The sequence below is a fragment of the Equus asinus genome, chromosome 8 (assembly GCF_041296235.1).
Source record: "Equus asinus isolate D_3611 breed Donkey chromosome 8, EquAss-T2T_v2, whole genome shotgun sequence".
NCBI classification, from domain to species: domain Eukaryota; kingdom Metazoa; phylum Chordata; class Mammalia; order Perissodactyla; family Equidae; genus Equus; species Equus asinus.
The window spans coordinates 67,123,810-67,267,988 of NC_091797.1; the positions used below are offsets into that span (position 1 = coordinate 67,123,810).

General features: G+C 45.9%; 2 protein-coding genes and 1 long non-coding RNA gene across 3 annotated transcripts; 1 reads left to right on the forward strand and 2 right to left on the reverse strand.

Moving 5' to 3' along the window:
- Positions 1-18,714: 18,714 nt before the first annotated feature.
- Positions 18,715-24,203, reverse strand: FOXF2 (forkhead box F2). The gene is made up of 2 exons (XM_014859579.3): positions 22,873-24,203; positions 18,715-19,608 (listed from the first exon to the last, which is right to left on the reverse strand). The coding sequence occupies exons 1-2, from the start codon at positions 24,056-24,058 to the stop codon at positions 19,442-19,444; spliced, it is 1,353 nt and encodes a 450-aa protein (XP_014715065.3). The 5' UTR covers positions 24,059-24,203; the 3' UTR covers positions 18,715-19,441.
- A 796-nt stretch (positions 24,204-24,999) lies between these two features.
- On the forward strand, positions 25,000-92,586 carry LOC139045900 (uncharacterized). Its single transcript, XR_011505269.1, has 3 exons — positions 25,000-25,197; positions 85,182-89,558; positions 90,182-92,586. It is a non-coding gene; the product is annotated as an uncharacterized lncRNA (long non-coding RNA).
- A 4,102-nt stretch (positions 92,587-96,688) lies between these two features.
- Positions 96,689-100,239, reverse strand: FOXQ1 (forkhead box Q1). The gene has a single exon (XM_044773354.2). It carries the CDS (start codon positions 98,761-98,763, stop codon positions 97,540-97,542), a length of 1,224 nt encoding a protein of 407 aa, XP_044629289.2. The 5' UTR covers positions 98,764-100,239; the 3' UTR covers positions 96,689-97,539.
- Between the last annotated feature and the right edge of the window lie 43,940 nt (positions 100,240-144,179).

Consider the following 144,179-nt stretch of genomic DNA (forward strand, 5'->3'; position numbering starts at 1 on the left):
CCTGCTGCCACTCCGATCCCCAAATCCCATTTGGTGCTGGGTGCCCAGCCTCACAAGAATTTCAGAGATGCGCTGGGCCGAGCTTTGGGCACATCTTTGCTTTTGGATTGTCTTTTTTTATTGTTTACCTTCTCGTATGTTTGTCTCTATTTTCCCTTGGTATAAGAGTGAGACAGCAGGATGGGGCCAACTGACATGGCCTGGAAACCCAATTCTACCACTTACTTGCTCTGTGACCATGGGTAAATTAGTTACTCTCTGAGCCTCACTTGGCTCATCTGTAAAACCAGCTGTTGACGCCTGCCACTGGATGGGAGCAGTGTCAGCTGCAGAGTCTGTGCTCCACAAGGGTCGTGGAAGTGTTTGCAGAAGAGTCGAAGGACGACCCTGGGCTGGAAGAAGGAGTACTAGTGTGCAGAGTGGAGGTTGGGCGTTTGGGAAGGAAAGCCAGATTTTGAGTGAAGAGGAGAAGACACCATACTTTGTGCCTCAAGTGGAGGTTCCAAATGCTGGGGGCAGGACCCGGGTGGAAGCAAAGCCCCCAGACTGCCCTTTCCCTGCTCAAGGGGTTGACTTGAGCTTCTGCTTGGAGGGGAGGTTTGGAAGGCATTTCACGGTGGTGACTTTCTCATGTTGGTGCGCCACGTCCCCCCTCAGGACTGGGAAGCCTGGTCCCGCTTAGGCTTCTCCCGGGTGGTCCATCTTCCAAGGCCTCGGGGCTCCTTTCTTTTTGGTGGTGGATGACACTGCTAGGCTTGGTTTTTCCCATCATGAGAAGCCACAGGGGGTCGAAATTTGAGAGTGGCTTTTCTTCACTGTACAGTTAGCATCAAGGGCCTTCCTGTTTACCGCTGTGGGGAATGACTCCCCCAAAGGCTGCGTGGCCTTGCTGCCCCCCGGCTGCCTCTCTGTGATCTGGTCTGAGCAGACTGTGCAGCCTCTCAGTTCCTGTAGCATGACCTCCTCCCCTACACGTGTTCCCTGGAGTCAGACAATGAAAGTGGGAGAGGCATTGTTGTTTTACACACGTTAATGAAAGTTCCTCCTGTAAAAAAGTTCAACAAAAACTTGGGGCCCATAACACGGGGAAAAGAGAGTGGGCTTCCAAACCTCATAGACTTGGATGAAATTCCAGGCTGCACCATTGAGAATGGAGTTAACAGCTCTGTGTCCTTGGGCAAGTGATATGCCCGTTCTGATCCTTGTTTCTTTACGTGAAAAAAAATCTACTTGATGGATTACTGGGAAGATTAAAGAAAATGCATATAAAACACCTACTATGGGAGCCAGCACATATAAATGTTCTGTAACGGTAGCTATTACAAAGATAAAAATCATTATCTATATAAATGTGACAATTTGTGAGTTACTCAGTTTTTCTTGCCTGGTGAATGTAGGGCCAGTAGACACTCTCTGTCACATGCATCGGCCAAGATACTTCATGGTCCCACATGAGTCTGGGGATGGCAGCTAATCTTGGCATTCAGATGAAGTTGTTTGAACGCACTCCCCATTTTATTCTGGAACTTGAAATCCTTACCTGGGATTTCAAAAGAGATTTCTGTTCTGAAAGCCCCTGAAATAGGCCTTGTCCTCTGGTTAGAGTTTAGAGCCAGGAAGACATTTAGAGATCACCTGGCCCCATCTCTTTGATAAGCGGAGGCCCAGAAAAGTTAAGAGACCAGCAGTGAAAGGTGAGGAGGAAATCAGAATCCTGGCTAGATTTATTGAGTGTTTACTATGTTCCAGGAACTGTTTGAAGCGCTTCATCTGAATTACCTTGTTTAATCTACACGACAGCCTGTTTCATCCCCATTGTGCTGGTCTCCAACTCCATGTTTCTCACCAGAGATGCCACCACTGTCCAGCTTTGTGGAAGGGACTTGCACATGCAGATGTTCAATGTGTGTGTGAATCAACAAAGGCAGATGTCACTGTTTTGCACTGTAAGGTCTCAGCCTTCCTGTGGCTCCATCAGCTGGACTGCGGGTCTTGATAAGGAGCATCAAGAAGTGGTGATGTGCATGTTTTCGGGCAGCCTTGCTAAAACCATATTGTGATTGGCAATAAAATAGCTGAGGGAGGAAACTTGGCTAGATTCTTGTTGAAGATAGGTGTTGTCTGTGAAAACCACACAGCCGGATTCTCGCCTCTGTTCATAAAGAAGATGGAAGGGAATTACTGGAAGCACTTGGCATTTTCGTCCGTCACGTGGCCAGCGTCAGCGTTAGACGCTTTGCTGATCTCACACTCTGCAGCACTTCATCAGCAGCCCCTTGCTCAAGCCAGCTCAGCAGGAAACACAAATAAATCTGTGCTTGGCCAGGCTCCTGTTTTACGGTCAAGTGTTGGTTGTCTGTATGTCCTCAATAGCAAATCATTTTTGGTGACGGTAGATGAAATCGCCTCAGAAGAGCAGGTACTTCTTAAATTGTGGGGTTGGATGGAGCTTTCCTCTTCCTAGAGTGAGTTTGCAGATTGGGGGTGATCTCCAGAGGCCGCCTGAGGGACTAGCAGTCTATCAGGAGATACCAGGTCGCCAGGGTGAGCTGCAAGAGGGACTGCCTCATCACCCTCCACACACAAGGTCATGGCTGGGAAAAATGGCTGCCCTTCTGTGTTCTGGTTCTGGTACCCTAACTCTGTCTCAATGTGGTAATGAGTTACTTCCTTCAAATGGCATAATTGCTTCTAACGACAGCATCTAAATATTTGTGTAGTACTTTCACCTTCACACTTCCAAGCTTCCCGCCCCCCCGCCCCCCCCAAGAAACTTTACGCCTTTAACAGCTTCAGGCAAGAGTTCTGGGGGTGTGAATTGGGTGCAAATCGCAGCCCTGAGAGTTGATTGTCTTGATTTTTCTCCCATTTATTTTCAGATTGCTTAGGTAAGACAGGACCCATGGGCATTCCCACAGGCTGCTTGCTGCCTTCTTTGCACCCAGCACTCTCTTACCATTATGTAGACTTCAGGTCCTTGTGTTTCTTGCTCATCTCCCCACCAGGCAGTATGCTCAGTGAGGGTGGGGACCATATCACTTTTATTTATCTCTATAGTCCCCGGGTCTAGGATGCTCAAAGAATAATAAAAGGGCAAACTTTAGCACTTGAGCAACTTGAGTTGTGAACAAACTCAGAACTCCAAGTTGTGGCAGATACCCTCTGCTCTCTGTGCCTGAAATGACCACGCTTGTTCCCCTTACTGCAAAGATGGAAATCTCTTTGCAGAATTGAGTGTGCAATGCTCTGCAGTTACATTCACTTATGATACGGACTACTTAATTCTTTTGGCTTGAGCATTGAAAAGGGACTTCTTTCCAACTCTTAACAGTTTAATAATTTGTCAAAGATGTTCTGACCTAGTTGTGTTGGTACTGGGAGCCCTGGACCTCAGGTATCATACTGACTTCATTGTTTGTCCAAGAATCTTCTCAATTTCATCCTCAGTTGATATATTACTAGTAGGTTTTTCTTGGTAAAGATGAGTTCTAATTTATATACATGCAGGTATGATGGCCCAAGATATGCTTTCCTGGTAAAAATGTATAATAAGGAGTTTCATTAACATCTTTTCTTTAGCTACATTTTTATTTCAATATCCTCTTAATAAGTTCAGAGGCCTAAGATCCGTTAATATAATTCATTATATTCATTATAATCCAATATATTCATTATAATTCAAGAATATATATTCCTATATATTATTCATTATCCATTATATTATTATTTGAATATTCCTTCAAATATTTTCTGATTATAAGGATTGTAGAAATATATAGAGTCACATCAATTTCTTCTGTTTACCCTTATTTGGATGCAAGATTGTATACCACAGTTTTCAAACTGGTGGAGTGACATTTGAATTTAACCTTCAGATGTGTTTTATTTAGCTGGAACAACGCTTAAAAAATATGAGCCAATATTTAAAAATGAGGAGATTGTACACAATAATATGGATTTGTGGAAAACCCACACACCCTGTATGCCCGCCTCTGGCTGCAGCTGAGAGCTTTCCATGGGTTGTGTCTGCTCCGGTTTGCAGGCCCACTTTCACCCTCCTTCCTCCTTCTGTGTCTGACATGTACATTCCAGAAGGTGTGGAATTATGGGTGATTTGTTTTCTTTTTTCAAATTTTAATTAATTTTGTTTAAAAAATTTTTATAACAATGACTAAAAAAACAATGGCTTTTGAGGAACTTAAGTTGTTGGTTTAAGAATTAATCTGTATATATTCTTATTAGTCAAATGGTACTTCCAGAATTAGTGCAAATTTTAGAACAGAAGGGTAAGAAGAATAGACAGGAAGTGAGAGCGATTTAGATTGCTGAAGGCTTTCGTGATCATTTCTGTGTTAGCTGGCTGAGCTACTCCGTGCTGGACCTGTGGTTTCCAGTACCGCCAGATTTACGGACGCCCCAGAGAGAAGAGGAGGGGAAGCCACGTTACAGACATCTCCTTTGTTGTCTGGGGGACGATGGGCCGTCACTGTGCTGGGACTCCTCCTGAGTCCCTTGTGGGTTTGTTCAGCCCAAGCTGCATCTGTGTCTGAGATAGACATGGAATGATGATAAAGTAGCTGCCATCACGAAGTAATGTTGAAATCCGTGGTGAACCCAGGGAACTCCAGGAAAATCATTTCATCAAGAATTCCAAACAATTGCTAATCATTTGAAGTTTTGGTGTTTTCAAAGTCAATATGTTTGTGCACAAGAAGTGCCCTGTTGTCTGTGGATGTATCCCACCCTTCCTCTTGGCGTGTAGTGCAGATCCTGTGGAGTCGGCGTCCATATGAACGTGAAGCCTCCCCTTCGTCTTATTGTATAAATCTGTAGCAAATCAAGAAATGTTTCTTTAGGTAGATTTTACTGAGAATAGACTTATTTGGGCAATAAGATCTCCAATGATAGGAGCTAACAGGAGTACACCATTCACCAAAAGACACAAGACATTTAATTGTGGGGATATAGGTGGTTACAGAGAAGCGTGCTCTCCTTGAAAATCTACCACTCATCTTTTTTTTTCTTGGTGAGGAAGATCGACCCTGAGCTAACATCTATTGCCAATCTTCCTCCTTTTTTTCTCCTCATAGCCCCAGTAAATAATTGTATATCCTAGTTGTAAGTCCTTCTAGTTCTTCTGTGTGCGATGCCACCACAGTATGGCGATGTGTAGGTCTGTGCCCAGGATCTGAAGCAGCAAAACCTGGGCCACTGAAGTGGAGTGTACAAACTGAACCACTACATCACTGGGCCGGCCCCCTACAACTCATCTTAAAAAGTGTTGAGGGACCGGGCTGGTAGTGCATCGGTTAAGTGAGCACGTTCCGCTTCGGCGGCCCAGAGTTCACCAGTTCAGATCCTGGGTGTGGACATGGCATCCCTCGGCAAGCCATGCTGTGGCAGGTGTCCCACATATAAAGTAGAGGAGGATGAGCACAGATGTTAGCTCAGAGCCAGTCTTCCTCAGCAAAAAGAGGAGGATTGGCAGCAGATGTTAGCTCAGGGCTGATCTTTCTCAAGCGAACAAACAAACAAACAAACAAACAAAGTGTTTAAATAGTTATAAGCCTTGACTTTTTTATGCCAATAGACCAGAGTTTCTCACTCTCTGTCAGTCTGTATGATATCTTGGGGCAAATAACCTGTGGCTGTGGGGCCATCCTGTGCTCTGTAGGATGTTTCGCAGCATCCCTGAACTCTAACCACTAGATGCCGGTAGCAACCACTGTCTCCCACAGTGTGACAATCAAAATTATCTTCAAACATTGTCAACTGTCCCCTGAAGGTCAAAATTGTCCCCAGTGAGAACCCCTGCTGTAGACCTGAGCTCTTGGTTTTGTCAGAATGGTTCAGATTTTTCTGCAAAGATCTCTGAAGGGACTGATAAGTCAGGAAGGCCGTGTTCCCTCTCTGCACCCCTGCGGGGCAAGGGGTCCACTTTCAGAGTCACAGCCCAGAGCCTGGCTTCCTCTCCTGCTCCTTCGGTAACCTGCGCTACTGTGTGTGGAGAGCCACTTCACCAGTCTTAGCCTCGTGTCCTTTTGTTAACATGACATGAGACCTAGCTCGCGAGGCTGACTGCGGGCTCGATGAGACGATGACGGGAGCTGGCTGCTATAGTGTGGGAGCTTGGGTTCTTCTCATCACTCCCCTTCGCCTCCGACTTGAGACCGTCTGTTCTCGGTGAAGCACAAGCCCTGCCAGGTTAGAACAACGGTGTCCTGTCTCCACTTGCAAGCCGTCAACTTGCCCTAGACCTTGGCTCCTCGGCCACCCGGACAAGGAGACCTAGAGCTCTCCTCTCCCCAAACCTGGGCAGACTCTTTTGTTATTTTCTAAGAGGCTAGAGTGAGGGCTGTTGCCCCAGCTCACCTGAGTGGTGACGGGATGACTCAGAGCTCAGGCCCCGCCACGGGGCACACAGATGGCTTGTCGTGCCTCCCCTACCCCGTCCTGAGATTGCCGTTTTATAACACAGTTCAATGGTTTCTCCATCTACATATAAATAAAGTGTATTTATTTTTCTGATTCTCGTAAGAAAACCCAAAGCCACAAGATTGTGTTTGAAGCTCCAAAACCGATGACTTGAGGTTTCCCTCCCATAGTGCACTCCCCCGGGGCCACATGGACACAGCAGCTACACAGATGGCTGCACTATCCTAGTCGGCTGCAGGAGGTGACACGAGCCCTTTGAATTCCTTTGCTTCACGCTCCTCTCCTCTCTTTCTAGATTTTGAGTCTTGTTTGGGTAACAGTTTAGGCAGAAAAAATGTTATCCATTCCTACACTCTAAAAAAGCAGTTTATGCTTGCATCTGTGTCTTTTTCAGAAAATTCGCAGCTATTTTCAGCAAGACCTATAAGTTCTGATCAGTAAGTACGTATGAATAAAAAGGAAATAACCAACTAGAAGGTTGGAGAAAATTTTACTTAGTTTCAGTACATATCAAAATTATAATAAGGAAGTTAAGTTCATTTACATGCATATGTTTATATAGGTGTCAACTCTCTCTGAGAGACACACAAGGGACTGGAGACAGGACTGCATCTGCGGGGGGAGGGGTGGCGGCAGAGCGGGGAGCCGCGATCTTCACTCTCTGGACTTGTGGGCCTGTTGCATGTCTGCCATGTGCGTGTATTCATTAAAAAGTGGAATAAGGGGCCCTCCTCGTGGCCGAGTGGATAAGTTCGCAAGCTCCATTTCGGTGGCCCAGCGTTTCGCTGGTTCAGATCCTGGGCATGGACATGGCACTGCTCATCAAGCCATGCTGAGGCGGCGTCCCACATGCCACAGCCAGAGGCGCTCACAACTAGAATACACAACTGTGTACTGGGGGGCTTCAGAGAGAAGAAGGAAAAGAAAAAAAAAAAAAAGAAGATTGGCAACAGATGTTAGCTTAGGTGCCAATCTTTAAAAAAAAGTGGAATAAAATTTAAAACATAAAATAACACATCAAAAGACTGAAAATTAAAACAGAAGCTTTCTAAGATACAGAAAAAAAGAAAGGAAGCTTGAGGCAACTTGCAGAGATGTATTTAGGATAGGGGAAGAAGTCAGGGGCGAGGAAGACAGGCAGGACCAGGGGGCAGAGGCACAGTTACAGCTGGGGGCGGGACGGGGGCGAGTTCAGAAACCTTCCTGTGGCCAGAGCTGCGACTGACATGTGACTGTCACTTATGTGATGGGAAGTCCACGGGTTAGAGGTAAACCTGTACTTATAGGATCCCGGAGGGAACAGAACGTGTCCTTAAGAGCCCTCCTCCAATCACGTACCAGCGAGAATCAAGTAGCTGTTCCCTGATGTCTTCGGTGCGGGCTTCAGGCTAAGGCCCAAGGACAACTCACAGGGGTACCTGCCTGCGTGACGGAAGTTCTCTCCCCAGTCCTGAGCTCTCTGGTGGGCTGGTGCGCTAAGGGTGGAATGTAGGATAGATGGACTGCTTATCTTTGGGTAATCTCTCACAAGTGTTATTTCTTAAAAACTGGCTTTTGATAAGACTTGAACAGCAGAGATAAAGGTTACATGCTCTGGAAGAACCTCAGTGCAGAGACTGTAGGTCGCCCATGAGGGGCAAATCTATGTCCTTGGACGATCAGCCACAGCCCACGTTCGCTCTCTGAACAGAGAAACATAAAATGATTGGATTTTCCCTCACATGGAGAGGTGCAAGATGAAAAGTCTTCAATGTTTTAACCCGTCAAGGGCGGGCCTCAGAAAACTCCCACCAACCTGGAAAACCGTGCCGTGCTTTTTCCCCCAGAGGCAGGCATGCGCCCCTGCAGGAAGCTTCGCTGGCGCGCTGTGTGTTTACACACTCAAATCTCCTTTCACCACAATCCTTGCCTCACTCAGTATTGTGACTGAGCAGGGCCCACTCCATATCAGTTAATCAGCATCATATCCTGCTTTCCCACGTTCCTCTGTCAATCTAGCTGTGCTCTGAAGGTGGGCGTTAGAGTAAAACCTCAGGTTGATCAACATCTTGCTCCCAGGACCCCAAGGAGAGGCATGCGTCTTGCCGTGAGTCCACCCGGCCACAGGCTATGAAGGGGTAGCGGTCCCCACTGCTTTTATGGCTTTGGGGGTGCCTACGTGCCAAAGGGAAACTGGAGAATTTAATCAATCTTGGTAGCCATTTACTGCTTCATGTATTACAAAGCAGAAGAGATTATGTCTTAATTACACGCTCTTCCCCCTAAAAGGCTATGTTCATCTGTGGTGGCCACTAGCATTTAAATCTATGGAAAACATGTGTCTCACCACAGAGGTTAATAACGTGCTGGCGATTTTTCCAGGAGCTGAGAAGTTTTCTGTAATCACAGACAATTGCTACACTGGCTTAGAAAGAGTGGCGAGCCGAGTCACTTGACTGTGACAGGTTGTGGGGAGCGTCTGGGCTGGTCTGGAGTTTCTCATGATGCGGAGGGTGGGGGTGAGGGTGGGGGCACACTGGTCTGGGCCCAGGGCAGGGGGAGAGGAGCTGGGGTCCCTGCAGGGCTGTGGCCAGAATCTTGGGATCTCCCACAGGACCTGACTTTTCCCCTCTGGGAGGAAATGCAGCAGACATTTAAATATTTCCAAACCAAACAAGACACCCTGAAGGACTCTCCTCCTGTGGCCCTATCATCTGCCTCGGGCTGGATCTGAAAATATGCAACACGGCAGTGACAGAGGCTGCTCGCGCACTTGGAAGCGGACCGGCAGGAAGACAGGACTACAAAGCTTGCCGCTGCCCCGTGCTGAGCTGCTGCCCCGAGATTCAGAGGCTGCCTTTAAAAACCACAGCGGCAAGAGCTCGGGTGGTCTTCAAGTCACAGTTTCACGAGGGTGCAGATCTCTCACCCTTCCTCCAGGGCACAAGATAACAAGCTGGGTGGCCTTGAGGGTCCCATTCTGCCTGCTAGTTCTTCCTTACCTGGCATACTTGCTTTCAGGGTTCAATGTGTTTCTCAGAGGGCATCTTGGACTCTGGTTCTTTCTAAAAAGCCTCTGCATGCTCTCTCTGCCCCCATAGTTAGATCAAACTGAACATTTTCATCTGGGCTTTGATGTAAAGGAAATGAAAGTCCCAGAAGCAAACCGCCCGCTCCTCCTGCAGGCGCCTTTGTTCCATGAGAATAGGGCCTGCTTGGAAATTCTGAAAAGCCTCATCAAATGGCAGCACTGAATCTGGGGAAGAAAAATGAAAGTTGTAACTTTGGCCTTGTTCTGCGTGTAATTGTTAATAGAATTGTGGTTTCTTTCTTTCTTTTGTAATCTTGTTTTCCAAATTAAAATCCCTCAGTGACTCAGCCTCTGTGATGGTCTGAGAAACAGTGCTACAGCGGCGACCAGAGAACCAGCTGGAGAGAACATCTGGGCTTCAGGAGGACGGGGAAGCGCAGGCCCTGCCAGCGGAGGCTGTGCTCCCTCTGCCAGGGGTCCCTCCAAGGGCGGATCTTGTCTCCCCAAGGCTGTGGGGACATTTCAGTTCACTGGCAATGGCCCCATGGGGGTGGAGTCCTTTATAAGGGAGTCTGGACCAGGCTCATTCTGGATGCTGAGGGCTGGTTCTTCTCTTCTCCAGGCTTCACCCAAGTTCATTTTCAGACCACACATGTCCCCAACTCCACTCCTGCCAGGCCTGGAATTGCTGCTTTCTTTCTCTGTGTGCAGACCAGACTATACCCTGCGTGGGAAGTTAACTTGAGGGTGGATCTGAGCCTGCTCAGCAAGGGATCCCAGAAAAGCATCCCACCCCTGCCAGTGCAAGGCCGGGGGGCTGGTTCTCACTCGAGACCTTAGGAGAAAGGGTGGGAGTCCTGGAGGCCCACTGCCTTTGCCTGGGCTCCTCAAGGGTCTGTTGTTTTGTGTGGGATGAGGATGGGTGGTGTCTATTCTGGTGCGGGCTGAGCTTCCTGGACAAACCCCCTGAGATGCTCTGAGCGTCTCATGAGCTGCCAGGGTGGACGCTGCAGAGGCCCTGGAGCGCTGGGCCTGCCTGCCCTTCAGAGAGGCTTCCCTCGTTGCGGGTGGCTGCCACCGCAGCTCTTCCCGACTGCCCGGTTCAGACGTGTGGAGCCGGCAGACTCGGCTGAGGAGGTTTCCACACTCTCAGTTACCACCTGTGCAGTGGTGAGCAACTTCGCTATCTAGGAAATGGGTTTGTAATACAAGCCTCATAGGACTATTTTAAGGACTGACAGACCATGCAGGCAGGTTAGCAGAGAGCCTGAGCATCTGCAGCACAACAGGGAGCTGCTTCTCCTCACACTCAAGGTCATAACGCTGTATTGGTAACACCAGCTCTTCCCCTGTTCCCAAAAGGGAAGCACTTTTCCCCGGTCTTCTTTCTCACTTGGGAGGTGTGATCCTTGATGCAGCGCCTATGTCTGATGTAGTGTGAGCGGCACCACGGCCTCTCCCAGGGAATTGTGGACTAGGATCTTTGAGGCTTTGCCCAAAAGAATGCAGGCTGGCTGGGGCTCACTGACCTGCCAGCTCTAGTGTTTTCTAGCTGAAAGAAAAAATCGAGCTTCCAGGCCACTCCGTGCTCAAGGGGACGGGCGGAGAGAGGAGGCCGTGCTCCATGGCTGGCTCTCACTAGCACTCTTCAGAAAGTCTGCTTACCCCCAAACGGTGTGGACGGTGCAGGAGGCCCTGGGTTGAGGACCATAAGAAAACAAGTATATTTCGTTCTTTCTTTTTTTATTGAGGCAACATTGGTTTATAACATTATATAAGTTTCAGGGGTACATCATTATTTTTCAAGTTCTGTGTAGATTAAATCATGTTCACCACCCAATGACTAATTACCATCGGCCACCATACACATGAGCTCCATTACCTGTTTCTGCCTCCCCTCTCCCGCTTCCCCTCTGGTAACCATCAATCTAATCTCTGTATCTAAATGCTTGTTTGTTGCTGTTGTGGTTGTTTTTATCTTCCACTTATGAGTGAGATCATACAGTATTTGACTTTTCTGTCTGGCTTATTTAACTCAGCCTAATGCCCTCAAGGTCCATCCATGCTGTTGCAAATGGCAAAATTTCATCTTTTTTATGACTGAGTAGTATTCTATTTTTATTCATTAGTATCTTTATGCATTTGTGTTTTTGTGTTCTTTGGAATAAACACCCAGCAGTGTTACCCAAAGAACGTGAAAATGAGAATGCATAAAGATACATGCACCCCTATGTTCACTGCAGCATTATTCACAATAGCAAAAACTTGGAAGAAACCTAGGTTCCCATCAAGGGATGAATGGATAAAGAAGATGTGGTATATATACACAACGGAATACTACTCAGCCATAAGAAACGATGAAATCTGGCCATTTGTGACAACATGGATGGACCCTGAGTGTATTATGTTGAGTGATATAAGTCAGAGGGAGAAAGTCAAATACCATATGATCTCACTGATAAGTAGAAGATAAAAAGAACGACAAACAAATACATAGAGACAGAGATTGGATTGGTGGTTACCAGAGGGGCAGGGGGAGGGAGGAGAAGTGGTGATTACGTACATGTGTGTGGTGATGGATTGGAATTTAGTCTTTGGGTGGTGAGCATGACATAATCTACACAGAAAACGAAATATGTAACAATGTACACCTGAAATTTACATAATGTTATATAAAATACCCAGAAGTGGAATGGCTGGATCATATTGTAGTTCTATTCTTAATTTTTTGAGGGATCTCCATGCTGTTTTCCACAGTATATTTCTGTTCTGGGGTGAGCTTGGTTTATAATTGTTATGGGTTGAATTGTGTTCGCCCAAAAAAGATGTGTTAGAGTCCTAACTCCCAGTCACTTTATTTAGAGACAGGGTCTTTACAAAGGTAAGCAAGCTAAAGTGAGGTCATTAGTGTGGGCCCTAATCCAATATGACCAGTGTCCTTTTTATAAAAAGGGGAAACACACACAGAGGGAAGATGATGTGGAGACAGGGAGAGAAGACAGCCACCTACAAGTCATGGAGAGAGGCCTCAGAAGAAACCAACCCTGCCGACACCTTGATTTTGGACTTCTGGCTTCCAGGACTGTGAAAGAATAAATTCTTGTTGTTTAAACCACCCAGTTTGTGTACTTTGTTAGGGCAGCCCTAGCAAACTAATACAATGGCCTTGTAAGGTTCATGTGCCTCAGTTCCTCCATCTGCACATACAGATGGCAGCAGCCTTTCTCCTGTCTCTATCTAGGACTTAGTTGGGACTCAGTTTTGCGTAAGACGAGAAGATTGGGCCTTCTGCAGCTTTGCCATGCCACGCTTCTGTGCTGGAGGAAAACAGGACTATATCCTGACCTCTAGGTTATGCCAGGCACTAACTGCTTTAGAGCCTTTAACCACCCCATCAATATTCAAGGTTGGTATCAGCACCCCCGTTGCCTAGTTTAGGAAACTGTGGCACAGCCAACTTAAGCAACACAGTAAGAGGAAGGGCTAGGATTCAATAAACCCAGTTCTGCCCGCCTGTGACACCCTGCCTGTCGTGCCCCACTGTGCTCAGTGACTGGGGTGTGCTGTTTGGAAGGGAGTCCTGGGGGTGAGGGTGGGGAGGCAGTCTAAAGACCTCCCTGAGATGTTTTCTTTAGCACATGTGCTGTCTCCAGGAGCTATTTCCAGGGAACAATAAGGAAGAGCATTTTGCCCCTGCAGCCTGGAGGGGATTGTTTGTGGGCTTTGGTCTGTCTGCTCCTCCACTAGTGAAGACCTGAAGTTAGTGCATACTCTTGAGTGTATTCCTGGGGCATTGGTCGATTCACATCCAGATTGAGGACTCCCTGCCGGTCACTGGTCTGGTTTCCCTTGAGACCTGGGACCTTCCTGTAAAGACGGAGGGTCCAAAAATAAGAGGGATCTCTCTTGCCCACCAGACCTGTTCTTATCATTGCAGAGGGACACCCAGTGCTCAGAGGCTGATCAAAGCAGAGTCCACTGAGACCCCGCCCCTTGGAGGAGCAGCCCAGGCACCCTCTGCGGGCCATGCCATAAACAGCCAGGCCCGTGGCAGGGCTGCTCACGGAGGCCCTGTGCGCATCTTGGACAGCTTTGCACTCTGCCCGGTTCCAGTTGGTAGCCTTGTCTACAGCCGGGGGCTTAGTTTGGCCTTCAGAAACAAAAGCCACAATTTAATTTAAGAGAGACTGTTTCTATGTTTCCAGAATTAGAGGAGTGGAAAGGTCCTGCCGTTAGAGAAAAGGAAACCTCAGAAGGTGATTATTAAACCTTGCGATCAATTTGGAAAGATGGCAAGTGTGATACAACGTCAGCCTTTCAGTACTTGGAGCTGGAACCACAACTGAATAGAAGGTTGTGTGTGTGCCTGTGTGCGTGTCTGTGAGTGCATCTGTGTGAGCATGAGTGTGTGTCTGCAGGTGTGTGTTTTCTTTAAGCGATGGCTCTGAAGCCTTTGGCCTTGGGCACCACGCTTCCTTTGTTTGGTTGTCTCCCAGTCATGGCGGGGGGGGGGGGGGGGGCGGGCCCTGATTTTTGGCAATTGTTGCGGGACTATTATGTTAGTGCATAGGGACTGGGGACCTCGCATCTTTACTGTTACTGCCACCGTGCAATTAGAATACTGACAACTACCCAGTAGGACGCTGCAGGCAGTAAGGCTCCGTCCCTGGGTCCGTGGTCTGAGACTCATGGTGACCCGCTGTAGTGATGCTGAGTCTGCACAGCCCCGTTGGCCGGACCCAGCAGCCCTGAGAGACAGCCAAGGGCCCCAGCCCATGTCTTTATGCTTTGCCCATGCCTCCAACCCGCCTTTTCTCTTAGGAAAGAACCTGTCATTGATTCCCGTGAGGGTATACCTGCAGCTCCGTTCCCTGTGGCTCCGCCCTGAACACAAAGGAAGGGGCTCAGGGCCGAGCTGCCACCCAGCCTGGACCTTCCAAGGCTCCTGGTGCATCAGTCCCACCAGAGGTTTGTGTGACTGTGTGGGACCAGGCTGGGTCAAAGCTGTCTGGGTGATTTGATGTGTGCCCGGGTGCAGGACACTTGCTTTGCACACAGGGGAACTAGTGTGGACACCTAAGCAGATTAAGGCAAGCCTGAATGACACCCAGTCCTGTAGACAGAGGGGAGCGCAGGGGTCTGTGGCAGACCAAGGGACACACCCCAGCTGCCTCCTGAGCCCACTGCCTGGAGCTGTCCCTGGGCTCCGCCTCCATCTCCTGGGAGACAGTGTGGCTGCCCCGGTGATCACCAGGATAGAGAGGAGAAAGGAGGCCTTCCTCTTCCCATACTCTGGGGCCCAGACTCAAATTTAAAGCAGTTTGTGATTCTGGAGGTTCTGGCTCTGCCAGTTCCTCGAGGTGACATGGTGCATCTGGGAAATGGAGTGGCTGCCCGGCTGCGGCCCGGGCTCCTGGGGTCTCTTTCGTCTGTGAGCTGAGCGGCTCCCAGCCCAGAGGGGTGGGATGGCGCCTTCTGAGGGTATCGGCCTCCGTGATGCTCCTCAGACCCCCTCTCCCTTCTCACCCGCACACACTTGCACCAAAAGCACCGGCAATTCGGCCCTGGGATGGACACATCTCCCAGGAACTGGAGAGCTGAGTGTCCATCACTGGGAGTGCTGTGGACTTGGGCCGCTCTGAACTCTGAAAGTACTTCCAGAACTTGCATTTTTTCCCAAATGATCTTGGTGTCTATGTGCTGTGGCCCGCCTTGACCCAATATCTGCATCTGTGGTGTTTTCCTGCTCAGATAGTGTTTCATAGAGGCAGGTTTGGTAAAATGTATTTCCGCCCTGATAAAATATATTAAAATACATTTCCATTCTAAATCAGTCAGTGCCTGCTCTGAATTAATCACCATCATGCACAGTAATTAGGTATATATGAATCTATAAGAGAGTTTTCCTTTCGGGAAGGAGGTGTTAATTCTATTTAATACCACACACATACTGTGTGCCTGAAGATTTTCCCCAGAAATCAGACTTCTATTTTCTAAAACGTAATTCAAGATTATTCTCCCTAAATTCCCTAGAAGTTGCTGCAGCAGTTCAGAAAATTTGAGCATGCACAACGAGAGAATTCAGTTACTTCCCTAGAATCCAGGCGGAAGCCAAGTAAAACAGAAGTATGTGGGCCTTTCAGCCAACACTTTGGCATGAGAGACCTGGAGAGATCACAGTGGCCTCTGAGGACAGCAGTCCAGCTTCAAAGGCTGTTTTGCTCGCTTTGAGATGGGAACTCAGGAGATATTTTTCAGACTCCTCCTCTCCAGATCTCTCTTCTCTCTCTCTCCCCTCTTTCCTCCCTCCCTCCCACCTCTCCACCTTTCCCCCTCTCTGCTCTCCTCTCTCTCTCCTTTCCCTCCCTCTCTTCCTCCCTCTCTTTCTCTGTTTCTCTTTCCCCTCCCTCCCTCTCCTTCTCTCTCCCTCCACCTCTCTCTCTCTCTCTTTTCCTTCACCCTTTTTTCCTTCCTCTCTCTTATCTCCCTCTCTTTCACTCTTCCTGTCTCCCCATACTGTGTTCAGCCTGACCCATTAGTATCTAACAATCGCTATTTCTATACACTGAAATTGCAGCCCCCCTTTCTTTGACTTCTCCCTGTTCCTCCCTCATAGATTTTATGACCAATAAAGGAGTTTCTTTTTCCACCTGCTCCAGTCACCACCCCTTTCCTTCTGCAGCATTCGCACGCGGCTGCCGTGAGTGCCCAGACTCGCGGCTCTGGTGAAGCAGGTAGGCTTAGTGATTCCCTCTGACTTTTCTTTGCAAAGTCGACTAGAATAAGACGTCTACTTGAATGAGAAAGTCTATTTGAATAAGAACGAGGAGTTTCTACCTTTTGGTGCAGGATTCAAAATTAGACGTTGCAGGGGCTGGCCCCGTGGCTGAGTGGTTGGGTTCACGGGCTCTGCTGCAGGCGGCCCAGTGTTTCATCGGTTCGCATCCTGGGCGCGGACATGGCACTGCTCACCGAACCACGCTGCGGTGGCGTCCCACATGCCACGGCTGGAAGGACCCACAACTGAAATATACAACTATGCACTGGGGGCCTTTGAGGAGAAAAAGGAAAAAAAGTAAAAATCTTTAAAAAAAATTAGACGTTGCATTTCCCCAGGGAACAATCAACCACAGACGTATGCATTTGGGTGGACAAACTATTTTCGAAAAACCTTTTTAGATCTTTGCTTAACTAATTTATAGACTAGCCTTAACACCTGGCCATCTGAACCTGTAAAATGTCTGTAATTCAAACTGCCTTTCTAGACGTGTGATTTTCAAAGTGTGCTCCCTGGACCATCATCATCCGCATCACCTGGGAATTTAGGAATACAAACTCGTGAGCCCCGCCCCAGACCAACTGATGAGAAACCGGGGGTGCGCCCAGTAGCCTGTGCTCCATAAGCCTCCCAGTGCTTCCGAAGCGCGCTCAGGTTTGAGAACTCTGCTTCAGAGTGAAGGTGGTCATAGTGCCTGTGTCTGCAGGGTCAGAGCAAAGTTCGTATATGCGATGTCGGGGAGAACGTGTGGAATGAACCGAAATCAGAATACATGGGTCGAACCCCTGACAGTCATGACCGACTGCAGATCTGTAAATAGGACCGATATCCCCACATCATAGGGGTATAGAAAAGCACCACGAAATGGGTCACTTGTAAGAGTTCTTGCGCATCTTGAAAGAAACGCGAACCACCGTGTGCAGGGTCTCCTCGTACCACGAGGGGGCGCGCTGGCCTTTCCAATGCGGTCAGATACCAGCGTTTTTGTCTTTGAGGTCCTGTCATTCTCTGTATAAACAAGTTACGTTCAAGTGTTTAGGATATAAATTACGACCATGCCGGCTGCCTTGGAAGGAATGTAAACACAGCACTGTGGTCGGAGCAAACTCTGAAACTGACTTCATAATTTATAGCAGGCCCCCGTGTAGCTCAGTATAAAAGAGGAAGAAAAAAGCTTTAACTGCAAATATGATAATGGAGACACAAAAAATGTTTAAATCACTCCCTAATTCTGGAAAATATAGAAAGGAAGCCTAAGGATTAAAAGATGGTTAAGACTTTTGAAAACAAGATGTTTTACTAATGAGGCCGCCTTTGGACTGAAATTCACTTGTAATACAAAAGCCCTGTGTGAGATATCTACTGAGTGTATTAAGTGCCTCGTTATTGATTGGGAGAAAGACCTTTCAGGGAACAAGAAACAAAGGTGAGTTTTCAAAAACGAGCAAAAACAAAACAGAAAGCAGCCCCAAGTTGGAGAAGAAAGCCACAGCATGACTGTGGGTTGAGAAGCTGCGCTCTCCCCCTCAGGTCTGCGGGGTTGCCCATGACTTTGAAGGGCTGTGGGACAAGGCAGGGCTGGGTGGGAACCAAGTCCTCCTGCCCAGTCGACCTCTTTCCTCTTTGCCATCCTGAGCTTCACCAGCCCCGCTGTAGCATTCGTGATTGGGAAACCGAGCAGGAAAGGAAAAGGGCTGGGGGAATCCTGAGGGAAACCCTTGACTCCCTGGTTAGAAGGAAGGAGGGAGTGGAGGGGACAAGGAAGGATGAAGAGAGATGTGTGGGGCTGGTGGGGCTGCTGCTAAGCAGGGCGTCCCTTCTCTGAATGGGAGGGTGGGCACAGACAGCAGCCAAAGAGCACCTTGTCAGGGCTGGGCCCCGCGTCTGCCACTCTCCAAGGAAGTTACAAAAGGTGAGTCTCTCCGAGACGGCTCACTACTGTCTGCAGCCTTCCCCTCTAGGATCTGACCCCCTCCCATCACAAAAGGTGATCAGCACACGCAACAAAACTGTGACTTGCAAAGGGGAAGCCCGTCCTGGGTAGCCCCAGGCGGTGACTTTCCACTCTGTTGGTCACTCCACTCTGTGCTCCTGGGAGGGAGGAAAGAGCCAAAGGCAACACGCTCCTTGGGCACAGGAAAGAGCAGAAAAGGGCATGAAACTCAGTGTCCTCAAATCCAACTCTGCCTTTCTTTATCTTGCCTCGTTTTTCTTTCAAGTTCCTTTCACCTTCTGGTTTTTGTTTAGCCAGAAAGAGCTAGGGTGAAAGAAAGAAATAACAGAAAGGGTTCCTTCTTCTCTTTCTCTCCTGAGAAGACCCACAATCAGAATCTGGCCTGTGTTACTCAAGGCATAGACCCCACACCACGTCAATTATATAACTTGGAAAAAAAAAAGCCAGTGTAGAGTTGCATTGCTGGCTGGTGGAGAAGAGAAGCCGGCCATCGTGGGATGCCCGCAGAGGAAACAGATCCTTAAACAACTATTTGTTATATACATTTTATTGAAAAAATTTTACATCAAAATAGGTTGGCAAACTGTAAAAGTATACATAAGTGCAAATATATTCTCCTTTTAAAATACAAGCAAAGTGTGAGTATACACGAAAATCATAACAATATCTTTAAAATATGGTGGTAGAAAACAACCTTGTAGAAAACGTTGTATTGTCACAATACTGAAAACCACTTTCTTAAACTAGACACATTGTTTCTAAATACTTTCTCAATAATGTTCTTTGGCACCTGTATCCAAACGTGGTGTTGGCAACACAGAACTCTCCTACTCAGCTGGGCACCAAGAGGAGCCTTTCTTGAAGTCTTGTGCTTAGTACTGCCTGTTTGAAAAGCACACAAATTTTCATAGGCAAAGAAAAACACACACACACAACTAGTCTGCGTTTTCCCGACCCTGATTACTGAAGGCAGTGAAGCTCCCAGAGTTACAAGTTTACGTTTTTCATGTGGTAGCTTTTTACCATTGCAGCCATGAAGTGGAGGTCCCAGTTCTCTGGCCCCTTACCGGAAGCCTGCACATATTTGGGGCATTAACCTTGCAGGGGGCGTCCATCTACCAACGGAGACAAGTCTCAGTGAACAGTGCTCACCTGGCTAAGTGACTGGTGTGCTACTTACTGCTGTGGGTGCACATTCTCTGGGTCCACCTCAGCTCATTCTGCCCCACGGAGAGAGTGGCCTTGGCTGGCCTCCTCCCTCTATTCACATGACGCAGGGCTTAATATCCTGACAGACACTCTGGTGGTGGTGGTGGTGATAATAGGGCCCGCTAGCAGAGGGATGGAAAGAAGAAATGCCATTAAAGTTGAGGACGAAGTCTTTTCTGTCACACACTGGGGTAGAGTGATGCTGGTATCGAGGCAGTCCCACTGAAAGAAGAAAGAAAAGAAAAGCCCTTTCAGAAACAAATTCATCCAGCTAAGGATGGGGCATATTATTTTTTAAATTTTAATTTAACTCGTGTCTTATTTTGACTCGAGGTTAAAAAAAGGATTGGTGTATTGTTTTTTGTCTATTGCTATAAAAGCGGTAAAGGAAATCCAGCTCTAGAAGTGTCTCAAAGCTTCAACCTGTAGATCATAGGAAGACCCTGGAATCATTGTTTTGCTTTGCTGTGCTGCCCTCGCAGACACAGAGCCAGTGCCCACTGCAGGCTGGCCCGGGCGCCCGAATTCCCCTGCTCCTCCCCGGGCCGGGCCGGGCGCGCGCCTTACCCGCGGGCGGAGCGCCGGCATCGGGACCGCCCGACCAGGCTCTCAGGTCGGGGCCTGAGCGCCGCCAGAGCCCTCGCTGCGGACGCCAAGGTTCCTGCCCCGGAAACACCACTGTCGCCTCGACCTCACCTCTTGTTTCGAGCCTCCTGCCTTATTTCCCGAGTGACCCGGTCCGAGTGGCAGCCCACAGCAGGGACATTCCCTATGCTAAAAGAGGGTGACTCAAAGAATCCCATCGCGAGAAAAAGGGCCGGGCAGGAGAGGGCACGTCCCCGTGGTTGCGAGGGTCTCCAGGCCCCGGAGCAGAGCGGGCCGTCGGGGAGAGCTCAGCGGCAGAGCGCCGGCACGTGGCGGCGTCGGCGGCCGGGGAGCGGCGCGAGCACCGAGAAGGCCGCACCGTCTCCCGGGCCGCTCCTCGGCCGAGGGCGTGGGCCCAGCCGCTCGGGGCCGACGCGCGCCAACGTTCGCTTCTGCTTTCTCGGCGCCGCCGGGCTCAGGGCGCAGGCGGCCGGGGTCGCAGGGCGAGCGGGGACCCGGGCTTCTGCCCGCCGGGGCCGGCCTGCTCGCTGCAGTCTGCGGAGCCAGCCGTGCGCGGTGCGGGCCGGCCCGATTCGGCTGCCAGCGCGTGAAGGCCGCACCGCCGGCCCGCGGAGCTCATGCCCTGCTCGCGTCGCCTCGGCCTGGCCGTGTCCCAGCGCTTATGGAGCTACCAGGCTGCTAAATGACCCGCGACTCGGCCTACGTTTATTGCCGGATAACACCTATTGTCGCCAGCTCTGCACCGCACGGACCCCGGAAAGCAGCAGCCGGTCCCCGCGCCCTGCACACGGGCGCATCGCGCTGCCAGTCCCTGGATCTCAAAAGAGCCGAGGCCGGGCCCGGCGCGAAGGCTCACCTCTCCCGGCCAGGGCCGCCGTGGGTACTTTGCTGTGACTGGAGGGAGCACAGAAGCCTTCTCCTTCTCCAGGGGTCTCCCTGAGCACACAAGCTTTGGCCACCCCATCGGAGTGGGAGGGCGCGGCCCGAGCGCGCGTGCTTGGGGGGGCCTCCTTGGCCCGCGGCCCCGGTCCCGCTCGGCCTCCCCACTCATCGCCCGGCCCTCCGCTCTTAGGCGGCCGTTCGGCCCGGCGGGGCGCACACTCCGAACCAGACCCCGCAGGGCGGCCGCGCACCCGGCCCTCCTGAGACATGCCAACCAGGGCCTAGAGAAGAATATTCTAGAGGGATGGGAGCCAGAGGGCGAGGAAGGTGCAGAGTGTCCCGTTTGGGCTTCGGTCCCAGACTCGGCGCAGAGGTGGTGCGAGGCTCCCGGGGAGGGCACCGCCGGCCGGCCTGCCCGCTGCAGTTTTCCTTCTCGTGAAGACAGAGTCGGGCTTCCGGATCCCCGCCTTTCTGGGACTTGTGCGTGAGCCCGGTGTGGGTGTGTGGAGTGGAGCGAGGGCAGCCCCTCGGAAGGATCAGAAGTCTCTTTCCCACGAGTTTTTTGTTTTAAACTTTTAGGGACCTGTTTCACGGCTGCTGCGAAGCCTCGGCGCCTGGGCTCCAGTTGAGCAGGGCCTGCCTGCCCGGAGAGGCAGCGCGGCGAGCGCCAGGAAAGCGGGTGGGCGGGAGGGCAAGCCCGGGGCAGGGGGCGCCGCCTGGGGTGGGCGGTGATTGACAGCCAATCCGAGGGGATAAAAAAAAATAAGACGAGAGGGTCGTCTGTATTGGTTACTTGTTGAAATTCCCATAAAATTGAACAAGACTCTGCTCTCAGTGGGTTAAGTCAGGCTAAAATCCTCTCCGGTGTGGTCCTGCCGAGACGGTCTTTGTTTAGTTAACCTCTGAGACCCGCATTTAAAAGGCCTATTTGGGAAACTTCACCGTCCAGGGAACCAACATCTTTTGCCCATTTCTAGGCTTCCCGTCTCCCTTGATGCTCTCGTCGCACACCGAGGCCGGAGCAGATAATGTATGCATCATTCGGCGAACCATTTTCTAATCGGCGGAAGGTAAGTGGGAACTAAGCATCCTTTGACGGGCGGACCAGCTCAGTTTTAATCTGCCGCCTGTGGTCCTCGGAGGGGTCAATGGAAGAGAGTTTATCTCACTGTCCGATAAACCTGGCTAAATATTCGAACGTCTTCCTCCACCCCATCTGTCCCCTCCCACCTCTCACTGCCCCTGGCAAGTCAATAAATTTTCATAATCTCAGATAAACACAATTTACACCAGTAACACTACAAGCTGCATCCAAGGGACAGGCATTTCTCAGGAGAGTCACAACGTGGGCCTCAAATCTGCTGGCCTAGTATAGACTCATGTGTCATCAACGTGGGTCCTCTGTGGGGGGAGTAGGGAACTCCTCAACAGCCTGGCGCCCCTCCCCGCTGGCAACATGTCACTCCTGTGAAAGACCCTGGGACCCCACTCTGCTCCTCCCTCATTTCCCCTCCTCTCAACAATTGCCTGGTTGCGGCCCCTCCCCATCCACACTCAGCATACAGAGCATCCCCCTTTCTGACATTTACTTTTAGAGGAAAGTACAGCAAAACAAACTAGAAAAAAAAAAAAAGACAGAAGGAACCAGCTCAGGGCCAAGGTTCCCAGAGGCCATGCTATGTCAGGCCTGAGACTTGAGATCTGCAATCTATAGAGACACCCAGAGACCCTAAGAAGGCTGGTGACTTTGCATCATCCTCCCAGCAGTGCAAATTCTGGAGGCCCAGCTCTGGGCCAAGGATGTGGGGGAGGGCAGTATGACCCCAGTCCTCTAGCCCCATGAATAAGGTGCCAGCTCCCTCCAGCACCCGCTCCTCCCGGTGCCCTCAGGCCCCCAGGCTGCAGCAACTCGGTGGAAGTGGCAGTAGCCACGGAGCCCAGAGGCCTGGAGCCCCCCCACCCCGTCCCCAGCGGTCCCGCACCGGCGCGCTCCATTACCTGGGAGGTCCTCGCGGGCGTTCTGGTGCAGGTAGCTTTGCTCCAGCGAGTAGGAGGACATGCCGGAGTGCAGGCCGGCCGAGGCCGCGGGGTTGCTGCTTGGCGTGAGGGCGGGCGGCTGCTTGAGGTAAGGCGAGGCGCCGGGCGAGCTCCAGTGAGCCGCGGGGCTCGTGTAGGGTGAGTGGCATTCGATGGCGCTCGCCATGGCCGGGGACGAGGGCACAGGGCTGCTGCTGCTGTCCGGGCCATAGTCCCCGCCCCCGCCCCCGCCCCCAGCACCGACGCCCCCCGGCCCGGCAGGTACGGGGCAGCTGGCCATGTAGGTGGAGCCCGGGTTGGGCGACATGTGCGGGACGTGGTGGTGGTGGTGGTGGTGCGGGTGCGCGTGGCCCGGGGCGCCTGCGCCGGCGTCGTAGCTCGCGGGCATCATGTCGAGGCCGCCGTAGCCGCCCTGCCCGTGGCAGCCGAGCGGCGCCGACGGGGGCGCCTGGAAGTCGAAGCCCTGGGGCAGCAACGAGGCCCCGAAGCCCAAGCCGCTCACCACGCGGTGGTACATGGGCTTGAGCGCCTGGCACTTCCGCCTGAAGCCGCGCGGCCGGCGGCGGAACGAGCCCTCTTCGAACATGAACTCACTGGCCGGGTCGATGGTCCAGTAGTGGCCCTTGCCTGGCCGTCCGAGGCCCTTGGGCAGCTTGATGAAGCACTCGTTGAGCGAGAGGTTGTGGCGCACGGAGTTCTTCCAGCCCTGGTAGGCGCCGCGGAAGAAGGGGAAGCGCGCCTGCAGGAACTGGTAGATCTCGCTGAGCGTCAGGCGTTTGCTGGGCGAGCTCTGGATGGCCATGACGATGAGCGCGATGTACGAGTAGGGCGGCTTCTCGGGCCGCCGCAGCCCCGAGCTCGCCTTCTTGGCGCCCCCGCTCCCGGCGCCCGCGCCGCCGCCGCCGCCCGCGCTCTTGCAGGCAGCCGCGGAAGCGCTGGCCGAGTTGGAGGAGGAGGAGGAGGAGGAGGCGCAGGAGGCGGAGGACGACGACGACGACGACGACGAGGTGGTCTCCAGGGCGGCGGCGGCGGGCGGCGGGCTCATCAAGGCGGCCTGGAGCGCGCCGGCGGCCGGGCTGCACGCGCGGCGGAGCGGGGCCGGCGGCGGGCGCGGCGGGGGCGGCGGCGGCCCGCCCTCGGTGGTCATCTGGGACCCGGGAGCGACGCCGGGCCTCGGGGGCGGGCCTGGGGCCGGGAGCGGAGGCGCCGGAACGGGGTCGGCCCAGAAGCCCGGCGAGCGCCCTAGTCCGCCGCCCGGGCTGCAGCCGTGGCCACTCCGAGCCAGCGCTTCGGCGTCGCCCCCCTCAGCTCCGCTGGGGCTTCTGGCGGCGGCGGCGGCGGCGGACCGGAGGCAACGCCCGGCGCATCCCTCCCCCGAGCCTCGGGCTCCTGCCTTGCGCAATGGCCCCTGGGCCGCGGAGCCGAAGCGGCCGGGGCCGGGCAGCTGCGCCCGCGAGCTGGGACCGCGGCCGGGACCCGGGGGACGAGCCCGACGTCTCCCTTCAGGAGCGCTCCTCGCTCTGTCTCCCAGACTTCCTCCCTCCCGCGCCCTCCCCGCGGCCGCGCTCCCTCCCTCCCCCTCCCCGTCCCCCTCCCCCTCCCCAGCTCGCTCCCTCCTCCCCCACCCCGCCCTGCCCCCTCTTCGCGCCGCGCCGCCTTGGGGAGGGCGCTCCGCCGCGGCGCTGCCTCCTCCCCTCCCAACCTGGCGGCCGGCTCCCGCTCTTATCTCGTTCCTCGCTCTGCGGGGTCGCCTAGGTCTTTTAATTCCTCCCTCGGCCTCTTTCCCTCTCCCGTACCCACTCTCTTTCCAACCCAGGGATCACAGACTAACTGATATTTTGCTAGGAGGAGCCCCACCCTCAGCAAGACTCGACCACCTTTGATTTCATGGAATTTCCTTTCTCTTTGCGCCTTACAGCACCCTTGCCTCCCATCCCAGAAACCAGCCGCCCCCCCCCCCCCCGCAGGGCAGACCCACCCCTTCTCCTCCTCTTCCTCCCCACTCTTCTCCTCCCTTCCCCCTCCCTCTTCGTCCTACCCCTTCCCCCATCTCCCCCTCCTCTTTTTCCTCCTCTCCCTTCTCTTCTTCCTCCTCCTCCTCTTCCTCTTCTTCTTCCCCCTCCTCCTTTTCCTCCTCCTGGCCCATCCTGGGCCAAGTGGTCCTGCCGCTGGTGTGCCGCCAGGAGCCTCCTTAGCTGCCTTCCCCGGTGCCCACACTGACCATCTGTCAACTTCATTTAGACATTGCAGCCCTCAGCCACACGCCAGGGTGCCAGACGCCCAAAGGTAACGTGCCAATCCTCTCTCTTTCCGACTAGGGCTGCAGGCTCCGGGACAACTGTTAGAAGAGGGCGAGAAGCCTGGCGCCCGAGCGCCTCAGGGGTGCGGCCCAGGGCCATCATGGGCATTTTCAGAACTCTGAGCAGAGGGGTTTAGATAGAGAAAACTAAACCAAGTTTTAGAGATTCTGGGAACCTGGTCGAAGAGGACTCATGTTTGCATTTGTTTCCACTTCCTTTCTGTTGTCTACTGGATGTTTTGTAAAAAATGCAAAGGGAAGGCCCATGCTGAGCAAGATAAGTGACACAGCTGTGTTCATATTCAGTCCTGAAGGCATGTGTCACTGCCACTAGTTCACATCCTCAGTCTCAATGTTGCCCAGCAAAGAAACCATACCATCTCAAAGCTACCTTCTGTGGGAGAACGTCCAACCCTACTGTGGCTAATTTCGCTCTACATAAGAGGCTAGGAGAGAGGATGTGCCCTCGGGAGGAATCACTTCCAACAAGACCCGACAGTTAGTTATTGGATTACACGTGCAAGGAAATGTAGTCTGACCAGAGACAGGGGCTGGAAGTGGGAGGAGGAGAGCAGGAGGCCCCCGGAGCCAGCGGCCACACAGGGCTGATGGAGGTCGCCTAGCGGGGAGGTGCTGCAGACCAGCGCACCAAATGGGAGGCAGAGCTGAGTGCACCTCTGCGTCTACTCTGAAAGGACCAAGGTGCAAGCCTGTCTGCTTGGAAGCCTGGGGAGATGGAAGGGGGGTGAGAGAACGGAGGAGTGTGCAGGGATCCGGAGAAAGGCAGGCAGCAAAGAGCCTGGGGTGGGACAGAACTGAGGGAGGCCCTTGGGGCTGGCACTATGTCTGTGTGCCCCTGGAGCTCTGGGACTGCTCCTGGCTGAGTGTGCTGGTGGGGCTGTGGAAACAGAGGGGGGAGGGGGGAAGGGGGAGGGGGGAGGGGGAGGGCGAGGCTGGGGGTTGGGCTGGGGCAGGCCCCAGACAGTGACCTGAAGTTGAGTGGAAGCAGGCTTTTTCCATCAAGCCCTGCCTGGATACCACACACAGAGACCGAGTGTCAGTTTACTGCCCTGAGCCGGGCTCCTTTTCCCTAAGCTCCACAGTAATTAGACAAAGAAAACCTAAATTAGCTGAACAGGCGTCGACAGCTTCCTCCAGAGCACCCCTGGTACCTACATGGGAATGTGTCCGAAAATGGCTTGATTGTAGCCGAGAGTCAGCTAAGAAAACACTGCCAAAATGAACTCAGTTTACCGCTCATTTCCAGCAGAAAAAAGAAACAAGTCGCTCTTTTCCGGACGGGGTGTTTGATTGAGCGGGGTGGGGGCTGCAGTTGTTTCCACTTCTAAGAATTTCTCTCCAAGTGACTGGTGAGCATTTTTGGGGCATGGGTCCCCATATTTTTCATGATTTTTTTTTCTCTTACTCCCTTTTGTCATTTTACATGGAGTAATTTAAGTAATCAAATATAGAAGTAAATATCAAGTATTCACTAAATCAATGCCCTAAGTGTCTGAAAGATAGTTAAATAACATAGAAACTGAAGTTAGGAGGACAGATAGAATCCAAAAGGAGCTCCAGCGACACAGCCATCGGTGTGTGTGTGTGCCAGTGCGCGCATGTGTGTGTGTGTGCAGTGGGAAAGCAATGGGCCCAGCTGAGCAGCACGGGGAGAAGGAAGGCAATCATCTCATTTACAGAGGGAGGTGGCGGGCAGTCGATTTGGGGACAATTCCACAAGTCAATATCCCTGTCCCTGGACCCTCTCTGCTTTTCTGCACCAGGGAATTTTACGTCCCTTGGCTCTCAGGCCCTACAACGTTTTAGGACCCAGAGACTGAAGAATAAAAAGCACCAACCTGCGACGTCTGGGCAGGGCTAGTGATAACCCTGGATACCAGGAGTTCCAAGTTTGGGGGTCATGGGTCTTTTGAGAATGTGGTGGAAGCAATGGAGCCTACCTGCAGAAAAAAATACTGCCATTTTGCCTGGGATTTAAGAGATCCCACAGATACTCATTTAAGGAACGCCTGCTGTACACATTTTCAGTTTCTACCAATTCAGTTGGTTAAGTTATCAGGCATTTTTTAAAGGCTCACTTCCCCAGCCAGGAGACAACGGTGTCCATTTTTCCTGAACTCTCTAAACTTGCGAAAATACCACTGGAGTGTGGTGAATGTTGCAGCAGCCTAGACAGGTCCTGGAGAGGCAGCTGGCCCGCAGAGTAGATGGAGCCCCAGCCAGGAGCAGCCCTGCACTCCTGGAGCCTTGCGCTCTCTCTCTGGGGCCTAAATACTGCCCTGTGCTCCAGAGAGATGCGGAGGTTGGCGACCTTCTCAGCTATGTGAGCCGGGAGGGGCTCTTCTCCAGAGCTCTTTCTTGGAGACCCCACTTCTGCTTATGGAAACTGCTCCTGGGGCAGAGCCCGCCTGAATTTGTTCACGGTCGACTTCACAGGCACAAGCTTTTCCACTCCCAGCACATCGCCAGCTGCCATCTGGCCTAGGTACCCTTAACCCCCTTTAGAGGGAAGGAAACTGAGGCTCGCAAAGACCAGGTGACCTGCCACAAGTCACACCTGGGCAAGTGACGACTCTGGCCTGTCCTACAGGCCTGGGTTCCCACTTCAGCGCTGTTTCCACTACACTGCAGCCAAGCCTCTCTGAACTTTGTCTTAATCTCTGATTCATATAAGTCTCCTGGGTAAGAATGTATGTGATGCCAAATCATGTCCCATTCTTCATCCCCAGCAAGAAGACCTAATCTCTGTTTAGCAGATAGGGTCTAAAAGGAAAGTTATGTTTGTCTGAAACGTAGGTAGCCTTCTTTGGGACACTCCCCCCTCTCGGACGTGGTGAGTTCTTTCCGACTGACTGGCTTTCACTACCTTATAAACAACAAAAGTGATTTCTTTTTTCTTACGGGGAGGAAGAGTATGGTTCGTTAAAATGAGGAGACCAGCTCAGGCGCTCCTTGTAGCCGTAAGAACACAGCCTCGGGATGGCCGGTCCTCTCTCTGTCAGGCGCTCTGTCCCTTTAGTTGCCTGTCTCCGTCGGAGCTGCGGGTTCCTTCCCCGCTCCAAACCCCAAGGACCCGCCCCTGCTCCAGCGCAGGGGAATGTAAACTTCGGGAGCTTGGGTTTCTCCGATTTTGTTCTGTAATCGGCGTTTTATTCTAGGAAATCTTTTCATTATTGTGGTTTAAATTTTATGTTCTTAGCGTGCTTCCCCTGATTCGTGGGTTTTACATGAAATGGCTTAGACTAAACCAGCTACCCACCGGAGAGGCGCATCCGCACAGACACTGTTTACGGCCATCTAAGACCTCTCCCCCTCCGGGCCCTTCTCGCTCTGCTCGCCCCTCCCTTCCTTCCGCCAGCGCGGAGGAGCAAAGCGTCTTCCCAGCTCAGCCTGAAACTGACCGCTGTGTTCCCCGTGCGTTTGGTACAGAGTTAAAGGCATGTGGAGGAATCTCCAGCTCCCGCGAGGCCCTTCTGGATGGGGACGGTGGGAACTCTGTGCTGAGGCCTGGGGCGTGTCGCTGTGTTGGAGGAAACCGTGGAGGACCACTAGCCTGCACGCCACAGAGACCCTTTAATTTACAGTAGAAAATCCAGCCAGGAGGTGCCGAGGCTAGGTTGGAGAGGGGAGCTTGGCGACGAGGGGTAACAGTGGGAATTTTACACCTTCTGGGTGTCTGCTCTCCTTCCTCGGCCCAGAAACCCCCAGACCTCCGGGTTTGAACACCAGCCACTCAATGCTGAATGTTTATTTGGATAGATTCTTCCGCTCTCCAAAGGCCTGTGTCCCGGGCAGGCTCTTTTTATAGCCATCTTCCTGAGAGATCTGCCGATAGCCCCCAAATATCCTGGGCCGGGGAAGGCACATGACTCAAGCACCCACTCGGCCTAGTTTGAGGCGCTGAGGGAGGGAGGACAAAGGAGTCCAAACTACCAGAGCCCCAAGTGGACACCGCGCCTGCTTCCTCCTATCTTTGCACTGCCCAGATTTCGAGGCCTCGGAGCCCTTCAGTTGGAAGACGTAACTTTGGGGTGCTCCCCGGAGCCAGCCTATCTGCCCACAGGCTGTGACCCGGGTGCGCGCGCAACCGTACCTGGCGGGGCATCACGCGGGCACCGTGCGGGCTCCGCGCGGGCTCCGCGGTGGATCGGCCTTAGACGTCGCCCACAGCCTGCTGCGTTTATGGGTGGAGAGGCCCGGGGCTCTAGAAGTTGTTTTCCATGGCAGGGACTGGCCATTCCTCTAAAAGGCAGCTCTGATGCCTGAGAGGAGAGAAAAGGGACAGTGTTGTAACAGAGACAGTCTATGCGTCTCCCAAGGGGGCAGGAAAGAGTGGGCTCCTAGTGGCCAAGGAAAATTAGGGAAACCTGTACTGCACATTCCTAGTTCCCGGAGAAAAAGACGGAAGCAAGCGCAGGTGCTGGCGCCTCAGCACGTTAATTTTGCGTCCACCAGTGCTGCTGGGAGACGGAAACCGGTGGGAGCAGGCTGTGTCTTCTGAGGGGGCCCTAGGACGCCTTGAACTTTGCGTCCTTTCCCCTGTGCCCATCCTGCTATTCCTCTGGCTCCGGGTGGCTGCGGCCCACGCCTTGGGAGGTCTCGCGTGCACTGCTTCTGCCTGCCTCCCCCGGATAAGGCGGATGATGTCTGGGCTTTGCGCGCACGGGCGACCAGGCCCACCCGGGAGGCGCCCTCGGGGCCTGGAGGGGTTAGCCCCGGGCACAGAACGAGGAAGGGCACGCGAGGGCTGCAGAATGCACCAGCCAAACGCGCTCGGAGGTCGCAAGGCCCTGCCTGAGACGCCCCCCGACGGAGAGGCGAGACCGGCCCGCGGCGGGTCCGCGGGCGGGGAGGCGCCCTGGAGGTCCCAACCCGAGCGGGTCCATTTTTCTTCTCTTGTCTGGCTCTCCTCCTCTCCCCCTGCCCTCCCCTCCTTCCAAATAAATAAATATCTCCCAGGGCAGCGAACTCGGCGGGGCGCCGGGCCCTGCGCGCCGCGCCGCGGTAGATGCACTTCCTGGAGTATCAAAACGCCCCCTGTCCTCCTGCTGGGCGCAGGATATGGGGCGCGCTCGCTTCTCTTCAGAAAAGGAAACGTAGCTTTTCCAAAAATATAAATCAGCTCTGACGTCCAAATATTTCTTTTGTCCTCCAGCATCCTCTGTGGGGATAAATAAAACGTGTTCGGCGCCCAGAGCCCGGCTTGGGACCTCGGGGCGCCCAGACGCCGCCTCGGAGGAGCTGCGGTTCCGACCTGTCCCCTATGACTCCCCTACCTGTCCCCCCCGCCCAGCCCGGCGGTCGGTCCCCGTTCCGGGATGCGGTCTGACCCACGGTCCCGGGAGGGAGGAAGACAGCTCCTCGGTGGAACCCCGGGGCCGTAGGGAGCAAAAGCCCCGCGAGGCGAGCACGAGAGGAAGGGAATGTTCACTGGTGCGAACCGGCAGGAGGGGGCCGGGAAGGCACCAGAGACAGCGGCTCTCAGGGAAAGCTGGAGCTGCGCGTCTTAGATGAGACCCCAAAGCTGCCCCTTCAGGCCGGCCTTGCCTCCGAGGTTTCGAGTCTTCCCAAGGATCATGTGGCCTCCCGGCTCCCCATCGGGGTTCCCAACCTCCGGGCGGCCTTCTCCTAGAGACGAGGCCAGAAGAGTCCATGTTTGGGGCCGAGAGGACCCCGAGTTGGGCATCTCTGAAGGCTGCTGCTCGGGCAGAAGGAAGAAGGCTTTGCTACAGAGGCTGCAGCCTGTTCGCCCTTGGGCCCTAGGGGCTCTGAGCCCTCAAAGCTTCGGGATGGTTTGAGCCGGGTCGTCCTTACGGCCCCTCCCCACCTCCCTCCTTGAGTTTGGGAGACATCTACACTAAAGGAAACCCCATACAGCAAGGGTGGCTGAGGAGCTGGAGTAGGAGCCTCAGGGAGTGAAAGCACAATGCTTCTAGCGCAGCATGGCAGCCTGCAGTTGCCTCTGGTACATCCCTTCCCGCTACCCTGACACCGTGGTGTCGGGAGCCGACCAGCGTTCCTGCTGTCCCCCATCCCCACGCGGAGCAGCCCGAAAGGCTCCCGAGGCGGACGGACGAGTCCAGGCGAGGAGTAGTCTCCACTTGCCCCCTCGCCTTCCTCTCACTCCGTCTCCCCCGCCCCCTCCTTGGCCTCGAGAGTTCCTTTCCAGGCCTGGGGCCTCAGGGCAGCGTGGGGGCGGGGGGGGGGGGCTGTTTTTCAGCCACTCCGCCTCTCTCCAAGGGGGTCTTTATTGATGAGCTGCCTCGAAAACCCCCACCCAAAATGTCCCAGAAGGGTTTAGACAATCCATCACCCACCACTTCAAGAATGCTTCCTCCCTTTCAAACACAATCCTCGCACACCCAGACCGGCTGCGGTGGGGAGGGGCGCGCACTTGAAAAGAGAACAGCTATATAATCAACGTCAAAGCCATCCCGCAACCTTTTGGAAACAGGGACTCAGGCCAAAAATCCCTCCACAAGATTTACGCGGCACTCCTCGCCCTCTCCCCACCCTCCACTCTGACTCTCCCCTGCGCCTGCATCGCGCGCTCCTCTCTGCATCGAACGTCAACACCAAACGCTCCCCGGTGGGGTAGCCTGCTTTTCGGGAGAGCGCGCTTTTCCTCTGGGGGCTCAGGGGGAAAGGAGTCACGGCCTGGCCGACGTGCTTTCGGGATCTGCTCATGGTGTCCTTGTTGGTACAGAGGGGTGAACTGGGAAAGCCGGGTATGGGTTTTGGCGTGGTCAAATGAGCGTCCCCTCCCTCGCTCCGAGAGCCGGGGTTTGGGCGCTGCGGGCTGCTCCACCCCTTTCCTTTGGGCGCCAGCGCGGAAGAGGCGGGCGTTCTTCTCGCTTCCGCTGGGTGGCGCCAGGCTCCCGGGAATCGCGGTCCCCGCGGCTGCCGGGCGCGTTCGTCCCGCGCCTCCCCTCCACTGCCCCGGGCCCCGGCCGCGCGGCCTGGTCCCCGCAGCCCCCGCGCCCCTGGCCCCACTTCTTACCTTGGACCAACCGGTATTTGGCCCCTAGATGGACAAATTCCTTCAAATATTGTCGCTTACTTCGTACTTTGCTGGGTCACCTTAGGACACTACCCCTCCACCCGGGTTATTATGTAAAGAAGAAAATTAGTCACATACTTGATGCCCCTCTATTGGAACGCGCACTCTCTGTTGCAAACCTGCTTAGGCCTTGCTGAAGAAATGCAGGATTCAGTTCAGTTGTTTTGGTTCCTGTAGCAAGGGGCAGGGGGCTGTCTTCTTTTGTAAGTTACACCCGGAGCTCCTGGGGCTCTCTTGAGGTCTAGCAGAAAACAAACAAATCGCCGGCTTCCGGAGAAGCCAGTTCCAGTTGCTTGTGCAGCGAGGTGTCCTGGGGAAGGCGCTTTTCTCTCTGGACCTCAGCGTTCTCAGCCCTGAAGAGGCTTCAGGACCGCTTTCTTGTCTTCTGGGCCTACGGTGACAGGAAGACAACTTTTGGCTTTTATTGTTTCTCATTCTTTTCAACTAAAGAAAACTAGGAAGCACCCAAAACTTGTCCTGGGAAAAGTCTGCAGGATAAAAGGGAACTTTGGGGGTCCTTTTGGGGGCGGGCTGGATACAAAGCAGGGGGACAGGCCGGGTAGGGGTAAGTTTGGGATGCGAGAATGAGAACAATAGGGGCGCCAGATTTGCAACCCGTGACCAAGATGTCACCCATTGGCCTTCCCCTGTGACACGATGTCAGAAGGAACTGGGCTTTGTCGTTTAAGACACAAGAAGGCATTCTCCATCAAAACTGGCTTTTATTAAAAAAAACCTCCCAAAGTTAGCGTTATTGAAGTATAATTTATGTACAATAAAACACACTCATTTTAAGTGAGTGGGTTGAGTTTTTCTTTTCCTTTTTATATTTTTTATTATGGAAAGTCTCATAGTTCACAGAAGTGGAGGGGGCTACAGTAAGCCCTTCCTCATGCAGTCACCACTTAGATTTAACAATTGTCAAGATGTTGCCATGCTGGCTTCATTTGTCTCTTCTCTCTTTCTATTTTCATTTCTTGCTGAAATATTTTAGGGCAAATCCAGACATCATGTTTGAAAGTACACTTATTACTCCCCCCGTGGCCTCCAGCTCCAACTCTCTCACACCTAAAATGACATTTTGGTGCAGACAAGCACGCTTCCTTGGGGAAGCTGGAAACAGGGCTGGGGAGCGGCTCTGGATGTGTATTTTACAAACAGCACTGTCCACCCTGCTGCACCTCCCCACAAGTGCCTTCCAGCCCCGAGTTTCTTGCCTTTCTCCAGGCTGCTGGAATGGCCAAGAAGGTGGCAAGCTTTCCCTGCTCCACCCTCACTGAGCCGGGTGTGTGTTTTAGCAGTAAGCTGTGGAAAGCGGTGCTCCATTTGGTCAGTCACCGGAGTTGACCCCACACTGCCTTCATACATGTGTACCAGATCAAATGGACGGAATTTACTTTATTGCCAGAGCACACATGTCCTTTGAATATATCTATATGTATGAACGTCTGTGTGTAGGTTTACCCACGTGGCCCATATAGTAGTTTCCAAATCTTTTACCCGGACAGTGGCTACCCAGGGAAGAATGTTTCATATTGTTTGAAAGTGCCCCTGGGAGGACTTTGGACTGGGCTAGAGGGGTGAAGGGGTCCTAGGGGTGGACCAGGAGGCACTGGTCAGCCCTTTTGCCCAATCCCCAGTCCACACCAGTACTCTGTACAAATATTTCACAAATATTTATTCACTGATTTGTCTGATTTTTTCTGCTCCCCAAACAAACATGTTACGGTCTTAGCATTTCCTTCACCCTCAGGGCAACCCTGAGGAGATGAACAACGATGCAGGGGTCACAGGGAGCCCTAGATTTTGTTTGACAATTGCACCTGCTCCCAGTGATCTTGGGTAAGTCTCCGAGCTTCAATTTTTTAAATTTTTGTAAAATGGGAATAATAAAAATAATTTTAAATGCTCCCTACCACGGTGACTATAAAATGAAATAAAAATCGTAACAAGTATTAACATTGTGACATCCACACATTTATAAGTTATTTTGGGCCAATCCAACAAGAGCGCTGCTTGGTTTTGGAGTACTCTGTAAGTTTCATGCGTACTGGGGATCTTTCCTTGCTTCAGCAATTTTTTATAGCACATTTGGTTTTGTTTTTCATAAGGAAAAGATGGGTCTGTTGTCTACAAGTTTAAGCCAGGCTCTGCGGGCAGGGGTCTCTGCTCTCCAGTGCATTCGGGTTGTGGGTGGGGTCCGGTGGCTCCACCGCGGAGAGTGAATTCTCCCGGAGCGGAGTATGCTGCCCTTGGTCTGCACCGCGCAGCTCCTGTGGGAATCCGACTCTTTCGCAGCACCCGGGCCTGGGCGTGTGCCCTTGCAGCGCGATGGGTCGGTGCCCGGGGGTTCTGTGTGTGTGTGTGTGTGTGGGTGGGTGTGGGTGGGTGGGTGTGGGTGTGGGTGTAGTTGAGTTCTGTCAGGGTAGCTCAGTTGGGTAGGGCAGAACGTCACTTGTCCTGAGCAAAGTTGTGCTTTGAGGAAGCGCCCGCGTGGTAATGCCAGGCGATGGGTGGCCCGGGTGTGTGGGAGCTGGGCTCCCTCACCAGGGGTCGAACCACAGACGGCTGATCTGCAGTCGAGGAGTCCCTCGTCCCCGAGATCCCCCGGGGAAGGCGTGAAAGCGCCGAAGGAGAAGGTGTCCGAGCGCTGCTGCACGACCGGCGCCGGCGCCTCAGGATCCTCGCCGACTGTGGCCGCCGGCAAAGCAGCCCCCGCGTTGGTTCGTTTGTTTTTAGGCGGAAATTTCCTCTTTTCCGCCCCATTTCCCGTTTGCAAGAGGCGCCGACTCTGGACACCCTGTGGGAGGCGGCGAGGTAGGCGAAGAACCCTCACCAGTCAGCCTAACTACAGAGCCGCGGGACCCACGACCGCGGTCGGGGTCCCTTCGCCCCTGATACCCCAGGATACACGTGGACACAGCCTGGAACCCACACTCCACCCCACTAGGCTCGCGCGGCCCTGACTCTGAAAACGTAACCTGCAATTTGAAATACTAAAGTCGTAAATGCTTTTTGCCCGTTTGGTTTTTTTCTATATATCTGCCCCCACCGCTTCCTCCGCCCCGGTACATCTTGCGCTTACTAGTTAGTGTCCTTGAGCAATTAATTTTTCCGGACTACAGTTTTGTCATTTCTAGAATTGGGATCATAATAATAGCTGCCCCATAGAATCGCTGGGAGCATTAAACGAATTAATACAAGCCGAGCGCTTACAACAGCGTGCAGCACGTGGGCAGCGCTCAGCAAACGTCGGCCTGAAATTGACGGTGCAGATTTCTCTGACCTTGGACCGATGTGGGCCCCCGCGGCCCTACAGATTTTCCCGGGGTAACTTCCAGTTGTGGCCCGCAGGGCCTAAGGAAAATTGGGCCCCTGCTCCTGCCCCAGCTCCAACCAAACTCCCGGGCTTTGTTTTAGTTTTACGATTCGATTTAGAACAGTTAGAAACGGAGCTGGCAGAAAGTACGAAAGGCAGGGGCAGGACCCCCGGACCCGAGGCTCAAGCCCGGAGCGGAGGTGCCAATAGCAGGTGCGTGAGGGCGCGGGCGCGGGCGCGGGCGCGCGGCGGCCGGGCCGCTCCTGGGCGCATCCAGGACTACAGCGCATTGAGGCCACTTCGGCTCTCCGAGAAGGGGGCTGGTGGCCGGCCTGGGACTTAGTTTTCGCTGTCTCTGCGTGCCTCGGCGGTGACACCTCAATGCGGCCAAATTGCTTGGGGGTGCTGGGTGCTTTGGGCAGCGGGGCGCTACTGCGACCTCATAGTGGGAGGGTGCCCTCCTTTTGTAGGAGTGAACGGAAACGCCGGGCACAGAGGGCGACAACTGTAGAAGCTGGGGGTGGAAAAGGGAGAGAGCATTTTCGTTTTAGTGCCTTGGAAGTTTCCCCTGTATGATCCTTGGCCGGGTTCCCCTCCGTCCAGGTCCTGTCTCCAATTACAGCTTGGAAAAGGGAGACAATAAACGGCCACTCTTCGGCTGTTGGCCATTGAGATCAGTGCGGGCCTCTCCAGAACTCGGGAGGAGGCGCAGCGGCGTGCAGGCTGGCCTTTTCGAAGGCGAACCTGGCCCCGCAGGGCGCAGGGCGCACACCCTCAGGCGCCGAGGCGTGGAGAGCCTTCAAAAGCGGGTCGGGACACGGCTGCGCCGCCGGGCAAGGAGGGGTGTGTGAGAGGGAAAGTGACCTCTTGAACCTCATCAGATGCAAATCCTATACGTTTTTAAGGAAAGAAAAGCGGAAGGATAGGGAAATGGAGAAACGCAGAGTCCACCTGAGGCTTGAATGGCCTTTCTAGAATTCCAGGCCCCTGGGATTTGCAGACTTCTCTGCGGTAGACCGACGATTGGTAATGAACTTCGAGTTTCCCTCAGGAGGGTGAAGCTACCAGCTGACTTCCTCCCATATGCATATTTTACATATATAAACACCTTCGCAGTTTAATAGCCATTTACATGAATCGTTCACGTAAACTCTTGCTCTTAAAACGATCTGGCACAGAATAGCTTTTCTTTACCCGGGTCTTTTTCTTCCTTCTTTTCATTACTGGCGTTTGTGGCTAAAGATTCATCTCCTGTTGGTGGCCCAAGTGTTTTTATATGTAACTTTGCTGTCTTTTCTCTTGTAACGTTTAGATGACTTTCCTTATCAACGTGGACCCGGGATAGATTCAGAATTTTATTTTCCCAATCCCAGGGACAATATATTTTTGGAAAAAGCCAGTGTTTCTTTTGTTTGTCTCTTGTTGGTTCTTAACGAGCTGATGAGAACTCCAGTGGGTGTTGGTGGGCAGCCATCCTAATGAGAGATGGGCTGTGACGAGCTCCGGGCTTTAGAAAAGAATGACCTATTTGATGAGTCGAATACTGAACTATTTACTCTTTAAGTCTCTGGAGTTAAACTGTTAAGAATTTGAAAAACTGTGAGTTGTTTCCAGTTGTCACCTTTTCATTTAGTGAAAGAGGGGCTCAAAGTTTTTTCCCTCCATTGACAAGAAGTGCTGTTTTGGGACATGAAGTATAAACTAAACCCCCAGAACCCATGTCTCGCAACAAAATGGGTGTGGAAAGTTAGAAAGGCCGGCTGGGCAGACAGGATTTGGGGATGGAGGCAGGGAGGCAGGGAATATGTAGGTCTTTTGGACTGTGATGCTCATTTGAATAAGGGGACAGAATACATTCAGGGGTCTGGGCTGGGGTCTGAGAGGAGCAAAGTAAAGAGGGTGAGGAGCACCAGATGCTCTTCAGGGAGCACTTTCCGTCTGGAGAGCAGGTTGAAGCATCACCCATCTCTGGTAGGTTGCTGTATGTGGGTGAAGGGTGTATGCTGGCATCAGGCTGAGGGAATCCACACAATTGAGCTCAGCAAGAATCGAATTTAATGAACTTTTTTGGTTTTGTGGTTTCTACCTGTGGAACACTTCCATGGTTGGAGGGCTTTCAAAATAAGATCTGAGCCTGAAGACCTTTCCATTTGTAAATCAGTTACCAAAAATGCCGTCGAATTGTTGTCATTTTGTGGACATAGGGATTTAACAGACAGGAAAAGAGTGTAGATGCCTATAGCAGGTAAGCATGACTGGAGAATAAGTTTTTTGTTTCTTTTGGTTTTTATTTTCTAACATCAGCTTACTTCTATAGTAATGTGAGAATAGCAAGTAATTTTGAATGTATTGAATTTGTTTTAGTGTATTCTTGCTCTCTTTCTAACTAGGAAATTGTTTCGAGGCCAAGATTTGACTGATGTCTGGGCTTTGGATGTCTGTGCAAAGTGAAGAGCAGAGTTGGGCAGTGTAACTAACACCTCTTAAAAATATTTTTCCTGGCCTATATTATATATACTTTTTCTTCTAGTTTTCATTCACTTTTCCGACATAAAGACATAGTACAATTTACTTGCATACCTGAGTTAAAAGTGGAATTTCAATTGATGGGAGTAGAATAAATCATGTTACTCAAATAATGCAGAGAAGTTTATTTGTGTCATTAAAGTTATCTTCATGTAAACTACTTCTTAAAGCTTTAAATATTACTTTAAGAAAAGGATTAATCTTTAAAAATGTAAATGATTTTAAAAGATTCTAAATTTCCCTTGTAGTTTTGTGTGATAACTTTCATTGTATTTACTTGTGATTTACCTTGTCTTTTCTAGAGAACACGAACAATTTATCAATTGTCTATTAACCTTCTCATTAATACTTTAAAGAGGGAGAGCTAAACACATCTTCACTCTTTGAAACTAGGAAAATGGAGTATTGGAAGATTAAAAATAAATCCTGAGGTCAGTACCGTTGGACTCTTTCAGTAATAACTGGGAGTTTCAACAGAGAGCAGTGGGTTGGAGAATATGATAAAAACGTTTTTAAAAACCTTGCTATACCCAGACAATTGTCTTGACATATGTTTCTTTGGTTTGCCTCGCATCTTTTTCTTCCTCCTACTGGTGACAACATCTCTGTATCCTTAAGAAGAATTCTCTTCCGCCCATTCAGTGTTATCCTGGTACAGTCATACTGCTGTGACACCTTCAGATCTGTGCCTGTCTATATCGCTCATCCTTTGCCACTGTGGTTGGCCACGTGTAGGCATAGGATCAAGCTCAGTCACTTAGAGTCCTTTCTCGGGACTGTCACCAGAGATAACATAAGAGAGGCTTCCTCTTCTCCCTCCTGCATCAGAAACCATGAGGATGCATCCTTGGAACTTTCTGTGACCGTCTTGTCACTTCCCTGGCTCCTTGGCAGAAGCCATTTACAACCCTGGAAAAAACAGAGGAAATAGAGTGTGGGCTGACAAAACTGTTGGAAGTAGAGGCTACCCTGTCCCTGGTGTCTTCATTTAACCAGCCAACTCCTTTGTTCCACAAATCCCTCTGGAGTGCTGCTCTGTGCTGGGCACTGTTCTAGGTGCCAGGGAACATTCAGGGGAAGACAGTCAAGGTCTCTGCTTTCAAAGCTTAAATTCCAGGGGTGGGGAGACAGACAACAATAAATGCAGAAAAACCCCTCTCAGATAGAGAAAAGTGGTATGCAGACAGACCATAAACAAGTTAACACAAAACAAGAAAATTTATGATGGTAATGTAGGGGAGGAAAAATAATTCTCCCTCTACCCTTCTAAGTTCTGTGGCTGAGACTCCTCTCCCCCATAATAAGAGACAGATTAACAATAGAAAAACAAACACAAGTTTAAGAGCATAAATACCTCCTGTATACATGGGAGACATCCAGGAAAACTGAGTAACTCCCCGAAATGGCCCAAGCCACCACCTTGAATAACTTTTCCTGCTAAAGACAAAACAAAGATATTGGCGTGGGGAGGCAGTTCTAGGAGGTCACAGGAAAAGCACAGTAAACAAGGGAAAGGTTATTATGCAGATTTAAGTGGGTGATTTCTTCTCCATTGCCTTGTGGTTTAGAGTCATCCTCTTCTTGGTAGAGAGAGGGAGACACTTATAAATGGGGAATTCCCTTGTGAGTGTGTCTGTCCCTTACAAAGGGTGACTTCTGCTCAGTTTTCAGAGCTTCTCTGTGTCTGCTATTTCTTAAAAATCTTCAGCTCACAATAATCCTTATGCCAAAGGGGTACATTTTGGGGTGGCATATTCTGCTCACGTTTTCTAAGAAGTCATGATAATATTACAGAGTGGTGCAATAGAGAAGTGGACATGGGGTGGCCAGTCAGGAAAGCCCTTCCTGGGGTGGCTTTGATCTGGGGCTTGATGATTGAGAGGAGCCTGCTGTGGGAAGATCTAGGCAGATGGAGCAGAAGATACAAAGCCCTGAGGAAAGATCTTGGAACATTCAAAGGATTTCAAGAGGACCACTGGTGGCTGGACAGACATTCTCCACTCTAGGTGCTGGCTGTTCAGAATGAGAGAGACGATGCTAATAAATAGTGATCAAGTCTGACATCTGGGCTCTTCTTTTTCTAGGCAGTTACCCTTACAAATACCCACTGTTCTGTTATGGCCACATGGCATCGCCACAGACTTTTTACTGTATAGCATATCAGGTTACAATATTTTTTACCGTTTTAAATCAACTCTACCCATTTTTCCATGAGGCAATCACATTTTAGTGGCATATGTTTGTAGATATGCTGACTTTTCTCCTTTTAGCCACAGACTCACATTATTCTTAAACTCTGTAGGCCCTGAAGTCTGGCTATAGGATTAGTATAGGTAAATGAGAGATTGGAGGAGATTCTTACTAACCTTAGCACTATTCAAACTGTAGTAGGTGATGCGCACAGGTCTGGAGCTCAGAATGCTAGGGGAGGAGGTGCAGCAGGTTCAGAAGGGAATTGTGACTCTGATTGTGACATGATGAAAAGAGAGAGTTGAGGAACATTCAGTTTTGAGAAAGCTGAGGAGGGATTTTACTTGTGTCTTTAAGTAGGTGAAAGATTCATGCTTTGAAAATCAAAATGGTTTGTTGAGTTTTTAACCTATGGTGAAAGGGAACGAAGACTGGCTCAGGATGAGTCAGGCTGCAGGCGGCCGAAGTCCATTGTGACACACGAGTGTGTTGTCTCATGTAAATGGCGCTCTTGGCGTAGGGCAGGTCTTGGAGCTGGTTCTGTTAGCAGCTCAATTATATCAGCAAGACCCCCAATTCTTTCTCTTTTCCACTTTTCTGGCTGCAGAATGCACTTTATCCTGAAACTTGTGTATGTTCTGTTGTAAGATGGCACCAGCTGGAGCTACGCCTTTACTGTTTGAGTTCACAAGGATAGACAGGGGAAAAAGTCTTCTCCTCCAACAGAGGAATGAAAAGGCTCCTTTCTTCATTTTTTTAGGGCCAATTTAGATCCCATGCTTCTCCCTGGATCAGTATGTCTCCAGCAGAATGTCATTCACAGATTATCTAAGCCAGTCACAGGCAAGTGCAGGGGGTGACTTGGACTGCTTAGGTCACCTCTCTGGAGCTCTCCTTCCACTGAATCACGTGGTCTCATAGGTGTCACATGTATCGTGGGATTAGGAAATGAAACACAGGTTCTTTAGGAAGGAAGGAGGGGGAAATGCATGCAGAATAGAAAGCATGGATGAGGCATTTAGGGTAAATGTAAGGAAGAATAATCTAATACAGATGATTTTGAATGTTGGGAAAAAGTAGTATGGGAGGATATGGAATCTCTTCAGAATTATAGGATTCTGTTTGTCTGAAATTGTGCGTCTGATCCTGTCTGAATGTGGGGGCATGGAGGGGTAGGAGGAAAAGAGAGTGCTTCCTAGAATGACCACTGGCATTACCTCAGGTGCTGGTTAGCACACAGACTCGAGAGCCTCACCCAGAGGTGTAAATGTAGCATTTCAGGGTGAGGCCTACGGTGCTCTGTTTTTACAGTCATTCATCTGAGTGTGATGCAGCCTATCCACTGAACTCCGATTGGAAACCACTGGTGATGAATACAGAATAGACATATTTTTTCTGAGCACATAAAGAACATTCACAAGAATTGGCCATGTCCTAGGCCACAAAGGGAGTCTCAGTAAATTCTCAAGAATTAACACCATATGAATCATCTTCACTTACCATAATGAAATAAATTTGGGTGGTTATAACAAGGACGTAAAAAGAATAGCTTACAAAACATGTTTGAAACAAACACATAGATAAGGAGAATAGATTGGTGGTCACCAGAGGAGAAGAGGGAGAGGGCGTGTAAAAGGGATGAAAGGGCACACGCGTGTGGTGGCAGATGGAAACTCGACTTTTGTGGTGAACACGATGCAGTCTATACAGCAGCTGAAATATAATGATGTACTGCTGAAATTTACACAATGTTATAAACCCATGTACCTCAACAGAATAATAAAAAAACCCATTTTTGTTAGCATCCAAAGAAAAGTATGAAATACTGATGGAGATAAAAAGCTTATCTTAACGGAAACCGTGAAATTCTGAGAGCCGATGACAGAGAAAGGATTCCATGTCAAAGTACAGCTAAAGCATCACCTAAAGGGAGATTTATAGCTTTGAGACCAATTATCAGAGATTAAGAAAGATTGAGGCAAAGAAGCTAGTGGTTCAACTCAAGAAGCTAGAATAACTGTAGTAGAACAAGCCAAAGAAACAGTGCATTAGTCTGAATTCTTACTTAGAAACAGCAGAGCCCATGCTGGCAGATTCCACAGGAAATGAACATATGGAGGATATCTAAAGACGCTCTGGTTTGGGAGGGCTGAAGAGTCAGTTTGGGAGGCTGCATCACTGAAACAACAGCAAATCTCGCCAAGAAACAGGTGCAGGAAGACCCTCCTGTAGTTACCACCACTGCTGGGCACCACTCACGCCTACTGTTGGACATCAGGGTCTCCTTGATTGATTACCGCTTCCCAGGTCACAGAGCCCAGAAAGGAGTTTCTACATTCCATGCACGTTGCCTGGTTCCTCATCTTGCTGTCTCTCAAACGGAAGTCTGATGTGGGTGGGTCTGATGGGCAGTGTCTCAGTCGCGGGGGTGAGGCCTAGCTGCAGGAAGGCTGGGAAGGCCAGTTTCTGGCTTTCACCATGGGAGACAGAACTTATTATACAGGAAATACACAAGACATAGGGTTGGGGTGCATGGCAAATATCTTCTGCATTCAAAAAGGAGGGAAATCATAAAGATAATGGCAGAAATTAATGTAATGGACAATCTCCCTCTGCGATATTGAGGTAATTTACAGTACCAAAAGGTGTTTCTTTGAAAAGAATAATAAGGTAAGCCTCTGATGAGACTTCAGAAAACATTGCGGTTACACATACACACACGCACGCACACACCCACCCACACACACACCCACATATTCACAAGAAATAGCTAAAGTCGAGGGTTTATAATTTATAAACTAATAATTCTTCACCAGCTCAAGATTCAAAGTCTTGAGAGAGAGACAAGGATTGGACAGATCTGACTCAGGTACCTGCCCCTGGACGTGCTGGGAAGGAGAGCGGTCCTGGTCCCTCGGACTTCTGGGTTGGCAGGAAATCTCCCCATAAGACAATACATAATGGAAAATATCCCAGAGGGGCACCAACAAATGACAAATATCTAGCACATGTAATGGGAGTTATTTTATTAGTACTCTATGGATGGATATTCATATTCTTTCCAAAATTTCATTACTATAAAAAAGCTTCAACAAACATGTTTGTCATAATTTTTTTGCTAGAAATAAAATTACTGGATCAAAAGACATAAGTAATTTTCAGGCTTTTGATTAAATTACCAAGTTACTTTCTGTAGCTGTTGTAACGATGTACAGCCTCACTCACTGTGATGAGAGAGCGCCCGTCTCACTGCATCCTCCCCAGCTTTGATTGTTCCATAACACGAGTGATATCTCATGCTTTCTGAGTTAGAATTTTTAAATATGCCTGAGGGTAAGCAACTCTACATATATTTTCTCTTCTAATATGTAAAATGTTTTGCAAGGTAGACATCACGATCTCCATTTTATAGATGAGAAAAGTGAAGCTCAAGAAAGAGGAGAGGCCCTCCACTCAGGCCCTCAGCTAGCCATTGGGGGCTGTAGGATTCAAACCTGGGATTTTCTGACTCTAAAGCCTTCATTCTTGATTACTGCTTTAGTTCACAAAAGATAGATTTACTTGACTAAATATATAAACTAAAATATTTGAGGATCAGGGACAAACGGAGTCAGAATTCCTCAGAGTGTTCCAAGGACTTCTCCAGTTCTCAGAGAAAAAAAATTCAACGTTTAAAACATTGGCAAGTGCTAGATAATGTGTCCCCTCTTGAAAACTCATAGCAAATGTCAGGATATTTAAGGCTTAGAGAAGGCTTTTTTTTTTAAAGATTGGCACCTGAGACAATGTCTGTTGCCAGTCTTCTTTTTTTTTCTTCTTCTTCTCCCCAAAGCCCCCTAGTACATAGTTGTATATTCTAGTTGTAGGTTCTTCTGGTTGTGCTATGTGAGATGCCACTTCAGCATGGCTTGATGAGCGGTGCCATGTCCGTGCTCAGCATCTGAACCGGCGAAACCGCAGGCTGCCAAAGTCGAACGTGAACTTAACCACTCGGCCACAGGGCCAGCCCCTTAGAGAAGTCTTACAGCACAGGAACTGTTTAACTCTGTTTAACATTCCATAAAAGTAGCGTTCCAATGAGCACGTTTTGAGAAATGCTGCCAAACATTGTACCTCTTATTTCTGTTCATGTTTTATTGCATTGGCTAGAACGTCTAGACAGTGGTAAATGACATTGATGACTGTGGGTATTTTATTATCTCCCTGATCCAGTGAGAATGTTTCTAGTATTTCATCACTGAGTATTATGTTGGCCATGAGTTTCAGATAGATATAGTCTTTATTACCTTAAATAAGAATCTTTTATTTCCTATTTTCTGACGTAAAGAACCAGAAATGGATGTGGAGTTATGAAGGAATCAGCTGCTCATACAAAGGGGAAAAAATTCAGTGGTAGGCTTTATTTCAGTAAATGGATGCTATTTTTGAAAGACTAGGGGACGTGTCCCAGTGCTCCTGCACATGCAACTGCGCTGGGCTGGGGGAGACACACACATACGTTTTCTCCCAGAAGGTTGGCATTTGGATTTATCAACTTTACCTTAGGCTGGAGAAGAGGGAAGGCATCTACCTGGCTCATCATTCATTCAGCAAATATTTTTTGAGTGTCTACTATGCACCAGGCACAGTTTTGGGTGCTGTGTCTTCAGCAGTAGTGCAGCATTCAGTACATGCTGGGACCAAATGAAAATTGTCAGTCTGAACCAAGTTTTAAAGAGTCGGCTTTGATGTGGGGCTCTCTGCATCCCCCACGCCAAGAGGACTTAATATGGGGATTCTGTTTCTGGTCCCCTTCCTCTCTTCCACTTGTGTCTCCTCCCTTCCCCTGTCTCACCTGAGCCATGTTGAGCATCTGCTGGCTACAGGCACTGTGATGTAGACGGACGTCTTTCCCCCAGAGATACACCCAACTGTACCTCAGATAATAATGTTCAAACTGGAATCAGGACAGGAAGGCTTTTACTACTCAGGACTGAGGACTTTGCTTTTGGCCAGAGTAATCCTTGGAGATGCACTTGGTTGTCCTCAGGGAGCCGATGAGTGAGTGATTGCATTTTAGCTTTGGAAACTATTTTTTCACCAACAATTTCCTTGTCTACAAGTTTATGAGGCAGTAAATAGCCTGTGTGCATAATGAATTCTGACACCGTAGGCCCCTGGCCCTTCAGCACAGTGGGTCAGCCAGCACCACTACAGGCCGTACACCCTGAGACGGCACCACCAGCCCTTCCCCCAATATGTTCTACCATAAGCCTCTCTATGAAACACTCCCTGGCTTCTCCTCTGTCTTCAGTGAGGCCACTTTTTCATAGTCCAAGTCATTTCTTCCCCTGCCCACCCAGGATTGTTAGAAGGAGATGCAGTTGGATTACAAGAATGGTTCAGAAACACATCTTCAGTTTTGGCTGTGGGTGTGAGGCGGTCTTTAGGAAAAGCTGTGCAATCCTGAGCTAAGAGGATGACAGAATAAAAGCCAGTTTTTCAGGTTTCTGACGAAGCCTGGTGACTTCTATCTTCCCTTTTGCTATTTGTCCCCAACCTGGGACCTGTGAAATTTTGGGACTTTTATTTGAATGAGTGAAGAAAATATAAGTTGAAAGAGAGGTGAAGGAGGAAGGACTGGAAATTAGTGATGAAGTATTAATTCTTAGTCTTTATGTGTCTTTTTGTGTGTGTGTGAAGTTGAAAAATTTCAAAGAAACTGGAATTGAAAATTAATAATTTTCCTGTGAGTGGAGGGGCCCGCATTTTAGAACCTATGGTGATGAGAGCACAGAGGGAGTTGAAGCTATCAGATTTTCCTCCATGGAGCTTGGCCCTCTGGCACTCAGTGAAGACTTGACATGATGGTTTGGAGTTTATAGAAGTGAGGCTTATTGATATCTATGAGGTATTGATCCCAAGGGCCAGCCCTACTGGTCTAGCGGTTAAGATGCGGTGCTCTCACCATGAGGACTGGCTTCCTTTCCCTGGCAGGGAACCACACCACCCGTCAGTCAGTTGTCATGCTGTGGTGGCTGTGTGTTGCTGTGATGCTGAAAGCTGTGCCACCAGGATTTCAAACACCAGCAGGGTCTCCCACGGTGGACAAGTTTCAGCAGAGCTTCCAGACTAGACAGACCAGGATGAAGGATTGGCTATGCACTTCTGAAAAAACTGGCCAGGGTTACCCTGTGAATAGCAGTGGTGCACTGATATGGCGCCGTAAGGTGAGAGGGTGGCGCAGAAAGAGCAGGCAGGGTTCCATTCTGCTGTCCACTGGGTCACAATAGACTCGAAGGCACTGACAACAACAAATTGATCACAAGATGTTCAATGATTATATATAAAGTGCTTAGAACATAAACTTGGTTTATTGTTGGAGTGAGCATAAATTCTCTTTTCTTCTCCTGTCCACTTGGTAATGCTTCTCATTTAAAATGTTATGCAGAAAGTCTCTGTTTTGCAATTCCTAGATTATAAAATGGCTTTTTATCTTCCTTTTAAAATAGAAAATGCATGCCCAAGTGTCTGCCCTTTAAGGACTGCTGTCAGAAAATACCTTTGTGAGGTGTGGGTGGGGGGTTGGCTAGTGTGGACTGCCTTTCCCCAGAAGAAGGAGGGGGAGATGATGGACATCTGAGTGCTGGGGTCCCGCCCAGCCCTGGTCTCAGTGCCGTGGGCTGCTAGGCTGGGTTATGTCTTCCACACCTTGTTCCTCCAGACATGAACACCTGCAGAGAACAGGGGCCACTGGTGATGGCCTTCACCACACAAGGGGTGGCTCCATCTTTCGTCCTGCTGTATTTGGCTCCTGATGACACAATCAATGGTTGTTTGTCCAGTGTCTTCTCTATTCTCTTGATGTCCTCACTTTTACTTTAGATCCTTGTCATGGAAAAAGACTCCTTTAAAAATTGTATGTTTTCCCATTTTGATTTAGAAGGAACACTGGTTCTTCAAGGTTGTTATTCCAAGGCCCAGAGCCACCCTCCTCGCTTTGTTTTTAATACCTTGATGAAAGTTTGCTAAATTCCTTATTTTTAAAGAATTTCCTCTGTCCAAGAGACAAAGAGAAAAGAAAAAAACCCCAACCAAACAAACAAAAAAATCAAAGGTTTCCTGCTTTTCTACCTTATCACAATTCAAATGTGAAAATAAGATTTTCAAATACTTTTTGTTTTCAATGAAATTCAGATGCATGGTCATCTGGCCATCGGCCTTTCCTTAAAGCAGAGGGAGAGCTCCAGGAGACTCCACAAGGTATTGAATTTCCTGCCCCTCTTTTGCCTAGACCTGTGCCTCTGGTCTGCACACAAGAGGCACTGCTGTCTTCTTTCTCTAAGAACATGCCTGAGTTTGGGAAGTCCCACAGGCTCCATGGTAGTTTTCTTGGTGTTATTTCCTACAGGGGCTGAGCACTTAGCAAACTTGTGATCTCGAAGATGACCCACTGCACATTGGAAGTGACGTTCAGCCCGCTGCTTCTCTATGTCCTGGAGCCCACGTCTCTGCTCGCGGGATGTGCTGGCTGCGCTGAGGCTGTTTCCTGCATTTCAGAGCCACAGTGCCACCTCTCCCTTTGTAGTTACTGACTTACTGTGAGAAAACCACCAGAACAAGGCCTCAAAACCAGAGCAGACCCATTAAGGCAGGGATCCAAAATCTCTGAGATTTCATGGACTTGTTCCTAAAATAGGGAAGCAGTTTTCTTTGCGAGTTTCTTTTCTCTTTTCCTTTTTTCAAGTTTCATTGTTGCTGAGTAGGTCATCTGCAGGTCAGTGGGCTTCCAGGTTGTTTGCATTTCCTAAAATTGTGCTTGTCCCTGAATGTGGCACAAGAGATTGTGTGCGGGCTGCTCTGTGAATCGGGCCGGCTCGCTGAGGCCGGCCAGTGCTGCTGTTTCTGTTTCCCTCCGCTGCTCCTGATGGAGATATTTTAGGGCTCTGTGGTGCTTACGGTAAAATCAGCAGAGAAAAATCCTGGGCTTCTTAAGCTGCCGGCCAATTGTGTAGAGTTTAGAACAGCTTTTTTTTTTTTTTTTCTTTTTTAAATTGTTTTCCATGACTTTCAAGAAGCCGGCTGCATTTTGCAGCACTTTTCCTTTCGGTGCATCGTCTTCCAGAGACAGTGCGGATGACTCTCAGTTTAGATATGCAGGTATATGGCTCCAGATGCCCAGGCAGATGTGGATGAGTTCATGGAATAGGAGATACGAATGTCGGGACTTTGTTGAATGCCTTGAGAAGCATTTGTGTTTTTCTGTTTAGAGAGAGGGACACAAAAAATAAGCACACCAGATTTGCTTAATTTCCTGCTTGAAACACTTATGCTTTAAAGGAGTTCATTTACATGTGAAATTGAATCATGTGATAGCATATGTGGGGAAATTTTGACCAACACCATTTCCCTTTAATCTGCACATGCTGTGGGTTGTGAAAGTGTGTGCTCACATGCAGAATCACTTATCAACGGGGAAGGCTTTAAGTGTGTAAAGCACTGTTTAAAATAAACTACTCAGTTAGAAACATTGTAACTAGACCGAAACAATCATTTGTTTAGGTCCTAATCCTCCTTCTGAAAATGATACTTTAAAAGTTTATTTAGTTCTCCTGTCTTTAAAATAAGAGTAAAGACATTAAGTTTATAAAATTATTTTGCTACCACCAAGAAAATATTTTGGGGCCGGCCAGGTGGTGCAGCGGTTAAGTGTGCACTTTCTGCTTCGGCGGCCCGGGGTTTGCCAGTTCGGATGCCGGGTGCAGACATGGCGCTGCTTGTCAAAAGCCATGCTGTGGCAGGTGTCCCACGTATAAAGTAGAGGAAGATGGGCATGGATGTTAGCTCAGGGCCAGTCTTCCTCAGCAAAAAGAGGAGGATTGGCAGTAGTTAGCTTAGAGCTAATCTTTCTTTAAAAAAAAAAAAAGAAAAAAGAATTTAAGGCCTCATAATTCCATCTTGTAATAATCTTTTGGGTCTAGTGCATTGGGGTACTTTGAGAATAAAGGATGGTTATTTTGAAATTATAGAACTGAGTCACTTCAAAACAGGGTTTTCAGATTTTACTATTTTTCATCTTTGTGATGCTGGTGGATCTAAAAGTGAAGATCTGTAAAACTCTCATATTATCAACAAATATATATTGAACCATTGCTACATGCCAGGAGCCTTTGCTAAGTGCTGTAGATTCAGAGCCGAACAGGGTAGAAGTGTTTGCCACCTGGACCACACTGAAAAAACTTAAGGGAGCACAAAGGGATAAAAGGAAAGAGAGTATTCTGGGCTGAATTATGTCCTCCCAAATTTGGATGTTGGAGTCCTAACCCCCAGTACCTCAGAAGGCGACTGTGGAGATGGGACCTTTAAGGAGGTAATTAAGTTGGAATGAGGTCCTATGGGTGGGCCCATGTCCAGTCTGACTGGTGTCCTTATAAGGAGGGATTAGGACACAGAAACACACAGAGGAACGACCATGTGAGGACACGGGGAGAAGATGGCCATCTGCAAGCCCAGGAGAGGGGCCTCAGGAGCAACCAGCCCTGCTGACACTTTGATCTTGGACTTCTGGCCTCCAGAACTGTGAGAAACAAATGTCTGTTGTTTAAGCTTCCCAGGCTGCGATACTTCGTTCTGGCAGCCCTGGCAGAGATACAGGTAGAAATCTCCTTCAGGAAATAGAAAGGGAAATCCTGCTTAAGGACAGTGTGTCAAATGTCAGCTCACTGTCATCTTGTCGTGGAGCCAAATACAATACTGTGCACAAAGTATGTGCTAAAGAAAACCTAAGTCTTGCCGACTGGGCCTGGGGTGAATGAGGCGACCCATTACTCCTGCTTTCACTACCACTTCCATCAGTATGGTTATCTGCAGGACTGCCGAGGCCTGGGGATAATGCCACGGATGGGACCATATCCCCTCACCTCCCTGTTTAAGGGCAAGAGAGTAGAGAGGGTACTGGATATTGACTCTAAAGAAAATTGCTCTCAGCACTGAAAGACTCAGTGAGGAGCAATGGGAAGTGGTTTTCAAGTAAGGGAGAAAGGCAGGCGTGTATTGTGAACACTGTTCACACCAGCCACCTCTTTTGTCAGGAAGAAGTTGAAGTCTTGCTTTTCAGTCACATTTTTGTCTGTGGTAAGTGGATAAATGTGGTTCGCATCACTCAGTGCCTTGGGACTGTCTTACAGGATATTTCTGGAATGGGCCAAGTTCAGCACAATCTGGAGCCAAAATGTCCCCATTTTGAGCCAATATAGTTCAAATGTTTATGACCCATCTCCAGAATGGTGTGCATGTGTGTGAGGTTGACAGTGCGGTTGAACGTGTCCCTGCGAACTGAGGGGAGGCTGTTGAGAAGCAGGGCTGACGCGTGGGCTGCCCTTGGGTGTCTTTTCTGTTCTGGAAGCCTGCAGTTGCAGGAGAAGGCCAGCAGCACGTGAGTGCTTATGAGACTTTTCCTGTTCAAAGAACCAAGCTTCCTAAGGCTGGTTAGAAGTCTGAGGATGTAGGAAAGCCCAGGTTCTCCACGCCTTGATTTTCTTACTGCTTTCCCCTGGGTTTTACCTTTAGGACCAGTTCAATCCAGCATCCCTGAAGCTTCCAAAGGGACTCATCTATAACAGCGGTTCTCAAAATGTGCTCTGTGGACCCCTGGCATCTCTGGGACTCTTTCATGGGGTCTGTGAGGTCAAAACTATTTTCATAACAATACTAAGACACTATTTACTCTTTTCACTATCATTCACACACAAGTGTACAGTAGGTTTTTCCAGGGGATACCTGGTATGTGAAGATGTCATTGCTCAGATGACTAATGGAACGTGTGCTCATGTATTCTTATGTTCTCTAGAACATTCTAATTACTAATGTGTGCATTTTCAGAGATAAACTCAGTTCCCAGTACTTCTGGGTTCTTACTAGTTATCTTGTTATACTTACTAAAATCTTCATAAATTGTTATTTTGAAATCTCAAGTTTCCTTTACCAGAAGCTATCATTAAAATTATTTACATCGTGAAATATTAAGAATATCTCTCCTAGAATCAGAAATCAGATGGAGACATCTAATGTAATTTCTAGTAATCGGCATTTAAAAAAACCTACTAATGAAAAAGAAAGAATTATTTTTTTTACAAATAAAATGCTTGTATACATAGAAAATCCAAGAGACTCGAGACCAAACCACTTAGCACTGAACAGAACATTTAGTATAAAAATAAGGGGGAAAAATCATTCACAGCCACAAAATTATAATACAGTCATATGCCACATAATGACGCTTTGGTCAAAGATGGATGGCAAATATGATGGTCGTCCCATAAGGTTAGTAACACATAGCCCAGGGGTGTAGTTGGCTATCCCATCTCAGTTTGTGTAAGTGCACTATGATTTTCGCACAATGATGAAATCACCTAATGATGCATTTCTCAGAAACATATCCTTGTCATTAAAGTGTGACCGTACACCCAAGGATAAGCAAAATTAAAATAACCTATGTTTTTAAAAACCGTAACATTTTCTCAAAGAGCAGAATGGAAAACCTGATTAATAAGGCAATAATAAATAAATAAATGAGTAAATAAATGAAACAAGAACTCTTCCCAAATTAATACATAAATTTAATGCAATTTTAAATGAAATCCCATTAGCTTTTTTTTAACTAAACAAAATATGTCTAACATTTGTGTGGAAAAATAAAGGCATGAGGTCTGACAAGAAATTTTTAATAATGAAGATGATTGACCAGGGATATACTCTGTATATTATTAAAACTTACTGTGAAGCTCCAGCGTGGTACGAGTGCAGGAGTGGACAAATACATCAGTGGCACAAATTCAAAGGTCGAGAAACAGATCCAGGTGTATGAAGGAACTTCATTTATGATGCAGGTGGCATGTCAATTCATCGGGAGGGAGAAAAGATATTCAATAAACAGTGCTGGGAAAACTGGCTATCCATGTGGGAGAAAAAAAATCATATATAACACCATAAATAATCATCAACTTCAGACAGTTTAAAAGTATAATGTAAAAGTTAAATAAAATACTGGAAGAAAATATTAGAGAATTTCAAAATTTAGTATTGCAATGTATTGAATGTATCTAATATTATGATTGATAATCATAATAACATAATATTTTGATAAAGCTGACAATCCAAAACAGTAAAGGAAATGCATGGCTATAAAGGAAAAAATGGACAGCTTTGATTATATAAATATTAAAAAGCTTCAGTACTAAAGGGAAAAAACCTGAACAAAGTCAAAAGATAACAATATGAATTATAATGGGCTAAAATTCTATATGTTATTGAGGAAAAGACAACCTATTTTTTTAAGTGGAGAAATTATATAAGTAAGCAATTCACTGGAGAGAAAATATAAACAACTATATATAAAAAAGACGTTCAATGTCACTAAAAGAGAATAATAACACAGCATTATCTACCATCATTTGGCAAGAAAAAAAGGAAAGAAAAGAAATCTCAAGTTTCTTATGGAGAAATACAACAAAAAATGAGTACACCTTTTTGTCTCATTTCAGTAATATTTTAATTTTTTATGAAAACATTTCTAAATTTTATAATTCTACCTAAAACTATTAGTATTTTAGAATTTAATATCTTATTCTAAAATAAAATAAATGAAATTTACTTATAATACATTTTTGATATACTTAAGGGTGAATAATTGACTTTACAAAGAGAGATTAGAAGATTGACTTTCTCAATGTGCCGCTGCACCATCTATGGATAAAGACGCTAAAAAGGATAAATCGGTGTATCAGGGCATTCTCTCTCTCATGAAAGGGGAAATTGAATCCAAAAGAATGGTTGAAACTATAAGTAAGAGGTGAAAATGTGATGAAAGCTATTTTCCTGTAAGCTCTATGGAATTAATATCTTGTCTGCAAAATCGTACTTTTAGCTTATAAATGGATGCTGGACTTACCGTTTTGCTCATATTCATCTGCTGTTAGATCGACGCTCATGGAAGGAGGCTTCTTTTCTGGGAGTGCTGGGTAACAGACACATGTGGGGCTGGGATATTCCAAGGGATGAATTCTGTTTTTGAGTTTCATGGTTTGTTCTGGCACAACTGTGTTGACATTTGCATTGATGGTGCAAAAGCGAGGGTGGGTCACACTGCTGGTGTCTTACGACAAATCAAGACAGAGAGACAGAGCTGTAGCCCACCTACTACTAGTCACTGCATTCTTCACTGCCACACACTCAGTTCAAAAGGCAAATTTCCTTAAGAATGTCTTGATTAAAAAGTAAAAATTATTAATTTAATTTTATGAAATCTCAACCATTGGCTACATATCTCTGTGTGACAAAATGGGAAGTGCACATAAATACCTTCTAGTCCTACTCAGCTGCAATGGTTGTCTCAACAAAAGCTTACATAAAACTGAGTTGCCATCTGAATTAGCTGCTTTTTTTCATGGAACATCATTTTTACTTGAAAGAACAGCTCATAAACTGTGGCTATTTGCCTTAGGTATTTGGTACATTTTTTCTTAAGAAGTGAAGTGAGCCTGTCACTTTAAGAGAACAAATAACCAACAGTATTTGTTGTCAATGATAAAATTTAAGCTTTCTAATGAAAATTAGAATTTTAGAAACTTGTATCCACCACTGTGAGCTTGAAAGTTCCTGAAACTTAAAGAATTTTTGGGTAAAATCAGTGGTGAGATTAATAAATGTTATTTTAAAACTTTTGTATAATGAAATGTCAAACTTAGAAGATTTGCATACCTTAGAGAATCAATTATTCCCAACGATCAATGCACGATATCACAAAATCAGGCAAGATAGACCAGTAGATTTTTACGTAACAGAGTTAAAAAAAAGTTCCTTGATATGGTTTCAGATTCCAGATTGCAACTAATCTTTAAGAAATTGCTGCTTGGCACGTTTTGATGTACTATCAAAGGACATCCACACCTGTCTGAGCAGGCAGTTAAAATACGCCTCCTGTTCCCAGCTACTTGTCGGTGTCAGGTTGGATCTAGTTCACGTACTTGAAGCAAAACAATGTATTGCAACAGCTTAAGTGCAATAAGGATGTGCAACCCTAATTGTCTACTGTCAAGCCAGACATTAAAGAGATTTGCAAAAATATAAAATGATGCCACCACTCTTACTAATTTGTTTTGGAAAATGTATCTACTTCTCATAAAATATTTTATTTATGCTAACATGTTATAGGTTTATTATTGTTATTTTAAAAACTAATGAACAAATATTTTAAAGCAATTTTTAATTTTGGATACAGTAAAAGTTGAAAGATATAAACCACTTCCACAAAAGCTCTCTGGGGTCCTCAATTTTTAAGGGTGTAAAGAGGTCCTGAGGCAAAAAATGTGTGAGAAACACTGCTCTAGAATTTTGACTTGACCAGATGAAGTCTAGTCCCACTAGTTCCAGGAAATGGACTTAGCTTTGAGTGGTCCCTAACTTATCTCGACCCAAACCTGTATATTCAGTTCAATTAGCACTTCTTGACACGTACCAAGTTCTGGTCATTGTAAGTGATATTATAAAGCCAGAAGTTTGAATTCAAATTTCAAGGTGCTATGCAAGGGGATGGTCGTCCTTGGAACCTGAGGGAGCCTGGCTGACTGCTTTGGGAATTCACGAGGCAGCGTGTGTAGCACAGGGTCAGGAAGGCCAGTGTATGTGGCCGTGGGAAGGGGGCTTTCTTTCTGGATGGCTTCTGCTCTTGCAGTAAGAGTAAAGAGAAGGGAGGGGTGGAGGTTTAAGGAAAGTGGAAGTATGAAGTAGTCTTGCTTCTCGCTTTTACAAATTATTCCAACCATATTGTAATAATACGAGGATATTTAAAGATAGAGACACCATAAACAAAAAGGGGTAAAATCTGTAATTCATAAGAGAGAGAAAGGGAAATGGATACATCGAATGTACAAAGAGATCTTACAAATTATTAAGGAAAAGGCAAACAATAGAAAAATAGGCTAAAGATAAAATTTGGCAATTCACAGTTAGGGAAATCCAAATTACACATAAATATGAGAAGAAGCTCAATGAAATAGAGACATGCAGTTTAAATAATAATGATATTGATTTCACCCATCAGCTTGGCAAAAATTTGCAAGAGTGAGACAGACAGAATTCAGAGAAATGAAGCCTTCAATATATTGTTGCTGTGAGTGTGAATTACTCTACCTCTTTTAGAAGACACCTCGGCAACATAAAAAATTAGGAGAAAAAAACTTCATGTAACTTTGACAGAGCAATCTCACATTTGGGAATTTCTCTTTGAGAAAGAAAATTCCCAATATGTAACAATACATATACAAAAATGTTTATTACTGTGTTTTCCCTTTTACTGAGATACAATTCACATTCCTTTTATTTCATTTTTTAATTTCATTTTTTGGTGAGGAAGATTGGCCCTGAGCTAACATCTGTGCCAATCTTCCTATATTTTGCATGTGGCGTGCCACCACAGCATGGCTTGATGAGCGGTGTGTAGATCTGTGCCCAGGATCTGAACCCATGAACACCAGGCTGCTGAAGCAAAGCGTGCGAACTTAAGCACTATGCCACTGGGCCAGCCCCTCACATTCCTTTTAAAGTGTACATTTCAGTAGGTTTTAGTATATTCACAAAGTTGTGCAACCATCATCACTATCTAATTTCAGAAAATATTCATCATCCTAAAAAGAAACCCTGTACCCACTAGCAGTCATTCACCATTTCCTCCTTCTCCCAGGCCCTGGAAACCCCTAATCTGACTTTTGTTTGTATGGAGTTGCCCATAATGGACGTTTCATATAAAGGAAATCAAACGTTATATAGCCTTTCATGTCTGGCTTCTTCCACTCGTATAATGTTTTCATGACTCACTCTCATTGTAGCATGTATCTGTACTTCATGCCATTTTATGGATATACCACATTTGGTTTATCAATTTATCATTGATAGACATTTGAGTTGTTTCTATTTTGGGCTACTATAAATAACGCTGCTATGAACATTACTGTGCAAGTTTTTGGGTGGGTGTATGTTTTCAATTCTCTTGGGTGTATACCTAGGAGTGGAATTAGCGAGTCATATGGGAACTCTATATTTAACACTTTAAGGAACTTTGCTAACTATTTTTCAAAGCTGCTGCACCATTTTACATTCCCACCAGCGATGCGTCAGGTTTCAATTTCTCTGTGTCCTCACCAACACTTGTTATTTTGATTCTAGCCATCATAGTGAGTATAAAGTATGGTTTTGATTTTCATTTTCCTAATAACTAGTGATACTGAGCAGCTTTTCATGTACTTATTTGCTGTTTATACCTTTGGGGAAATGTCCATCCAAACACTGTGCTCATTTTAAAAAACTGAGTTGTCCTTTTATTATTGCATAGTAAGACTTCTTTATATATTCTGGATACAAGTCCCTTATCAGATATATGACTTCTGGCTATTTTCTCCCATTCTGTGGATTAACTTTTCACTTTCTTGATCATGTCCTTCGGAACACAGAAGCTTTAACTTTGATGCAGTCCAGCTGATCCATCGTGCTTTTGTCCTCGTGCTTTGGTGCTGTATCTAGGAGGCTTTGCTAACCCAAGGTCACAAAGATTTCTCCTGTGTTCTTCTAAGGGTTTGACAGTTTTAGCTTTTACATTTAGGTCTATGATACACAGGGAGTTAATTTTTGTGTGTGATACAAGGAAGGGGTCCAGCTTCAATTTAACTTCTTCCTGTGCATACCCAGTTGTTCAGCAACATTTGTTGAAAAGATTATTTTTCCCCCATTGAATTGTCTAGGCACACTTGTCAAAAATCAATTGCCCATAAATATATGGATTTATTTTTGGACTCTCAGCTCTGTTCCATTGATCTGTATGTTTATCTTTATACTGGTGTCACATTGTCTTGATAACTGTAAATTTTTAGAAAGTTTGAAATTGGGAAGTATGCATTTTCTGACTTTGTTCTTCTTTTTCAGGAATCTTTGGCTACTCTGGCCCTTGCATTTCCATATGAATTTAAGATTAGCTTATCGATTTCTGCATGAAAGCCAGCTGGAATTTTGATAGATTGTGTTACATCTATTGATCGATTTAGGGTGTATTGCCCTCTTAACAATATTAAGTCTTTCAGTACATGAACATGGAATGCCTTTCAGTTTACTTGGGTCTTTTAAAAAGTTTCTTTAAGGATGTTTTGTAATTTTTAGTGTGTAAGACTTCCAATATTTTGTTTTATTTGCTCCTACATACTTTATTATTTTTGGCGCCATTGTGAATGGGATAGTTTTCTAATTTTACTTTTAGATTGTTTATTGCTAGTGTATAGAAAAACAACTGATTTTTGTGTGTTGATTTTGTATTTTGCAGCTTTGCTGAACTTGTTTATTAGCGCTAACAGTTTCTTTCTGTGTGTGTGTGTGTCTCTGTGTGTATTTATTTCTATATACAAGATCACGTCAAGTGCAAGTAGTGGTAGATTTCTTTCTTCCTTTCCAATCTGGATGCTTTTTGTTTCTTTTTCTTCTCTAATTGCCCCAGCTAGAACTCCAGTACAAGCTTCAAGAGAAGCAGTGATAGCAGACATTCTTGTCTTGTTCCTAATCTTAGGGGGGAAGCATTCATTCTTTCACCATTGAGTATGATGTTATCTGTGGGTTTTTCATGAATTCCTTTATCAGGTAGAAAATGTTCCCTATATTTCTAGTCCTTTTATTATGAAACAACATTGGATTTTGTCAAATGCTTTTTCTGCATCTATTTAGATGATGATGTGGCTTTTGTCCTTTATTCTATTGGTATGGTGTGTTACATTAATTGATTTTCAGATGTTAAGGCAATCTTGCATTCCTGGCATAAATTTCCCTTGGGTATGGTGTATAATTCTTTTTATATGTTACTGGATTCAATTTGCTAGTATTTTGCTGAGAATTGTTACATGTGTGTTCATAAGAAATGTTGATCTGTAGTTTTCTTTTCTTGTGTTGTCTTTGGTTTTGGTATCAGGGTTGTACTGGCCTCATATATTGAGTTTGGAAATATTCCTTCCTCTTCCATTTTTTTTTTGGAAGAGTTTGTATTAATTATTCTTTAAATGTTTACTAGAATTTACCAGTGAAGCCACTCGGTCCTGGGCCCTTCTTTGTGGGAATTTTCTTGATTACTAATGTAATCTCTTTATTTGTTATAATTCTATTCAGATTTTCTATTTCTTCTTAAGTCGGTTTTGGTAGTTTATGTCTTGCTAGGAGTTTGTCCATTTTGTCTAGGTCATCTAATTTGTTGGCGTATAATTGCTTATAGCATTATCTTATAATTCTTATTTCTGTGAGACAGTAATATCTCCTCTTGCATTCCTAATTTCAGTAGTTGAGTCTTCTCTCTTTTTTCTTGGTCAGTCTAGTTAAAGGTTTATCAATTTTGTTGATCTTTTAAAGACACAACTTTTGTTCTACTGGTTTTGTCTACTGTTTTTCTATTCTTTTTTTCATTATTTTCCACTTTAATCTTTATTGTTTTCTTCCTTATGTTTTCTTTTTAGTTTGCACCTTTTCTAGTTTTTAAGATGGAAGGTTAGGTTATTGATTTGAGATCTTTTTTTTATTTTTTGATATAGATGTTTGCATATTTAAATTTACCTTTAAGCACTGATTTTGCTGCATTCCATAAATTTTGATATGTTTTATTTTTGTGTTCATTCATCTTAAAGTATTTTCTAATTTCCTTTGTGATTTTTTTCTTTGACTTATTGGTATTTAGGATTGTGCCATTTAACTTCCACATATTTGTGAATTCCCTAAACTTCTTTCTGTTATTGATTTCTAATTTTATTCCATTTTGTTCAGAAAACATATTTTGTATGCTATCAATCTTTTAAAATTTATTGAGACTTGTTTTATGGACTAATATGTTCCACATACACTTGAGAAGAGAAATACATATTCTGCTGCTGTTGGGTGGAACTCTCTAAAGATGTCTGCTGGGTCTAGTGGTTTAACCGTGCTATTTAGTTCTTCTGTTTCTTTCTGTCTAGTTTTTATGTCCATTGTTGAAAGTGGAGTATTGACGTCTCCAAGTGTTATTGTTGAATCGTTCATTTCTCCCTTCAATTCTGTCAGTTTTTGCTTTATGCGTTTTTGGGGGCTCTGTTTTTAGATATGTATATGTTATGTTAGGTGCCATATGTTTATAAGTGTTATATATTTTTGATTAATTGACCCTTTTATCATTATAAAATGTTCTTCTTTGTCTCTAGCAACATTTGTTTGCCTTAAAATATATTTTATCTGATGTTAGCATAGCCACTACAGCTCTCTTTTTATTGTTGCTTGTTATATCTTTTTCCATACCTTTATTTACAACCTATTTATGTCTTTAAGTGTAAAATATGTCTTTTGTAGATAGTATATAGTTGGATCATGTTTGTAAAATCCATTCTGCCAATCTCTTTCTTCAATTGGACTGTTTTATCCATTTACATTTAATGTAATTAATGATAAGGTAGGATTTATGTCTACTATTTTACTGTCTGTTTTCTATATGTGCTCTTTGTTCCTTTATTCTACCAGTATCACCTTCTTTTGTGTTACAGAGATATTTTGTAGTGTGCCATTTAAATTCCCAAGTCATTTTTTTTTTAGTTGTTTTCTTTGAGGTTGCTCTGGGATTTACAATCAGCATCCTAAATTATAACAATCTAGTTCAGAATAATACCAAGTAATTTTAGTAGTATACAAAAACTTTGCTGCTATATAGTTCCATTTACTCATTCCCTTCTCCTTTGTCTTATTTTCATATAAATGATATCTTTATACATTGTATGCCCATCAACACAGATTTATAATTAATGTTTTATGGAATGTCTTTTAAATTAGGTAGGCAAAAAAAAGGGGTTACCATAAAAATACATTTATATTGTCTTCTATATTTACCTATGTAGTGACCTTTCCTGATGCTCTTCAGTTTTTCATGTGGATTTGAGGTTTTCCTTAGTGTCCTTTTATTTTAGTTCAAAGGAGTCCCCATGGTATTTGTTGTAGGACAGAACTGTTAGCAACAGATTCTCCTAGTTTTTATTTATCTAGAAATGTCTTAATTTCTCTTTCATTTTTGAAGGACAGTTTTGCTGGATATAGAATTCTTGGTTGACAGTCTTTTTCATTGAGCACTTCAAATGTGTCATCTCCTTGTCTTGTGGACTTCATGGTTTTGATAACAAATCAGCTGTTAATTTTATTGAGGAGCCCATGTATGTGATGAGTTGCTTCTTTCTTGCTGCTTTCAGGATTATCTCTTTGTCTTTGTCTTTTGACAGTTTGATTATGTTGTGTCTAGGTCTTGACTTCTTTGAGTTTATCCTACTTGGAGTTGTTGAGCTTCTTGGATGTGTAGAGTAATGTTTTCATCAAATTTGGGAAGATTTTGGCCATTATTTCTTCAAATATTCTTTTTATCCCTTTCCTTCCTCTCCTTTTTGGACTCATATCATTATGCATATGTTCATTTGCTTGATAAGATCCCAGAGATCTCTGAGATACTGTTCGTTTTTCTTCATTCTTCTTTCTTTCTGTTCCTCACACTGGATAACCTATATTAATCTATCTTCCAAAGTTCAGATTTTTTTCTTCTGCCTACTCAAATCTGCTGTTGAGCTTCTCTAGTGAATTTTCATTTCAGTTTTTGTACTTTTTCCTTCCAGATTTGCTACTTGGTCTTTAAAAAAAAATAATTTCAGGGCCCACCTGGTGGCGTAGCAGTTAAGTTCACGCGCTCTGCTTTGGCTGCCCGGGGTTCACCAGTTCGGATCCTGACTGTGGACCTACACACCACTTACCAAGCCATACTGTGGCAGACGTCCCACATATAAAATGGAGGAGGATGGGCACAAATGTTAGCTCAGGGCCACTTTTCCTCAGCAGAAAGAGGAGGATTGGCAGCAGGTGTTAGCTAAGGGTTGATTTTTCTCAAAAAATGGAAAGAAATAATAATAATTTCTATTTATTGATATTCTGTATTTGGTCTCTCATTCTCATACTTTCCTTAGTTGTTAATACATGGCTGCCTTTAGTTCTTTGGATATATTTAAAATCGCTGCTTTAAAGCCTTTTTCTAGTAAGTTTAATGTCTGGGCTCCCTCAGATATAGTGTCTTTCAATTGCTTCCCCGTCTCCCCACCCTCACATGTGGGCCATGATTTCTTGTTTCTTTGCATGTCTTATAATATTTTGAAAACTGGATCTTTTAAAAAATATAATGTGGCAATTCTGTAAATCAAATATTCTCCCCTACCCAGAGTTTGTTGTTACTGTTTATTGTTGCTTTTGTTATTATCTGTTTAGTAACTTTCTTTAATTATGTAAAGTCTGTATTGTTTGTCATGTGTAGTCACTGAAATCTCTGCTCAGTTAGCTGAGTGGTCAGCTCATGATAGAACTGCAATTTCCTTAAATGTCTGGAACCAGTATATCTTCCATGTCTTGCCAAGGAGCTTTTTGTGTGTGTTGGGGGCATGCCTTCAATACCCAGCAGGGAAGGTGATGTCTCTGCCTCAGCCACAGCTTCCTGCTTGCACAGAGCCTTAAGGCCAGTCTGAGGTGGGAGATTAAGACCTTCCCAGGTATTTCCTGGGATGCTCATAGCCTTACACATGTGTGTGACCTTCTAGAGTCCCTGGAATATGTCAGTGCTGTTCAGAGCCTTCGATGGACATCTCACTCCCTAGGTTTTCCTTTTAACCTTTTTGGTCAGCCTATTTTGTGCTCCATTTGTAACTACTGCTTCAGGCAGTCACAATGTTACACAATTGCTACTGATTTGTCTTTCAGAAATACCCCTGGAGAAAAGGTTGTTTGCACTTTATTTGAGTCAGGTCATATAAAGTGTGGTTTTTAAGAGAACCACCTGAGAAGCCACATAGTGACAATTCTCTGCGAATGGGGCTTTGAAGAAGTTCTAACCTCCATCTTCCTCCTTTAGTGGTTGGTAGGCTGCTGGTTTTTACCGTGATTCTGGCTATTGGTTTTCAAAGCTATCAAGAAGACAGGGAGGAGGAGCTGGGAATAGGGCAGTTTGAGATGCCACAGAGCTCTCTCTTCTTACTGAGATTCAGCTGTTTTACCTGAATGAAAGATCCCTGGATTACCGCAAGGCTTGGTTAATTTCCAGAGGTCAAAGAAAGTTGATGATGACAGTTTTTGGATACTTTTATGGAGGAGAAGATTTTTGGAGGTCATTACTCTGCCATTCACAGTGATGTCTACATTGTTTTTAACAGCAAAACCCTGAAAACAACCTGAATATGCCATGGAACATCCATATCATGGAATATTATGAAACCATTCAAAAGAATGAGTTAGAGTTATGTTTCTTACCTGGAGGGGTATCCATGATGTTTTAAATTAGAAAAGTTGGAGAGAGAGAGAGAGAGAATCCCATGGTTTTTGTATGTATGTATGTATCCACCTATCTCCCACTTTTCTGAAAACATAATGACCAAAAGCCCCTATGTATATGTCTGTATTATCCTTTGAGTATGGGGACAGGTGTATAAGGATAACACTGGGATGTCAAGATTGACTGCAGTGAGATTTTAGGACTAAATGGAGAGAGGGTGTATGGGGTAGCTTATCAGCTTTTAATTATCTTTGTATTGTTCCAGAGATTGTGGTGAGCATGTGTTATATTTGTCATTTCTGAAGATATTATTACCTTAAGAAATATTTATGAGGACAAAACTATCCATTCTTCTAGAATCCTAGAGGGTTTTACTTTTAAAGTTTTCTCTTTTTTTCTCTGCTTTCTATATCCATGTCAATACATTTTCACAATCACAGCATAAATTTGCATTTTTCTTTTTCATGTACACCAAAAGACTTCATAGTTCAAAAAATTAAATATTGCACTGACTCTACGTTTGTTAGGATTGTTTTTTAGACTCAAGAGACATGAGCTGTTAAGGTGATGCCCAAATATGCAGCTGTGCTCACAGTAAAGTGGAGATGGCCAGAACTACTGGTGGGGTCTCCTGCAGCCATTGCTGCCTGCCAACCACTTGAAATCTCTAGGATGTGGTGAAAGGAAGGGAGAGCTATTCACAGGCTTGGCTCTGTCTTGTGGAGGTCTTGTTGGACATCCTGTGTGCTCAGTCCTTAAGTGACCACGCTAAAATCTCTAGTCACCCAAGACCTCTACAAGATGCGCTGTACCCTTGAGAGGACGAGCTTCTCCTCCACAGTCCTCTACTGTCCCACCCATTGTGCAGTGTGGGGCCCTGCCTGTGCTGGATGCCTGTGCAGGTTCAAGGAACCATTCAAGGGAGAAGAGCTGGAGAGCACTACCCCACCTAGCACACAGCTGGGGACTCTGCTGTGCACGGCTGGTAGTCTTTAGTGAGCCCTTGAACAGGCTCTGCTTTCCCCTGATTCCCTGGAAGGTCAATAGAGTAGTGACGTTTCCCCACTATCTCCCCACCACAATGACATCTCCACGGATTCATCGCTTAACACATGTGCATGGCGCATGGCACACATGTCGTCCTCATTGTCTCCCAAGCACCACCACAGCATCTGTGGTATGGTACTGTCATTTGAGGACTGTGTTTCATGCTGCTACTCTTTAATGTTGCTTTTCTTGTCACTTTTGCATATTTCTTTTCCCTCCAAGGTCACTTATCCTCTTTCTTTTGGTTACTGCAAATATACAATTTAAATGGTGCTATATTCAGAACAATGAAGCTGTCATGAAGTTGCCTGGATCTCACTCCTCATTACAAACACTCTTGTGACATTGTGAGGGGTGAGGAGGAGATGTGGGGGTAGGGTAGCTACAGCACTGCTGCTGACAGGATGTGATGGAAGAGCACATTCCAACTCAGCATGGCTCTGGAGAAATTCACAGACAGTGTCAGCTATGTGAGATCTGCAATATAGATTGTGCGCAATGTAATATGTGAGTACACTAGGGTGTTCACTCAGGCCATGCTTAACCTGGAGGACTGTGAACACATCAGAGCTGCCGACTGTCCATCTAAAAAATTTGGCAGGTCACTGGAGTCACACCAGATTAGAAACCTTTGGGGACAGAGCTTATGACATTTGCACCCACTGCAGTCCCAGCTGAGAGGCCTGCCCTCGTTAGTTGTGCCATGTGATGTTTCCCCTCATGACAGCTATCACATCTCCTAAAATGTCAACAGGCAACTCCATTACATTACCTCATGAGCAGGGCTGCCCTTAGGATGGGGGAAGCCCCAGGCAGGACAGCCATAGGTTGCAGCTTTCTAGATCAGTGTCAATTTTAAATGCTTTCCCTGTTATTTCTATAAGTACATTTGTACTTGTTGAAATGTGTCTTAATTCTGAGACCCAGAAAATATGATTGGTTCCATGGGAGGAGTTTTTCTGGGCACCATTCTCCCAAATATCTTACCTGTCATGCGTGTTTGATAATTTGGGGCGGGGGGAGTGTTGTGCAATGCGTGTGTGTGTGCATATGTGTGTGCATGCATTCACACATGGGAGGGAGAGAAAAGGGGAACCCTGAAAGGAGATAGCCAGAATTGTAGCATACCTTTTACCTTTGTAAAAGGTATGCTTTTGACTTTGAGGGTGAGTGATTTTGTTTTCTTTTTTACAGTTTTCTGCCTTTTCTTAGTTTACTTGGAACATTTAGTACATTTATGTTTAGGTGAGAAAACAATAAATTTTAAGTCAGTTTCTTCTAAGAGGAATCACACATTGAAAAGTATCAGGCACTTTGCACTTCTGTGTGAATGAATCAATCATGTTTTATTCTGAGAGCAGGTTTTGATGTGGGAAATGGAAGATCCCATTCCGATGCTCACGCTCTGGGTGGGTAGAGATGCAAGAGTGATACCTGGGAGTTAACTTTGGGAGGCAACCAAGGCCCCAAGAAAGGGAGCATGGGACTCAGAAGAAAGAACCAAAGTTTTACCCAAGGTCCATCTTATTTTTAAAAATATGAAACTTTGCCCTTCATAAGATTCAAATTCAGCAAAAGTTGACAGACACACAGTGAAAGACATACTTATTCAGAAAGCTTCAGCAATGATTATTATGAGGGTTACTTTGCAAATTCACCACACATCCCTTCTGTCTTAGTGCTTTTGGTGTTTTACTATTTTTATTGTTAAGACAGAGTTCTTTCCACAGTAGAACATGGTTTTGAATTTTCTTCAGTTTCTTTGATTCTCTGTGTTCAAAATTGTCATCCATTTTGATCGATTTTGAAGTCACTCCTCTCAGACAATGGTTTTCAGAATGTCAGCTTTCGACCAGCATCATCTGCATCACCTTGAACTTGTTTGAGGTTCAAGTTTTCAGGCCCCTCCCCAGACCTACTGGATTAGAATCTCTGGAGTGGGGCCCGGCAATGTGTGTTCTCACCAGTCCTCCAGGGGATTCTGATGCAAGCCAGAGTTTGAGAACTACTGATCCACAGGTCAAAAGTGACAAAGTGTAATAACAGATAAATGATGGCTTAGTTATTCTGAATTTGTGATATAAGTACCCACACATACATAGACACGTACATGTACGTACATGTGTACATATATACATACACACATGCGTATACACACACGTATATACAAGTATATGCATATATACACACACACACGTATATACAAGTATATGCATATATATACACACATATATACAAGTATATGCATATATACACACACACGTATATACAAGTATATGCATATACACACACACACGTATATACAAGTATATGCATATATACACACACATATATACAAGTATATGCATATATACACACACACGTATATACAAGTATATGCATATACACACACACACGTATATACAAGTATATGCATATATACACACACACGTATATACAAGTATATGCATATATACACACACACGTATATACAAGTATATGCATATATACACACACGTATATACAAGTATATGCATATATACACACACACACGTATATACAAGTATATGCATATATACACACACATGTATATACAAGTATATGCATATATATACACACACGTATATACAAGTATATGCATATACACACACACACGTATATACAAGTATATGCATATATACACACACACGTATATACAAGTATATGCATATATACACACACACGTATATACAAGTATATGCATATATACACACACGTATATACAAGTATATGCATATATACACACACACGTATATACAAGTATATGCATATATACACACACATGTATATACAAGTATATGCATATATATACACACACGTATATACAAGTATATGCATATACACACACACACGTATATACAAGTATATGCATATATACACACACACGTATATACAAGTATATGCATATATACACACACATGTATATACAAGTATATGCATATATATACACACACGTATATACAAGTATATGCATATACACACACACACGTATATACAAGTATATGCATATATACACACACACGTATATACAAGTATATGCATATATACACACACACGTATATACAAGTATATGCATATATACACACACACGTATATACAAGTATATGCATATATACACACACACGTATATACAAGTATATGCATATATACACACACACGTATATACAAGTATATGCATATATACACACACACGTATATACAAGTATATGCATATATACACACACACGTATATACAAGTATATGCATATATACACACACGTATATACAAGTATATGCATATATACACACACGTATATACAAGTATATGCATATATACACACACACGTATATACAAGTATATGCATATATACACACACACGTATATACAAGTATATGCATATATACACACACACGTATATACAAGTATATGCATATATACACACACACGTATATACAAGTATATGCATATATACACACACACGTATATACAAGTATATGCATATATACACACACACGTATATACAAGTATATGCATATATACACACACACGTATATACAAGTATATGCATATATACACACACACACGTATATACAAGTATATGCATATATACACACACACGTATATACAAGTATATGCATATATACACACACACGTATATACAAGTATATGCATATATACACACACACACGTATATACAAGTATATGCATATATACACACACGTATATACAAGTATATGCATATATACACACACGTATATACAAGTATATGCATATATACACACACACGTATATACAAGTATATGCATATATACACACACGTATATACAAGTATATGCATATATACACACACACATGTATGAAGAAAAGAGAAGTGGGGAAAAACAAAGATGGGAGGGTAGCATTGGTATTTCATAAGCCAATGGACAGCATGAGAAAGCCTGCAGCCTTAGAAAAATTGAAGCAGAAATGCATGAACAGTAATAAGAATTTTGTTCAGAAAAATCACCAAATTCCAATAGGGCTCCATCAGAGAAAAGACCTAAGACAAAAGAGGATAATCCTGCAGAACATTCCATCGTTAATAATTTTTAAAAAATTGAATGTAAGTTTGTGACGTTAACAAATGGCCAGTTCCAAGTTCCCATGATGCGTTTGTCCTGTTTAACTTCCTGCTTTGAGAATTTTATTTAGAAACTCACTAAAGACATTGGAGGGTTAGCTGAGTGGAGCGATGGTAGGGAGGGAAGTGTGTAGAAGGAAATGTGTGTAAGACAGTATGCCTGCTCATCTCTTTCAGAACACCAGGTGATGCACCGTGTTACTCACCGGCCGCCTGGGGGTGTTGACAGCAGCCTTCCTATTCCGCATGAGCTTTCCACCTTGGACCTTTCTTTGGGGCAGAGAGGAGTCCATGCTGCCACTTCCATGACTTTTTCAAACATCCTAAGCTGACAGCATTTGCTGAAATCTTTAGCAACTCCTTTAAGGAGCGTCTTGGCTTCATGTGGGGGTTGGTGATTAGTAATTACTCACTCATCAGTGGCAAGTAGTTAAGAGACTATATTACAAATACACAGCTGGATCATACAAGTCTCACTAGACGTAGAATATGCTGCTAGTTAGTACAAGGAGCGGGGCTTGAAAAGCAGACCTCTGCCTGTGCTTTCTGGCAGTCACATCTTAGTTATTCAGAGATGCAGACGGATTTCTGTACCCAGTTCCTCTGGAGCTTACCCACTTACTTACTCTCTCAGGTGCATAGCTCTTGGTCCAGGTGAGGCCGGTTAATTCATGAACTCATTCGAGTAGTCTGTGCCAGGTGCTGTCCAGTTTGCTGGGGATGCTGCAGCAAACAAGAAAGAAGCTGGCATGCCGTCTAGCTGTCCCTGTGGTTCCACAGCAACAGGCTGAACTCCAGGCCTGCCCTGAAACGCCGTCACAGGTGGCATGGTGTCATGGTTTAGTGCACAGGCTTTGCCTCATAGAACAAAGCTGGTGCAAAATCAGTTCCTAGTGCAGCAACGCTTGGGAGAAGTTATCTAACCTTCCAACTGACATGCACTCTCCTTACGTGTAAAATGGAGGTAATGTCAGCCCTTAGACCCGGGGTTATTAGACTCTTAAAGGAGATGATATGTGTAAGAACTTACCACTTGGGAAGCCCTCAGTAATTATCAGGCATTATTATTATTGGACACAAGTCTGGGGTACAGGGTGGAGATGAATTTGCAAAAATCGACCATTATTAAAAACAACAACAGAAACAATATCATTGATAGACACGTAAATGTAGGGTCTCTGTCTAAAAACTGACAAATGTCTATGAAGAAAAACCTATCTAGTTCTGAACTGCCTGCTTCTGTTTGAAAGGGATGTGTGAGAAAAAGGCTGACTCTTCTCTTAAACTGAAAAGTTGAGAAATGTATATGGTAAAAAAAAAAATGCTGAGTTCAAAATACGTGAAAAATCTCCCTGGCTCAGTGCCCTAGTACCTCTGCCCTGAAGTAACTACATTGTCAATTTTTGTGTTTTCTTCCACGAATAATCTGTGCATAAGCAAATGTATGCCAAATATTTAGTTATCCTCTTATTATTTTTAAAATTTTTAATTGTGGAAAAATATACATAAAATTTACCATCTTAATCATTTTTAAGTGTACAGGTTAGTAGTGTTAAGTATATTCACTCTGGTGTGCACTCAATCTCCAGAATTTTTTCATCTTGCAAAATTGAAGCTCTGTACGGATTAAACATCAGCTCCCTATTCCCCCTACTGCACCCCAGCCCTGAGCAGCCGTCATTCTATTTCCTGTCTCTATGAATCTGACTACTTTAGGGACCTCATGTAAGCAGACTCATACAGTGTTTGTCTTTTTGTGATTGACATCTCACTCAGCATAATGTGATCAAAGTTCTTCCATGTTGCAGCATGCGTCAGAATTTTCTTTGCTTTCAAGGCTGAATCATATTCCACTGTGTGTGCATCACATTTTGTTTATCCATTCGTGCATCAATGGATGCTTGGGTTGCTTCCACGAGTGGGCTATTGTGAACAATGCTGCTATGAACGTTGGTGTGCAAATGACTCTTTGAGACCCTGCTTTCAATTATTTTGGCTATATATCCAGAAGTGAAATTGTTTGATCATATGGTAATTCTATTTTTAAATTTTTGAGGACTCATTTTTTTTAAGGGACTTCATTTTTTTGAGCAATTTTAGGTTTACACAAAAATTAAGTGGAAAGTACAGAAAGTTCCCAATTACCCCTCCTTGCCTCCCACAGTTGCCCTATTACTAACATTTTGCATTAGTGTGGTACATTTGTTGCAACTGCTAAGACAATATTGATACATTACTATTAAATAAAGTCCATAGTTTACCATTACAGTATGATTTTACTGCATTAAAATGCCCTATTAAATCACCTATTTATCTCTCCCTCCTTCCTCACAAACTCCTGCCAACCACTGATATTTTACTGTTTCCATAGATTTACCTTGTCCAGAATGTTAGTTAGTGGAATCATACAGTAAGTAGCCTATTCAGATTGGCTTCTTTCATTTAATGATATGCATGTAAAGTTTCTCTGTATCTTTTTATGGCTTGGTAGCTCATTTCTTTTTATTGCTGAATAATATTCCATTGTCTGGATGGACCACAGTTTTTTACTTATCCATTCATATTAAAGGACATCTTGGTGTTGGCAAGTTTTGACAACTATGAATAAGGCTGCTGTAAGCATTCACGGGTAGGTTTTTATATGGACAGAAGTTTTCAATTCCTTTGGGTAAATACCAAGGAACATGACTGCTGGATCATATGGTAAGAGCATATTTAGTTTTGTAAGAAACTGCCGGAGCGTCTTCAAAAGTGGCTGTACCATTTTGCATTCCCAGCAGCAGTGAATGAGAATTCCTGTTGTTCCACACCCTTGCCAGCGTTTGGTGGTGTCAGTGTTTTGGGTTTTAGCCATTCTAATAGGTGTGTAGTGGTATCTCATTGTTTTAGTTTGGAATTCCCTAATGACATATGATGTTGAGCATATTTTCATATGCTTATTTGCCATCTGTGTATCTTCTTTGATGAGGTATCTGTTCAATCTTTTGCTCATTTTTTTAATTTGGATGTTTGTTTTCTTACTGTTGAGTTTTAAGAGTTCTTTGGATACCAGTTCTTTCTCAAATATTTGCTTGGCAAAGATTTTCTCCCATTCTGTGGCTTGTCGTTTTACATTCTCTTAACAGTGTCTTTCACAGAGCAGAAGTTTTTAATTTCAGTGAAGACTAACATCAGTTTTTTTCTTTCATGGATCATACTTTGGTTGTTGTATGTAAGTTATTGCCAAACCCAAGATCATCTAGATTTTCTCCTATGTTATGTTCTAGGAGTTTTAAAATTTTGCGGTTTACATTTAGGTCTATGATCCGTTTGAGTTAAAAGTATTGTGAAATGTGTAATGTCTGTGTCTAGATTCATTTTTTTGCATGTGACTGTCCAGTTGTTCCAGCACCATTGGTTGAAAAAACTATGCTTGCTCCATTCAATTGCCTTTGCTCCTTTGTCAAACTTGACTGTATTTATGTGGGTCTGTTTCTGGACTCCCTGTTCTGTTTCGCTGATCTATTTCTCTGTTCTTTCACCAATCCTGCCCTGTCTTGATTACTGTATCTTTATAGTAAGTCTTGAAGTTGAGTACTGTTAGTCCTCTGACTTTATTCTTTCCTTTCAATATTCTGTTGGTTATTCTGAGTCTTTTGCCTCTCCAAATAAACCTTAGAATCAATTTGTTAATATCCACAAAATAACTTGCTGTGATACTGGATTGAGATTGCATTGAATCTATAGATTAAGTTGGGAAGAACTGACATTTTAACAGTATTGTGTTTTCCTGTCACTGCACATGGAATTTCTCTCCCTTTAGATCTTCTTTGATTTCTTTATCAGACTTTTGTAGTTTTCCTCATATAAATCTTGTATATTTTTGTTGGACTTATATCTAAATATTTCATTCTTTTTTTTTGGTGCTAATATAAACGGTATTCTATTTTAATTTAAAATTCCAGTAGTTTGCTGTTGGATATAGGAAAGCCATTGACTCTGTATATTAATCTTGTATCCTGTAACCTTGTAAATTATTAGTTGCAGGAATTTTTTATTTGATTCTTTGGGATTTTCTACATAGACAATGATGTCATCTGCAAAAAAACCAGATTCCTCCCCCCCCGCGCCCCCGCACACACATTGTGCTTTTAATTTCTTTTTCTTGTTTTGTTACATAGCTAGGACTTTTGGTTCAATATTCAAAAGGAATGGTGAGAGAGGGTATCCTTGCCTTGTTTCTGATCTTATTGGGAAAACACAAGGTTTCTCACCATTAAGTACAAGTTTAGCAGTAGGTTTTTTGTAGATGTTCTTTATCAAGTTGAGAAAATTTCCCTCTACTCCTACTTTCCTGAGAATTTTTTTATCATGAATGAGTGCTGGATTTTGTCAAGTGCTTTGTCTGCATCTATTGAATGATAATAAGATTTTAGGCCTCCAGTTGTCTTTCTGTTACTGATTTCTAGTTTAATTCCATACGATCTGATAGCATACTTTGTGTGGTTTCTATTCTTTTGATTTGTTATGGTGTGTTTTATAGCCCAGAATATGGTCTATCTTGGTGAATGCTCCATGTGAGCTTGAGAAGAATATGTGTTCTGCTGTTGTTGGATGAGCTAGTCTATAGATGTCAATTAGATCCCTTCTAGCTGTTGGTGCCGTTCAGTTCAGCTGTGTCCTTCTGATTTTCTGCCTGCTGGATCCATCAGTTACTGATAGAAGGGGTCTGAAGTCTCCACTGTGATAGTGGATTTGTCTGTTTCTTCTTGGAGTTCTATCTGTTTTTGCCTCAGGTATTTTGACACTCTGTTTTCAGGGACGTAAACAGTAGGGATTGTTGTATGTCCTTGTAGAATTGACCCCTTATCATTCTGAAATGCCCCTTTTATCCCTGATAAATTTCCTTGCCATAAAGTCTCCTTTTTCTGAAATTAATATAGCTACTCCGGCTTTTTAAAAATTAGTGTTAGTGTGATATATCTTTCCCCACCCCTTCACTTTTAATCTTTCTGTGTCTTTATATTTAAAGAGGGTGTCTGGTAGACAATATATAGCTGGGCCTTGTATTTTTAGTCTCTCTGACAGTCTGTCTCTCTTAATTGGTATATTTAGACCATTTAACATGATTATTGATATATGTGGATTAATATCTACCATGTTGTTACTGTTTTTCACTCATTGACCTTGTTGGGGTTTTTGTTTGTTTGTTTTCCATTCTTTTTCAGCCATCTCTTGTTTTAATTGAGCATTTTATATGATTCAGTTTTTCTCCTCTCTTAGCATATCATACTTAAATTTTTTAAAAAAGCTCTTTTTAGTGGTTGCCTTTGAGCTTGCAATGTACATGTACAACTACTCCAAATCCTCTTCAAATACCAGTATACTACTTCCTGGGTAGTGCAAGCACCTTGTAACAGATTATTCCTAATTCCTCCCTCCCATCCCTTATATCATTGCTCACATTAATTTCTCTTATCCTTAAACTATAATCACTGAATACACTTTTACTATTATTTTGAACAAACTACTCTCTGCTGGATCAATTAGGAAAAAGAAAAACTTTTATTTAACATTAACATATCCCTTCTCTAACACTCTTCCTTTCTTTATATAAATCTGAATTTCTGATCTATATAATTTTCCTTTTCTTTGAAGAACTTCTTTCAACATTTTTTGCAATGTAGGGCTACTGGAGACAAATTCCCTCAACTTTTGTTTGTCTGAGAAAGTCTTTATTTCCTTTTCACTTTTGAAGAACAGTTTTGCTAGATACAGCACTCTAGTTAGGTGGGGTTTTTTCCCTGTTAATGCTTTAAATATTTCACTGCACGCTATTCTTGCTTTCATGATTTCTGAAAAGAAGCCCAATGTAATTCTTATCCTTGCTCTTCTATAGGTAAGGTGTTTTTTCCCCTTCTTGCTTTTTTTTTTCAAGATTTTCTCTTTGTGTTTGATTTTGTGCAGTTTGAGTCTAAAATACCTGATTGTGGAGTTTTGGGTATTTATCCCGCTTGGTGTTGTCTAAGCTTCCTGTCTTTCTGGTTTTGTGTCTGACATTAATTTGGAATTTTCTCAACCATTAATGCTTCAAATATTTTTTTCTGTTCCTTTATTTCTTCCTTCCTTCCCTCTTCCCTGTCTCCCTCCCTCTCTTCCTTCCTTCTCCTTCTGATATTCCCGTTATGTATATGTCACATCTTTCATGATTGTAGTACAGTTCTGGGATATTCTGTTCTATAGGTTTTATTTTATTGTATTTTTGTATCTTTGCATTTCAGTTTTGAAAGTTTCTATTGACATTTCTCCAAGTTCACTGATTCTTTGCTTGACTGTGCCTGGTTTACTGATAAACTTGTTGAAAGCACTCTTCATTTCAGTTATAGTGTTTTTGATTTCCAGCATTTCCTTTTGAATTTTCCTTAGGAGTTTCCATCTCTTTGCTTGCCTTATCCATCTTTTCTTGAATGTTGTCCACTTTTTCCGTATGAGTCCTTAGCATATTAGTCATAGTTGTTTTAAATTCCCAGTCTGATAATTTCAACATCTCTAACATATCTGAGTCTGGTTCTGATACTTGCTCTGTCTCTTCGAACTTTGTTGTCTTTTAATATGTAAGTTTTAATTATATATTAATGTAATTGTATTAATTGCATTACATATTACATGTAATATATGTAGGTAATATAATTGTAATTACATATTAATGTAATATGTATTAATTACACATTAATGTAATTTGTAACTTTTTATTAAAAGCTGACATGATGTACTAGGAAAAAGAAACTAGTACTAGCACAGAGTCTGTTTTTGCTCCTGGGCGTCTTCTCTGGCAAGTTGTCTGTCCATCTCTCTGTCTGTCTTTCCAGCGTTGGGGGCTGCGGTTGCCCTGGGACTGCAGCTCTCTGATGGATCGAAGAAGAGGTCTTGATTTTTAGTTTGTTCAGTTTTTTTTCTTGTTGTGAGGGTGAGAGTGATGACTTCTAAGCTCTTTACATGCCAGACCAGAAACCGGAAGCCCCCACCTAGTAATGCAGTTTTAACAAGGTGAAGAAACAAAATTTGTTGCTAACATGCACTTTTATTATCTGCTTTGGTACTTAGAACATTCTCTTGAATTCATGTCGTTTACTAATATAGGGTCTCCTCACAGGAACAAAGGGCAGTGGCACTGTGGAGGAATGCACAGAAATGCATGGCTGACAGGCAGGAATGACTTGAAGACATGCTAACAGATTGCAGAGTAATGATTACTCCCTACCAAGTGGAGCTTTTGATCCTGGAGATGACAGCTTACTTGGCCAGCTTCTGGTTTTGAGGAAGAAGGAAAGACAGGGAAGTATCTTTAAGATATAAAGAGTGGATATAATTTTTTGAAAGTATTGCGTTTAGATTTGAACATTCTACAGGTGAGAAAGGCTTACTATTGCAGAGTGAAAAATAAGAGTATCACTTCTTTAGTTCTGGCACTGTATATTGGTTCAGTGAGGTATAAAATTGTGTGTGTTAAATCAGATAGAAAAGTATTTTTACTTATAATTTAAATTTAATTTCTTTACAAAGTAATTGCTTATACATTGTGCCAGATTCAAAAGGAACAAAGGCACATGATGAAATGTCTCTTTGCCATTTCTGTTCCCTGTCACTGAGTTCCTGGGGTCAGCCAGGCTGCCTGTGTGTGTTCTCTCAGGGCCATTCTCTGTATACGACAGCACACACCTGTATGTGTATAATGTACTGTGCTCCCCGCCTTTATGCAAACCACAGTGGACTGATACACTGTACCACACCTTGCTTTTTTTACATAAGAATAAGCCTTGGAGGAATGGAAGGGAGGAAGGAGGCTAAGTGGTGGTGGGAAGCATATGGTGGGTGTGGCTGAAGCAGGTACAGAGTGTAGTGGGGACTTTTTTGGGGGAGTGTCATTGATTTAATTATAGCTTTTCAGAAAGAAACAAAACACTACACAATAAATAGGTACTTTGATTGTAAGACACATGCCAATTTCAGAACATTAAAATTTGTATAGGAAATAAAAAGTGATTCTTGTCATGGAAGAAATGCAGTAAGTGGCAAAGATGAGCTTGAAAAACCCTCAGTTGGTTTTACACCAAAGCTGCGAATCACTCAAAGCTTCACATGCTTCCTGATTGAAGGTTTTGCCTGTACCTTCTGAAGTTTTGGGAACTGGTGGTTTGACTACTCCTTTATTATCTTTCATGGGATGAACACCACTCTTCATAGTTAAGTCTAACAGATCTTGATTATTTCTGAAATGAATCAGAAAGATTTTCACATCTTTTCTTAGAATGATCTGTTTTCCAGAGTAGGGACTTTTTGATCACTGGACTACAGTTCTGTAGGATGCTGCCAAACTAGCGGGACCTCTAAGACCCAGAGCAACCCTCTGGACAATGTGGACCTCAGCCCTCTGGCTGGTGATTGCAAGGCATGAACAAAATCCTCCCCAAAATCCATATTGCACAATGCTGGCATATGTGCTTTCCTTCTGGCTCTAAAATACTGACAGGGTGAGCATCATAAGCTGTGCATTATTGGGTTGGGTGTGTAGCTGAGAATGCAGATGGGATAAGACTGGCCTTGTGACTGCAGGAGGGGAAAGTCAACCAAGACATCATCAATTCTAGGAAGAGGAGATGAGCTGCATAAGCTGACAGCTCCATGATGAGTGGGTTCCCACTCTGATGTCATTACTGTTTGATACCCTCATCAGTTTCCTAATTCTGGCAGGTGAAGCAGGTGTCATGCTGTGGCTCAGTAACCTTGAATTTGGCAAGAATCCTTGGGTGATTTTGAGACTAATCTTGGCTGTTGTGTATCTTTGAGGGAGAATGCACAGCTGAGGCTGGGATTGCATCAGTTGGGCTGAACACTTAGATGGCGACAACTGAAAATTACCACCAGCCAGCAGGGGTTGACTGAAGCAGTGTGACTGAACGAGAGCAAATTGCTTGCAACCACAGATGTCCCTGCGGTAAGCTGAATTTGGCCAGGCAAAAGCAGCTGATGCTGGTGTCAGCTCAGCCAGGGACAATTTTGAGCTAATTGAGGAGGATCCTACAAAATGCAGTGTTCCTGAGAGTACCCTGGAGAGTCTTTTGGGTTTGGACCTAAGGCGGTTGGAATGTTGGGAGCTCCTTGGCCTCTTGAACAAGACTGAGGTCTGCAAGAAGGGAGGTTGGAGGGAAAGGGTGGCCACTTCCTCCTGGGGTGTGGATAAGGTGAGGCAGCCTGGGCTCAAGCTGTTCTTTAAAACAGCACTTCTCAAAGTTAATGTGCTTAGAAATCACCCAGGAGCTTTATTCAAATGCAGATTCTGTTTCAGTAGGTCTGGGATCCGGCCTGCTACTCCGCATGTCTGACAAGCTCCAGAAGATGCTTGTGCTAATGGTCACAGGTCGCCCTGAGTAGTAAGGCTCTGAATTCTATCTAAACACAAATTGGCATTTATTTTCTGTTTTCTTAAATCTCTCTCTCTTCCCCCTCTTACCTGCCTGCTCCAAATCAGTGCATTAAGAATGTCGTCTTTCTGATGTCAAAGCTGGTTTGCGTTCCATGGCACAGCTTTCCTTCCTTGTTTAACCAGTGCCACTCGGCAGTTTCTCATCTTTCTCTGACAAGCCAGGCTGCAAGGAAGAACCTTGTCCACACGTGTACTCCATGTCTGTGTGAAAAGATGTGAGTTCAAAGGGAGGAATGCATATTGGCACACTTGTATACTGAAAAGTATGATTATTTTAACTAGTAATGATGCCATGGATCATACTGTTTTGACAGACTGGTTTTATTTTTGACTCAGATTGAGCTGGCAGCCCTCCGAGCCCCTGTCACTTTGCACGTGCTGTCATTTAGCCACGCTATCTTTCTCATCTCGTTCTTGTGCAATTGTTTTTCGGAAATCCAAGTGCCGGCTGATTTACACAGCCTGTGAGATTCCATCTTGCTAGCTCTAGACTGTCATTCTCACCTGTCAAGATAATTTTGGTTGTTGACTTTGTCATCTAATATTTTCTAATATTAGAGACATCTAATATTTCTCTATATTATTTTCTAATATTTTTCTAATATTTTCTAATGTTCTCCTGTGTTTATGTTATCCTCACATTTGATAACAGTGCTACTTCTGTTCATTCATTCATTCATCTGGTGACTCTCTATTGAGAGAGTCAAACCCTGCAATATGCCAAGCACTGTTCTAAGCTCTGAGGATGCAGTGTGAACAACACAGAGAGAAACCTCTGTCCTCCTGGAGCCCTCCTTCAGGTAGGGAAGACAGAAGGTGAGCAAAGACAAACAAGTTACGCACATGGTGTGGTGATGACCGGTAGAAAAATGAAGCAGGCGAGGGAGAGAGCAAGTGAGGGGAGGATGTTTGCAAGTTTAGATAGGGTGGCCAGAGAACACCTCACAGAAAAGGTGACGTTGGAGCAGAGACCTGAAGATGTTTCCGTCCAATTCATTGGAAAATAGGATGAAAGAGAATTCTTTGATCTGTCACTAGAGCCCCCACCTGCGACCTGGGTGAATGTTAATCTATTAACTGGCACCTTTGGGTACAGCTGACTAATCCATTGACACTCTGTAACTTCAGTCTCCAGTCTGCATTTCTCTATACTGCTTTTAGAGACATTGTGAGACATATCAAAACCTGGACATTGGGGCCAGCCCAGTGGCATGGTGGTTAAGTTCACGCATTCTGCTTCAGCAGCCTGGGGTTTGCGGGTTCGGATCTCTGGTATGGACCTAGCACTGCTCATCAGACCATGCTGTGGTGGTGTCACACATAAAGCAGAGGAAGATTGGCACAGATGTTAGTTCAGGGCCAATCTTCCTCACCCCCCCCCCCAAAAAAAACCCAAAACCCCTGGACCTTCAGCATCCGGGCATTTCCCAGATCTAGCCTCGTCAAACTCTTACCGGAGGGAAACGAGTTCAACATGAAAGGCGTTTTCCCTTGTCAACTTGGAGTAGCTCTGAGCGATTACCAAGCACCGTGATTGGGTAGTGGTGGCTTCTGTGGGCAGAGGAAGGAGACAGGGTGACTCATGGGCCATTTTCCATCCTATGGACCTCATCTCTAAGGCACAGCTGAAAAGACTCAATTCTCTCAGCAATATTGTGGGAATTAAACTTTTTTCCTCAATAAACTTTGGCAAATGTAATTCTGAATAACAAACCACACCTTTGGCTCGGTCATTTCAGTCTAAACCCCAGGTGTGTCTCTTCACTGCCATCTCTCCACCCAGGCCCTTTGGGCACATCTTTCTTTTGTAGGAGTAGAGGCTGTCAGAGACCTGGGCCCTCTGTGCTGTCAGGTAGCTCTCTCCAGGTGTGCTGCTATCTTCAAACTTACCTGCAGGCTGCAGTGTTGCCATAATTATCCTCCAGCCCACACACGAGGCTGGGCCTTCCAAGTGCACGAGCAGGTTGGGTGGAGGTTTCAGGTAGACACCGAATTCATACAGGAGATGGAGGAAGCCTGTGAGGTTCGCTGTGCCCTCCGAGGATTGAGGTAAAGCCAAGAGCCTTCATTCAGGCCCCAGAACATTTGTAAGAAAGCTTGCCTCTTGGCTTTTCTGGCCTCAGTGTCTTCATTTGTAAAGTCAGTGGACTAGACTAGATTATTTCTGAAGCTAGTTCTCTATGCCTGAAATTCAGATTTTATGGCTTCATTTAGTTAGAAGTAAACAGGGCCACAATACTTTAAGACCCTGATTTCACAAATATTTATTCTGATGAAAAATAAAATGTGTGACACATGAGGACAGCGATTTTGCTAACAAGGAGAGGCCTGGGATAGAACTAGAAACTGAGGAAGCCCAGAAGCCCAATGGAGGGCCAGTCCCATTTGGTGAGCCAGGGCCGAGCGGTCGGAATGGAACGTCTTGATTCAGTGGGAGATTAGACACAGCGATGACAGCAACAAGAAACGCAGCAGCAGAATCAGAAAATCCCCAGGAGTCTGTGCTCTGCAACAAACTTGTTGACCCACCTCCTTCTCTCCACATCTCAACTTTTCTTCCTGACCCCACTTACACTCTCACAGGGGAGAACGTGCAAGACGTCTCCCTTCCGGAAAGCAGAGACACACTACGTTAGAGCGCCACCGTGGTCAGAATGGCCCTTTGTTCTGCTTCTTAATGACTAATTATTATGCTATGGGAAGGCTTATGCAACCCAGCCGAGCTGGGTCCTCATCCAGAGCTGCTGCAAGTGTGTAATCTGCAGAAGGCTCCCTCCACTGCAGCCTGCAGTTGCGTAAGAGGTAATTACCGAGTCCAGCCGGGGCTTGCTTCCCATCACAGGCTCCAGGCTTCTACCCCCAGTCGCTTTACATGCTCGTTAATATTTAAACCGTGGAGGAGGAGTAGAATATTTTGTAAGCTTCAGCAGTGGTTGCAGAGTTCAGTGTGGGGCCAAGAAGGAGGAAGGCAGGGCTGGAGCAGGGCAGAGGGGACAGGCCCCTTCGCTTTCCTGGGAGGGTTTTGTTCTTCTGCAGATGTTGGCCCAGTGGGAGGTCTAAACTTGCCTCCTTTTCCATAGCAAAGTTGAAAAAAAAAAGCCCTCTTAAAGTCCCTCAATTTTTAAAAACCAGTTCTTTAAGAAACCATCCTCTGCAATAACCTATTATCTTTTAAAATAGACCTTAAATATGACTTTAATGTTTAAAAGTAAGTGGAAAAAATTTAATGTAGCTTCTGGTCAGCTGCCAGAATCTTAAGGGGAAGAAATAAAGCTGTTTTCTCTGATAGACCCTCACATGCTCTAGTGACAGAGGCTGGCGCTCGCACCTGCCCCGGACGCCGCGGAGCTCTCCCTTGGCAGCCTGATGGGCTTCGGGGCCCCAGAAAGAAAGCCTCTTGACCTCCACATGTCTGTCTCCTCTCTGCAAAATCAGGGCGTGCTCTCTGTCCGGATGTGTACTTTTGTGGCGCCTATCACTGTGGGATCTAGGCACAGAGACAAAAACACCAGGCAAAATCCGAATTTGTGTATTATGGGAGGAAAGGCCGTCTGGCTTCCTGCAGTCACCCTTGGCTTACATTGCAGTCAGGATTTTATCTCAAGGTGGTTTGCAAAGACCAAGGAGAAGTGTGGCCGATCCAGCAGTGTGGCACCTCCTTGTTTTCGTTTATAAAAGAACTCACAAGGTAGTGTTTGTAAACCTTGTAAAATTGCTAAAGTGTTAAAATGTGCTGGTATCTGTCCCCATGGAAACAGCCGAAGGACCCTTCTACTCAAAAGAAGAAAGTCTGTCTTCTCTCCCTTCCTTGCCCCTCCCCCCCTTCCTTTTTCCATTTTGTTTTCTTTTCCTTTTAGTAAACTATGCTTGTTATATTGTAAAGTAATGCACATTAATGGTAAAAAACATTTCTTCCAAACGGAATAAAAGTGGAGAAGGTGAAAGGTAAAATACTTTCTCCACACCCTCCATCTCTCTAGTCCTATCGGTTACCCAGAGGTAACTCTGCAATTTCCGCATTTCTTAAGATCTTTCTGAACCTTTCCTCTGCACGCACAAGCATTCATCCGTACGGATATATACTGAAAGATCTTCCACGTGCGTGGGGCTGCAATCGATGCATTCTTCTGCAGCTTGCTTCCCTCTCATAACAGACATCTTTCCGTAAGCACAGAGACCCACCCATTCACTTCATAACTGCTGAGGAGTCCAATGGGCGGTTGTAGGCTAATGAATTTAATCAGTTCCTTAAATTAGTATTAAAAGTTTTTTCCAGTCCAGGGGCATTACAAACGATGCTGCAGCACACATCCTAGTACATGTGCTCTTTTTGCACAGTTGAGAGAGCATACCCTTAGGATAAATTCCCAGCAGTGGAATTGCTGGGTCAAAAGGTATGTGCTTTTTACACTGTAATGGATATTGCCAAATTGCCCTCCAAAGAGGTTGTACCAATTTACAACCCCATTAACACTGTATGACCAGCCTGTTTCCTCCAAGCCTCACCAACTTCGTGTTCTATCAAACTTTTAAATGTTTGCCAATGGGCAACAAATGGCAAGTCATTATTGTCTTAATTCACATTTTAATTGTGAGAGATTGAATATTTTTCACATGTTTATGGACTATTTGCATTTCTGTTTTTGGAAACTGTCTCATCTTGACCACTGTCCATTTCTTTGGGGTTTTAGTAATTAAAAAAATTGATTTATAAAAGTCTTTATTTATCATTGGCCTTTATTTGTCAGATATATCACAAATACACTCTTTGTTTATCTATTTTTAAGCAAACAGAAGTTCACAATATTTATGGAGTCAAAGTTACCTGCCTTCTCTTGGACAGCATTTAGGGTTTGCACCGTGCTAAGAGGGGCCCTGCCCGTGAAGACTTCAGACTCTCCCATGCCTGCTGCTAGCACTCTTACGGGCTTGCTTTGTACATGTAAATCTTTGCAATTCTGGACAATTATTTCGGTGGATGGGGTGAGGTAGGGATTCAGTTTGAGGAGATTCTATTGGCTCTATGTGGTTTTGCAAATTAGCCTTTTAGCTATACTGACAGGCTGTTAAGTGGCAGCTTTCTGCTCCCTTGGATTCAGACAGGCTTTTTGTAAGATCCAGGCAGCAACCTGCCTCATTCTCTTTTTTTCTTGGATCGAAGACACGGCCCTTTTCCAGTGAGGAGAATACTTGGCTCTACTTCGAAAGAGTGAAGAGAAGAACAGAAAATTGAGGGATTCTGGTGGGAACAGAGAAACACAAATTTAAGATGAGATTAATCACTTAGGTGCATAAACCATGGAGCTCACAGAGCCTATTTCTGCTTGAACAGTGTGAACGATGACAACAGAGAATCACCGGGCTGAAAAAACAATTGAGTGGATGAATTCTGTTTATCTTTTGTTCACTAGCTCTGCTCAAGTAGGAAAGAAGGAATACACAACTTTTTTGTTACTCTCACATTAATAAACTTTTGCAGTGAATTTTCTTGATTTACCAGATGACAATTCTTATGGGAAGGTCAAGTGATCTTATCCACTGTATTTACTCGATTTTTGGTGTTCTCTCCTAGTTCCTAAATGTGTGGGGGTATTTTTCCTTTAAAGACGAAATAAGTTAATTGCACAATTAGTAACACTGGAAGTTTATATTTCTTGGCATGAGTGATATGATATGTATGTTGGCAAAGACCTATACGACTTCGATTTGCAACATAAGTAATATAATCCTGTAGATCAAATTCCAGGTAATTTCTTTAAAAGGTACTAAAGAACTCTTTTCCCCCCAAGTGTCTACCTCATATTGTGTAAATTGTGTAATTTGTATAATAATTATAAGTTGATTGATGAGAATCTGATTTCATCATAAAGGCTGAGGTGGACTATTAACACTGATTACCATTTGTGCCATACCTTGTACCTGTACTGTACTTAACAAACCCGTGTGTGTGTGTGTGTGTGTTCTAATTTAACCCTCATGCCCCCAGTGAGGACTGCAAGAGCAGTTCCATTATACCACTCTACAGATGAAGAGACAGAGGCTCAGGGTGACTCAGTATGTAGTGGGAGGGCACACAACTATTGAGCACAGAGTTGAGACCTGACCCAGGACTATCTGACCCCCAACTCGGCTCTTCCAATGATTTCATACTGTCCCATCCCAAAGACAGGTGTAGGCACAACGAGAGACAGAACAATTTCCAGTGGAAGTTTAATTCCACCTCAGTTTAAGGAATCAAAATCAGTCATACTCTCTCTTCCTGCCACCCCTTCATCAGTTCCGCCATCTACTTGCTGCAGGGAGCCTCTCTCAGCCTGGCCGCCTTTAGCTTCAGGCTGAAGTGAGGGCTTGTACAAGGACGGGGGATGGGGTGGAAGGGTCCTTGCAGCGGCTCAGACCTCCACCCATGAGCCAGGTGTCTGTGATGAGCCCCTGTTGGGGGCCCTAGTGTCTCCAGTGTGACTGCCCCCTAGCCTCGCCCTCACTCCTGCTTTTCAAGCATCTGTAGCCTCTCCTCTCTCCTGACTCCTTCCCAGTAACACTTAAGAATGTTCATGTGTTTTTTCCTAAAAAGGAAGAGTAAACTTCTCTAGACTCCTTCTTTTTCCAGCTTTTCCCTAATCCGTTTCCTCCCTTCACAGCCACTGTTCCTGAGAGGATTTTTCACAACACTGCTCCCGCCCAAACCCATCCCCACCTGGCTCCCAGCTCCAGATGCTCCCCAAGGTTACTGTTGGTCCTGCTGGATAGTCAGACCTCACTCTCCTTGCCTTCCCTGCTGTATTTGGCCTTATTGGACGCCTCTTCTCTTAGTAAAACACGATTTTTCCTTGTTTTCCCAGTTCTGCACTCTCCCAGTTTCCTCCTTCCCAGTGTCCTTTGCTCATGTCTTGACTCTCAGTATTACATCCTTGGCTTCTGTCTTCTCCCTTGGCTCAGGGACACTTGACTGTTAGCTTCAGCAACTGTGTTATTGAAGTTGCCATATATATATAAAAATTTTGATATAGACTTAATGTGGTATTTTTGTGTATCTTTCAACTGATTCTCAAAGAAGTCTGTAACACCCCAAATTAAGAATCTCTGCTCAGCTCACCCACCTGGATGATGTCATCTATCTCCATGCTTGTAAAAACTATCTATATGTTGGTGTTTCCCCACCTGCTTCTCCAGCCCAGGTCTTTCCTAAACTTCAAACATGCTTATTTAACAGCTTGTGATGGCTTAACTTAGATGTCCTATAGGCACCTCAAGCTCAGTATCTTCAAAGTCTAAGTCCAAACTGCACTTGGGGCCATGGCAAGCTCGCACGGTATGTTTGGGCAAATGAGAAAAATATACTTTCCTCAAAACACTTTTGGGTAAAAATTGTAATTGATATACAAAATTCTTATGCCTGTGATATGAATGGCACCCCTTTATTTGTGTACTGTATTAAGGACTGAACAACCCACCCCCCACCCCCACGCATAACAGGGTCGGCTCTTGATGCCCTTGCTGCAAGGATGGCCTCCACCTGCCCAGTGTCCCTCTCCTGCCTCTCCACATCCAGTCAGTCTCCAGGTCCCAGTGACCCACCTCAACGCTGACTGGAACCTGCTCATTCTCCATCTCCACTGTGGGCGCATTGATCTCGTTGCCTTGTCTCACCTAGATAGCTGCAGTAGCCTCTAGGTTTCCTCTGGTGGTGTTCCCCCATTCTGTTCTTCACAGAGCAACCAGGGTGATCTTTATAGGGGACATCAGTCTTTTGCTTTTTAGACTCCAGTTTCTCCCCATTATCCTCAGAATGACCACCAAGGGCCTTCATGATCTGGCTTTATTAACCTCTCTTCCTGGTCTCCTTTTCCACACACCACAGGTTCTGCAGTTCACAGATGAAGACGATTTCCTCTCCCCTGAGTGTGCTGTTCTCTCTCTTGGCTCCAGGCTGTTGAACATGTTGTTCCCTCCACCTGGAAAGCTTCTCTTTCACTCCCTGGCCCTTTACCTGAGCCTTATTCATGGTTTAAGTTTCAGTGGAAATAGCACAGCTCTCAGGAAGCCTTCTCCAAGCCCCTGGGGCCCAGGAATGATGCTCCTCGTCTACAGCCACTTGGTCCCAAGACTTGCCTCTGGTCCAGCGCTCCCATGGGCATGGTCCTCGCCTATGCACAAGGAGACCTGGAGGGCAGGGGCTGTGTTTTGCTTTTGTTTTGTTGTCAGTCCTGGGTGCCTGGCACATATGAAGGTGCTTACAAAGGTTTGGAATTGATCAAAATCGGTCGGAGAACTTCATTTTACCCTTGGATTTCCTATGCATATAATTCAACGGGAACCTCCCTATTTTATTGAAAGCATATGACAGACCAAAACGCCACAGATATGAAAGAAAGGTAAGTAATCCATTATTAAAAATAGCTGTTACCTGAGCCTGGTGCTGTGCAAATCCTAAAACAAGGTAGGTTTGTTCTCCTGAGACCGTGGATTAAAAGGACTGCCTCATTGATTGTGGCTTAAAAAGATTCTCTCATCAAGCAGAGTATGTGTGTCTCTCTCTCCCAGAATTAATTCTCGATATGACTCCAGCTGATGGAAATGCAGCATCTTCAGGAGCCAGACCGCTTCGTTATACTCTTAGGGTTCTGGCTTAGCAACTGCTCATTCCCATTCCTAGATAATAACAGCTAACTCTAAGTCGTGCTTACTATGTGCCAGGCACTGTTCTAAGCACTGCGCATATAATAACGCACTTAACCTTTACAAGAACTTTGTGAGGTAATCACTATTATTATCATTATTATGCCCATTTTATGAGTAAGGAAGCAAGCACAGAGAGGTTAAGTAACCTGCCCAAGGTTACAACAGATAAAACATGGTAGAGCTGGGATTCAAACCGGGGCAGTCTGGCTTCAGAGTCTATGCTCTTAATTACTATGCTACATTGCTTCTTAACCCTGAAATCAACACTTGAACTTTAAAAATCAGCTCTAGACGCAACAGCTGATACTGGGTTGAGGATCCCATTGTAGGGGTCACTGTGAACAAGAGACCCTTCCCCCAGGTGACAGCAAATGATGAGGCTAAGGCCAGTGGCTCAACACCTGAGCCCCAAGCCTTGGGGAGTCCCCTGCCAAGCGCAGTGGTGTGCTAGAGTAGGCTTCTACTGCTTAGGACACAACCACCAATTGTCGACTAGTCAGGAACGCTGCATCCAGTGTTAGACTGTCGATGGCTTGAAATCAGCCACACTAGGAGTATTTACACCACAGAAATTGGCAAACACTACAAATCAGAGACCATATCCCCAAACACTGTCCCTGCTGGAGGATGCTGATGGAGGATTTCAATCATCTTGACTGAAAGAGCCTAGTGTGAGCCTGGAGAATGTTTTTTACTTTCCCAGGGCCTGGCTGAGCTGGCCTGGATTAGATCTATAAGATGTTTTCAATTGCTGGTATCTGCATGAAGGCTTTCTTTGAAGGCATGGAAAGCCACTCTGCCTAATGAAAGGCGGCCCAGAGTGTCAAGGAATCAACATCCCCCGGCTCCCACTAACCCCAGAACCTCTCCACCCAGGGCAGGGAACAAGGGTGTTCCTCTGGCCATTAGTGCGGGTCTTCTCAAGGTAGGCCTTTTCTGTGGTCCCCGGAGCTTCCACACAGCCTTCAGCTACAGTCACTCAGAGCAGTAGTTGACGTGGTAACTCAGCCTTTATGTGCTGTCCTCAATTCACAGGCTCAACTTCCTGTCTTCCTCCTGGTATTTCTTGCACCTCCCAACTAAACTTGTAGTCCAGTTCTTTTCGGAGAGTGCTTTCGGGAACGCCCCAACTAAGAGGGGCTGAATGGGCAGTCCCCAGTGCTTGGTGTGCAAAGGTGGGGAGTCCTGGCCAAAGCGCTGGGCTGCCTCAGCCCTCTCCCAGTGCTAGTCCTGCTCCCTGACTCTTGCTCTGTATTTTAGAGACTCTCTTCCATGGCTTTGCTGGCCCTGCTGCCCAGTTTCGTGGTCTGGGCCCTGCTGCCCACCATGCTCCTGGAGGTGATGGTGCACTGCTGACTGCCCAGCCTGCGGCTCAGGGGCATGCCCATTTCTCCAAGGAAGACCCTGTAGCATCTAAAAGAGTTTCCCTGCATGCAAGGAGGGACATGAGCTCATTATCATCATTCTGACACTAGCTGCCAGGCGTTTCCCTCTAAGCCCAGAGTTGAGATCGTCTGAGTCTCCTTCCAGGAGTGCAACATGAACTTGGCAGAAGGAATCCACAAGTTTGCGTGGGTGTGACAGAACAGACATCACTAGCAGAACGTTTTGGGAAGCAGTCTGTCTAAACTGGACTTTTCCCGGGCCCGGCAGGGAGCAGAGAGCATGAGCCGATACGTTTGATTGTGGCGATCCCCTCTATCCTTTAGATTGCTTCCAACTCAGAGCTAAGGCCTGCGCTTGGCTGGAGGAGTGCTCAGCGCTAACAGCACGTTTTCATTCTCCAGAACAGCCAAGAGGGGAAGTGCGGGAGGAATTGAGGAGTCAGGGCTTCCGAGCCACTCTGACCCAAGAGCCCAGCTGGAGGGACAGGCAGGGGCGTGGCTCCCTCCCAGGCCACTGGAGCTCTACCCGCCCTGTCCTGTATCACTCCCATTTCTCCAGAGCCTGACTTCTAAATGTAGATTGTGTATTTTGTTAAGTCCTGTGTTTGTTTTCTGACTTTGGTAAAAAGCTGTAGGTGGGAGCAAAATGATCTGTTGAAGAAATTTAAAAGCAAATTTATTCAAGCGCACAATATGGAGTTATTTCACATCCTGGGACAAAGGAAAAGTGAGCACCAAGAGGGAAACTGACTGTGGCCTGTGGGCAGCAGAAGTTAACACCGTATTCACTGTAAGAATTGAACTCACTGCAGTTACCAGGAGTGTTTCATTCCTACCTAACACCTCTGCTAGTGAAATATAGCAGACACAAGTTTAAGCCTGGCACGGGGAGCTTTTCTGAAGACCATCATGTGTGCTGTGTTTGTCTATGGACAGATGTGTGTTCTCCCTAGACCGTGAGTACCCCACGGCCTCAGGGCCCTCCACTTGGCCCTGAAGGTGCAATTAGCGAGAGCTCAAGGAAGTTGCTTGTGAGGGAAGAGTGACTGCCTGTCTCCTGCTCCCCTTTTCCTCCTTTTACCTCTTAGTAGAGCCCATGCCCCATTTTTATTGTATAACTTAACGGAATGAATCCAATGGTGCTGTTCAGACAGCAGAGCGAGCAGGGGAGGGTGTGGGGCCATCAGAGACTGGGGAGAGGATCTTACCCGGCGGAGTGTCCCAGTTCCCTTCAGGAATCATGCTGTGCAAGCAACCAGCCATTGGCCTCAGACGTGGGCTGGACCGTGAGTCTGTTGAGTCAACTGTGACTAAAAGATATGCTAGTTCTAATTTCCTGTGACTCATTAAGAAAGCCTTATTGGGCAAGCTTTGTTTCTGAAGCCAAATCTGTTAGCTCAAGCAGTTTACTCTGCTCATGGTCACGGCTCAAAGAGGTGACTTGGGCCACCAAACATCTCTTTTCAGTCGCAAGTCATTCTGGGGCTACATATTGGAAAATCTGCTCGATTTATCTTTACTGCATCCAAACTGGCTGACATCCTTTACTGACTTCGGACCCTCGAGTGAGTTCCACAAGCATTTGGGAAGCAGCAGCTGGAGCTGCCCCAGACTGAGGGCGTCGGTCTCCGCTCTCACCTGGCTTGAATCTGGGCAGAGGCACTGCATGGGCTTGAGGTTTTGCTTCAGCTCAAATCCAGAAGGAGCCACCTCACTTTGTACTTAGCAATGATGAAGTCCTTTACTGCGTTCATAAATGTCCCCAGAGGCTATTACTCAAAAGAGTTCAGCTAATAAATATGAGAACCAATAATTATCTTGTTTCAGATTGCTGACTTGTGTAACTGCCCGAAGGGGTCAGAAGTGTGCAGCTTGCTCAACATTGCCCCAGCATCCTGACACTTGTGATTATGGAACTGGGGTACAGATAGGGGTCAGGGAGCAGAGCGAATGAATTGTGTTTGTGCAATCTCTCTTGTTTTGGGGCCGGTGTTGGTGGGCGAGTGTGTTTGATAGGTTTGGGTTGTGTCACGCGGTCCTGGTAGTTTCATCTTTGGCTCCTCTCTTGGGCGCCCTTTCCTTGCAGGGGTGCTGGGCGTCGACCCAGGTCACAGAGTTGGTGACATCCCTGACGAGCTGCTTTGTGGTCTAATCCGGCCTTCAGGAAGCAGGTGGGACTGCAGAAATGCTGTTTTCTCTTCCACTTGGGCTGTTGGCTCCTTAGTCCCTCGGTGCTTTCTCAGCCGGCCGGCCAGATGAAGAAAACAATGTGTCTGAATGTGGGAAGAACACCTGGGGGGGGAAGTCCTGGCATCGTGTCCCCTTTCGGTGGTGCTCCTTGAGACAGTTCCCCTGGTGGGGTGGAGTGGGCTCCAGTGCCATGGGCTGCCTCACCCGGGGTGGGAAGGGGCAGTGAGTGCTGTGTGTGATTTAAGAGGTGCTAGGAAGGTCACCTTTCCTCCAGAAATACTCCCCTAACTTGTTCCAGCTACCCAAAAGTCCATAAATAAAGCTTTATTTCCCTTAAACTGTTATTGGGAAATATCCCTGGGCTGGAACATACAGTAAGTCTTAGCACTTATTCTCTATGAGTTTGTTAAGTTAGGGCTATTGAAGTATAATCTACATTCAGCAACACACATTTTTAAGGGGTACAAGACTGAGTTTGGACCAACGTATACAGTCATGAAACCACCTTGTCAATCAAGAGGTAGATGGTTTTCATTACCCCTCGAGTCCCCCATCCCAGCCCCTGACAACCTGATCTGATTTCTGTCCCTTTTGCCTTTTTCAGGGTAATATACATGGAATCAGACAGATGTAATCTTCTGGGACTGGCTCCCTTCACTCAGCCCGATGTTTTGGAGGGTCCCTGTGTGGCTGAGCTTGGTGACTTGTGCTTCGGTCTCACTGAGTGACCATCCCTCTGCTGCTTGTTTGTCCCTCAGAGAAGGAGAGCTGCACTGACTGCCTGACCCCCCCATTCAGACTTCACCCAGCTTCCCCGTCTCCCATATCCTCCTACTGGGCCCTGTGTATGTCATAGAGGAAGGTCTCTAAGAGGAGACTTGCTCACAAGGGAAAGGGGTGCGAGCATGAACGCCTTCTTGGCTGCCCTGCACCAGGCCTGGGCCGACCTCGCAGGCTGGTGAGGAGATTACCAACACAGGGACGTGACTCATGTCGGCAAAGTAGGATTTGATTGGAAGGATTTTCCCGGAAAGGAGAAGAGCTGGGGCAGCTCCAGGGGTCCCACAGGAGGAGCTAATGGACTTCTTCATTGGGCACCAGGGACAAATCAGCTCAGCTGGTGTTTGGCCCTGAGTCCCACTGCTCCAGAGTGGGAGTCTTGGGGAAGAGAAGGCCTGGCCTGCCTCAGGTGGGAGAGGGTAACCCGCAGAGTGGTACCCTGCAGAGAGAGGCGGCTCCACCAGAGCGGTCAGGTGCTGGGACCAGGGGAAGGGGCAGACGCTGGGATGGCAGGTCAAAGTTTGACTCCTCCAGAAAAATACCAGCTCCCCCAAATGAGGGTGGGTCTATCTGCAGGGGTCATGTAACCCTGATCATTCATGCTTTTCCTGGGCCTGAGAGTGGATCTGGAATACACTGTATTAAATAATAATATTTATTACTATTTGGGTTGGTATTTTCAGGGCTTTTCTCTAGTTTCTAGATTTGCCCTCCTTTAGTGTTCCCACATTTATTTTATTTTTGTATTTAATGTTAGTATTTTCATGTTATATTTGTACACACACATGCATGATTGTTTCCATGCCTTGAGTCCCTTGGTGCTAGTTGCATTTTTAGGTTATATCAACTCTGCTACCCTGAGAATCACGCTTGGCATCTTCAGACTTTGTTTTTAAACCAACAAATGAAGGACTGATCTGCTCCTCTCATCCCAGGGTCAGAGCACTGGCCTGGGAGCCATCACTGGAGCCAGGAAAGCAGCCCTCGATGCCTTGCTTAGGATGAAACTTCTGGAAAACAGCCCAATCTCCCTCAGCCTTGGTTTCCTGTCTGTGAAATAAGCATGCTGGTGTTCTACACCTAATTCCAAAAGCTGAGATTTTGTGCAAAATTTCAGTTGTTGAAAACACACTGGGGGAAAATGTGATTGGATGTACATGCTGTGATCCTTTAGAATAACAAGTTGTGTGTATCACTGTACCCTGATGGTCTCCAATATGTTTTGTTGTGTCTCTGAGTATTGTAATTATGTTAATAATGCTATAATGAAACTTATCCATGAAATACACACTTGATCCCCAGTTGATTGAGTCTAGGGGAAAGAAAGCGCATCCACTTGCGTGGCATCTGTGACATTCTGTGCAGGTTTTCGCATGTGAGGAGAGGCGTGTGAGAGGTGTTCTAGCTCCAGGCCTGTGCTACTGAAGCTGAGACGGATGGCACTTCCCTAAGGTGGCCCAGCTGGGAGAGACAGAGCCAGAATTTAGACTCAGGTCTTCTTGGAGCTTTCATTCCAAGTTCTTTCTCGAAAGGACCACTTCTGTGATTTTGAGCATTACCAGACTGCAGTCAGTGCAGCCAACCAAAGGTTGGGAAACTTTTCCACCTTTTCCCTTAATGGTTAGAAATTGGTGATCAGAAACAACAAATACACGTCAAAGATGTTGAATATTTATATCATTTTGGGCTCCAAACAGATGTGATAAAAAGCTCCGTTATGGCAAGTCTTTTAAGTTAAACTTTTCCTGAAGAGAAGGTCCAGGGGTGGTAAGGGAAACGTGGTATTATGTTAATGCTTCTGTTTGGCTGTAGTTCACCAGAAACTTCCAGTTCTCTTCCAGTCTGTGTATAAGGTGGCAAAGGACAGGAACATTTGCTTCTAATCCCCCATCCAGCCTACCAGTGCCGAGCAGATGCAGGGTCGAGATGCCGCACAACAGGCAGCGCTCCATCTCCGTGGAATCTTTGCCAGTTTGAAAGAGGACTTTGAATCCGGGGAGAGTTTCATTTTTGTGCTTTTGATGTTGATCTCCTTAGAAGATACTTATTTGAAGAAGATACCAGTTGACAACATTAAGAATTAACAAATTATGTTGTTAACACATAGCAAAAGTTTAATGGTTTCATTAGAGAACTGTCAAGTCTGTTACTGGAGAGGAATACTGTGGGGATAGAAGCAGGAAATATTTACTGAAGGACTGTTTGGGGTCTAAGTTCTGGAACCCAGGCAAAGCGTAGCTACTATAAACTAAAGAATTAAAAAAGTAAAACAGAGAAGCAATATCTTTGTACATTTGATGCCAACAAAGTCCCTTAACACCTAAGAAAGTTGTCAGTGATGTGAGTGCGCTGAGTTGGCATTTTTTTAAAAGCTAAAAATGGAAGGCGAATTATTGTAAGAAGTTCTAGCTTCTTTCTAACGTGGGAAGGAGGCCGTTTCTGTTGTTTGGGAAAGTGGGAGAGGTACCATCTGGGGCGCACCTACTTGTCAGTGCATGTCACCAGACTGAGTCACACTCAGTCCTCTGCAGACCCTTCTTTTTCAGCACAGAATTCTGCTTACTGTCCTGGGCAGGGGTATGTGTTCAGCGCTCTGTGGAAGTGAGAGGAAGCAGCGCCCAATTCCACTGTGGCAGCATGAACACTGCCTGATGCAGTCACCTGAAAGGGTCTCCCAGGTGAGGGCGGACATGGCCTCCTCTAGAAAAGGACAGTTATGGGGATGGGAGGGATTAGTTCTTAGGAAGGAAAGAAACCATTTACAAATCTGGGAAATCTACCCACCATTTAATAAAAGTGAATTGAGACAATGATCTGAATATTTCAACTAAGTTCAGGCCAAAGTATGTTTTGGTCTGAATTATCCAGATAATTGTGTTATAGTGGAGAGAATTCTGAAGGGGGGCAGGGGGTGTGGCGGGCGGGGCTTGGATCTTGGTTTCCACCTGGGTAGGTCATGAAGGAGCATTTAAGCTACTCTCTGGGGCCCTGTTTTCTCATAAGGTTAGGGTCTATCCAAGAAAGTCTGCGGATTTAACTCTCTATTTTGTGTGCGAACATGCATTTCCTGAGGCAGAAAAATGTCAAGTTTGGGAAATTGTGTCACAGTGGAAGCAGAATGGGCATAGGTGATTCTCCTTAGTCACGCTTCCAGCTCCACAAGGTCAACCCTGCACCCCAGAGGAATCCATCTTCATCTGCTACGGGAGAGACTTTCTCTGATTTCTTTTTTCTTTGAGAATTCATCTGGGATCAAGGATCTGACTCCCAGTTCTACTCACTGTCCTGGCCCTTCACCACCTGCCGGCCCCATGCTTCCGGGATTCATGAGCCTCATGTTCTACATCAGAAGGGGGTTCACACTGATCAGAATGTCGTGGGTCATTCCCCAGAGAAGTTTTCAGCCCTCCGAGGCGGCGGACTTGATCCCTGGCGAGGGAGGGCCTGGCCGGGCAGCCTGGAGCAGGTTCCGGGCGCTGGAAGCGGAGGCCCAGCTGGAGCAGTTCCCCACGGGTTTGTCCTCAGTGGCCTGAAGGTTTGGTTCTTCCAGGGGCTTGAGGGGAAAGAGGGCTGTAAGCCCCTACTTGCGGCCAGAAGTGGGGGTCTTTGAAAACTGACCCACGGAGCCCTCGGCCCACGACGTCCCTAGCTCCAGGCAAACCTGACAGGTATCCAAAGGCGTTTTCGAAACTAAACGGCCCCCGCTTCCCCTCCCCCGCAGTCCGCGCCCCCTGCTGAGGCCTAGGGTCAGCTCAGCTCAGCAGCCTAGTGTTTGCACAGGTGGGCCGCGGCCCGCCGGCCAGAGGGGGACGGGGCTGGAGGTCCGCGCGAGAAGTGCGGTGGGTTAGGGGACGTGGGGCGGGGCTAGGGGGCCGCGAAAGGGGTGTGGCGGGTTGGGGGTGTGGCGGGTTGTGGGGGCGGGGCTGGGAGGATCCAGGAGAGTGGTGCGGTGGGTTAAGGGAGGGGCTCCGGGGGCTGGGGAGCCGCGCGAGAGGGGTGCGGTGGGTTAGGGGACGAGGGGCGCGGCTAGGGGGCCGCGAGAGGGGTGCGGTGGTTTGGGGGGAGGTGCTGGGAGGACCCGCGAGAAGGGTGCGGTGGGTTATGGGAGGGGGCGGCGCTGGGGGACCCTGCGAGAAGCTGCGGTGGGTTAGGGGAGGGGCAGGGAAGGGGGAGGAGGAGGGAGAAGGGGAGGGGGCGGGGGCTGGGGGTCCGCGCGAGACAGGTGCGGTGGGTTGTGGGGGGAGTGTGGGCTAGGGGCGGGCAGGCCGGCCGTGGCCGCCCCTGGCCGAGGTGCGCGGGGCCCGGGCGCCTCTGGGGAATCCAGTTTTCTGGGCGGATGCCAGAAGGGAAGGTCTCAGCGGGGTCCTCCGGCGGAGGTCGGGTCCTGCAGGCACCACCGAGCCTCTCCGCGGAAGGCCCGAGTTCCCGCGGAACTGGAGCGTCGCCTGCACTCAGAGCCCGCGTGGCCCCTCCCGCTCTCCCAGGAGAAGGGGAGCCTGTGCGGTTCCCTGCCCTCTGGTCTCCTCCCGCCGCGCAGAGAGAGGCCGAGACTCCGGGGCTGGGGGTGTGGAGAGGCCGCAGCGGCGGCGGAGCCTGGACCCTCCCTCGCCTCCACGACCCGGGCCGCGAGTGTGATTGTCGTTTGCTTGGTGGGAGAAGGAACTTGGAAGTCGAAGAGGGGCGCAAAGTTCATGCGACTCTGAGAATGCTGTAGCAAACCTTACGGTACCTGGGGAGACGGCGAGGGGACCAGAAGCCAGGGAGGGGACTTCTGTCAACCCAGTCCCAGGCAACCCGACTCCAGAGTGTTCACTAGAAAAGAAAGATTTTTTTTGAGAGGAGGGGGGGAACAGCTGTGGTTTTAAAAATGTCACCTTTCCCTTTTCCCCTTTTCCATTGCTGTTTCTGTCTTCTTTAACATAAATAAATCAGCCGCAATTTAAAAGCCCCATTTGCAGAACAGTCGTCATGTGTCAAGGTAGGAATGAAAATAATGGCTCTCCCAAACTGATTTAGAAGTAGGTAACACATGGCCCTCGCAGGCAAGGCACGGAGTCGGAGAGAAGTGGTCTACTGGAATCAGAGATGGGAAGCGCCCTATGCTGCTGACTCCTTGCTCTCCTTCAACCTTAGAGTGTGCTTTCAAGACAAAAGCAAAGAACTGAGCCTCTGGGTCCCAGTCATTTCAACCCAGTGAGCCCCTTGTGTCCCCCTCCCAAGTCTGTCCAAGTGTTCTGGTCTAATTATTGGCTTTGTGGGCACAAATTTCCACTTAAATGTCGACCTTTTATCATAATTCAACCCTATTATCATCACTCTTTATGACTACTAAGTAGATATAACCAAACTCAGTCAAGATTGTTACTTGTTAACTAGACTTGGGGCTTGGCTTTTTCTCCCATACACCCAAAGACAGCATCTTGAAATAAACTCCACTTTCTTTTTTCACCTCGTGGTGTGTAGATCCCAGATCACCCTCTTGTCTTGGATGAGATGCCCAAGAATGACAGGAGCAACAGTAGGGCCTGAATTTCCAGTTTTTGAATTTCTCTTTGTGATACTCTTTGGAATACTGCAATGCATAATTTGTCCGAAGCCCGCTGACTCTGACTTCACTGAGGAATAGGTGTTCACACTGATTTCTGGCACTTCCTCTCATCAAAACCTTCCATTTTTAATATGGGAAACTGTCTCAGCCCCCTGGGAGGTGGGGTTTTCTCTTTAGATCACACGTGAAATAGGCTGGCAGCCCCACCTCCACACACGCTCCCCTCCCTCCAAAGAGGAGAGCGAGAAAGACTAGGATTGGTTCCTACCCAAATGAACATTTGGATTCCTGAAAAGGTGGATGTTTGCTTTGACAAAAACACTGACTTTCAAGTTGTTCTTAAAACTGCCCTGAAGAAATCTTTGGTGTGTTAAGACAGTCTCACGCCAGATTGCTTCCCCCTCTTGGAGCCCCGGGTCAGAACCAATTTACTTGAAAATGTCAGCTTGACTATAAGCTTGTTAATAACTCAGCTTGTCTGCTAAAGGATTCTTGGGGGAGAGGGGCACACACCCTGCCGTTTGTTCTGGTAACAAGCCAATTCTTACAGAGGTCGTCGGTTTGAAGTTTAGGCAAGTCCATCTATAGAAGTCCCATCCTGGAGATCTGTACAGCACGTGGCCAGGCACGGAAACCCGCAGTCCACCTCAGCCTCTATGGGCTTGTTCAGGAAACTATTCTCACCCCCACAGGAAGTTTCTTGAGAGTAAAACCTGAACCCGTTTTTTTGGGGAGAGGGAGGTTGTAAAAACTCTCCATCTCCAACCCATCACCACGAAGTACTAAAGTCAGTTGTGAGTTTTATTAAAAAATAAGCGCTATGCCTGGGTTTCATAAAACTTATACATGAATATGTACAGACACAAATAAAATAATATTAAAAATAAACATTACACTTGCTTTCATGTGGCAGTGTCCTGGCACCCCACATACATAATGTTAACTTTTCCTTTAAAGAAATGGCTTGGCACAGGGAGACCACAGTTAGAGATCACTGAACCACGAATAAAGGTGTAGCCCGTTGCCTGCAACATTTTCAACCCAGGTTTCAAAAATATATAAATAATTTAATTACAAAACCCAACAATATATGTTTTTTAATTTTTTGGCACAGTGAAGCAATGGTCAATAGCAGAGAAATGACTGAGGGTTCTCTGACACCTCTTACACTCAGCCATCCCTGTAAATGCCACAGACACACAGGGAGCGGGTCCCAATGAACCCCAAACAGTAGTCATATCGTTTATTATAAAGAATGGTTCCCCGATGTGCTTTTTTTCCTTTTTTTTTTTTGAGGGACAAATAGGAAGGTGCGACAAAAATTGCAGGAGTAAGGGAGAGCTTGGGCAGAAAGAAGAGAGGAAAAGTCTTTGTGAGGGGAGGAAGGGACAGGCTTGGTCAGGAAACTAAGACAATGATGAAGAATTGCTTTGGTCCTCTGTAAAGTTATAAAGACGAAGGAAAATGTTCTGAACTAAGTTAAAACACCTCTGTGAAAAAGGCTTTCGCTTTAAGGCACGTTTGATGGAGATTTTTCCTTTAAAGTCTCTTTTCCTCTGGATAGAAAGTACAAAGCCCCGCGCCTGCCCTGCCGCGTCCCCGACGGCGCCCTGCGCGCCGGCTCGGCGGGGCGCTCAGGCCAGGAGCGTCTCCACCGGGTAGCTCACGGGCTGGCCCGGGCCGCAGGTGGCGGCGGCCTGCAGGGCCGCGGGCAGCCGCAAGGGGCAGTACAGGGGCGCGCCGCCGCCGGCCGCCGGGCCCCGGACGGGCTTGGCTGGGGCCGAGGCGGAGAGGGGCGCGAACAGGACGCGCGGCGCGGGCGGGGGCACGGGCGCCGCGGGCGCTGCCTCCGCTCGGGCGCCCAGCAGCGCGGGCTCGGCCGCGCCGTACGCGCAGAGGGGCAGCAGGGCGCCGCCGGGCGCGCCGCGGAGAAGCGCGGGGTACGCGGGCGGCGGCGGGCAGGGCGCGGCGCCCCAGGGCATCCGCGCCCCAGCGGCTGCGTCCGCGTCGCGGCGGCTGCGGAAGGGCTTGCTGAGGATGCTGTCGATGGCGAAGGGGCTGGAGAATTTGCCCGCCGGGCTGGCGCGCCCCTCTGGGCGGGCGGGCGAGCGCGCGCCGGGCGAGGAGGGGGCGGCGGGCGCGGGCGGCGGCGGCGCGGCGGCCGGGCGGACCGCGACCTCCTCGGGCCGAAGCCCCGGGGCGGGGCCCGCTGCCCGGTGACTGAGGCGCTTGCGGCGGCGGCGGAAGACCCCGTCGGCGAACGTGTACTCGCTGTTGGGGTTGAGCATCCAGTAGTTGTCCTTGCCCCAGGGCCGCGAGGGGTCGCGCAGCACCTTCACGAAGCAGTCGTTGAGCGAGAGGTTGTGGCGCACCGAGTTGCGCCAGCCCGTGTAGCTGCCGCGGAAGAAGGGGAACTTGCCCATGAGGTACTCGTTGATCTCGGCCAGCGTCAGGCGCCCGCCCGCCGAGTCGCGGATGGCCATGGCGATGAGCGCGATGTACGAGTAAGGGGGCTTGGGACGCCGCGTGTACGGCTTGCTGCGCGCGCCCTCGCCGCCCCCCGCGCTCCCCGCGCCGGGCCCCGCCGCCCCCGCCTCCGCGTCCCCCGCCGCCGCCGCCGCCCGGCCCTGCTCTTCGGCGTCTGGCCCGCCGCCCGAGCGACGCTCGCCGCCGCCCGCCAGCTCCCTGGCGGTGCCGCCCGCCGCCGGGCTGTTGGCCGCACAGTCCCCGTCTGAGCCCAGGGAGTCGTCTCCGGCCGCCGACAGCGGAGACGGCGCGTCGCTGCCGCCCGCGCCCTCCAGGTCACTACCCGGCTTGTCCCCGTGGGCCGCGCGGGAGCCGCACACCTCCAACTTCATGCCCGCGCACCCTGTCCTCGCCCGGCGCCGTACCCTTTTCCTTCGCGTAGTCTTGGGAAGCTGGTGCCGGTGGCAGGGCTCCTCGTCTTTCTCTCCGGGAGCTCTCGCTCCTTTTGCGAGGACAGTCTCTTTTCCTTAGAAGAGTCCTCTTCCGCTGGAATTTTTCTTTGGAAGAGTTGTGCTTATTGGCCGAACTAAGAGGGGCGGAGAGGGAGGAGTTGGGTGGGTACTCTCTTCAGTTAGAGGTTTAGAGACTGCGGGGTGAATGCCAGCGGAGGTGCGGGTCCGCTCTCGAGTGCCCCAGCGCACGGGGCGTGGGATTTCCTGCTGGAGGGAAGAAGCGCGTGCATCTGCTCTCCGTTCCAGAGACCAGGAAGGCTTCTTCACTGGAGGCTCCAGGTCCCCGGCGGGCGTCCTGGGGCACGGAGATCGTGCAGGCTGGTGTGCGTGCCACCCTTGGGGGAGCGTCCGGCGCCTTCAGCCTTGAGCGCCCTCGGAGCCGAGTCTCCGAGGCCGTGGCGCCAGCAGCCGCCTTCCAGCCCCCGGCCTCCGGAGCAGCATCTCCGCGCTGGCGGGCCGCGGCTACGTCTCGCTTCCACCTTCGACCGGCTCAATATAACCCTGCAGCAGCTCCGCGGGGCGGGGCCTGGGCGCCGACGGCAGAGGGGTGGGGGAACGAGGTGGCTCCCGGGCGGGCGCGCACCAGGTTGGGGCCAGCTGCGGCGCGGCCGCAAAGTCGCTCGGCGCAGGTTGTTTGTTTTGGCTCTGCCGGGCCCCGCCCTCCGTCTCTTGCCAATGGGGAGCGTGCGCGCGGGTGGGGGTGTGCGCGTGTCTGAGTGTGCGTGTGTGCCCGCCCCGCCCATCTGCTCCTCCGCTCAGGTGCAGCCCTGTCCGCCCCGAGGGCTCCCTGCGCCCTGGAGCTCACGAAGGCGATTTTGGCGAGTGGGCATGGTGGGGGGACACCTGAAAGGGCCCGGCCCCCGGCAGCAGGGACTTCGCTCAGGCCTGCAGCCCTCCTAAGCTACGCCGGTGTGCGTGTGCTCCTCGGGCGGGGAAAAGGGTGCTACTTCGGAAAGCGACCCGTCTCGTCCCTGACGAGGCGCTGAAGAGCGGAGACTGCGCGAGACCCACTGTGCAGTGACCTCCTACAGGAGCCACGTGCTGTGCCCCTTCTCATGATTTCCTTTTGAGGACTCTTTGTCTTCTTTCCCTTTTCAATGAATAAAATGCTGGGCTTGAAATTGTATACGCCTTTTTGGATGACTTTGACTCCTGCTCACTGAATGGCTTCCGACTTTCACTTTTCTTTTGTCTCCCTGTACCTTTTTCTTTACCTGGCTGGTGGCTCCTGGGGAAGAGCAGCAGTGTCCCCGTCTTCTCCTGGGGCGGTTGTGTCTGGTGCGGGGTGCCCGGCTCTGCCTGCGCGAGCGCCCCTGCGGGCGCCTCCAGACGAGAACCCGGCGGAGCCGCGCTGTGCGCGGGTCACGACGACGTTCAACAGGAGCGGCGGGGAGGGCGTGTTCCCGGGCCGGGCGCGGGAGCACGACGTGCTTATGGCCGTTTCTTTCCACTCTTTCTCCTTGAGGAGTTTTGCTGTGGTTTCAGTGGCACCGGTGTCTGACGGTCGGGACAGGGGGACCTTTCTCCTTCCCAGGACATTGGGGGCCTGGCGCATCCGCGGTGTCAACACTTCACGGAGGGGGCGCCCCGGCCCCCCGGAAGGGTGCGCTTCTAACCCGCTGCCCTGCCACTCTGAAGTTCCCTCCTTTTTCCTGCCTTTGTTGCAAATAGTGACGGAGCTGCGAGGAGGTGGGCGCTCACCTTTGATGTTTATTTTATTACTTTCCACCTTTTGTGTAGAAAACGTACACAATCCTCTCTTATCTTTATTCGAGCAGTTTTAAAGGCATTCAGCATGGGGCAGGCAAAATGGCAGACCGTCGCTGGCTCTGATTTTTCTGTGTTTGGGGAAATGATCACGTTTGGAGATTAGACTGACATTTATTGCCTGTGTGTGTTGGTGGGGACTGGCTTCTTTTCTCCAGCAGAGCGGCCATCTGCTTAGCTCTAGACCTGGGCGTTTATGGTCCCCTGGACCTGAAGAGGGAAGTGGGGTGTGACAAGAAAGCAGCCAGGTAAAGAGGCATCGACTTGGCCGAGGATAAAAGGCGTTCACAAGGAACGTTATCCTCATTCTCACTCCAGAGGTGGGCAGCACAGAGGATGAAGGCCTGTTTTATGGGGGAGATAAGCCCTGGCGGGTTGGAGTGCTGGTCCAGCTTAGCTACATAGACTAAGACTACATAGACCATAGCAAGGTGTCTTGCTCACACCCAGTGCCATCTTAGAGACCTCACAGGTGACCTGTCCCACTGGCCTGAAGCCGCGCAGCTACTGCCATACCCTAGTTACCATGCAGCCCAAACATCTCTAGGTTTGCAGCAACACTCACCTTAGTGGGCAGTCCCCTCCATGGGGTGGCCTCCTCCACCCTGGTCCTGCACACCTTCCTTCTGCACTCCCCTCCTCCCCCAGACCCCCCAGCTGAGGTGCTCCAGGGTCATGGTGTTAGTCTGGGAGGTTCCAATGAGCTGCGCCCTGTGGATGGGGATGTTGTTCAGAGAGGAGAGAAGAAAACTGTGCGCCACCCTGGGCCCTGCTGCCGCTCACACGTGACTGCATGACCTCGACGCTGCCCTTTCATTTTTCTTCCACTGTCAAAAGAGGCTGATCAGAATGGACTCCATGTTTTCTTTCAGTTCCTGCACAGTTTTTTGGCACTCGCCTTTTCTTAGATTGAATGTACAGCAGGTGCATTCCTGCCTCTGGGGACTTCTTCATGCCATGGAGCGTGAACTGCCAGACATGGCTATAGCAGCACTCAACCTCTAGGCTCCAGGATGCAGGTGCCCTGGCCTGATGGGAGGGGGTATTGCTCTCCCCTGGTGGGCAATCTGGGGTTGGGGCTGTGGACACAAGTAGTGTTGGTTGCTGCCAAAGAAGGTAGAACATCTCCTCCCCCCTGACATCCCAGTTTGCCTTTTTCTTACCCAGCACCGCCCTGTCCCCAGGAGCAGCAGACGCTCCTTACCTCATTCCACACCTCAGGTGGAGAAAGAACTGGCCAGTCACCCCTATGGGGTGGGTCCTCTCCTTGCCTCAGGGCTGGCTTGGAGCCTATAACATTTGCAGGGAAGGGAGTGGAGTAGAGTCAGAAATTCTCAGCAGGAAAATCTTTTCTATTTTCATGACTTAGATCCTTGGGAGATAGGCAGTGGATTTTGGAAAAGAAGGCCCCACATGAGAATGGTGGGCAGTGGGCCGTGTGGAAAGGAGAGAAAGATCCCAGGAACTAGAATGTAAGCCCCACTAGGGCAGCGGTTCGTCTGTTTTCTTCACTGCTGTATCCCCAGTCCTTGTCTCTGAGACAAGGACTATTACATTGGGACGTTCTCTGAGGACGTGCTGCGTTTGCTTTCAGTTAAGACCAGAAATAAAACTGCTCTTGCTCTTTGTGTTTGATTTTGGTATATTATCTCTCACCGCCATTTTACAGCCAGGAAATCATTCACCTTTTGCAGATACATGAAAAACCAGGAATGAATAGAGAAGGGCATCCCTTCTCTGCATCTCTGCCCACAACATCCTCCAGGCTGAGTGCAGGTTAAGAGTCTAGATGCTGCAAAAAAATTCCTGTGCAATATTTTGAATACTTGTAGGTATGAAAGACCCCTCAGCTCACTCTTATCCTCCCTCTTTCATTTCTGTGGAGATAAGTGAGTAAACTACAGCAAAGGATGAGTTCACATCTCCATGATCTCCTTGCCTCCCTGAAGTGGTTTTAAGCAAAGAAAGATAATGCGTCCATCTCCAGACACCAAGAACTAACTTAATTAACTGTGGAAACTAGCTCCAAATTTAAGACTGCGTAATTTGGTAGTGCCTCGCTGCCTCAGTTCCTAAACACGATGTGGGAAGGAAATAATTTAGTTCCTAAAATACTTAAGGTAACATGGTAGACTGGAAGTTGACTCCCAGTGGAAATATTGATGACTTACCTGACGCATCAGAAGAGCTCACGGCCTCCTAGCACGAAGGGAACTAGCAATCCCCCTGATAGTACTCCCCAGGCGGCCTGGAGACAGCCGTGAGTTTCCTGCCACGTTAACCTCTGCCAGTAGCTGGGCTGTTAGCCTCTGGATCTGAAAAGAATGCACATTTAAAGTTGCCTTCCTGTACGGTTCTGGGGCTCTGGAGAAGTCTACGCTGGAAGAACCGAAGAAGCCCAGGCACAGCGAACAGGCTAATGTTGAGAGCCCCGGCAAACTGCATGGCTTTGAATCTATGCAATGTCTCTCTGGGGGAACAGAGAGGGCCCTGACTTGTGGAGTTGGAAGTCAGGTGGTAGTGCAGGTCCTCTTTAAGGATGAAGCCCAGCTCCCCTCTACCCTTTCTCTTAGGGAAAACGTGGGAAGAAAAGGAGTGCTCTGTGCTCTGTTCTGACGCATATCTTCACAGTCCGGCTGATGCGTGTGTAGACGCTGCACCCCTGGGAGGAGTCCTGCAGAGAGGGTGTGCATGGGAGTAGGCAGAGAACACCTGGCTATTTTGACACGTCTGCATCACAGAATCAGGCTTGTTTGTTTGCACGTTTGCCACACCTGTTTGAGAACTCTGCTGGTTCTTTGTCCAGTTGAATCAAAGAATCCCAGGATTTGGCCGGGCGTTATTGACCAGGAACAGACCCAAGGGCTGATGCTTCTTTTCAGAATCCAGGGGTCACAACCAGCAAGAAGCCCTTTGGGCTTCCACTGCCCTGAAGAGTTGTTGGGCTCCGTGAGTGCTGCCTCTAGGTGGGGGCTGGCAGGGTGGCAGGCCTAGTAATGGTGGGAGAGAGCAAGTACTAGACACAAGTTGGGATAGGATAGGGAGGGAGGGCAGAAGATGTAAAGACATAAAGAGATCAGCCACAGCATGACAGAGTCAGAGTTCATTGAGAAAGCTGGCTGCTCCTGTAACTCAGAGACAATATCCTGCAATGTGTGCGAAACGGTATCAAAGAAGGAAAGCACGCCCTGGGATGACTTATTACACTAAGATGACAGCTTTGATATTGGAGTCCCGCAGTCCAGCCCTCAGAGCTGACATGTCTGAGACACCCTCCGTGTCCAGTTTTAGTCCAGTTTCCCTATTACATGAAGTTCTTTAAATTTTAAGTTCTTTACGTTTTCTTGCAAGAAAAATTGAGCTTCCCTTTGCAATGTATTGTCTAGTCCTCTCTTTCTAACTTTGAGGCTGTCACTTTCCATAATAAATTAAAAATCAGATCCTCTGCCAGTGTTTGTCAAGACAAGGTGGCGGTCTTGCCATGAGGAGAACTGAGGGGTGCTTCTGACTCTCATGCCCTTGGGCACTGCTCCATTGTCATGCTGTCATACAGATCCTGGCAGGAGAGCAGCAGGTGGCAAATGAGATCTAGTTAATATCCTTGGGTCTCCAAGTGTCAGGATATACAAACAAAACAGCATCCTTGTAGGGCTCCTCCTCAGCCCTTCCGGTGGGGCCAGGGCCAGCGTCTAGATTAGTGCCTGTGGGGAAGGGGGGTGAACTCCCCCGTTTGACCCTGGAGAAGGTGCTGTCACTCTCTGGAGACAGGTAACCTTGAGTTTGTATCCCCATGCTACCAGGCCAGTTACTAGATATCACTTTTTTTTTTTTGATCTAGGAAAAGAGCTGTTGTCAGAATTTTAATAACTGAACTACTAGATTCTAGGCCCTTATTGAATGTTCTTTGTCTTTCTCAATCCCTTCCACTTGGGGAAGTTGTCTTGCAAGGATAGACTGGCTTCGTATGCCCAGAAGGGCAAATTCCCTGGCACTAATTGACCAAGCAAAGTTTCCAGGTAGAAACCGGAAAAGTGAAAAAAAGTTCTTGGGCAAATGGGAAACTTCCTGGGGCCATTTAGACCTATGTGGCTAAAACCTTAGCCAATGTTCCAGAAAGAAAGAGAAAAGTCAGAAGCTTCTTCTTCTTCCAGAAAACTGAGCACAGTTGGGTTGCCCAGAGAGGGTAAAACCCATGTTGCAAATCACATAAGAAAGATTGTGATTGAGCTGCGAAGGGAATATCTCCTGTCTGTCCACCTATCTATCAACTTTTTATGGTGGAAATTTCCAGCATATACACAAGTAAAGAGAATAGCGAAGGCCGTGTAACCATCATCCCGATCAATATTTATCAATGTATGATCACTCTTGTTTCATCACTGTTTCCCCCACCCCTGCTTCCCACTCTCCACATAGATTATGAAGCAAATCCAAGACATCATATTATTTCTTCTCTAATTATTTCAGTACCTCTAAAAAAGATGGAGTTTTTTTCAAATAAAAATATAACCACAGTACTGTTATCAAATGTCAAAAAATGCCAATGTTTCCATAATATTACCAAATATCTATCCGCTATTTAAATTTCCCCAATGGTCTCATTTTTAATAAGCAATTAGTCTGATTGATCCAGGATCCAAATAAGGTCCTCTTATTGTATTTGGTTGATGCGTCTTCTAAGTCTCTTGAATCTATAGGTCTTTCTTCCCTGTTTGTAATTTAACGTTGTAGTGTAATTGTTAAATAAGTCAGGTGGTTTGTCCGGTAGAATTTTCCTACCGTTTGGACTTTGCTGATTAGGTGGTATCAGTTAACACAGTCTCTGTTCCCTGTATTTCCAGTGAATTGACAGTTCTAGAGGCATGACCATATTCAGTTTTGATTTTATTTTGAGAGTACTGATGATGTTGTAGATTTCTGTCGGCAGGCTAATTATGACTGGTTTTACTCTTTTTGTGATTTGAGATTAAGCTTGATTCATCTGTTATAAAACTCCCCATCAGCTTTCACCTCATGGTCTTTGCAGCCATTGATGACAGTTGCCTATCGCCATCAGGGTTGCAAGATGGTGACATTCTCGTCCCATCACTCCGTCTTTCTTTATAAGCTCTGATACTTAAAGAAAACCTTTTCATCATCAACTACTTGTCACTTGCAAATACAGTTTATGCAGAAAAGAAGGCTAAATGCTTGATTCCTTTTGTTTACCTCTTTTCAAATAATTTGATGATTCTTCTAGAATCCTGCAAAGGATACACATACACACATCTATGTAAATATTATGATTAACCAATAGTTTTTAAACATATTTAATTTGTTTAAATCCATTCATAGCTTCCTGGATTTCTAGTATGACAGGATATTCCAGACCCGTTTTATATTTCTTGCCTCATACCTGATGTTATCTCTTTCTCCAAGGAGCCCTGGTTCTTTACAGATAGAAATGGCATCAAGAGACCAAAATCTGATTTCTAGAGGTGCTCATTGCTCCTAGGTTGGTCATTGTTTCTAGGACTTGACAGTACTAGGAATAAAAAATTTTATTAAAGAAAATACGTGATATTTCCAATTCAACTATAGGATTATAAAGTTTTTTAGTTAAGTTTTAATATTTTATATCTGTATCTCTGTTCTCTTATGCAGAATATCACACTAACATAATTATGTATTTGATTTGTCATTCTCGTGAGTGTGTGTGCATCTCTATCTGTTCTTATTTCAGAATAACAATTCCAGTTTTATTATTAACAATGTGATAATTGAAAACAGTTTGTATTTTACTTGCTGGGTTGCTTCCCTGCCCTCCCACTTTGGGGTATATCTCACCAGTCACACAGTCAAATTACCAAGTTTTAAAGTAACTTGAGATAATTGGACACTTGATATTAGGTTAACATCATTTGGTGCATTTTGCTTTATGTTTCCTTCATTGCTTTTAGTTTGTTTCATAATTATACAACATTTACATGGTTTCAAAGCCAAAGCTATAAGATGAGATATATTCAAGGAAATTTAATTTTCATCCTTGCTTTTTCCGCCTTGCTCTCTTCTCTACTTCCTAGGTAATCATTTGATAGAAGTTTTAAAATTACCCTCTATGTTAGTTTGCTGGGATTGCTGTAACAAAGTATCACAGACTGGGTGGCTTAAACAACAAAAATTTATTTCTCACATTTCTGGAGGCTGGATGTCCGAGATCAAGGTGCTGGCAGGCTTGGTTTCTTCTGAGGCCTCTCCTTGGTTTGCAGCTGATATCAGAGCACCATGAACTTGGTCAGTGACAATGGAATCTATGTAATTGGTGGTATGTGTTGCATGCTATGTAGAGGATCCTTATAAGATGATATGATCAATTGTTTATTGGAATATGCTGTGGTTTTAGATGGTGTGACTGGACATTAATTGCCTGGAACGATCCCAGTTTCTGCTTGTTGTCCCCATGTTATTTTAAGAGGATCCTCTTACCTCTTTACAATTGTTCCAACTTTGGACATCAAATTTTATGGGCACTTTGGTTTTAGAAGTCCAATAAATAATAATAAGCTTATGGTTTCCTTGTTAAAAATATTAGGGCTATCATTTTCTAGGCGTGGCTTAAAGTCTGAGTTTTACATTATTCCCAATTAGTTCTTTGGCAGATTCTGGTGCTAAACCAGAATAAGCCTGTCCTGGGGATTTCTATATCCTTTTCACAAATGATCCCATGAGCCTTGGACTTTGGGGTTCAACTTTAGCTGGGAAAAGACCTGTCCTGGTCTTTCTGAGCCTAGAGTGGTACATTCGAGAAGTTGTCAGCTACTTTCTACATTAACTCAACCTCCCAAGATGGAGGCTATGCTCTTACCTGAAATGGGCTGCAGACTAGTCTGTTGGGATAGTCTGACCACCTGGAAAGGGTTGACAGAATTATATGAGGCTGCATTGTGAAACGGGCAGAATTTAAACAGTGGATATAATATTTAGGAACTACGTTGGCAATGCAGACTGAATTAGTCAGCATATACGCTTGCAAAAATAAAAATAACCTGTCTTGTGAAATGCTTATGATTTGCTCTAATTCTGCCTTTTGAACTTAGTGGAATTCTTATAACTTCTTTACCAAGTTCTTCCCAAGTCATAGAAATGAAGACATCTATCCATATCACTACTATTTTCATATACAGATGGAATTGTCCCTCAAGTTTATAGTCTTAACTTTCAAACCCCTTTCCATGTCTGCTGTTTTGTGCACTGCCTTCACCATTCACTTGAGGTCGATGGGGCCAACTTTCTTCTCAGGCCAGGCTGTGATCAACCCTTCTCCGTTGAACTAATGGTGCCCTGTGGGGGAACGATTGTAAACAAGATGTAATTTTACCACTTTTAATTCCTTATCAGAGGATTTGGATTATTTCTCTTCCCCTTTTCTTCTCATTTAAGCTATGTATCTGTGAATTCAAAAATTGTCATAATCATGGTTAATAAATATCAGACTAGTGCTGGTTATACTATATTAAAAGAGAAGAATGTATAAGGGCAATTGGACTTAATGACGAATACTGAAATCTTAGGAGTGTTCAAAACTTCCTTTCAAAATTTCTGCAAAGCTCCTATGTAATCCCTTAATCTTGGCTAAATTAAACTGAGTATCAGTAGTGAAGCAATAGAAAGGAATGTTGAGAGAACATTATTGGACAATTTTTATGCCCTGTAGTATCTGTCACTCAGAATAGCTGCTCAGTTTCTATTTTTGAAATGAATAACTATGACATCATTCATGTGTTTAAAGCACTCTAAGAAATTTTTTATTATGGAAAGTTCCAAATAGTTATAAAAAAATTAGAGAGAAGAGTGTAATGAACACCCATGTATCCAATATCCAACTTCAGCAAGTATCAGCTATCAACCCATGGCCAATATTGTTTTGTCTGTACTTCCCATTTCTCTGCCACCTACATTTTTAAAAAGACAAACCTCAGATGTAATTTCGTCTGTAAATATTTCACTATGTGATTCTAAAGATAAGAACTCTTTTTAAAAAACATAACCACAGTACCATTATCATAACTACAAAATTAACGGTAATTCTTTAATATCATTAAGTACTCAGTAGTTGTTCAAATTTTCAGTTATCTAAAAATGTCGTAGTGCTTTAAAGACAGTCTTATTGAGGTGCGTTTTACATGTAATAAAATGTACCTATTTTAAGAGTACATTTAAATGAATCTTGACAAATGTATATACTCCTGTAACTACCATCATAATCATGATACAGAACATTTTCATCAGCACAAAAAGTTGCCTCATCCCCCTTACAGTCAGTTCCAGCTCCTGTAGCCATCCTTAGCCCCAGGCAACAGCTGATCTGCTTTCTGTCACATCACATTTATATGAATTATAGGAATATGTGTATCTCTCTCTCTCTGTATTTTTTTCTGGCCATTTAAAACGTTTCCTGCTTATAAGTGGTTTTCAGCAATTTGAGTATGATGTTCCTTGCTGTGGTGTGTGCTTATCCATCTTGCGTGTCATTGAGCTTCTTAGATCTATGGATTTATTGTTTGCATCAAAGATAGAAAATTTTAAGTCATTATTTCTTCACACAATTTTTGTTTTTGCCACTTACTCTCTATCTTTTTCTTCCTTGACTCCAATTACATGTATGGTTGACTGCTTGATATTATGCCACAGGTCACTGAGTTTCTGTGTGTGTGTGTTTGTCTTTTTTCCTCTCTATTATTTGAATATTTTCTATTGCAAAATCTTCATGTTCACTGATTTTTCTTTTGCAGCATCTAATCTGCTGTTACAATTGTCCAATGGAATTTTCCCTACGGATGCTGTATTTTTCCTCTCTGGAATTTCCATTTGATTCTTTTTTATATATTTTTCATTTTTATCTCCTGTTTTCCTTTAAAATCTTAAATAATTTATAATAGCTTTTTAGAAGTCCTTGTTTGCTATTTCTACCATCTCTGTCATTTATGGATCTGTTTCTTTCGGCTGATTTTCCTTCTTGTTATGGATCATAATTTACTTATTTTTGCACGTCTGTTAATTTTTAGTTGGATGCAGCATATTATGAGGTTTATGTTGCTGAATATTTGGATTTTGTTGTCTTCCGTAAAGAGTTTTGAATTTTGTTTTGGTAGACAACTAAGTTACGTGTTTCTGATTAATTCTTACCAGACTTGTTTTTAAGCCTTTTTAGGGCAGTTCTAGAACAGTTTGTACTTTGGGATAACTTAGCCCTACTACTAAGGTGTGACCCTCTTGGTGTCTTTGCATATCGTCCTGAGTGTCTGTGACGGGTGTCCACTCTGGCTGGTTGGAATCTGTATACCTCTCCCCCCGGGAGGGCTCTGGGAAGCGTCTGATTATAGTGCTTCTTCAGCTCTTAGTCCAGCCTCATGGAGCTTACACTATGTGGGCACAGATTCGTATTCAGCCAAAGACTCAAGGGGCCTCCTGTGGAGATCTCTGCGGCACTTCTTCTCCTAGTTCAATTCTCTCTGGTATTTTGCCCCACAAATTGCAGTGGCTCAGCCTCCGAAGCTCTGATCTGTTTCTCCTCAACTTGGTGGGGTTGTGGAGCTTCTCTTCGCTCCTCCACTACTCCTGTCCATTTGCTGTTGTTTTAAAGTTGCTTCCAGGCAGAAATTCAGGATAATTGTAAACTCAGCTCCTTCTTTCTTTTCTAAGGGAGCATAGTCATATGGCTTGATATTCTATATCTGAAAAAAGTTTTATATGTTTTGTACAATTTTCCATTGTGGTTTTGGGGAGGAGAAATATTCTGTACCAGTTTGTCCTTCATGGCCATGAATTGGAGTCATAATTTTTATTGTTGTTGTTGAGGAAGATTGGCCCTGAGTTAACATCTGTTGCCAATCCTCCTCTTTTTACTTGAGGAAGACTGTCCCTGAGCTAACATCTGTGCGAATCTTCCTCTATTTTGCATGTGGGACACTGCCACAGCATGCTTGATGAATGGTGTGTAGGTCCGTGCCTGGGATCTGAACCCACAAATCCCAGGCTGCCAGAGTGGAACGCGTGAACTTAACTACCATGCCACCAGGCTGGCCGCATACTTTTTAAAAGAGTTTATATATTTGAATCAGAATTCAAATAAAGTTCACACATTGTGATTGGTTGGTTTGTCTTTTTACCTTTATTTAATAATTGAGTCCATCCTTTACCTTCCTCACTCTCCCTTTTTCCTTCCAGTTTCTTTTTTTTCCCCCTAAAGATTGGCACCTGAGCTAACATCTCTTGCCAATCTTTTTTTTTTCCTTCTTTTTCTCCTCAAAACCCCCAGTATATAGTTGTCTATTCTAGTTGTAGGTTCTTCTGGCTCTGCTCTGTAGGACGCTGCCTCAGCATGACCTGATGAGCAGTGCCATGTCCGTGCCCAGGATCTGAACTGACGAAACCCTGGGCTGCCAAAGCCGAGTACGTGAACTTAACTACTCAGCCACGGGCTGGCTCCCCTTCCAGTTTCTTTTGTTGAAAAGAAAACTGCAATGTATGCCTGTAGAGGTTCCCACATTCTGCATGTTACTGATTGCATTCCCATGGTGTCTTTTAACATGTTCCTCCATTCCTGCATTTCCTGGTAATTGTTAATTGAATTTAGAGACTTGACCAGATTCAAATTAGCTTTCTTTTGTTCCCCCTGAGACTCCTTTAAAGCTGTTGGCTTGCTTTTCCATCAAGAGGCACATGTCTTTCTTTTTGTGCTGTAAGCATGCATTGATGCTCAGTAACTAGATAAAAATACTTCTTTTAATTTGCTAATTTATCATAGAAACTGGCCCTTGGCCAGATTGAATTTCTAGACTATGCAAATGGAACTATTGTTTCTAGCCATGTACTTGTTTTCAAAATATAAATTACAATGACAAATTGAGCTCCAATAAAAAGTGGAACATTTTTAAACTTGCTCTAGGAAAATTTGACCTATTTTTACCAACTGGAAGGAGGCCAGCCTGAATTATATTGATGCAAATGTTACTTTCAAGGTTATGCTCTAACCAAAGCTGGGCTCAGGTGGCACTGCCAAGAGGGAAGGCACCCTTAGGTCTCTTCAGTGAGAGACAAGAATGGCTTTTCATGTCAGTCTTAGGACAAGGATGCTTCTGTGGTGCTTAAGGGTATGTAAATGCTGTTTGTAGTCTACATTTGTTTAGCGGCATGCTCTGCTTCTGCAGCGTGTGTTCGCACGTTCAGATCCCAGGTGTGGACCCACACCACTCGTCAGCCATGCTGTTGTGGCAACCCACATACAAAATAGAGGAAGATTGGTGCAGATGTTAACTCCAGGTGAATCTTCCTCAGCAAAAACAAATAAATAAATAAAAATAAATTTGTATGCTAGTTTATGGGGCTGACTTTATATTAGCTATGAACATAGGATTTTCTAAGTAAAGGTGAGTGTCCTAGCTCTCATACTAGTAGACATGAAATTATTTATTTATTCATTTATTTTTTAAAAGATTTTATTTTTTTCCTTTTTCTCCCCAAAGCCCCCCAGTACATAGTTGTATATTCTTCGTTGTGGGTCCTTCTAGTTGTGGCATGTGGGACGCTGCCTCAGCGTGGTCTGATGAGCAGTGCCATGTCTGCGCCCAGGACTCGAACCAACGAAACACTGGGCTGCCCGCAGCTGAGCGCGTGAACCTAACCACTCCGCCACGGGGCCAGCCCCAAAATTATTTATTTTTACAAAGCACTTTCTACTATGCTCTTTCATTTCTTCTTCCTCATGATTTTTCCCTGATATTGTCAGCCCAATTTTGTAAGGCTTGGAAACTGGGGCAGAGAGGGTCGGGGACTTGGAGAAGCTCATTTAGCCAGGGCTCCCTGTGGTTCCACATCTGCACTCCATGCCCAAGAGCATGGTGGGAAAGTTCTCATTAGTCTCCCCACGCAGCACACCTGTGCAGAAGAATCAGGTCGGTATTTCCCAAGTGGCTTTGGGGATAGTTATTGCAGGTCAGGCCGGCCAGTGGTGTCTTGCTTTGAATTGAATGTTTCTGCGATGTCTAGGACACTCTGGAACCTTTTTCTAGTGTGTTGGTTGGTTTTCACTGGTATGCTCCATAGGTCATGCGTGTAGGCATACTCCCAAAAGTGCTCTGAGCCATGCAGCCAGTCAGTCTGGTTGCTCACGGTAATCTGAAGCTAGCCCTTGTCCTTCTGGAATGCCTCCAAGATGTTCTGTATGTTTGCGGAAGCACAATATTGGTTTCTCAAGCTTTATGCTGTTTATTTCTGGAGTATTGTGGCATTAGTATTACTTCCTCCACCACACTCCAGGGACAACTTAGAGGGTCGTCTCCTGCTCTCTAAGGTAAAATATTTGTTTAGTGTGGGACTTTGGGTTTCAACTTTCAGGAAAGTTTGTTTTAAAAGCTACTTCAGCCATCTCAACTCAGGTGTGGTGACAATGTCCTAGCATTGATGTGGCCTGTCATTGGCCTATTGCCAAAAAAGACCTCATATTCTTGGCCTCTTTGTCTCACTCTCTTGAGAGAAGTAAACTTAAACTTTATTTTCACCAGTCTTCTAGAGCTTCAGCAGCCATACATCCAAGATTTGGGGAATGGCCCTATTTCAAATTTTCTGACTAATTATCTGCACAAACTGTTGAGATGCCGTGGAATTCTGCGTATTTCAGTGTTTGATCACGTCTCTCAGACTTCTTCCTTGAAAGCAGAAATGGCACAGAAACATCTTTTGCAAGGTCTCATGTCCTGTCTGTTGATTTTTAAACTATGGTCATTGAATTTTCCTGCAGGAAATTATTTATAGGCTGGGTTATCCTGAGCCAGAAGCTGAAAGGAAGGCTTGCATCCGGGTAGTTTATTTGGTACATGATGCCAAGGAGCAGGGAAAGGGAAACGGGAAGGCAAGCTCCTACAAGCTGCACTAGGGAGAGAGACCGGCTCCCAGACACCTCCTGAGGTGTCTTAAGAAATGAATCTTGGAACTGTCTGCTTTTTCCCCTGAAGGGTGAAGCATTTATCCACGGCTCCATCTCCCTTGGTCGAGGGTGGTCCGGTGGGTGTTAAGCCACCGTACTTCCTGTGGTAGTGCCCTGAGGTCCCCGCAGGCACTGGAGAGGCTTGGGTGAGGCGCTGTTGAGCCACATCTGTCAGAGCTGGTTGCGCCATGGGCTGGAAGATGGGCCACGGCTAGAACAGGAGGTGGGCCAAGGGGCGTTTCAGTGATGTTCGTCTGTGGGGTCAGATGTTTTATTGGGAGGAGGGGCAAACAAATGCCAGCAGATGTATCTTAGATGAAAGTATCTTAAATTTTCACCAGATCTCAATCCACGTTGACAGGTGAGTAAAGACGAAAGAGAGCATCTGCGCCGATAGAGCTGCTAGCAAGTCCCTCCAAGCCTTCCATCTGGGTTCATTTCAAGCGTGCTCCTGGCTGTGACACTGGGAGGAGCGCAGTTGCTGACAGTGAATGCACATTTAAATAGTAACAGTTTGAGGGGCTGTGTCGGTTACCCTGTGACTGATGTCAGTTCAAGAAAATTGTGGGTCATTTTCAATGTTCTCTTTATCATTTATTGTTCTTTAAAGGTCATTTAAGGATTACAAGAATTGTATGGAGGGATTGATACAAATTAAAATATATTCAATTGATTGTGCACACGTGCTTAATAGCAACAAGGCTGTGTCAGCATAAAAGGACACAGGGCGTCTTCTTCACACTGAAGGACAATTTCACCTTGCCATGGAAAACCAGTGTGTTATTATCCAGACCTGAATAGGTGTGAGGGCCATGTTAACTGTTCTGTCTAGAGTCCTACCAAGGGGACGAAGGGATTAGCTGGCACAGCAGAATGGGGTATCAGAAAGCAAGACACCGGTGGCCACAGTCAGGGAAGCTCCCTTTTGCTGAGCACCTGCTAGGTGCTGCTCATTGTATGCAGCTATCTACCATGTATTCAATCCTCATAGTGATCCTGCGAGGACTCTCTTAGCATCCCTGTTTACCAATGAGCAGAGGAAAGCTCAAAGAGCTTGTTCAGAGTGGCTCAGCTATTGAGGGGCAAAGGAACTTTTGGGTTAGGTCTGGCTGACGCCAAGCATGGCTTCTATCTCCTTCTAGCAGCATAATCTTGTCAAGTTGCTTAATCTCTTGTCAGCAGTTTCCTTACTCGGGAAGTAAGAGTTGTAGTGAGGATTAAATTGAATATGATAATGTTCTTGAAACAATCATCTTAGAATAATTACATAACGAATGATGAGGATTTCAGAGGAGAAGAGAACAATTTATGGGAACCATATATTGTCCAGTGCCAAATCCTTGGCAGTTTCCTAGATTTTTCCCTTTTGGACACTAACCCAGCAGGGTCCTCTCATAGTTGACTCTCCCCATATATGGTTCTTTCTCCTGTCTCTTACTGCTCTCACTTCTAATATTTCCAGACCTGAGGGCTGACTGTAGAGCTGAGCTTCTTCACTGAGCAGATTCTGAGTGTGTGAGACCCCCAGAGTGTCTGAGTTTGTTTGAGACCAGGCCATTCTGTGAAGCATCTGCCTTGCTCCTCATGTGCAATTTGGTCTCATTCACTTGGCCCCTGAAAAGCTTGTGTTCAGAATGTGTGAAGACAGAAAGAAATCAGGATCTTCCTGTACCTTTTCCACACACTGAATTGAGTCTCTGGGAAATGGTGACTTTGGCAGAATCTCTTAAAAGATGTCAGTGGCCTCAGTTCAAGATTTAGCTAGGGTGGAAGGAAAGATGTTCCAGCAAAAGCCCCTTGGATTTCTACTGGTTAAAATGTTCTTTCAGCTGACATGGGGTAATTACTGCCCTTCAGGGCATTATGACCTAGTTGGGAAGAACAAACTCAGATGAAATGACTTGAGAATGCTCATAAAGCAGTTTAATAATACATAGAAGGTGTTGACCTTAAATAAGTAGACAACCAGTTATTTCTCCAGCAAAAATATTTAGGATCAACATAGAATTTCAGTTCGGCATTTGCATGCTATGGCGAAGCAGAAGCAAGTCTGGAGAGACAAAGGAAGGGGCTTGCTTTTATAGAGAAAATGGGGGAGTGGGAGGGGCTGTTCTAAATGAAAGTCCATTGGAGGAAAGTAACAGTTCAGGGTGATGATGGTTTCTCATTGGCTGAGCTTCAGTGTCTTTCATTGGCTGGGCTGTTGCCAGGCAGGGAGAGGAATCTTCCTTCAGCAGTAAAGTAGTTGTACTTTCTGCTGGAGCTGCAAGCATCGGTCTTTTCCTATTTGGAGTAATTGAGGATGTATAATAGGGTGTGAAAGCTCCCCTTACAGGGCTTCCCGACTCCGATTTAGTTGAGGTTTCTTTTATTAATTTCCACATTTCCCCCTTTTTGGTCAAGATCGTTCTCCAAAAGCATCACTGATCAAGAGCAGGCTGTCTGCACATAGTGGTCTTGTCCCTTGGGTCTGGGAAGGACCTTTCCTGGTTGTTGGGTCCCACTTTGGAGGGAAAGTGCATAGCAGTTGGAAACCATTTAGGCCACATTGAGTAACAAGGAATGTTAGGAGGGAGAACTCTCAGGCATTTCCTATCTAAACTCTATGTTTCTCCAAAGTCATAGGCATTGGAGATCATCTCAAAGTGCTGAGCTAGCATTGCTCTGTTGAATACATTGTTTTTACAGAGGTTCAACAGTGAATAGGTACAAAACTTCACAACAAGTATACAGAGTAAGATTGAGAACAATACAAGCTAAGTTTGCAGGATGGTTCTAAACCAGGAGCCCAGACCTGAAGGAAACCAGCTCAACAAATCAAAGGACAGTGGATTATTAGGTGAAATTTGTTGTAGCCAATGTGCTTGCTTTCTAATCTTGTGTAATTGGGTTTCTACTTCCCCAGAGGCATTTACCCACATGCAACTGGAGGTGTTGGCCACTGCACAGACAGCTCCTTGCTCAGCAAGTAGATAGTCAAGGGCTGTATGATTATCCAAAACTACTATGGCCAATGAGTTAAGCAACCATTGTTGAGCTGAAATTGCTTTGGCTGTGGAATCGGCCAGCTCTTCCAGAGTCAGGGAGAGATTCCTGATCATTTGATCATTGGTGCTCACTCCAATCCATGGTAAAAAAGCTTTTCCTGTGGAAGCAATCTCAGAGCCACACAATGCTTCCTGGCAGTTCCTGTTTAAAGTGGTTATAGATGTTTAATGGGGTGGACCCCCAACTTTATTAAAGATAATTATAGTAAAATGGATTTGCTTGTATTAAGCTTGGCCTGATTATTTATATAAATGCAAATAGAGTAATGATTGACCATATAAGCTCTTTTTTTAAAAAATTGCTTTGCTGGAAGCTTGTAAACAAGGCACTAGGCTGATTTTTCCAAGAAGTTCCTTAAAGTTGCCTGAGTGTATATGTCTGAGTCTATGTATATCTTTCTCAAATATGACATTCTAGTCAAAGCCTTGATAATATTAGCCAATATTTCCAATTAGGTCCTGTTATAAGGAGAACAGATTCTCATTGAATTTATGTGAATATATATATAGTCATGAAGAAAATACTTAAGAATTTCCAAATTCTGGAGGGATTGGGTGGGGAGAGAAAGATAAGTGCTTCAGCTTTTGTTCCAAAAATACACAGTATCCAATTTCTGTAAGTTATAGATAGCTTAAAGGAGAGAAGAAAAAGAGGTCCTTTACAACTGGAAAGCAAAGCATTGTCAATTTTCCCTTAGAGTTTAGTAATTCTTACCCACTTCGGTGTTGTGATCATAAAGTTATCAAAAACCTGTATTCCAGAGGACTTGTCAAAGTATTTTCCATAAAATCTCCTTGAAGATGAAACATGTTTGTAAAATCTTCAGAGTAAAATATGTAACAAAAAAAAATTGTGTATTTTTGTGACATACATTTTTAGATAGTGACTGGAATTACAAGTGATAACATTATATCTTTTTGACCAAAGTAACAATAAAATATTTCAAAGGCAAGTGCAAAAGGGTACATAGTTGTAAGCAAAACTTAACTCTTTCAATACCAAGAAGACTCAATTTTGGATCCAAATTGTCTTTCTGGCAGATAGACTAAGTTAATGTTATTTGCTCATATAGCCAAAGTTTTCTACTAAAGATTTTTTTTTATTTGCATGCTGTAAGGATACTTCTGGAACTGTTTTTGGGGTCATTTTGTCCTTTAGAAGCCTCTGTGTACCAATAAAAGAATGCATTCCATTGTCTCCTGAAAGGTTTGGAATCCTCTCTTTTAAGGATGTTCCTTGGATTTATTTAAAACAGAGGTTCCCCAGATGGCCATTACAAGAATTTTCCAGAGGCAAACAGTTACACAATTTACTCTAAAAATTTTATAAAATTGGGAAGCTCTGAAAGGCAGCTTTTGAGTGGAGGTATTCTGAGTGCCTAGTCTACATCATATCCCTGTTTTATTAAGGGGAAACACTCCCTACTGCCTGCCCAGCAGTGCGAAGTGACATGGCAGAGGTCTGGCGTGTGAGAGGCAATGTTTAAAGGGCAGGAGGGTTGCAGTGTATGGAGAAGCCAAGACTCTGCTTCCAGAATTAATAGCTATTCAACAGTTCATGCCTTATTATTATCATCATCATCATCATTATTAGCTGGCTTCAATTTTTCCAGAGAGGCACAAGATCCTGGCTTATAAGCCAGGTGGAACCTACCTTGCTTTTGGATTCCCTAAAGTGTCTTAACTATAGGGGGCCCTATTTTCAACAGCTGCTCCAAAAAGCTGAGAATCATGTGTTTCCCTCTCTTTTGAATAGGATGGGTGACTTACCAAGACACTTCAATAAACAGACAGAAACAGAAAGCAAGGTTTCGCCTAGGAGTTTTGGAGCATATTTGTTTATTATCAAAAGTCGAGGGTAATTGCTACTTAAAATTTTCCTTCTAGTTGTTTATTTGCTTCAGTTAACTTAGAAATAGTAGTTAGGGTTTAGCATTTGAGTCCTCAGAGGGTCTGATTTTAAAGGGGCAGGTTTTCACAGAGGGGAAAAGAAGAAGGTGGTGCCGTGAGTGGAGTTGGAGACAAAGGAGTACGGGAAGATGAACGAGATGGCACCTGAGACAAAGAAGCTGGAGGAGAGGAGCACAAGGCTTCAGAAGCCGTTTTGTTCTCCCTCAGTTGTTTAGTTGTTTTGGTTAATTTAGACACAATATCTTGTAGTGTGGTGATTTTAGAGTTTGGTGCATGTTTAGATGCCTGAGGTACCAATTAAAATAGATATAACATTCATTTTTCTTTATTTTAGAGCCACAGTCTTCCAGTTTGGTTTTAAGAGAAATGAGTTTGGGGAGATTGAAAGTACTCCATAATGACCATTGCAATTCTGGACTGCTTCTGATCTGTTTGGCCCACTTAGTTAAAACTGCACATGTAGGGGGCCCATAGTTCTTAACATGAACCAGGCTGAGGTTCCTGAGGGAGGGTTTCCCTCAGAGCATTTAGATGACTGGGATCCCATTCCTCAGAGGTTTTTCTCTAGAAGAAAAGAATAATTTTCGAACAGACTAAACAGCTCAAACAGCTCAAACAGCTTAAACAGCTCAAAGAGCCTACAAGCTTAATGCCAGCACAGACTAGTCCTGAAGTAGTCAGGCCGAAGGCTGAACAGCACAGTTCTAATAGAACAGCTTAGTTCTAAAAGAGTTAGGTCAAAGGATAAATGACACAGTTCCAATGAAACAGTCTGTTTCCAGAGGAATTGAACTGAAGGGTGAGCAGCTGGTTCCAGTGGAACAGCCTGGTTCAAAACTCAGGCTGAAGTGCCAGCTGAATACTCACAGACAAAACAAGGCTTTAGGGTGGTTGGTCAAGATGGTGGCATAGGTAGACTCTGAACTCACCTCCTCCCACGGACACAACAGATTTACAGCTACTCTGGGAACAGTTACCCCTGAGAGAGAACTGAAAACTGGATAAAAAGAACCCCCACAACAAGGAACAGTGCTGACTGAGGTGGAAGAGGCAGAAATTTCTTTCTGGGGAGAAAACATCCACCTTCATGAGCCACAGCACTTCCTGGCTGTCCAGGAGAAATGCTAAGGTGCGCAGCCCTTCCTGGAGGAGTGGGGGACCTGAGCAGGGGGGAGGGGGCACATTATTGCTATAAGCATCTTTGGACTCAGCACAACTGAGACAAGTGTCATAATATCTGGCTTTGCTGTCTACTAACAACAAGAGGGAATATCCCCCCAAAAGTTCTCAGACATGAGGGGGGAAAAAAGCTAGCTCTTAAAGGGCCCAAGCACAAGTTCACCTATCTCAGAAAGCAACCTAAAATCACCAGAAAGAAAGGTGCACAGTCCTTTGGTGAAAAGAGACACAACTGATGGGCTCTGGGTGCATCTCAGTGAGAAGTGAGACCTTTACAGGGACTGAGACAGTGGCAGCAGCCATTATTGTGACCTAGTATAGACATGCTGACACAGATGCTGCCAGATAGCATTGGTATTATTCTGCTGGACCGTTAGCCCAGGGTGTGTCCTGCTGACCAGAGCACTGATTTAATCCAGCTCAGCCAGGGTAGGCAGCCTGCCCTAGGGACTGACACCACCCCACAGAAAGCCCTCAGGCAACTTGTGGGCCTACAAAAACTGGATGACTGGATCCTCTGCAGCCAGGCATGTGGGCCTGCCTCTGCAGGGCAGGGTGTGTGAGAGGAGCCAGTGGAGATGTTGGTGGAGTATGTGGGGCCTCTGCAGTGGAGTGACTGGGAGTGCTTCAGGGGGTCAGGATGCGTGCACAGGGCAGGACTGTGTTGATGATGTGTGTGGCCCTGTGGGTGGTGGGGCTTGTCAGCTGCAGAAGACTTGTGCTTGTCAAACAGCCGCATGGAAGATCAGCCCCATCTTCCAAAATCTGAAATACTTGTGTGCTACCATATGTGGGGCCAGCCCCACTCAGCTGCAATCCTGAGAGAGCTGACAGCAGCTTTGCAAGACAGAGGCCTACAGCAATTGTAAGCCACTGAGGCTAGCAACCAGCCACGCTGGGAGCCTACTCACTTAACAGAAAAACTGCAACAGGAATGTGCTGTTAGACCTTTCAATCAACTGTGCTGGGGCTCCCCACACCCAATAAAGTGATTGAAGGGTCCATATCAGTCACACACAGCTGAGCATGACAACCACCTGGTCAAGGGGACAGCCTTGCCTCCTGGGGCACGTGCAGCAAGAGCAACCCTGCCACAACAGAAGGACAGATGTGACCCACACAGAGGGCACTCTTGAAACATTTGGAACTGGTGATGAGAGGAAAGCACACTGCTGGGCCTCATAAGGCAACTCTTATAGAGGGCCATCCCTCCAAGATCAGGAGATGTTGCTGACCAGCCAATATATAGACATAAGAAAAAGAAAGAAGGAAAATGACGAGGTAAAGGAATACCTTCCAAGTAAGGGAACAGGAAAAAACCCCAGAAAAAGAATGAAATGAAACAGAAATAAACAACCTACCTGACAAAGAATTCAAACAAAAAGTCATAAGGATGTTCACTGATCTTGAGAGAAGGATGGATGAGCTCAGTGAGAACATCCACAAAGAATTGGAAAATATAAAAAAGAACCAATCAGAAATGAAGAGTACAATACTGGAAATGAAAAATTCACTACAAGGACTCAAATGCAGAGCAGTTGATACAGAAGATCAGATCAGCGAGCTAAACAAAAGACTAGGGGAAATCACTCAAGATGAAGAGATAAAAGAAAAAAGAATTAAAAAGAATGAGAACAGTCTAAGGGACCTCTGGGACAACATCAAGCACACTAACATTCATATTATATGAGTCCCAGAAGGAGAAGTGAGAGACAAAGGGGCAGAGCATCTATTTGAAGAAATAATAGCTGAAAACTTTCCTAATCTAAGGAAGGAAACAGACATCCAAGTATGGGAAGCACAGAGAGCATCAAACAAAATAAACCCAAAGAGGACCACACCAAGACACATTATAATTAAAATGTCAAGAGTTAAAGATAAAGAGGAATCCTAAAAGCCACAAGAGAAAGGCAACAAGTTACATACAAAGGAAACCCCATAAAGCTATCAGCTGACTTCTCAGCCAAAACCTTAAAGGCTAGAAAGGAGTGGCATGACATACTTAAAGTGCTGAAAGGAAAATACCTACAGCCAAGAATGCTCTACCTGGCAAGGTTATCATTCAGAATGGAAGGAGAGATAAAGAGTTTCCCAGAAAAGCAAAAGCTAAACGAGTTTATCACCAAGAAACCAGTTTTACAAGAAATGCTAAAGGGGCTTATTTAAGTGTGAAAGAGAAGATCACAAATAGGCATGGGAAAATTATCAGAAAAAAAGTAATAAAATCATTGCTAAAGGCAAAAATACAGAAAAGGTAGCAGATCAACCACCTATGAAGATAATATGAAGGTTGAAAGACAAAAGTACTAAAATTAGCTATTTCCATGATAAATGGGTAATACATACACACATACACAAAAAGTGGCTAGATATGATATCAAAAACATAAAATGTGGGAGGAAGGGAGTAGAAGAGTAGAGCTTTTAGCAAGAAGTCAAACTAAAGAGACCATCAACTTAATGTAGATTGCTATATACATAGGTTATTGTACATGAACCTCATGTTAATCACAAACCAGAAACCTATAAGAAATACACAAAAAAATAAGAGAAAGGAGCCAAAACATAATACTAAAAAGCCATCAAACCACAAGGGGAGAGACCAAGAGAAGAAGAAAGGAACAGAGGAGAGCTACTAAAACACCCAGAAAAAAAGTAACCAAATGGCAATAAGTACATATTTATCAATAGCTACTTTAAATGTCAAAGGACTAAATGCTCCAATCAAAAGACATAGGGTGGCTGAATGGATTAAAAAACAAGACCCATATATATGCTGCATATAGGAAACACACTTCAGACGTAAAGACACTCACAAACTGAAAGTGAAGGGATGGAAAAAGATACTCCATGTAAATGGCAAAGAAAAGAAAGCTGGGATAGCAATACATCTGTGAGACAAAATAGACTGTAAATCAAAAACTATAACAAGAGCCAAAGAAAGGTACTACATAATGATAAAGGGTACAATCCAACAAGAGGATATAACACTTGTAAATATATATGCACTCAACATAAGAGCACCTAAACATATATAGCAATTATTAAAAGACAGAAAAGGAGAAATAGACAGCAACACAATTATAGTAGAGGACTTTAACACTCCACTTACACCAATGGATAGATCATCCAAACAGAAGATCAATGAGGAAACACTGGCCTTAAATGGCACATTAGACCAGATGGACTTAGTAGATATATACAGAACATTCCATCCAAAATCTGCAGCATATACTTTCTTTTCAAGTGCACATGCAACATTCTCCAGGATTGAGCACATATTAGGCCACAAAACAAGTCTTAATAAATTTAAGAAGATTGAAATAATGCCATGCATTTTTTCTGACCACAAAGGTATGAAACGAGAAATCAAGTACAGGAAGAAAATCAGAAAAGCCACAAATATGTGGAGATTAAATAAAATGCTACTGAACAATGATTGGATCAATGAAGAAATAAAGGAGAATTGAAAAATGCCTGGAGATAATTGAAAATGAAAATACAATGTGACAAAATTTATGGGATACAACAAAAGTGGTTCTAAGAGGAAAGTTAAAGCAATACAAACCTACCTCAAGAAACAAGAAAAATCTCAAATAAACAATCTAACAGTGCACCTAAAGGAAATGGATAAAGAAGAACAAACAAAGACCCCAAATCAGAAGAAGGAAGGAAATAGTAAAAATCAGAGCAGAAATAAATGAAATAGAAACTAAAAAAGCAATAGAAAGAATCAATGAAACCAAGAGCTGTGCCTTTGAAAAGATAAACAAAATTGACAAACCTTTAGCTAGATTCACTAAGAAAAAAGAGAGAAGGCTAAAATAAATAAGATCAGAAATGAAAGAGAAGAAATTAAATTGTAAATTGGATTGTATCCTTAATTTCTCTTTCTTCCACACCTGAGAAATACAGAAGATTATAAGAGAATACCATGAAAAGCTATATGCTAACAAATTGGATACTCAAGAAGAAATGGATAAATTCTTAGAATCACCCAACCTTCCAAAACTGACTCAAGAAGAAACGGTTAATTTGAATAGACCAAATACCAGTAAGGAGATTGAAACAGCGATAAAAAACCTCCCCAAAAATAAAAGTCTGGACCAGATGGCTCCCCTGGTGAATTCTACCAAACATTCAAAGACTTAATACCTATCCTTCTCTCACTCTTCCAAAAAATTGAAGAGGATGGGAAGCTTCCTCACTCATTCTACAGAGCCACCATTACCTTGATACCAAAACCAGAGAAGGACAACACAAAGAAAGAAAATGCCAGGCCAATATCACTGATGAACACTGATGCAAAAGTCCTCAACAAAATACTAGCAAAGCGAATATAAAAGTACATTAAAAAGATCACACACCACAATCAAGTGGGATTCATTCCAGGGATGCAGGGATGGTTCAACATACACAAATCAATCAACGTGATACACCACATTAACAAAATGAATAAAAATCACATGATCATCTCAATAGATACAGAGAAAACATCTGACAAGATCCAACATCCATTTATGATAAAAACTCTGAAGAAAATGAGTATAGAAGCAAAGTACCTCAACATAATAAAAAGTCACATATGACAAACCCACAGCAAATATAATTCTCAATGGAGAAAAGCTGAAAGCTATCTCTCTAAGAACAGGAACCAGACAAGGATGCCCCCTTTCCCCACTCTTATTTAACACAGTATTGGAAGTCCCACCCAGAGCAATCAGGCAAGAAAAAGAAATAACATGGATCCAAATTGGAAAAGAAGAAGAGAAACTGTCACTATTTGCAGATGACAGGATTTTATGTATAGAAAACTCTAAAGAACCCACAAAAACCTTTCAGAAATAACAAATGAAAACAGTAAAGTTGCAGGATACAAAATCAATGTACAAAAATCAGTTGTGTTTCTATACACAAATAACAAATAAGCAGAAAGAGAAATTAAGAATACAATTCCATTTACAATTGCAAAAAAAGAATAAAATACCTAGGAATAAACTTAACCAAAGAGATGAAAGATCTCTGCACTGAAAACTATAAAACATTCTTGAAAGAAATTGAAGACACAATGAAACGGAAAGATATTCCATACTCTTGGATTGGAAAAATTAACATAGTTAAAATGTCCATACTTCCTGAAGAAATCTACAGATTCAATGCAATCTCTGTCAAAGTTCCAATGACATTTTTCACAGAAATAGAGGAAAGAATTCTAAAATTTATAGGGAACAAAAAAAAGACCCCGGAAAGCCAAAGGAACCTTGAGAAAACAGAACAGAGCTGGAGGTATCACACTCCTTGATTTCAAAATATACTACAAAGCTATAGTAGGCAAAACAGCATGGTGCTGGCACAAAACAAGCACACAGATCAATGGAACAGAATTTCGAGCCCAGAAATAAACCCATACATCTATGGACAGCTAATTTTTGACAAGGGAGTCAAGAACATACAATGGAGAAAGGAAAGTCTCTTCAATAAACGGTGTTGGGAAAACTGGACAGCCACATGCAAAAGAATGAAAGTAGACCATTTCTTACACTATACACAAAAATTAACTCAAAACAGATTAAAGATTTGAATGTAAGACCTGAAAACATGAAACTTCTAGAAGAAAACATAGGCAGTACACACTTCAGCATCTGCCTTAGCAGCATATTTTCAACTTCCATGTCTGACCGGGTAAGGGAAACAAAAGAAAAAATAAATACATGGGACTACATCAAACTAAAAAGCTTCTGCACAGCAAAGGAAACCTTCAACAAAACAAAAAGACAACCTAACAATTGGGAGAAGATACTTGCCAACCGTATATCTGATAAGGGGTTAATATCCAATATATATAAAGAACGCATACATCTCAACAACAAAAAAACTACAACTCAATTAAAAAATATTCAAAAGTTTCAAAGAGACATTTCTACAAATAAGATATACAGATGGCCAACAGGCACATGAAAAGATGTTCAACATCATTAACTCTCAGGGAAATGCAAATCAAAACTACAATGAGATATCACTTCACTCCAGCCAGAATGGCTCTAATTAACAAGACTGGAAACAACAAGTGTTGGAGAGGACATGGAGAAAAGGGAACCCTCATAAACTGCTGGTGGGAGTGCAAACTGGTCCAGCCACTGTGGAAAGCAGTATGGAGACTCCTCAAAAAATTAAAAATAGACTACCCTATGATCCAGGTATTCCACTGCTGAGTATTTATGCAAAGAACATGAAAACATGAATGCATAAAGAAATGTGCACCCCTATGTTCATTGCAGCACTATTCACAACAGCCAAGACTTGGAAGCAACTGAGGTGCCCATCAAGGGACGAATGGATAAAGAAGATGCGGTGTATATACACAATGGAATACTACTCAGCCATAAGAAATGATGAAATCTGGCCATTTGTGACAACATGGATGGACCTTGAGGGTATTGTGCTGAGTGAAATAAGTCAGAGGGAGAAAGTCAAATACCATATGATCTCACTCATAAGTAAAAGATAAAAACAACAACAAACAATCACATAGAGACAGACTTTGGACTGGTGGTTACCAGAGGGGAAGGGGAGGGAGGAGGGTGAAAGGGATGATTAAGCACATGTGTGTGGTGATGGATTGTAATTAGTGTGTGGTGAACATGAGGTAATCTACACAGAAATCAAAATATAATGATGTACATCTGAAGTTTATATAAAATAAACCAATGTTACTACAATAAAAAAGACTCAAATATAAAAAAATAAATACATAAAAAATTAAAATAAAAAACCCTCAAAGCACTCCCCCCCCCCCCACAAATACAAGGCCTTAACCAGAGAAAGACAAAGCATTAAAATAGATCCCAAATAGAGCCTGGAGACCCTCAAATGCAAAAAGAAAGCAGAAGTTCGGATCCAGAAGAAAAACTGACCCTCAAACTCCAGGGTCAGGGAGTAAAGCAGCAAGCTGGACGGGGTCTGTTTTGGGTATCGCACCTGTTTCCTCACCAGCCTGGAAGGCATTTGGGGTCTTCTCTGGATCCCTGTATGGACCACCAAAATGTTGACCTTAAACAAATTGCCAGTTATTTCTCCGGTAAAAATGTTCAGGATCAAAAAAGAATTGCAATCTTGGGAGTGTGTGGTATGGCGAACTATAAGCAAATTTGGAGAGACAAAGGGAGGGGCTTGTTTTTATAAAGAAAATGGGGCTTAGAGAGGGGCTGTTCTAAATGAAAGTCCATTGGAGGAAAGTAGCAGTTCAGGGCAGCAACAGCTTCTCATTGGCTGAGCTGCGGCATTTCTCATTGGCTGAGCTGCAGCATTTCTCATTGGCTGAGCTGTGGCATTAATCATTGGCTGAGCTGAGGCATTTCTCATTGGCTGAGCTGAGGCATTTCTCATTGGCTGAGCTGCAGCATTTCTCATTGGCTGAGCTGTGGCATTAATCATTGGCTGAGCTGAGGCATTTCTCATTGGCTGAGCTGAGGCATTTCTCATTGGCTGAGCTGTGGCATTAATCATTGGCTGAGCTGAGGCATTTCTCATTGGCTGAGCTGCAGCATTTCTCATTGGCTGAGCTGTGGCATTAATCATTGGCTGAGCTGAGGCATTTCTCATTGGCTGAGCTGAGGCATTTCTCATTGGCTGAGCTGTGGCATTAATCATTGGCTGAGCTGAGGCATTTCTCATTGGCTGAGCTGAGGCATTTCTCATTGGCTGAGCTGTGGCATTAATCATTGGCTGAGCTGAGGCATTTCTCATTGGCTGAGCTGCAGCATTTCTCATTGGCTGAGCTGTGGCATTAATCATTGGCTGAGCTGAGGCATTTCTCATTGGCTGAGCTGCAGCATTTCTCATTGGCTGAGCTGTGGCATTAATCATTGGCTGAGCTGAGGCATTTCTCATTGGCTGAGCTGAGGCATTTCTCATTGGCTGAGCTGCAGCATTTCTCATTGACTGAGCTGTGGCATTAATCATTGGCTGAGCTGAGGCATTTCTCATTGGCTGAACTGCAGCATTTCTCATTGGCTGGTGTGTTGCTGGGCGGGGAGGGAAATCTTCCTTCCGTAGTGAAGTAGTTGCACTTTCTGTTGAAGAGGCGAGTGTAGATGTATTCCTGGTTGGAGTACATGATGCTGTGTGATAGGGCAGGAGAGCTCCCCCTACAGGCCTTCCAGACTCCAATTTAGTTGAAGTTTCTTTTGTTCATTTCCACAAAGGTAGTACTCTAGAGATCAAGCGCTGAACATCTACCAGGAAAGGACCCATCCAGGTCCGTTCAAAATCCCTAGGCAAAGACTTCCTGATTAGGTGAGTTCTGAAAGGGTTTGGAGAAACTGTCTACAGAAGTGGACTGTGCACCGAATGCATGCTGCACCCAGAGCTTTGGCTCTGTTGGATTATAGAACTCACCCTCAAGGAGACTGCAGACCAGGATTCTTGGAAAGGAAGGAGCAGGACAGTGCATTTCTTTATCACATGCAAATCTCAAACCTGGTTGCCTTTCTGCCTGTTTAGCACTTGCTGTTTGCTGGCACAGAGTCAAGCAGCAAACATACATCATCTCCTTTACTCCTTGCAGTGGCCCCTGTGTATATGGGCTCCAGAGCTCAGTGAAGGTGGGCAAGCTGCCCAAAGTCAGGAGCTGTCTGACCACGAAGCCCCTGCTCTTTACACCCAGGTCTTCTGCCTGACATGTCTTCAGTAGGATGTCATTGGTTCTATTGTGGGCCAGGCACCATGCTGAGCCTTTTGTGAACATTTTTGCATTCGGTCACTTAACCCTACAGCTCAATACTGTTACTGGCCTGACTATCAGTTGAACAATAGGTACAAATATAAAGCTGAAAGTAAACCAGGTCCCTCTTGGTGCACATTGGTTCTCTCAGTAAGCTCACAGTCAGCCATGTTACCTGAGTTTTATTCCTGTTGAACATGCAGAAGGGCTTGATAAGGACATGGTGTATGGAGTCTGAGGTATGGGGTGAAGAAGTGTGTGCGTGTGTGTTCTATGTATGTGCATGTATGTGCGCACATACATATATATATTATTTATGTGTGCAGAAGGGAGAATTGGAAGAAAGTTCAAGTGCTTAAAGATGCATGTGGAGCTTTGCCACCTGATTTCTGGTCAATTTTCTTCCAATTGACCAGCTCTACAGCTTTGATCAAGTCACTTAACCTATTTGGATGTTAGTTCTGTCAGCTGTTCAATACAGGGGTTAGACTGGATTATCCCAAAGAGTCTTTTCAGCTTAAAAAGTCTGTGATTCCAGCACAAAGGCTCCAAAGCTTTAATGATTCCTCATTGAAAACAGCTTAAAATAGCTGTGAGCTGACCATGATGGTGCCTTCTCTGGCAGATGAGCTGTCCTTGGTATCTCATGCCCTTGAACAAGGTGGAGTATGTGGGCTTCGCTGTGCCAGCTCTTCTTGTAGTTTTATTCTTATCCCTCATGTTGGCAGCATTTGTCCTGGCTGTATTTCTGAACTTCCTCTGTAAGAATTGTACTTGGTTTTACCTCTTATTATGTGACCCTGAGGGGCTGGTTGTATTGATCAACTTTTCAAGTGGACTGAGCTATGGCAATGACCTGAGGGGACAGGCTGAAGGACTGTGGAGCAGCACCTACTTGCTGAAGCCAAAGCGGCCCTGTGGAGAGTGGTGCTGGGGAGTCCAGAGCCTGTGAACTCAGATTGCCCCAGTGAGTCGGTCAACATTGACTTAGATCTTGTGGAAATGTAACATTTGGTCTTCCTTCAACCGAGGACTTCTCAGGGGGCCATGAGCTCTCTGGTAGGCGCCTCCCTGGGGCCTGGCTGTGGGAGGCTGCTTGGCAGGGTGGAAGCTGATACCTGGGGTCCTGGTTCCACCTTGGTGACAGTGGGGGTACATACATTCTGCAGCCTCTTTCAGTCTCAGATCAGCAGATGCAGACAACAGGAGCTGTGCCACTTGGAAGGATTTGGGGGCAGATCGAGGAGATAATGCGTGTGAAAGTGCCGAGGGTGAGGGCATGATGGACTCAGTGGACAGGTGTTGGGGACAGATGCACCTGGGTTTGAATTGCACTTCAGTCATTGTCTAGTTATGTGGCTTTGGGAAGTGCTCAACCCTCCCAATCTCGGTGTCCTTCTTTGTAAAGGGCTCGGCAAAGAGTAGAGCCCAACACAAGGTAGGTCCGTTTCCTTTAAGTCTGAAATGCTCTACAAAAGAAGAGTGTCATCATAATAAACAGAGTCTGAGGCCAAAGGAGGGGTGCAGTGGCGGGGGGTGGTGCTGGGAAATAGTAAGTAGGTATCAGCAAGTGAGGGGACTGTCCTTATAATAAGTTAAGAGGATCGCCTTCCTCATCTATCTTCCACGGAGTTCTGATGTATTTCAGAATTTTCTCTGAATGAATCCTAGTATTATTTCACTTAAATGATAACTCTGCTATCGTGTATAATCAAAGGCAAAGATAGAGGCTTCTGGACCACACGATGGTTCTGGAATAACCACTGAGGCAAATGGTGGTAGGTGATAGGCAAGGGGGCAGTGAAGCTCTTTGGCTGCTGGCATGGGGACATGGGGGTGGGGGCTGAGTGAGTTAGGTCACTAGGGGTCAGCTGTCCTGCTGTCTTGCTCTGGCAGTGTCCGGTGGGGCCGCTTTGGAGACACGTAGACTGAAGCTCTAGCATAAAGCAGGGCAGCTGCGTCATGGCAAGCCTTCGCGTTCCCCATGGGTGCCACAGCCTCTCCCTCTTCCACGTGCATGATCCCTCAGAACCCGAATGGAGGCTGAGGGCCGTCTGCTGAGCACTCAGGGTCCCACGAGGCACCAGCCCCTGCATGTTTTCTTATGTAATTTCCAAGCTATTTTACCAGTGAGGAAGCAGATGCCAGGAGAGCGAACTGACCTGCTTACGGCCACACAGCAAGTCAGCACCCGGCGGTGCTCCCAGTCGGCACTCTGACCCCACACCCTCTCCTTGACACGTGCCTCACTTTCCGGAAAGTGGCCCGTGACCAAAGCTTAGCCTTTGTTTCAGTAAGGGGTGATTTAAGTTTGGGAATGAAGAGATTTTAGATCCCTGTAAACCGTACCAAGTGATAAAACCCCGCTTCTTGCAGGGTGGCAGAAGTAGCAGAGAAAGTCCTGCAAGGGGAAAAAACTGTAAAAGAGACCCATTAAAGGAGGAATCACTCCTTTGTGGCAGTCTGCCTCTTTTCCCTTTTACTTCTTCCCTCTCTCCCATTGCTGGGTGCCATCATCCACACTGCTTAGTGTCCACGATTGGGCTACCAGCAAAATCTACACCATCCGCTCAGCTACTCTGCCTGTGCTCACCCATACATCAAGGGTGTGACATCAGGCTTACTACGGCCCCTACTCAAGTCCTTCCACTAATAATAAACAGAAATGAAGGTCATAAATTGGGTATAGATACATTCCATAGAGAAAAAACTTGGTAGCGGAAAATGGCAATGCATTAATATTCTTAATATACAAAGAGTTATTGATAATAAGAAAAAGATGAACACTGTAATTAAAAAATGGGCAAAGGACACAAACACAGAAAACTCATATGAAAACATGCATGAAGAAACACAGAATCAGCACCCTTGCAATGGACATAAATGGAAGTGTTGTGCCCTCCTCAACAACATGGTTTGGGGCAGGTCCACCTGGACTGAGTACTGCATTCACCATTTACCAGCTCAATGACCTTCGGCAACTTATCTGCTCTAAGCTTTTGTTTTTATCTGTGAAATAGGGATAATGAGAGTGCCTACCTGGAGAGGTTATCCTGCAGATTAAAGAAACAGTTCTGTGAGGTGCTTAGCCCAGTGCCTGGGGCAGAGCAGGCGTTCGGTGTGCATTAGCTACTATCACTGCTGGTAGTATGTGTGCAGGGATAATAAGTAATATTAATAATTCAACACCTCACCAAAATCAAAGAAATGCGGTTAGAACAATGGTGAAATATTGCTACCTGTCAGATTGGAAAAAAGGTGAAAGAATTGATGATACCCACTGTTGGTGAGGTGTGAGAGATGGGTCTCTTATACATTGCTGAGGCAATGGTACTTGGCTCCCATTTCCACAGGGCAGGTTGGCAATATGCATTAACATTGGAGATGCTAATAGGCTTGGCTCCTTCTTCTCCTAGAAATTTATCCCAGGGAGGTAATTGCACAAGTACACAACGATGAATGTGTAAGGATTTTTATCCTGGCATTGTTTATACAAGCAACAATTCAGAAGCAACTGTGAATGTACCAAATCAACACATTGTATACCTTAAATTTACACAATGTTACATGTCAATCTATCTTAATAAAAAAAATTCAGAAGCAACTTTAATGTCCCTCAGTGAGCCTGATTGATAAACTATGCTTCATGCATATGATGGAGTACGGTACAACTACTAACAGCAATGTTGGAGACCCTCATTCACCAGCATGGATAAAGCTCTCTGACATATTGATGGGTAAAAAAGTAGGTTAAAAATAACATCTGTGGTATGTCTCCATTTATGTCTATCCACCTGTTAGTTCAGTTAGAAAAACAGGTTTAGGGGCCAGCGTGATGGGTCATGGTTAAAGTTTGAGTGCTCTCCTTCAGTGGCCCAGCATTTGGGGGTTTAGATCCTGGGTGCAAACCTACACACTACCCATCAAGCCACGCTGTGGTGGTGTCCCACATACAAAATAGAGGGAGATGGGCACAGATGTTAGCTCAGGGACAATTTTCCTCACCAAACCACCCCCCCCCCCCAGAAAAAAAACAAAACAGGTTTGGAAAGACGCACTTAAAAATGCTGACTTTCTTTTCTTCTTGGGAACTAATTTTATTATTTGCTTTTTGCATGAGTGTCTATTATCTTTTAAGCAGAAGAAAGAAAAGGAGTGGACTTGTTTTTGTCCTTTAGCAGCTCACCCTAAGCAGAGATCTACATGTTGATTTTGCTCGTGTAAACTGACTTGGAGTTGTGTTCCAAGAACACATCATCACAGCTTTCTTCCTTTTCTTTTTTCCTTGTTTGTCATTCAGAAGTGTTTCTTCATTCTTTAGTCTATGACTCATGCAAGAAGACATTAGAACCAATGTTTTGCAAGACCTTTCCATGAAATGGAAAAAACATCAGTTCACTCAAGTAAGAGGCGTGCACTTAACCTTGCCTGCCTTCATCAATAATGATGAGGTCGCACGATTTCCTACCACTCCATGGGGGCGAGGTGAGCCAGAAAGAACCGGTCAGCTCTAGACATTCAGGTGCTGTCAGATACTATCCCCAGGACCAATGACATTTAACCAAATAAACTTGAAACGGCCTTTGCTTGTGTTGCGTAGAATCTTGGCAGTAGAAGGACTCCCGAGGTGCTCCCTGGGCTGCCTCACCTAGTTGGGCACATGAGGGAACTGGGAGGATGACAGGCAAGGATTTAGGGGATATATAACACTCCCAGGACCCCCAGTAGCTTCCAAACAATCCTGTTATCCATCTCTTCCCGTCCTGGCTTCAATTTCCCACCATAAACCAGAATTTCAAAGTGCTTTATATCAGCCTTGTCCTTCAACGCGTACAATGTTTAGCAAATGTTCCATTTGAACTGCACAGCAGTGCTTGGAGGCAGACAGAGCAGGACTTAGCACCTTCATTTTGCAACTGAGGAAAGGACTCAGAGAAATTATGAGACTTGACCAGGGACACAGCTTGGCCAGTACTAGGATCCAGGTCCTCGGTCGCCACTGTTTTTTTTTTTTTTTTCCCTGTGACTTTACAGATCTTCAGAACACCATTGCCGTCATGCACAAACTCCATGGACTACGCTGGATGTGTCTCTAAGTTTCCTAACTGAGACACACAAATTTAAACTGTGATCCTACACACACACACACACACACACAAGGACTGAAACCAAAAGTTTTAAGAAGCGGAGCTTAACCCTACTACACAGTATACTCAATAACTCAGGTAGTTTTAGTCTTTTCATTCCATCCCATTCTATTCTCTTTCAAAAGAAAAAAGGGAGGAGAAGGTTACCCGTGACTCAGTAGCTCGACGCTGACGCCGCGGTGGTCCTCCGGCTGCATGCTGTGCTTGTGCACGGCACAGGGCGCTTTGGGTCGCTGCGTGCGCCTTGGGAGAGACGGGCTACTTGGCTTTGCATGGAGAACGGAAGTCTTGGAGGGCTGAGATTCGCTGTCAGCATCTCTGAAGAGAGGAAAGAGTGGCGGGGCAGAGTGGGCTGCAGACTGGCGTGGGCAGGTGTGGATGAAACACCTCAAGGTAATGGCCCAAGAAATCTGCTTCATTTTTATGCCTCTTGCCTTTCTTTTGTGCTGAGGCTCTCACCGGTTGTGTGAGGACGTGTGACTATGCTGGAAAGGTGTCAGTCTCTCTTCTGCCTCCTTCACTTCTGGAAGGCTGGCCTGTCTCTGGGCAGGATGAGTGGAGGAAATGTAGTTTTCCTGTCCCGCTGCCCAGTATAGGCTCAGCCCGTCTGTTGCAACCAGTGGTTGAGGATATGCACTGGGGGCCAGTTCCCAGGGTACCTGGTCTCAGGGCTCCCTGGAGTTGGAAAAGAGCCTTCTGCAGGCCACAGGCGGAGTCCAGATGCTGCCTCTTCAGAGAGGTGCCGCCGGGCTCTTACCAGGCGAGGTCTAGGGCAGGGTCCCTAACTCTTTCAGGTCAGAGATCCTCTAGATCTGGTGAACACCGTGAATCTTTTCTTTATAAAAACACGCAAATGCAGACACAAAAGAAAATTGCTTAAAGTTTTTCAGGTTTCACAGATGCTGAAACCAATGCCTTGTCCAAAGTCTGGAATGGGGTATTGATCCAGAGGATTCTAAAGGGTGCAATTCAAATAAGATGGTACCAGAAAATGAATTCAGAGGAAAAAATTCTTCCTTGCCAACTCTCTTTTTATGTAGATCTCCTAGTGAATGTCACTATCTGTTTGCTTTTGGCTTTGCACAATGTGCCCTCTTTGTGTCCATGCTCTTTCCTAAATATCTTGCAGTTTCCCTACTATCTTAGGCTGTTTGTAATTGATGCTGGCACCTGATCATGTGGAGGGACGATTCAGTCGTGTCAGAGCACCTCTCCCGCTCACGCCAAGGGAAGGGCTTCTCAGGGGAAGGCTCCCCGGGGCTGGCAGGCTCTGCCCTTGGCCTGCCGGCAGGTGCTCACTGCCTTCTATACCCGAGGGCTCTGGCTTCTTCCTGTCTTTTGCTAGAGCCACCATTTATTCTAGATCTGTACGCACATCTGTAAAATAGAGATAGGAATGCCTTCCAATACAGTTGCTGTGAGGGTTAAATGAGAGCACTTATATAAAGTGCTCAGCACAACATCTAGCACACAGCAAGTGTTCAATAAATGCTTATTGTCATGGTTGTCATCATTATTGCTAGTTACTGTCTTCATTTTGAGACTCTATGCATGAACCGTATTATTTCGTCTGCCTTCGGTGCCAGGATGTATCCCTTCGTTTAGACTGCCAGAGCATATCGTTAACCATTGATGCTGCATTTCCACGGAACCTATTTATACGTTTTTAGCTATAGGTTTAGACTCAGATTCAAACAATATTTATAGAGTAGTCCCTACATGTTGCGCGCTGTGCCAGGCATTCCACGGTGCTGTCTCACTTCGCGCTCAGGACACCTCCTGGAGGCAGCTGTTACTATCTGTGTGTCCGCAGTGAGGACGTTTAGAAGGTAACCTGGCCTGACCAGGTGGCAGAGTTGAAATTGAGCTGAGTCTTCACATCAGACCTAGTGCCCTTTCTGCTGTTCCACTGCACTGCCTACACTTCTCCTTTCAGAACAAGTACAATTTGGTATAAACTTTGTAGTTTTACATGAATCTTACTCAGCACTCACAGTAAATCTGGGCTGCTTCAACATCATTGTTAAAATGTTCCCTGATAGCCATGTTTTCTGTTGCAGTGAGTGAAAGCGGTCATTGGATATATAAGGACATTTGTAGACTACTACTATTATTATACATTAATTTACGTTTAAACAGATTTATAACTTCTGATTCTAGTTTCTGGTTTAATACACAGAAAAATCCATATTTCAAATAAAACATTGTGTGCTTTTCATAGTCTCATAAGGAAACTTGCATGGCTGTTGTCTGGGAACTTGAGAGCAGGAGTCACTGGTATCTTCCTTGGATCCCAGGACATATAGTACACCCTCAATTGATGCTAAAGGGCACTTACAGAATGATCGACTCCCAGTTTATATAAAGTAGTATCCATAAGAAGAATACATGAATTAAAAAGACAGCGTAGCATGGCCAAAGGGTCAGCTTCTAAATAGCCTTGTAGGGCAGGCTGGGGCTCTCTCCACCCAGTGCCTTCCTAGAAGATTGCCTCTCTGGTGTATGAGATCTGTGCTTTGGGAATAGTCAGCAGGAAGGAAAAAGCCGCCCAATATGGTCAGTGCAGTGAATGAAAGAAGATTCTAGATCCCCACCAGATGCTTGTCACTTGGGGCAAAGTGTCTGAGATGTGAAGGCTTCTGTTGCCTCTATGGGGAGACAGATGTCATGGCTGGTAAAGGGTTCTGGACTTTGTGTGGGTCGGAAGATTGGCTGAGTTGTGGTTAGTTTTTAATGATGCAGAACAAAAGTCATGAAGAGGCCGTGAGAAATCAGAGCACAGATGACCAGATTGCAGTTTGCTTGTTCAGCTGCAGAATGTGCTGTCTTCCATTCTGGCCATTTCCCCCCATCCTATAGCAAAACGCAGTATGGAGAGGAATATAAATGTCCCCGAATGCATAGGCAGCTTTCTTTGTTTTCAGAGAGTCATCATGAATCACCCAGCAGGTGACAAAAGTTTAATTTAGAGAAAATAGGGAAAGTAGCAATAGCTTCCCCACAATTTTGTTGCCTGTGTGCATTAGGAATAAGATTAATTATTAGTGCTAGAAAATTGGAATTAACAGCGGCTCATACAAAAAAATGTTGGCTGTGCCCCCAAAAAGATTGGAAGATGGGCAGTCTAGGGCTAGTATGGCTGTTCCACTAAGTCCTCAGAGGCCCAGGCTCCTTCCAGCTTTTTGTTCTGCCACTCCTAAGGCTTCATTATCCATGTTGGATGCTTGAACTCCTGCCATCACATCCACATGCCAGCCAGCAGGAAGGAGGAAGGAGTGATGAAGGGGGCCTCTGTTCTTTGTATGCAGTATTTCCCAAAAGGTGCATATAATACTTCTACTTGAACCCCTTGACCACAATGTACTCACACTGCCACGCTTAGACACAGCAGGCTGGGGAGTGTCGTCCTTATTCAGGGCCACAAGGGGCTGACTAAGAACTGGGAGCTCTTGTCCCGTGAAGGAACAGGGCCTTTGTTGTTCTGTGCCCCGGCCTAGGCTCAATGAGTGGAGTCAGTCCGGGAGGGAGGGAGAGGGCAAGAGACAGGACCCCAGGAGGCAGCATCTGCAGACACAGGGCTTGGTGGGAAACGAAGCTCTGGAGTTGCTCTCCACTTGGCTTTAAATCCTACATCTGCTCTTCGATCTTGGGCAAGTTACTTGATCTCTAGGAGCTTCCATGTCCTCATCAGCACAATAGGAGGATTAATACCCACCTAAGGGTGCTGGGGAGGATTGGGTGGAATGAGGTGTATAATGTGTTTAGTTCAGCGTACGGCAAGACATAGGTGTTCAAGAAACGGTGTCCGTTTTTACAATCGGCGATCTGGGAGCAAAGACAGGGGCAGTGCCACTGGAAGCCTGCCCAGGAGCCTCTGGTCACAGGGCCGCCCCGGGGACCCCAGCAGCACCTGTCTGTTCTGTCACCTGCTCACTCTAGGTAGACAGTTACCGTGCTGCTGTCCTTCTTGGCTCTCCCTCCACCCCTAACATCGGAGTTAACGATCCCTTAAATAAGTGACTTTAAGAACCCAACCGTAGTCCACTGCAGCAGCCCTGCTTCATTTAGATCCTCCGAATTTCTCTTGGGATTAGTGGCGACAGACTCAGAATGCTGACCATGTCCCCAGGCGTCCTGCCAAGTCCCCACCGCAACCATCTTTCTAAATCACAAGCCATCTTCTTGGTTGTCCTTCCGTGGCTCCCATCATCTCAGGACAAAATCCACATCCCTCTGCAGGCTCTCCATTTTCTGTGACTTAGGTACATGTCCAGCCTTCCACCTTGGCCCCTGTCCCACCTCACCCCCTGCCTTGGGTAAGCCAAATGTTCCCCGAACTTGCTAAGTGCTCTCTCCTTGGTGCTGCTGAGCAGGTGCTTGTCACAGCCAGAAAAATCCCTTCTTCTGCCTGGGGACCTCAGGGCCGTGTCCAGGCGCTCCTCCTGGGAGGCCCTCTCCGGGCTCAGCAGGGCTCCGATGTGGGCTCCTCCACAGTCCCACAGGGCCACAGGCAAACTGTTACTGTGATGGATGTTGTTTGCACGTCTATCACATCACTCCTCTGTGGATTCCTTGATTCATTCACTCAGCCATTCATTCGCCCATCCACTCATCTATGCGTCTAGCTAATTTTGGATTAATTTCTTTCTCCGTGTCAGCTTTTCCTTCTTTGTGTACAGCTCAGACATTTCCTCCACTTCTCCTGGTTTGGGTTCAGTGTCTCTCTGTGCTCCTGTAGGAACTGCACTGGAGTTACATGCTTATTACACTGTACTGTCAGATATTAGACACTAATTTACGTCCTTATTAGACAGTGACCTCTTTAAGGATAAACTGGAGCACTTTGTGTTTGTGTGAGAAATGTGTGTGTGTATGTGTGTGTGTATGCATGTGTGTGTCCTCGGTACCTAGCACAGGGGATGACGCTACAAAAGGTTATCAAATGAATGAATGAATGAATGAAAAGTGTTGTGGGAGTTGATCTACTCAAAAGAGCGCGGCAAGGTCCTTAGAGGGTGCTTTACTTTGCATTCTTATGGCCTGAAATACAAGGTCACTGGGGAACATTGGTAAAGGCACAACAGATTATCTAGTTGCCAAGGGGTTCCCAGGGGAGAGGGTTCCTCCAGCTATAAAGGAACTATAGCTAGCAAGGCTGTTGATCTGTTTTTGAAGGACCTTGCTTCCTTGTGGTAATGAAAGTATTCAGTGCAGTGTCTGTCCTAGGTTAAGAACAACCATGTAATGATTAAAAAGAATAGCCTTCATGCTTCTGGAGACTGCTAGACCAGTTCTGTCAAAACACAGCCAGTGGGTGCTCGTGATTCGAGTTAGAGTTGAGCTGGAGGGACGGATAAGGGAGGCGGGGAGACTTCTCCAAGTTAGTCATTGAGGGGGCTCCCGCAGGCCGTGGACTGGAGCATCGCTTTGCTTCGCGGGCGTCACAGTTAAGCTGACGAGGGTTGTTCCTAGGAAGCACCTAGTTGTCATGAGGTTCAAGCAGTCTTGGCGAGAAGAGGCCTCGGCATGCTGGTGACATGCAGCTGGGCGGAGGTGCGGACATGCTACCCGCTGGGCTGGCTGGGGCTGCTCCGCATCAGGGCAGTGGCTCTCCTGCACGTGATGATCTAAGCTGACGGCTTGAATTGTTCCATCAGACTGGAACCAGGCTTGCCGTGTGTTGTCATGCGGAGCAGTCCAGCAGGAAACCAGCTTCTGCAGTGGGCACGGGGGCTTGCGAATTGTACTCGGCAGTATTTTAAGGACATTTGCAAGACCTATGGTGGAGTACAGGCCTCCTGAACGAAATGACTGGGCCTAATATCCTAGGATTGACACTGTGGGAGCACATCGTGGTGGTTCCGAGCTTAGGCTCAAATTAGGCAGATCAAAGTTCACGTATCAGCTCTGCCACTCGCAGGCTGGCTGACCTTGGGCACATTGACGTAATGTCTCTAAACCTGACATTCCTAATCTGCAAAATGGAGGTGATATTGGTAGTGATCTTGGAGGATTATACTGAGGATGAAGTGGGACGGTGTGAGTGAAGTGCTCGCTGAGAGCCTGACACCCAGGGTCGCCTGTTGTCAACCTGCACTGAGCTGGGCTGTTTGAGCAGGTGGTGAAGAAGGGACGCTGAGCCCAAACCCGGGAGCTTGTGTTAGTTTGAAAGGAAAACAGTCTGCTCATCTCTGTCCTAAATGCTGGCAATTTCCATTTGCATTAAAGGACCTGGGCCAGAGGGTATTTAAGGGGCTCAGCACAGAGCTTTGTAGTTTCAATTTTGAAATTAAATTGTTGAAGGAAGAGTGCAAACCCTTGTTTTCCTCAGTAATTCAGTAGCGTCTTCCTCCTCCACTGCTGCCCTCGGCGCTGGGAGGCGGGAGACTGGTCTCCTCTCATCTCCAGCACTAACCAGTTCGTCTGGGGCAAGCCCCTCAGTGCCCCGGGCCCCGGCCATAAAATGAGCCCATTGGCTTATGATTTTTAGGGTCTTTTCAAGCTTCAAAATTCTATGACTCCTCAATTTAATGCTAGTCAGCCCAATATTGTGTCAGAAGGCAGGGTTTTTTTTGATGCTTACACAATTCAGTTATTCTTAAAATTGTTTCCATAAGCATGGAGAAAACAAATTGCTTTTGATTTGCTTTTTAGGCATGAGTAAATGCTGACGAATTCTCGCAGGTAAGTTTCGGTGATAGAATCAATCACGTGTGCCAACTGCACACTGGAGACACACAAGGAGCGGCGAGTGAACAGCCCCGAAACGCTGCACGGCTGCGGGGGCGTTCGGGGAGGGGGGCCTGTCTGCAGTCTCTTCACCTTGGCCTCCAGTGACTTTCAGGAGAAAATTGCTGTAGAAATGTCAACAAAGTGTTTCTAAGAGTAATTTAATAATAATCAACAACACCAATTTTATATCAGTATACTTGACTAAGAATTTATATCAAAGTAGGAGAAGGGAATTCTGATTTCCTGTTCCTTTTATGATGAATGTGTGCCTATGGAGGAAAATGGAAGGGAAAAGAAGACAAAAACAGGCGTAATGTCTTGTTGGGCTGAGCCAGTGGTTCCCAATCCAAAGTGAGCGTGGTCCCTGGGAGCTCTGTGGTGCTGTCAGCGTCTGGGCTCCACCTCTGTGATCCCCAGTCACTGGTCTGGGTATCTCTGAAGGGTTCCATGTGTAGCCAGGGTTGAGAACCACTAGCTTAAATACTCTTGTCGCCACCTCCCGCACTCCAGGCTACCGAGGGTCAGTTACTGAGCATCCCATAGACACTCTCACCTCTTCCAGGATGGGTCTAAGAGTCCTCCGATTTCCTGATTCCCTCTGTGCAATGGTACTTCACATAGGAGTTTCTCAAGTAGAATCTCTTTTGTCCCTAAACTGCTATGATCGTGCCCTCTGTCCCCAGAAAAGGGACTCTCAGGAGCTCTTGTTCTGCTGAACCATTTATAAGCCTGCCTGGAAAAATCTGGGTCCTCTTCTCTGGATTAAGGTACCACTGAAGAACAGCTTAGAGTAGCTTCTTGGTCCTCTCCCTCTGCCAGTCCTGGGGGTCTAGTGGTTAAGATGTGGTGCTCTCACCACTGTGGCCTGGGCTCATTTCCCGGTCAGGGAACCACACCACCCGTTACTTGGTTGTCATACTGTGGAAGCTGCATGTTGCTGTGACGCTGAAAGCTCTGCCACCAGTATTTCAAATACCAGCAGCGTCACCTATGATGGAGAGATTTCAGTGAAGCTTCCATACTAGACAGACTAGGAAGAAGGAACTGGCCACCCGCTTCCAAAAAAATTGGCCATGAAAACCCTGTAAATAGCAGTGGAGCGTTGTCTGATAGAGTGCTGGAAGGTGAGAGACGGCCTAAAAATACTGCGCAGGGTTCTGCTCTGCCAGAGTCAGAATCTGTAACTGAACTCAGTGGGTCTGTCTCCTGGTGAGTGTGGAGCCGAAAAGCACAACCAAGGCAGAAGTAGGTGAAGAAAAGGTTTATTACCTGCACAAGCAATAGAGAACATTGAGAATAGCTCCAAAGAAGTGTCCCCTGAGCCTAGTGCCAGTGGAGACTTTATACATCAGTGTTTAGAGGATGTGTTACAGCTGTGTAACAACTGGGCCCAGTTTGGGCCCTATGTGCAGCCCATTGCATAACGAGTTCAGTGTAACATGCCATTACCTAAGGGGCTCAGTGTAACATGCCATAACATAACAGGTTCAGTGTAACACACCATTGCATAACGGGGTCAGTGTAACATGGCATAACATAACAGGTTCAGTGTAACACACCATTGTATAACAGGGTCAGCGTAACATGCCATAACATAACAGGTTCAGTGTAACACGCCATTATGTAATGGGGTCAGTGTAACATGCCATAACAGGTTCAGTGTTACACGACATTATGTAACGGGGTCAGTGTAACATGCCATAACATAACAGGTTCAGTGTAACGTGCCATTATGTAACGGGGTCAGTGTAACATGCCATAACATAACAGGTTCAGTGTAACAGACCATTGCATAAGGGGGTCAGTGTAACATGCCATAACATAACGGGTTCAGTGTAACACACCATTGCATAACGGGGTCAGTGTAATATGCCACAACATAGCAGGTTCAGTGTAACACACCATTACGTAACAGGGTCAGTGTAACATGCCATAACATAACAGGTTCAGTGTAACACACCATTACGTAACAGGGTCAGTGTAACATGCCACAGCATAACAGGTTCAGTGTAACACACCATTGCATAATGAGTTCAACATGAACTTGGAACTGGGAATAATGACAAGGAACATGTCATTATATAACGGGTCCATGGTAACTTTTGGATGCTCAGAGCAGGAGCAAACTGCAGGAGTCTTGCTGCAACCATGTAAGTTTCACTGTAGCATGGCAACATCTACCAAAGCGAGACGTCAACCTTGGGAAAACAGCACGTGTAGTTTTTTCCTTGTTGGAGAACATTTGGCAGACTGTGTCAGTTTTTGATCAGATTCTCAGTATCCCTTTCCTTGCCTGGTTCTTCATCACAAATTCACTCGAAGTCACTAACAACCTCTCCCTCTAGGCATTTCTAAAGCTGTGATGTACAGTAGAATCTCCTGTGGTCATAGAATGTTCTAGAACTGTGCTGCCCAGTATGGTAGCTACAAGCCATAGGTGGCTCTTAAGCACTTGAAACATAGCCAGTGCAACTGGAGTTTTCATGTAAGGTTACTTCAAATTTAAATTTAAATAGCCCCGTGTATCTAGTGGCTCCCGTATTGGGCAATGTGGATGTAGTGAAAGAGTGGGTCATAGAATCTATTCTTGAATGCCAGGCCTAGGGATTTGGGCTTTATTTTGCATGAAATGGGGAGCAAGCTGAGATTTTTGGATTAAGATCAGGGCTCTAGGAATGGTGACAGGGAGACATGTTGGAGGTGGCTGCAGTGACCTGGGTGAGGAATGGGGGCACCTGCACGGAGGCGCCAGTGGGGACGCAGAGGACATAATGGACAGGGAGGAATTCAGAAGGTAAAATGCATCGGGCTTTGTACCCAGGGAGGTCCACACTGGCTTGGACAATTGGTCCTATAGTGGTGGTGCTTTGAATCAGGATAGAAAATTTCAAAATGCAAACTGATTTTGTGGGAAAATATATCATGTCACTTTTGGATAGAAATCTCAACTTTATATGAGATTTTACTACTAAAGTTAGAGGTGACACAAGCAGCATTAAGGAGGCCTTTCAGGATGTGATCTCACTCCCTACTCTGTCCATGTGGTGGGGGAAGGGCTCCTCCTGTCTCTAGCAAAAGGGGGCTTTCCCTCAGACGGCTCATCCTCTGAGCCCAGGCAACTGTGCTAGGCCAGCCTGTGGGTCCGTCCACACCTTCATCAGACCCCATCCCAACCCACCATGAGGCTTGAGACCTTCTCCTCAGGTGCTCCTGTCACTTTGTCAAAGAGGCCAGAAAAAAATCCCATAACCTTCCTTGGACAAGCCAACTTCGTTTTTCCATCCCACAGGCATTATTGAGCACACACCTCGTTCACAGGGGTAGGGGAAGAAACAAAGAAGAATGAGAAACTAGTCCGACCCTGGACAAGTTCATACTCTAATTGCAAAGATGAACCCATAAGGAACAGCTCAGGTATAGTGTCATGCATGAGGCAATTTTGCCATGGAGTACCAGAGCTGTAGGGACCAACTTCACCTGGGGGTCCTGAGGGAGGCTATTCAGAAGCGTGACAGCCGAGCCCAGTCAAGTGGATGTTTTCCAAGTGAGGAAGGAGAAGAGCATCTGGCAGAGTGCCACTTGCAAATACCTAGTGGCGCCTTGGAGTACCCCATGCACAGGGAATAGCACAGAGTTGTGTGGCTAGAGCCCCCAGTGCTTTTAGGAAGGAGGGAAAGAGCAGGAATGAGACAAGCGAGATAGACTGAACCTGATGCGGAAGAGCCTACCGGTCTCACTAAAGAATTTGGACTTTATCTAGTGGATGCTGGGGGCTGTTACTGGTTTTAAATGCATGGGAGATATGGTGCTATTTGTATGTTTGGGGTC

What these genes read in the sequence shown, in the direction of transcription:
- FOXF2 (XM_014859579.3), bottom strand. Translation starts at nt 24,058, where the DNA reads ATGACCACCGAGGGCGGGCCGCCGCCGCCCCCGCCGCGCCCGCCGCCG. An exon ending in CGCCCGCGAGGACCTCCCAG is followed by an intron (nt 19,609 to 22,872) that starts GTAATGGAGCGC and finishes TTCTTCTTTCAG; the next exon opens with TGGGACTGCCTCGATACCAG.
- FOXQ1 (XM_044773354.2), bottom strand. Translation starts at nt 98,763, where the DNA reads ATGAAGTTGGAGGTGTGCGGCTCCCGCGCGGCCCACGGGGACAAGCCG.